Source organism: Bufo gargarizans, chromosome 2, assembly GCF_014858855.1.
Source record: "Bufo gargarizans isolate SCDJY-AF-19 chromosome 2, ASM1485885v1, whole genome shotgun sequence".
In the NCBI taxonomy this organism is placed as follows: domain Eukaryota; kingdom Metazoa; phylum Chordata; class Amphibia; order Anura; family Bufonidae; genus Bufo; species Bufo gargarizans.
Genome location: NC_058081.1, coordinates 674,392,694 through 674,536,872, shown reverse-complemented (window position 1 = coordinate 674,536,872; position 144,179 = coordinate 674,392,694). Strand labels below are relative to the sequence as shown.

The 144,179-nt window shown below is 44.0% G+C and overlaps 1 protein-coding gene across 1 annotated transcript; it reads left to right on the top strand.

The window, feature by feature from the left end:
• The first annotated feature begins 26,888 nt into the window (after positions 1-26,888).
• Positions 26,889-142,961, top strand: ZBTB16 (zinc finger and BTB domain containing 16). The gene is made up of 7 exons (XM_044282283.1): positions 26,889-27,133; positions 33,163-34,463; positions 86,151-86,248; positions 109,586-109,672; positions 131,213-131,383; positions 137,182-137,349; positions 138,091-142,961. The coding sequence occupies exons 2-7, from the start codon at positions 33,235-33,237 to the stop codon at positions 138,318-138,320; spliced, it is 1,983 nt and encodes a 660-aa protein (XP_044138218.1). The 5' UTR covers positions 26,889-27,133; positions 33,163-33,234; the 3' UTR covers positions 138,321-142,961.
• The last annotated feature ends 1,218 nt before the right edge of the window (positions 142,962-144,179 follow it).

Here is a 144,179-nt window from a genome sequence, read left to right as displayed (position 1 = left end):
CTGATTGCTGCTTTGCGTTAGCAAAAGAGGTCTGAGGAGATGTTAATGTGGCCTAAATGTGAAACTCCCTTTAATGCTTCCAGTCCCAATGCTAACTAAACCTTACATCGAGTGCATACGCAATGAATTTCTATTATGTTCCTGTTGTGAAGTAGGTTTGGGATACTCCATTCTTTGGCCACGAAAGTTAGCGGATGGCCTTGAAGCAGGATTGTGTGCATCGATCAGTCAGATGATTCCTGTGGGATGGATGGCATTTTGTGGCCTTTGTATCATGTGGGAACAACCTTTAGGTGCTATAAAATACGACTTAATGTAACCGTAAATATGTAGAGAAGTTTATCATCTACAAGTAAGGATCACAGGAAATTGTGAATTTTTATTTTTGGCTAGAGCTTTCTTTTAGGTAGGTTTTCTCCTTCTGAGTGGGTAGAATTGGTCATTACTTGGATTTCTCGAAGAAGTCATTGCGTGAGGAAAAAGTCAAATTTGCAATTTTGTTCCACTGTGGTCCATGAGAACAGCCCTGTCCTCAAACACTTACATGTAGGTTATGCTCACACTTCGCATTAAAATGATTCAATCATGGTGATGGTCTTGGTCACCCTCCAATCTTATGTATGGGTGTTGCATCATATTTAGCTTCACAAGCCATCTGACGCTGGCCATTCAAGGTCCTGCTTGACAAACTTCATGCCGGGCCGTCACATTTTCCTGCACTACCACCATGGACCTCCCACCACATGCCTGTGCGGTGTAGGGTTTCAATTATAACTGACTTATTTTAGGTTAGGGGTCCTTTCACACCGGCTGCATTATGGGTAATATACTGTACAGGGGTGGACTGGCCATAGACCCTACAGGGAAATTTCCCCTTGGGACGATGGCCAGCAGGCCACCAGAGCCCTCCTCACGGCTGCCAGCTGGGTACATAACAATCAGATGGTCTAAGCATTAATTAAAGTTGGAGCATTAGGTACTCATACACCTGGCCAATGGCCTCAGAAGTCCTTCTGAACCCAACAGTATCACCGTCCTCAGGCGGCAGTATTTGGTGCTGCACTGTGCTCTTTGGCTCTGCTGGGGCGGTATTTTGTGGTGCACTACAACATTGCAGACCTCACTTCTTTCTGTTGACCATGTTTACCTGTGTTGCCGTGCATATCAATTAGGACACGCCTACAATATGGGGCCACTTTAAGATTCCAGTCTGGCCATGCCATCATTCCTGGTTTTTATTTTCTGGTCAAAGGACATCAGGACAACCCCCACATATATGACTTAACTCTGCACATAAATGTCATAGATGGTAAAGTTCATGTCTCCGGACGCCACTCTGAGCCCGGGTGGACGGCCCCTGGTTGGGTGCAGACTCCAAGTCAGAAGCTGTTTGCCAGGGGTCTCAGAAGTCACTTGTAAGAGGACCTTCAGGAAGAAACAGCTCCATGGTAACATTGCTTTTTAGTCAAAGAATTTCCTAATAATTAGTTCTCTCTGCTCAGTCTTCTGATTCTGGTCTTCCACATAATGTTACAGTTCGGTAGTGCAAACAAGTGCCAGACAATCAGACATTGTGGATTATAGGATGTCCTTAAAGGGGTTTTCCGGGATCTTAATATTGATGACCTGTCCTCAGGATAGGTCATCAATATCAGATCGGCGGGGGTCAATAGGACGGCTCCTTCCTATACACTTGAATAGGAGGAAGCTGTCCGATAGAAGTAAGGCTACTTTCACACTAGGTTTCCGTTTGTGGGATCCGTTCAGGGCTCTCGCAAGCGGTCCAAAACGGATTAGTTTTGCCCTAATGCATTCAGAATGGATAAGGATCCGCTCAAAATGCATCAGTTTGGCTCCGATCAGTCTCCATTCCGCTCTGGAGGTGGACACCAAAATGCTGTTTGCAGCGTTTTGGTGTCCGCCTGATGATGCGGAGGCAAACGGATCCGTCCTGACACACAATGTAAGTTAATGGGGACGGATCCGCTTTCACTGACACAATAGAAAATGGATCTGTCCCCCATTGACTTTCAATGGTGTTCAAGACGGATCCATTTTGGCTATGCTACAGCTAATACAAACGGATCGGTTCTGAACGGATGCCTGCGGTTGTATTATCTGAACGGAAGCGTTTGTGCAGATCCATGACGGATCCGCACCAAACGCGGGTGTGAAAGTAGCCTTACTGGGAGGGCTTGTAATTACACTGCTGACCTCTGCGATGTCGACGGTAAGCAGGTAAACAATGAAGGGAAGGCTCGCACAGAGCGTGGCCTTCCCTTCAACCAACTGATTGGAGGGGGTGCCTAGTGTTGGACCCCCACTGATCTGATATTGATGATCAATAATAAAATCCTGGAAAACCGCTTTAAAGGGGGTTATCCGATTTCAGAAACATCCCCCCATGTCCGGGCCCCTCACAGGTAGCATACTTACCCTGGTCCCCACTCCCTGCGGCGCTTCTGTTCCGCACACCGCTGCTGCGGTTTCTCCCTGCACACCGATGAAAACATCCGGTGTCGCGGGGGGGGGGCAACAACCTATGGCAGGCACGGACAGTGACACTAGGGAGGATCGTCCCTGTCCCTGCAGCCGCCCTCCATTCATTTTCTATAGGGCAGGCGAAAATAGCTGGCTCGGCTATTTCCGTTGGCCCCATAGAAATGAATGGGAGTGGAGGGCCACACATGCGCGGTACGCTCCCATTCACTTCTATGGGGAGCCGGCTTGCAGGACTCCGTTCTCGATATAGATGTGGTTCCCAGTGGTGGGACCCGCACCTATAAGACAATGGCATTGTCCATGACGAGACAACCCCTTTAAGTTTTTGTTTAATTTTAGGTGTCTTTAATCACGGATGACAGAAGAGTGTGATAATAATAATCTTTATTAATATGGCGCCAACTAGAGATGAGCAAAGCGAGTTTCGGATGCTACATCTGAAGCCGATTCGCAAATAAATTTGTTATTATACTGTACGGAAATTCGTCTCCGTACAGTACTAGAATGTATGGTCTCCGATGCCAACCTACCGTTCCATTAGATCAGGAGACTGGGACCCCAGATTCTCAAGACTGGCGAGGGTCCTGGCCAAGGGACCGCCGGTGATCAGTTAGTTGTCCCCTATGGATAGGCGATAACTTCTAAACTTGGCACAACCACGTGCAATGGAACGTATGAAATCCACAACAACTCGGCACAATATCTGCGGCAGACTCTGCATGCCAGACGTGCGGACTTTGTGGTGCATTCGCTTGTGGTGTACAATTACGCCACATGAATCCACCCTTAGTCATAATGAAATGCAATGGATCATTCCTAATCTGAAACACTAAAGGAAAGAAACTGAAGAAAATATAAATGTTCCTCTTCAGCGACTGATCACACTAGTATGGCTCTGGGCCCCAGCAAGAACTAGGGCCCCTTGCACACGGCCGATTTCTTCCGAATGGCATCCCTTTTTATAACTGATCACCTGGATAGCAATAGAGCCAATGCATTTCCATGGCATAATGTTAGCCAGTTATTTAACGGATCCGTGTGTCCGTCCGTTAACCGAATACTCTCGGATTCAACTTTGACACAAAAAACGGATACAGATAAGACCCAAAACTGAAACTGAAACCATACTGGTTGCTCTCCAGACTTGTGTTCTAGTCGCCGTACTTCTGGAGCATCTAGAAGATCAGTACAACATAAGAGTCCAAAGAAAAGAATACAATTACGTATTTACTAAAACAGACAATCAGAAGCTGGTGATGGGACCTCTTTGCTGGTTTTTCTGGTGAATAAAAAAAAATCAATAAAAATCTGTAAAAAGGATCCCTTTAAGTATATGCTAAATACTAACTATACTGTAAATCCTATGCAGTCTGCACGGATCATGTTACTGGCGGATCTTTCACAGAACTGCCAATATTTTTTTGTAGGCCGTCCACATAAAGGGGGGTTATTTATTGAAGCGCTATGACAAGAAAATCAATGTTGTAGTCATTAAAGTGAATGTGTCACATTTAAGAAGCGAGAAGTAATTAAAGGCCAGTTATCAGACAGTCTCCCGGTCTGATTCTTACCGTTCTGCTTTAGACTCACTTGAAGGTTTTTTTGGGGGATTATTAAATTAACGACCGATTGTCAGAATAGTCATCAATATGAGATTGGCGGGGGTCTGACTCCCGGGACTCCCGCCGATCAGCTGTTTGATGAGACCACAGCGCTCTGGTGAGTACCATGGTGTCCTCGCTGCTTACCAAGCACAGCGCCGTCCATTTGATAGTGGTTGTGCTTGGTATCGCAGCTCGGCTCATTGACTTGAATGGGAAGGAGCTGGGCTGAGGCCAGTTGACAGATGAATGTGATATCACATATCCTAGGAGGAGGCCTAAGGCCCCTTTCACACGAGTGATTATTCCGTGCAGGTGCAATGCGTGATGCACGGCATCTGTGTGCACTGAAAATCGAAAGCGCGTGCTTCCGGTGGTGCCCCGGCTCCTCCGATTGCTGCATGGAGGAGCATGTGTGCATCAGACCCTGTCTTTGTGAGTGACAGGAGGCTGCTGCATAGTATTTCCTATGGAGCCCTTGCCTGTAATAGGGCTCCATAAGAAACAAGCAATTTTCTCATAGACTACATAGAACTACATTTTTTTTTTTTAAATACACATTATGGGTGTCGCGGTGTGCGAAAACGCCCATAGTATAGAAATATATTCCCTATACGGCAAACAGCAAAACGGAAAAAAGCATCCAAATGGGCGATTTGGCGTTTTTGGTCGCTTCATTTTCTACAAGTGATCAAAAAGTCATACACACCCCAGAATGGTATCAATGAAAAATTCAGATCACCCCGCAAAAAATGAGCCCCCATACAGCTCCATACACATAAATTACAAAAAGTTATAGGGGTCAAAATATGGCGACAAAAAAATAAAACAGATTTTTTCCCACTTTTTAATTTTGTTATCACAAAAAAATATATACATATAAAGGTATCGCCGGATTCGTACTGACCTGTAGAATAAAAGTAACCAGTCAGTTTTATCATATATCGAACGTTGTAAGTAAAAAACCCGTAAAACTGTGGTGGAATTGCTTTTAGATTTTTTTTCCCGCTTCCTACTACATCATATGCAATATTAAATGGTGGTGTTGCAAAGTACAACTTGTCCCGCAGAAATCGGGACAAAAATGGGAAAAAAATAAAAACAGACAATTTGCCATTATTTGTCACTTCAACTACCAATAATTTTTTTAAATAAAAAGTGATCAAAAGGTCGCATACACTTCAAATTCCTCAAAGGCTTTCATTTTTTTTTTCAGTATTAAAACGCAAGTAAGATTATATAAGATTATATCGTTGTAACCATACTGACCTGGAGAATCAAGATAACAGGTCAATTTTACCATATAGTGTAAAAAAAAAAACCTTTATCAGAATTGCGTTTTTTTTTTGGCTTCATACTACATGCTATGGAACCATAAATAGTGCCATTAGAAAGTACAACTTGTCCTACAAAAAAATAAGCCCTCGTAAGACTATGTGACTGGAAAAATAAAAAAGTTGGGAAGTAGGAGAAGACAGGGAGTGAAAACCGAAAATGCAAAAGTGGAAAATCTCAGGGTCCTGAAGTGTAACGGCCGTTTAATTTTTTATACCCTGGTATAGTACAATACCTGAGTGTCGGAGAGAGCACTGGGAGAAGGAGCACAGCCCTGAGTGCAGGGGAGAGCACTGGGAGGAGGAGCACTGGGAGGAGGAGCACAGCCCTGAGTGTCGGGGAGAGCAGTGGGAGGAGGAGCACAGCCCTGAGTGTCGGGGAGAGCACTAGGAGGAGGAGAACAGCCCTCAGTGCAGGGGAGAGCACTGGGAGGAGGAGCATAGCCCTCAGTGCAGGGGAGAGCACTGGGAGGAGGAGCACAGCCCTGAGTGCCGGGGAGAGCACTGGGAGGAGGAGCACAGCCCTGAGTGCCGGGGAGAGCACTGGGAGGAGGAGCACAGCCCTGAGTGCAGGGGAGAGCACTGGGAGGAGGAGAACAGCCCTGAGTGTCGGGGAGAGCACTGGGAGGAGGAGCACAGCCCTGAGTGTCGAGGAGAGCACTGGGAGGAGGAGCACAGCCCTGAGTGCCGAGGAGAGAACTGCGAGGAGGAGCACAGCCCTGAGTGTTGGGGAGAGCACTGGGAGGAGGAGCACAGCCCTGAGTGCCGGGGAGAGCACTGGGAGGAGGAGCACAGCCCTGAGTGCCGGGGAGGGCACTGGGAGGAGGAGCACATCCCTGAGTGCAGGGGAGAGCACTGTGAGGAGGAGCACAGCCCTGAGTGCCGAGGAGAGAACTGCGAGGAGGAGCACAGCCCTGAGTGTTGGGGAGAGCAGTGGGAGGAGGAGCACAGCCCTGAGTGCCGAGGAGAGAACTGTGAGGGGGAGCACAGCCCCGAGTATTGGGGAGAGCAGTGGGAGGAGGAGCACAGCCCTGAGTGCCGAGGAGAGAACTGCGAAGAGGAGCACAGCCCTGAGTGTTGGGGAGAGCACTGGGAGGAGGAGCACAGCCCTGAGTGCCAGGCAGAGCACTGGGAGGAGGAGCACAGCCCTGAGTGATGGGGAGATCACTGGGAGGAGAAGCACAGCCCTGAGTGTCGGGGAGAGCACTGGGAGGAGGAGCACAGCCCTGAGTGCCGGGGAGAGCACTGGGAGGAGAAGCACAGCCTTGAGTGCCGGGGAGAGCACTGGGAGGAGGAGCACAGCCCTGAGTGCAGGGGAGAGCACTGGGAGGAGGAGCACAGCAGTGAGTGCAGGGGAGAGCACTGGGAGGAGGAGCACAGTCCTGAGTGATGGGGAGATCACTAGGAGGAGAAGCACAGCCCCGAGTGTCGGGGAGAGCACTGGGAGGAGGAGCACAGCCCTGAGTGCCGGGGAGAGCACTGGGAGGAGGAGAACAGCCCTGAGTGCAGGGGAGAGCACTGGGAGGAGGAGAACAGCCCTGAGTGCAGGGGAGAGCACTGGGAGGAGGAGAACAGCCCTGAGTGCAGGGGAGAGCACTGCGAGGAGGAGCACAGCCCTGAGTGTTGGGGAGAGCAGTGGGAGGAGGAGCACAGCCCTGAGTGCCGAGGAGAGAACTGTGAGGGGGAGCACAGCCCCGAGTATTGGGGAGAGCAGTGGGAGGAGGAGCACAGCCCTGAGTGCTGAGGAGAGAACTGCGAAGAGGAGCACAGCCCTGAGTGTTGGGGAGAGCACTGGGAGGAGGAGCACAGCCCTGGAGTGCCAGGCAGAGCACTGGGAGGAGGAGCACAGCCCTGAGTGATGGGGAGAGCACTGGGAGGAGAAGCACAGCCCTGAGTGTCGGGGAGAGCACTGGGAGGAGGAGCACAGTCCTGAGTGATGGGGAGATCCACTGGAGGAGAAGCACAGCCCGAGTGTCGGGGAGAGCACTGGGAGGAGGAGCACAGCCTGAGTGCCGGGGAGAGCACTGGGAGGAGGAGAACAGCCCTGAGTGCAGGGGAGAGCACTGGGAGGAGGAGAACAGCCCTGAGTGCAGGGGAGAGCACTGGGAGGAGGAGAACAGCCCTGAGTGCAGGGGAAGCACTGGAGAGGAAACAGCCCTGAGTGCAGGGGAGCGCACTGGAGGAGGAGCACAGCCCTGACGGGGAGAGCACTGGGAGGAGGAGCACAGCCCTGAGTGCAGGGGAGAGCACTGGGAGGAGGAGCACAGCCCTGAGTGCAGGGGAGAGCACTGGGAGGAGGAGCACAGCAGTGAGTGCAGGGGAGAGCACTGGGAGGAGGAGCATAGCCCTGAGTGCCGGGGAGAGCACTGGGAGGAGAAGCACAGCCTTGAGTGCCGGGGAGAGCACTGGGAGGAGGAGCACAGCCCTGAGTGCAGGGGAGAGCACTGGGAGGAGGAGCACAGCAGTGAGTGCAGGGGAGAGCACTGGGAGGAGGAGCACAGTCCTGAGTGATGGGGAGATCACTGGGAGGAGAAGCACAGCCCCGAGTGTCGGGGAGAGCACTGGGAGGAGGAGCACAGCCCTGAGTGCCGGGGAGAGCACTGGGAGGAGGAGAACAGCCCTGAGTGCAGGGGAGAGCACTGGGAGGAGGAGAACAGCCCTGAGTGCAGGGGAGAGCACTGCGAGGAGGAGAACAGCCCTGAGTGCAGGGGAGAGCACTGCGAGGAGGAGCACAGCCCTGAGTGTTGGGGAGAGCAGTGGGAGGAGGAGCACAGCCCTGAGTGCCGAGGAGAGAACTGTGAGGGGGAGCACAGCCCCGAGTATTGGGGAGAGCAGTGGGAGGAGGAGCACAGCCCTGAGTGCCGAGGAGAGAACTGCGAAGAGGAGCACAGCCCTGAGTGTTGGGGAGAGCACTGGGAGGAGGAGCACAGCCCTGAGTGCCAGGCAGAGCACTGGGAGGAGGAGCACAGCCCTGAGTGATGGGGAGATCACTGGGAGGAGAAGCACAGCCCTGAGTGTCGGGGAGAGCACTGGGAGGAGGAGCACAGTCCTGAGTGATGGGGAGATCACTGGGAGGAGAAGCACAGCCCCGAGTGTCGGGGAGAGCACTGGGAGGAGGAGCACAGCCCTGAGTGCCGGGGAGAGCACTGGGAGGAGGAGAACAGCCCTGAGTGCAGGGGAAAGCACTGGGAGAAGGAGAACAGCCCTGAGTGCAGGGGAGAGCACTGGGAGGAGGAGAACAGCCCTGAGTGCAGGGGAGAGCACTGGGAGGAGGAGAACAGCCCTGAGTGCAGGGGAGAGCACTGGGAGGAGGAGCACAGCCCTAAGTGTCGGGGAGAGCACTGGGAGGAGGAGCACAGCCCTGAGTGCCGAGGAGAGAACTGCGAGGAGGAGCACAGCCCTGAGTGTTGGGGAGAGCACTGGGAGGAGGAGCACAGCCCTGAGTGCCGGGGAGAGCACTGGGAGGAGGAGCACAGCCCTGAGTGCAGGGGAGAGCACTGGGAGGAGGAGCACAGCCCTGAGTGCAGGGGAGAGCACTGGGAGGAGGAGCACAGCAGTGAGTGCAGGGGAGAGCACTGGGAGGAGGAGCATAGCCCTGAGTGATGGGGAGATCACTGGGAGGAGAAGCACAGCCCTGAGTGTCGGGGAGAGCACTGGGAGGAGGAGAACAGCCCTGAGAGCAGGGGAGAGCACTAGGAGGAGGAGCTAAGCCCCGAGTATTGGGGAGAGCAGTGGGAGGAGGAGCACAGCCCTGAGTGCCGAGTCGAGAACTGCGAGGAGGAGCACAGCCCTGAGTGTTGGGGAGAGCAGTGGGAGGAGGAGCACAGCCCTGAGTGCTGAGGAGAGAACTGCGAGGAGAAGCACAGCCCTGAGTGTCGGGGAGAGCACTGGGAGGAGGAGCACAGCCCTGAGTGCCGGGGAGAGCACTGGGAGGAGGAGCACAGCCCTGAGTGCAGGGGAGAGCACTGGGAGGAGGAGCACAGCCGTGAGTGCAGGGGAGAGAGAGCATTGGGAGGAGGAGCACGGCCCTGAGTGTCGGGGAGAGCACTGGCAGAAGGAGGTTAGCCCTGAGTGCCGGGGAGAGCACAGCCCTGAGTGCTGAGTGCCGGGGAGAGCACTGGGAGGAGGAGCACAGCCCTGAGTGCCGGGGAGAGCACTGGGAGGAGGAGCACAGCCCTGAGTGCCGGGGAGAGCACTTGGAGGAGGAACACAGCCCTGATTGCCGGGGAGAGCACTGGGAGGAGCAGCAGAGCCCTGAGTGCCTGGGCTCGGGTATAAAATGGAGGGCTGCTTTAGATGCTGCTTTCTCCTGAATGGTAGAAGCTAGATATATGCAACTGACATTCCAGACTTTCATACAAGACCAGCTAAAGTCCAAGCAACAGAGGAGAAATCACTGTTAGAAATCGAGTCGGAAATAATCGCGGGTAAAATCTGCTTTTATTTTCACTTTCCGCTGCATCACGATTTCTATCACTGATATCTTCCCCTGTTCTGAACATATTGCTGTCATTCTGGTATTGTCTGAAAGCTTGGAATGCCACCTTTCAAAGATTACAAGAAGCTGGTACCAAACTCTCTCTAGCTGGTACCATACCAGAGATATGAGCAGCTAAAGCAGCCCCCCCCCCCCCCCCCTCCAGCCGTCAGTGTGGAGGAGAATGAGGGAGCAGCTGCAGAGCTGACAGGAGGAGAGAAAGATATAATTTTTTAAATAAAAATGTAGAAATGCAACATTATCATCAGTGTAGTGACCCACATAATAAAATTATGCTATTTTTACCAAACAATAAACCCACAAAATAATGTAAAAATTGCTTTTTTTTTTATCTTTCCCTCTAAAAATAAAATAATAAAAGTTATTAAATACACAAAAAAAATACCCCAAAAGGGTTCCTAAAAAAACTTTTAATGTGACTATTAAGAGGCTAAAACAAATTCTTACTGATTTCATGTAATTGCAGGGCTTGTCTCTGGTTAGCTGTATGTGAGAGGATTCACACTGCTCTGGGGTAGTGGGAGAGGTTATCTGCATTCAGATTGGTCTTGTCTGTCTCTGGTTAGCTGTATGTGAGAGGATACACACTGCTCTGGGGTAGTGGGGGAAGTTATCTGCATTCTGATTGGTCCTGCTAGTTCATGTGAGGAGAGCAAGGGGTTATGGGAAGTGAGGGAAATACAGGATGGCCTCAAGGACAGGGCAAAGATCACCACAGGAAGTGCAGCAGCAGGGGCCATTTTAGGAAGATGCTGAAATAGTGGCACAGAGAAATAGGGTTGCTAAGGGCTGAATATAGACATCAGGAAGGTGAAATTAACTGAAAAATAAAGCTTTGTGAATATCTTCCCTTCAGCATCACATATGTTAGGAATTTTATTTTTGGTAGTTAAATGGCAGTTACACTTTAAATGAATAAATTACAAGTTATACTGAATCTTTTCCCACAAAACTACACATCAATCTGCTCAGCTCCTCCTGCTCTATTACCTGCCCCCTGCATCCTTCACAATGACAGGCTCCCTTTTAGTGAGTGCAAAGCAGAACAGTTAGGCCCCTTTCACACGGGCGAGTTTTCCGTGCGGGTGCGATGCGTGCGGTGAACGCATTGCACCCGCACTGAATCCTGACCCATTCATTTCTATGGGGCTGTGCACACGAGCGGTGATTTTCACGCATCACTTGTGCGTTGCGTGAAAATCGCAGCATGCTCCTCTTTGTGCGTTTTTCACGTAACGCAGGCCCTATAGAAATGAATGGGGTTGCGTGAAAATCGCATGCATCCGCAAGCAAGTGCGGATGCGGTGCGATTTTCACGCATGGGTTCTAGGTGACAGTCTATTCACTGTATTATTTTCCCTTATAACATGGTTATAAGGGAAAATAATAGCATTCTGACTACAGAATGCTTAGTATAATAGTGCTGGAAGGGTTAAAAATAATAAAAAAGTTAACTCACCTTCTCCTCTTGTTAGCGTAGATGCCGGTCTGTTCTTTAGCTGTGGCTAAAGGACCTTTGATGACGTCAGATCACATGCTCCATCACCATGGTGATGGACCATGTGATTGGAGCATGTGATCTGACATCACCTCAGGTCATTCAGTCCACAGCTAAAGAACAGACCGGCATCTACGCTAACAAGAGGAGAAGGTGAGTTAACTTTTTTATTATTTTTAACCCTTCCAGCACTATTATACTATGCATTCTGTAGTCAGAATGCTATTATTTTCCCTTATAACCATGTTATAAGGGAAAATAATACAATCTACAGAACATCAATCCCAAGCCCGAACTTCTGTGAAGAAGTTCGGGTCTGGGTACCAAACATGCGCGACTTTTCTCACGCGAGTGCAAAACGCATGACAATGTTTTGCACTCGCGCGGAAAAATCGTGCATTTTCCCGCAACGCACCCGCCTCTTATCCGGGCAAAAAACATGACGCCCGTGTGAAAGAGGCCTAAGAAGCAGACCCTGAGACTGTCTGATAAGTGACCTTTAAGATCTTCTCACTATTTCTATCAGTGAGTGGGATGACAATAGACAGAGTGGAGGGAAGGCCTAGATCAGTGATGGCGAACCTATGGCACGGGTGCCAGAGGCGGCACTCAGAGCCCTCTCTCTGGGCACCCGCACCCTGGAGAAAGTCTATGGTGTACCAATATGCCTTAGACTTTTCTTGCCATTCATCAGCGCAGGGCGCACTATGAACAGCACAGGCAGCACATTGAATGTAGGCAGGTTATTATAGCTAAATGATAAAGTACATGGAAGATATATGATATTGGTGTTCAGGTAAATTGCTGTGTTGGCACTTTGCGATAAATAAGTGGGTTTTGGGTTGCAGTTTGGGCACTCGGCCTCTAAAAGGTTCACCATCACTGGCCTAGATCATGTTTTATAAAATTTCCCAGGTATTCACCATTCAGTATGAGTAGTTCTAGATAATAAGATCAAATCTTTAGAAAGGACAAAATAAAAATAATAAAAAATAAAAACAAACATAAAACAAAAAACAAAAATAAAAACAACCGACGACTCCATTCACACGTTTGGTAAATTGACATTTCCATTGACAGTCCCTGTCAATGGAAATGTCAATTTACCAAACGTGTGAATGGAGTTGTCGGTTTTCCTTTTCATACAGAGGTGACACTGGCACTACAGGGCAATTTTAGAATAAAATAAAAAAACACTGGTGGAAAGGAAAACGGGCTTACTTGACCAAAGCAGCCAATCAAATTCCACCTTTCAGGCCCATCCCTGACCATACCTTGTAGATGAATGTCGATGAACGACCTAAGGAAAGAAGGGTGGGAAAGGTTGAATTTCAACATGCCTGGTCCTTTTATTCTCAGGCCTCTTTTCCACCTGTGTGCACCCCGTGGTCGTGCTGCAGGCCGCAATGCACGAGCAGTCCGTGGGGCAGCCGCAGCGGACCCATTTACTTTAAATGGGTCCGCGATCCAGCCGTTCCGCAAAAGAGATAGGACATGTTCTATCTTTTTGCGGAACTGAAGTACGGGACGAAACCCTACGGAAGCACTCCGTAGTGCTTCCGTAGGGTTCTGTTCCGTGCTTCCGTTCTGCACCATTCCGCATCTCCGGATTTGCGGACCCATTGAAATGAATGGGCCCGCATCCGTGATGCGGAATGCCCACTGAACGGCACCCGTGTATTGCAGATCCGCAAGTGCGGTCTGCAATACTGCAACGGGGGGCAGATGCCCGTGGGAAAGAGGCCTCAGGCAGATAAGCCACCAACAGAGTTGTCTGGGTGCGTTTTACTCAACTGTTTAAGGTTGTTGTCCACTTTTTCTATATTGATGACCTATCCCGGCCAGCGACCGCACATGCCCTCTTGAATTCAGCTGCTGTGGCCCACATATCACCTCCTAGGCCTCCTGCTCCATAGACAACTGGAGGAGGAGGACAGAAGATGGAAGCGATTGATGGCCACCACAGAGGGCCAGTATATTGTGCTTCACTGTGTCATTTGGTTTTGCTGGGATGGTATTTTGCACTATGGTATTGCTGACCCCGCCTACTTGTGTTGCCCCGCCTTCTGCTAATTTGGACCTGCCTATAAAATAGGGCCACTTTTAGGTTTTTTTTCCAGGGCCACTTTAAGTTCCCAGTCCCCCCCTGGAGCAGTGTACTTACAGCTCGGCCGTCCCATTCACTTCAATGAGCCGGCTCCATCCATTCAAGTGAATACTACAAGGCCGACCCATAGAAGGGAATGGGACTCAACAGACTGCCAGTCAGTTTTACACTGACAGAATACACTGCCATACAGGAATACTGCAGTGTATTAGGTAAGAAATCAAAGGACTTCATGTTCAAGTTCCTCTAATGGGAATAAAAAAAATGAATAAATAAAAAATGAAGCTACCAAAAAATCCCACGCTTTTTTTTTTTTAAGAGAAAAATAAATATTATGTTTTATTCTAGAAAAAACTGCACACAGTTGGTATTTTCACATCCATAATGACCTGTACTGAGAAATTAACACTTTGTTTATATGAATCCAGAACAGTTGTTTTAGATTTATTCCACCTCCCAAAAACTGGCACAAACTTTCCTGCATAAGGCCTAGTTCACACAAACGTTTTTATTTGCGAGTGTACAGGCCATTTTGGTGTTCCGTATAGGGTCCGTATACGGTACCATTCATTTTAATGGTTCCGCAAAAAAAACGGAATGTGTTCCGTATGCATTCCGTTTCCTTATTTCCGTTCCGTTGAAAGATAGAGCTTGTCCTATTATTGCCCGCAAATCACGTTCCGTGACTCCATTCAAGTCAATGGGTCCGGAAAAAAAAAAAAACTGAACACATATGGAAATGCATCTGTATGTCTTCCATATCCGTTCCGTTTTTGCGGAACCATCTATTGAAAATGTTATGCCCAGCCCAATTTTTTCTATGTAACTACTGTATACTGTATATGCCATACGGAAAAACGGAACAGAAACGGAAACACAACGGAAACAAAAAACAGAACAATGGATCTGTGAAAAACGGACCGCAAAACACTGAAAAGGCCATACGGTCGTGTGCAATAGGCCTAAGAGCTCTTCTAAAATATAAAAGCATCCTTTTATGCGGAAGTCCACAAGAACAGGGTGTATATCCATCTTACAGACGATCTCGGCGGGGGAGGTTAGGGGCACAGGTGTCTTGAGTTTACCCTGTCCACCCTCCTCCCCAGTGAAGTAAGTCCATGGACTCACCTGGTCTTTTTTTTTTTTTTTATCATGTGAGTTTTTTTATATGTGATCACTGTTTCGTCTCAGCCATGCCATCGTTTTTTTTTTGCGGATCCATTGTAACAATGCCTAAAATGGACAAGAATAGGACATGTTCTATTTTTTTTTGCGGGGCTACGGAACGGACATACAGATGCGGATAGCACACGGTGTGCTGTCCGCATTTTTTGCGGACCCATTGAAATGAATGGATCCGCATCCTATCCGCAAAAAAACAAACAAAAAAAAACACGGAACGGACACTGAAACAAAATACGTTTGTGTGCATGAGGCCTAAGTCAATGGGTCCGCAAAAAAAAAGGAACGTCTTTCGTATCCGTTCTGTTTTTGCGGAACCATCTATTGAAAATGTTTTGCACAGCCCAATTTTTTCTATGTAATTACTGTATATGCCATACAGAAAAACGGAACGGAACCACTACTGAAACAAAAAAATGAAAAAACGGAATCTGTTAAAAACGGCCCGCAAAACACAGAAAAAGGGCTTGTTCACACAACCGTATGGCTTTTTCAGCGTTTTGTGGGCCGTTTTTAACGGATCCGTTTTCAGTTTTTTGTTTCAGTAGTGTTTCCGGTTCCGTCTTTCCATGTGGCATATACAGTAATTACATAGAAAAAATTGGGCTGGGCATAACATTTTCAATAGATGGTTCCGCAAACACAGAACGGATACGGAAGACATACGGAGTGCATTCCGTTTTTTTTTTTTTTATGAACAATTGAAAGGAATGGTTCCTTATAAGGAACTTAAAAAAACGCCCGTATACAGAACGCAAAAAACGTTTGTGTGAACGAGCCCAAAGCCATACAGTCTGCGGTTTGCGGGCTATTTTTGCGTTTCGTATACGGAAACCATTTATTTCAATGGTTCCACAAAAAAAACGGAATGTACCCCGTATGCATTCCGCTTCCGTATTTCCATTCTGTTGAAAGATAGAACATGTCCTATTATTGCCCGCAAATCACGTTCCACGGCTCCATTCAAGTCAATAGGTCCGGAAAAAAACTGAACACATACGGAAATGCAACCGTACGTCTTCTGTATCCGTTCCGTTTTTGCGGAACCATCTATTGAAAATGTTATGCCCAGCTCAATTTTTTCTATGTAACTACTGTATACTGTATATGCCATACGGAAAAACGGAACAGAAACGGAAACACAACGGAAACAAAAAACGGAACAATGGATCCGTGAAAAACGGACCGCAAAACACTGAAAAAGGCCGAATGCACTCGGTCGTACCAGTGTATTACTGTACTGCAGCGGCGGCACGAAACGCACGGCATCATAGCAAACAATGACGCCGTGCGCTCCTGCTCTCAGCAGGATGCCAGGCCGGGATACCACGGACTACTCACGTCCGTGTTTCACGGCCGGGTGCATTTGGCCAAAGTCATACGGTCGTGTGAACGAGCCCTAAGGCCTAGTTCACACGACCGTATGGCTTTTATTGTTTTTTGCGGTCCGTTTTTCACGGATCCGTTGTTCCGTTTTTAAGTACCGTTGTGTTTCCGTTTCCTTTCCGTTCCGTTTTTCCGTATGGCATATACAGTATACAGTAATTACATAGAAAAAATTGGGCTGGGCATAACATTTTCAATAGATGATTCAGAAAAAATGGAACCGAAACGGAAGACATACGGATGCATTTCCGTATGTGTTCCGTTTTTTTTGCGGACCTATTGACTTGAATGGAGCCACGACCCGTGATTTACGGCCAAATATAGGACAAGCTCTATCTTTCAACGGAACGGAAAAACGGAAATAAGGAAACGGAATGCATACGGAACACATTCAGTTTTTTTTTGCGGAACCATTAAAATGAATGGTACCGTATACGGAACACAAAAAAACGGCCCGTACACCCGCAAAAAAAACGTTCGTGTAAACTAGGCCTAAGGGTGAGATCTGCTACAAAACCGCATCTAATCCGCAATTAGAAATAGCAGAAACGCACTTTAATCAGCACATACATTTGTGCGGATCTTACGTGCGTTTACTCGCACTTGTTTGCAGAAGGCCGTAGAGTACACGCATCCGGGTAGTGTAGTTTATGCACATTTTGCACATGGATTTTTGTCGCAGATTGGCTACACTCACACGACCGCATGTGTTTTGCGGATGACGTCCATATGGCATCCGTTTTTTTTTTTTTTTGCGGATCATTATCACAATGCCTATTCTTGTCCATAAAACAGACAAGAATAGGACATGTTCTATTTTTTTGTGGGGCTAGGGAACGGACATACGGATGCGGACAGCACACAGTTTGCTGTCCGCATTTTTTGCGGACCCATCGAAATGAATGGGTCTGCATCCTATCCGCAAAAAAAAAAAACGGAACTGTCACGGAAACAAAATACGTTTGTGTGAATGTGGCCTTTGTCACACGTTTGCCCCAGATCTCACCCTGTGCATTGCAATGAGTGAAATCGACTTTGCTGCAGATCTCACAATCCACATCGCGGGTTCAGTTCTGCGCAGAAGATGTCCACATGGCGCAGGTCAGATTTTCACAATCACACTAACTGACCTGGTACTGGAATACGCTGTGGGAGATCACATGCACATAACCTTAGGCCGGGTTCACATGGGACTGATTAGCTGCGGATTTAGGCTAGGTCTACACGACGACATTTGTCGCGCGACATTTTGTTGCACTAATGTCGCGCGACAATTTTTATAATGGCAGTCTATGGTGTCGCACTGCAACATGCAACATGCTGCGACTGCGACGCGACAGTCGCAGAAAATCCATTCAAGATGGATTTTTCTGCATCTGTCGCGTCGCAGTCGCAACATGTCTCATGTTGCAGTGCGACACCATAGACTGCCATAATAAAAATTGTTGCGCGACGTTAGTGTAACAAAATGTCGTGCGACAACTGTTGCGCCCTATCTGTCGCGCGACTTTTTGACGCGCGACAAATGTTGTCGTGTAGACGTAGCCTTACTGTTGTGGATTTTTGTGCAGTAAACCCGCAGCATTGTACGGAACCAGCAAAGTGAAGGAGAATGTCAGACTTCTCATCTACATGCTGTGCAAAAAAAAAATCTGCAACATATCAATTTATACCGCGGATTTTATAGCGAATTTCACCCTTTTCAATTTAAAGACAGCGGGGGCCATTTATTAAGAAATATCCGCCAATTTTTGGCATATTTAAGATGCAACTTTTCCCGCTTAAGACACTATTCCAAGGTGCCGGAAAAAGGGTGTGTGGCGGGGAAGAAGCCGGCCTGTCTCATTTACCATATCTTACTCCAGCTTATGGTGTAGAAAAACGACGCCAGCAAGGGAGCTGGTCACACGGCCGGCAGAACTAAGCGCCAAAGTTAAGTAGAGGCCGGTACCTCTACATAACTTTGGTACATCCGCCTCCAGCGTGTGGGGATTAAGACCTTGATAAATGACCCCCTGCGTCTAATCTTTGCATTGTTTTCTGCTGCAGCTAATCAGTCACATGTGAACCCAGCCTTAGCATCTCTCTGCATTCCGGCACTGCCGGAACCTAAAGCGCCGTCGTCCGGACGGATATTAAGCGCTAGTGTGAAACTAGCCGGAGAATACATTTACGTGCGGTGTATGTGCTGCACAAATAGGGCTTGCAGAAATCCATCATTACATCTTCCTCTTCATTACACTGCCCGTTGGCTCCCTTGCGGTGGTTGCGCAGTGTAAGGGCTCCTGCACACGGATGTATTTTTTTTGTCTGCGTCTGTCATGTGTTTTTTTCATTCACTTCAATGGGGCTGCAAAAAAACAAAAAGGAAATTACCCTGTGTGCGTTCCGTGTTCGTATGTCCGTTCTGAAAAAAAATAAAACATGACCACATTACAAACAAGGATAGGACAGTTCTATTATGGGTCGGCCATTCCGTTCTTCAAAAGGCCAGTATCTGTGTTTGTGCACCACCGAGACTTCCGAGACAAAGGGCTTGTTCACACGACCATTTGAAGCCGTGCCCGTGCTGTGGACCGCAAATTGCGGTCCGCAATGCATGGGCACCGTCCGTGGGGCAGCCGCATGGGGATCGCAGACCCATTCACTCAGTTATGCAAAACGATAGAGCAAGTTCTATCTTTTTGCGGTGCGGAGGCACGGAACTGAACCCCAGAAAGCACCCCATAGTGCTCCGTAGTGTTCCGTTCCGTGCTGTTCCACATCTCCGGATTTGCGGACCCATTGAAGTGAATAGATCCGCATCCGTGATGCGGAATGGCCACAGAACAGTGCCCGTGTATTGTGGATCCGCAAATGCAGTCCGCAATACGGCAACAGGCAGCACGCGTTTGTGTGAATGAGCCCTAAAGAAGAGGAAGTAACGCTTTTATGCAGCGTCGTCTCCTGATCATGGGGATGCCGGGGGGGTCGGATATGGGTGACCTATCCTGAGGATGTAATGTAAACAGGCTGCACAACCCTTAGGCCCCTTTTACACGGGCGAGTTTTCCACGCGGGTGCAATGCGTGAGGTGAACGCATTGCACCCGCACTGAATCCGGACCCATTCATTTCTATGGGGCTGTTCAGATGAGCGGTGATTTTCACGCATCACTTGTGCTTTGCGTGAAAATCGCAGCATGTTCTATATTCTGCATTTTCATGCAACGCAGGCCCCATAGAAGTGAATGGGGCTGCGTGAAAATCGCAAGCATCCGCAAGCAAGTGCGGATGCGGTGCGATTTACACGCATGGTTGCTAGGAGACGATTGGGATGGGGACTTATTATTTTCCCTTATAACATGATTATAAGGGAAAATAATAGCAGAATTCTAAGTAAATTAGGGAGGGATGGGTTAAAAAATAAAATAAAACAATGTTACTCACCTCATCCACTTGTTTGCCAATCCCGGCTCGTCTTCTTTCTTCTTCTTTGATGACCTGGGAGGAAAAGGACCTTTGGTGACCATGTGATCAACCATGTGACGGACCATGTGATGAGCGCAGTGACGTCACCAAAGGTCCTTTTCCTCCCAGGTCATCAAAGAAGAGAAGCCGGGCTGCGCAAACAAGTGGTGAATTAAATGTTTTTATTTTTTTTTAACCCCTCCATCCCTAATTTAGGCCTCATGCACACGACCGTTGTTGTGGTCCGCACATCCGAGCCGCATTTTTTGTGGCTCGGGTGCGGACCCATTCCCTTCAATAGGGCCGCAAAAGATGCGGACAGCACTCCGTGTTGCTGTCCGCATCCGTTGCTCCATTTCGTGGCCCCGCAAAAGAAAATATAGCATGTCCTATTCTTGTCCGTTTTGGGGACAAGAATAGGCATTTCTACAATGGGCCGCCCATTCCGTAAATTGCAGAAGGCACGCGGGCGGCTTCCGTTTTTTGCGGACCGCAAGAAAACGGAACGGTCGTGTACATGAGGCCTTACTTAGGAACCATGATGTAAGGGAAAATAATAAAATCTACAGAACACCTAACCCAAACCCGAACTTCAGTGAAGAAGTCCGGGTTCTGGTCTGGGTATCAAACATGTCGATTTTTCTCACGATGTGCAAAATGCATTAAAACGCTTTGCACTCGCGGGGAAAAAAAATCGTGCATTTTTCCGCAACGCACTCGTATCTTTTCCTGCACGTCACCCACAACGCCCGTGTGAAAGAGGCCTTTTCATTGTGATGACTAGAACTAAACTGCGAGAGCAAAAATCTCCACAACAATCTGCTCCTTGTAAGTTCTCAGAGCGAATTCACACGTCAGACTTGTTGAGGATTTTTTTCTCCTTTGCAATGGAAAGTAAACAAATCTGTGGCATGTAAATCCACCATTAGGCCCCACACGACCGTATTTTTGTTTCGCATCCGATCCGCATTTTTTGCAGATTGGATGCGGCCCATAAATTTCAATGGGTCCGTAAAAATAGCAATCTGCGTGCTGTCTGCATCCTTATTTCTGTTCCGTTGTCCCACAAAAAAGATAGCGCATGTCCTATTCTTCTCCGTTTTGCGGATATGCATTTTTACAATGGATCTACAAATAAAATGGATTCAACACAGACGTCAACAGTATTTTTTGCAGATCCACCTTAGGGTAAGGCCTCATGCACACGACCGTTGAGTGCTTTGCGGTCCGCAAAACACGGATGGCGCCCGTGTGCATTCCGCAATTTGGGGAACGGCACGGACAGCTATTTATATAACTGCCTATTCTTGTCCGCAAAACGGACAAGAATAGGACAGGTTATATTTTTTTTGCAGACCATGGAACGGAGCAACGGATGCGGACAGCACGCGGAGTGCCGTCTGCATCTTTTGCGGCTCCGTTAAAGTGAATGGGTCCGCATCCGAGCCGCAAAAACTGCGGCTCGGATGCGGACCAAAACAACGGTCGTGTGCATGAGGCCTTAGGATTTACTAAGGTCTCATCCACTCTGCAGGTTGTGTACAACGCTGCAGATTCTGCGCTGTATCTGCCATGTGTGAACAAACCCGTAGGCCGCCTGCACACAGGTGCTGGTGAACGCACATAAGATCCGCATGGATTTCCGTGCAGATTTATGTGCGTTTCTGCAAGACATCCGCACCAAAATCCGTAATGCCTAACAGCGGTTTTTGGTGCGGATTAGATGTGGTTTTGCCGCAGATCTCGCCCTTCCACTGAAAAGAGTGAAAGCCGCAGACATAACTGACATGCTGAGGATTTGGAAATCCGCACGGCGGGTCAATTTCTGCAGAAACCCCCCCCCTGCAAAGTGTACATGAGGTTTGTGTAATCTCATACACTTTGCTGATACTGTAATACGCTGCGGTTTTTCTGCACAGGAATCCACACGGAAAAACTGCAGGTATTCCGCAACATGCGCTGGCGGCCTTATACTTCTCTCTCCCCTTTGTGAAATGGGCTGTGTTTTTGTAGCAGGATTCCTGCAGGAAATGCGTCGGGTCTTTTGCTGCTTTCATCCGTGCAAAGGCTGAAAGCTGTGGGTAAAAGCTGCAGCGAATCCGAGCGCGCTGCGGACTGAAAATCGGCAGTACAAGTCAGCTGACGCTGTAGGTTTTTCTTCAAAAATCTCAACCACTTTGCTGGTACGGATTCAATGCCGCAACCGGTCCAGGAGAGGACATGACGTTTCCTGGCGCAGTTGTAAACCACAGCGTCCTGTTGAAAACAAAGGTGAGGCGATTTCCGTTCCATCATCTGGCGGCTTTCTGCATGCAACCTGCAGCATTTACGCCACATGTGGAAGCGCTCAATCTTGGTCACATGACAAGCGTCACGCTCAAGGATCGCAGTGTAGCGATGAATGGAGCCGCAGCGCCACTCGCACGGGTGCTGTGACCCTGAAATCGCAAAGAATCCAACACTGATGGATTTTTTGCAATTCTGGGGTCATGGTCGCGTCAAACGTGCGAGTTGCATTGCGACCCTATTCACCTCTATGCCAACATCGCTACGCAGCGATCCTTGAGCACGAGAGTTGTCGAGCGACCAAGGTCGCCATGTAGCTGAACCCTAAATGTCCCAGGATTTTTTTCTATAGAAAATGATGGCACCTGCGGTGGCGTGGATGGTTGAGTAGGACGCGCGCAGTACGGCACACCGCCAGCATATGAATACACCAAATAACAAAACTGCTACTTACAGGAAGGTGTTGGATGAAAATCGATTTCCACCCATGTAGCGTCCGGCCGCTGTGGCGTCTCATGGCCCGATTCTCCCTGAAGATGGAGGACCTGATCCGCTCTGTGATGGCTGTCCTCGCCAAGAATGCTTGTTAGGTCCGCGCACTGGGGGCAGAAGAAGTGAGGACAAGTCTCATTTACATCACAGCGAGAAGTCGGGGTAACCGGCACAGACTCTTTACTGCTACGCGGGATCCAGATTCAATGTCAGATCTATTGGTTATTTCTTCTCACATTGCAGTGAGACCAGTTCTTCCATAGAAAACCCGTCATGGGATGGACATGGAGTGCACAGCTCGTTACATGTGTCCGTCACAGTGCGGTTCCATTCACTGACAGCAAGGTTCCTAACATCCCCGATTGTCACAGTGAAATGGACCCCGAATGGTGTAGTGCTGTGGTTGTCATATGTGGGTAGAGGTGCCCTGAAGGATCCGCCATCTTCCCCGACTCCCCACACACACAGCGGCTGAGACAAGCTTGTGAGAGGAGGAGGCCGCTGCCCCTGGCGGGACAAAAGAATCGGCCATTAATATTCCACACCCCCACCCCCCAATTCTTCACTTCGCTGACATGTGTAAGGGCGTTAATACTAAGGGGCAAATTTATCAGTTCCGTGGGCCAGAAGGATGCAAATTCTCGTGCAAAAGTTTGCACTTTTTTTTTTTTATGTTGCGCCCTCCATTTGAAAAGTGAGCCCCTCCAGTCACTGGGGTGTATGGCAGACTCAATGGCAGCTTTTTAAAAAGGTCACAAAAAAGTTGTAATCCGACTCCAGTACGACGGTGCGGCGAAGAACTGCGGTAACATCCCTGGACAAATTTATTTTTTTAATGGGAATGTCTGAATTTTTTTCTTATTTTGCCAAAGTGGTGGGGAGCCTGGTAAAAAAAACAACCCAAAATAACTTCCCTCCCTTTGCCCGCTCTGACCCAGTGCCGCCACGCTTTCCTCTTCCTAGTCTGCAGCCAGTGCCATTCTGTTTGGATTCAGCCTCTGCAGTCAATCAACGGCCTCAGCGGTGTGTGGCGCCAGTGATGGGGGAGAGCGAGGCCTCACTGCAGGGGGCTAAGGCGAAGTTTTAAAATAAGACGGCATCTTTTTTGCAACTTTTAAAAAAAAGGTGCAGTTGATAAATTAACACTGCGTTGCTCTTTGAATTTGGGGATAAAAGTGAAGAAAAAAATAAAAGAATTTTACAAAAGTCGTAAATTTTAGGGTTAGGCTACACGGTGACAATTCTCAACATGTTAAGGCTATAGTAAGTAGTGAATATGATATGTACATACTAGGACACAGCTCTGCCCTCAGCATGTTGATGTGTATTTCTACAGAGTGGTGCTCCAAGGATCAGCCCCGCCTCCTGGTGCTCCAAGGACTCAGCCCCGCCCTCTGGTGCTCCAAGGATCAGCCCCGCCTCCTGGTGCTCCAAGGACTCAGCCCCGCCCCCTGGTGCTCCAACACACTCATTTGCATCAGAATAAGGCCTCATGCACACGACCGTTGTGTGCACCCGTGGCCGTTGTGCCGTTTTCCGTTTTTTTCTGCGGCTCCATTGACTTTCAATGGGGCCGTTGAAAACTCGGCTTGTGCACCGTTTTTACACCGCGCCCGTGACCCGTGTTTCTAGGCCGTGAAAAAAATATGACCTGTCCTATTTTTTTCACGGCCAACGGTTCACGGGCCCATTCAAGTCAATGGGTCCGTGAAAATCACGGATGCACCCAAGATTGTCATCCGTGTCCGTGATCCGTGTCCGTGATCCGTGTCCGTTTTTTCCTATCATTTCAATGGCAAACTTGACTTAGAATTTTATTTCATTTTTCATGTCCGTGGATCCTCCAAAAATCACGGCAGACCCACGGAAGAAAAAACGGGCACGGATCACGGTACAACGGAACCATGTTTTGCGGGACGTTAAAAAATACGGTCGTGTGCATGAGGCCTAAGGCTACATGCACACGACCGTTGTTTTGGTCCGCATCCGAGCCGCAGTTTTTGCGGCTTGGATGCGGACCCATCCACTTCAATGGGGCCGCATAAAAAATATAACCTGTCCTATTCTTGTCCGCAAAACGGACAAGAATAGGCAGTTATATCAATGGCTGTCCGTGCCGTTCCGCAAATTGTGGAACACACACGGACGCCATCCGTGTTTTGCGGACCGCAAAACACACAACGGTCGTGTGCATGTAGCCTAAGAACACAGATCTGTCTGGGGCTGTTTGACACACAGACAAAAGAAAGGAAAAGATTAAATCAGCATGATCAACCCTACCTGGCAGCATATCTGATTTAGGCTACATGCACACGACCGTGCTGTCTTTTGCGTTCCGCAAACCACAGATCCGCAAAAAACGGAAGCCGCCCATTGTAGATATGACTATTCTTGTCCGCAAAACAGACAAGAATAGGACATGCTATATTTTTTTTGCGGGGCCACGGAACGGTGCAACGGATGCGGACAGCATCTTTTGCGGCCCCATTGAAGTGAATGGGTCCGCATCCGAGCCGCAAAAACGGCGGCTCGGATGCGGACCAAAGCAACAGTCGAGTACATGAGGCCTTAATAGGGTTGATCATGCCGACTAAGGCGCTATATAAAAAGTTCTGGCTCACATGGAATAATAATTTTCTGACATCTCTACAATCATTACATAATCATTCAATATTTTAGAAGAAATTAAAGGGGCTGTCTATGTTTTTTTGGGGGGTAAAGGCCACTGAAGATATTAAACTAACATAAATGTACACTCATCGTTTCATCACCACCACTGGCTGCAGCGGTGTTGTGTCCATATACTGTACATGACTGCTGCAGCCAATCACTGGCCTCAGTGGTCTTGTGCTGTACACTGCTGAGGCAAGTGACTGGTCGCAGTGGTCACATCATGGCTGTAGCAGCGGTGCTGGGATGCAGGGCCCTCAGAATGCTGTGTATAATTGTGTAATTATTATCTTAATAGCTTCAGTGGCTTAAAAAAAAAAAAAAAAAAAAAAACTTCTTCAAGAGCACACAAAGCCACAAAAAAATATGCTACATTTTTTAAACCACCATCTGGGTCTGTATACTTTTGTAACTGCATGCCATTAAATTTGTATATCCACTGAGTTACTCAATAAAATGTATGTGTATAGCGCCACCTGCTGGTTGTTCTTTTCCCCGTCTCTGTCCACCTCTGTGATGTGGTCGCACATGCACAGTTCCATCCTTCAACTGCCAGTAGCCATATCTACTGTTAGAAGGACACCCCCCGCGAAGAGTACACGGCCCCTGAGCTGCCAACTAGTAGCAGAACAACGGACGGGGAGATCTCTGGACCCATGGGAGGTGCGGTTCTAGCTTTGTTATGGTACTTTCACACTTGCGGCAGAGGATTCCGGCAGGCAGTTCCGATCCGGGAATCCGGACGCAAACTGATGGCATTTGTCAGACGGATCCGCATGTGGATCCGTCTGACAAATGCATTAAAATACCAGATCTGTCTCTCCGGTGTCATCTGGAAAAACGGATCTGGTATTATTTTTTTTTCGGATTTTTAAAGGTCTGTGCATGTGCAGACTGGAAAGCCAGATCCGTTTTGCCAGAACACTTAATGCCGGATCCGGAACTAATACATTTCAATGGAAATTAATGCCGGATCCGGCAAGTGTTCAGTATTTTTGTCCGGAGATAAAACTGCAGCATGCTGCGGTATTTTATCCGTCAGAAAAACGTAAGAAGGACTGAACTGATGCACCCTGATCGGATTGTTCTCCATTCAGAATGCACGGGGATAAAACTGATCAGTTCTTTTCCAGTATAAAGGACATAGGACAGAACTGAATACCGGAAAAGAATAACGCTGGTGTGAAAGTACCAAGATGGGTATTGTCCTCCACTACATGATGTCTGATCATCTGTAACCTTCTATACGGCCCCCTACCCTAACCTAATAGAAGTCACAGGACATCTGCCCCGGATAAGGGTGGTCAGTATGATACACAGTATAGCACATATATATTCAGCACATATACTAGCTATATATATATATATTTATATTACAGCGCCCGTATTTCTTCTCTTGAGCTAGTGCCGGCATTTTTCTTTATATATATATATATATATATATATATATATATATTTATACTACTTGATATATATTTCCCACAATCTTTCATTCATTCTTCTACAAATTGTGACAAATTCACAGAATATTGCAGTAAATATTCCGACCATTTATATATCAATTGTGATTTATTTTCTAGACAACTTTTTGCTCAAAAATGTATCTTCAAATTATGATTAATTATAATTATTATTATTATTATTATAGTCATGCCTTCATCACCGTTCAGCATCATACACAGAGACCCCCTACTGACTAACTACAACTCTCAGCAAGCCTAGACACTGCCCCCTAGGTACCAGGCGATACCCCTTCGCTCATTAAATCCCACACATTTTTTTCATTTTTCCCCCTTCGGACCCCCTGGGACTTGTAGTCCCTCCGCCTGCAGTACTGACCAGCGCGGAGCCTCCTCTCCATCCGAGGTGACAGGCGCTCAGCATCTCTCTCTGCCAGCAGTAAACATGGCGGTGGGGCCGATCCATTATGTGTGAGGAGGGGGGGGAGGCATGTGTTCGGGCGCCGCGCGTGACGTCACCGCTGTGTTGATTTGCTAACCTTAAAGAAGAGAGGAGCTAGTGAGCATGAGAGCGGGCAGTGTGAACTGCTGGAGCCGGCTGCCGCTGCGGCTCTGACGGCGCACCTCCTCATACATGCCTGCGGAGAGAGCCGGGGGACAGCACACAGGTGAGTGCGCGGAGGGGACCTGCTCCAACTTCTGCCTCCATCACTCCCATCATGCGCACGAGGAGGAGTAGTAGTCCCTGACAGAAAGGAATGCTTACCTTGTTACAAAGTTGCCTGTATGTCCCTGTGCAGACCGGGGAAGGGATGCTGCGCCGGGACTGGGAGAAAAAGTTCCTGTCAGAACCGCATGCGTTACCGGCTCTGGCAGATTTAAAGGGCTGTGCTGCTGTGAGGTGACATGCATGATCCTGCCTTGTGTATGTCCCCTCCATCCAAGGCGGGGGTCTGCGCCCCCGATAGTGCCCGGTCCGTCACAGTCTGGTCTTGTGTATGGATCCAGTCAGTTCATGTGCTGCACCCCCATCATCCTCTCCTCAGATCCCCATCATCCTCTCCTCCTTATATATGATATATCTATCGGGGTAACATTGGGCATGCTGCCCGCATAGCCAGACAGACCGGTGTGAACACGGAGCAGACTGTCTGGGCTCTCGGGGCTACCTGTTCTCCTCATAGACTTTCCTAGCATCGTGGTCCTGCAGGGGTTAATCCTCCCCATCATCGAATATTCACTGACATTATTATTATTATTATTATTATTATTATTTATTTGGGTATAATTCACCCAAAACTAGTTTTGTACAATGTTTTAAAAGGTTGGGGGGGGGGGGGGGGCTGATAAAGGGCTTTAATAGTTGACTCATTAACCCTTCTAAGTCATCAAAAGGAGCTCTGTCAATAGAGGCAACCCCCCCCCAAGCTCCAGAGAAAAGGGTCTGAATCCATGAAATATAACAGGGGGGAGGTAGCCTCGCTGTGGGGATCTTTCATCATTGGATGGGGGGGGGGTCATTACTGGAGTTGATCGGATGGTGGTCTCTGGTAGGGATCTTTCATGGGGGGGGGGGTCATTATTGGAGTTAATCAGGTGGTGGTCTACGGTGGGGATCTTTCATGGGGGGGGGGGGCATTATTGGCGTTGATCTGATGGTGGTCTCTGGTAGGGATCTTTCATGAGGGGGGGTAATTACTGGAGTTTATTGGATGGTGGTCTACAGTAAGGATCTTTCATGGTGGGGTCATTACTGGAGTTGATTGGATGGTGGTCTCCGGTAGGGATCTTTCATGGGGGGGTCATTGCTGGAGTTGATCTGATGGTGGTCTCCGGTAGGGATCTTTCATGGGGGGGGGGGTCATTATTGGAGTTGATCAGATGGTGGTCTCCGGTAGGGATCTTTCATGGGGGGGGGGGGGGTCATTATTGGAGTTGATCAGATGGTGGTCTCCGGTAGGGATCTTTCATGGGGGGGGGGGGTCATTATTGGAGTTGATCAGATGGTGGTCTCCGGTAGGGATCTTTCATGGTGGGGGGGTCATTACTGGAGTTGATTGGATGGTGGTCTCCGGTAGAACTTGCCATTGTCTCGCGCTTTCTTGCTCTACCTCGTATCTGCTTAGCAGCTCCTTCTAGAAACCGCTTACACCTCCGTGAAGAGGAGCAGAAATCCGGATTCTTCTCTGGATGCCGCTGAGCTGTAGCCCATATTTTAGCACCTCTTACATTAGGCGTGACCCCCCCCCCCCCCCCTATTGTAGCCGGCTGTCAGTAATCGGTGACTCTGTATTCTCCTATACCCTGATTGATAAGCCGCGCAGGTGGGTAAAGTGCCAGAGGTGACATCACCCAGGGTTCTGTCCGTTGGGGGTTGTAGTTTCCATCCTTCTGACCCTCGCCCTGTGGAACTGCCTTGTACTTTGCCACAGACAAAAACATTCTTGCCTCTGGCTGCACAATAGGACCAGCCGCTCTTATGGGGGGGGTCTGTTTTCTTAGCCCTCGTTTTATCTCGACTTATTTGTCTTCTTCCATCCTTGATCCTTCTCTGTACCAGGGGCTCCTAAACCCTCCTTCATTCTGGCTCTTACATTTCGGTGTTTGACTTGGACCTGTAGGAATGTTGGCTAACTCCAGGCACGGTGCCTTCTGACTGTAAACCCACCGGCGAGGGTCCGTCGGTGCAGTCCACACAGTCAGGTGGTTTATAGGATGGGTATTCTGTAGTCTCTTATATGTTCCCTTGTTTTGGGTCGGTTGCAATGGCAGATGTGTTAAAGCAGTGATGCCCAACCTGCGGCCCCTCCAGCTGTTGCAAAACTACAACTCCCAGCATGCCCTAATAGTTAGTTATAGGTTGTCCAGGCATGCTGGTAGTTGTAGTTTTGCAACAGCTGGAGGACCGCAGGAAAGCTTTGGATGGAGATGTAGCAGAGCTGTAGAGCTACATTGCCTGTTTACGGCACCTGCCCACTGAAACGATGCAGTCCCATGTAAATCTGCCTATCGCTGGGAGTAGTACGGAGCTGGCCGGCGAGGCGGTGGGAATCTCACGTGAACGAAGCCTTCTGCATCTCTGTGAAGGCTCCATAGGATGTGTCTGCGGGCTCGCCTCTTGTGTGACCATCAGGGGGCGCTCTGTTACATTTGGGAGTAAATGTTGGCACTTAAAGGCACAGGACTCGTTAATCTCTTGCAGACAGTAATAACCGCACTCGATTGTGAAACGTCACCGAATCTGAGCCCAGCCGAACCTAGATTTGACGCAGGCGTTGGCAGATTGCTTGGAAATGAGCTGATGACCTATACTGATTACCGCGGCACAGCAATATTAATTTCCTTTTATAAAGGTCGCTGTCCTTTTAACGTCTAGCGCGATATCGCTCTTATTTCGCATCGGTTCCGTGACTCGGGCAGATATTTGCCTCTTTGTATCAATGGGCTCAATATTCTCCAAATAGGAAGAGAAACGATCAAAATATTATAGATTTTGTTTGTATTAAGTTTAACTCTTGAGCTACCAGAGCATAGGAGTTCACCCTTTTTGTCTCCAAAAAGTGTTAGCGCTCCTCCATCATTACAGAACACACAGGAGATTATTAACCCTTCCCTCCCCCCCTTCTTGAGGTGCAGTTGAACAATAGGTTTAATGTGAAGGCATTACGCTTTGTACTTTTTGTTACACAAACTTCCATTGTCCCCATTCTTCTCCGTCTGACAAGTCCAATAAAGCGTCCCTCCGGACTGCGCCTTTCTATTGTTTAGCGGGTAAAGCAAACCTGTGTTTATGGCTGTTGCCGGTCTGTGCGCCAGAGAGTTGGCCTCGCCGTTATGTGGAGCGATCGGGGACGTTTGTACATTTAAAAAAACTGAAAATGTTATCGTTTCTTCCTCTGATCTGTGGGGGCGACGCGAAAATGAAAGTCACTTGCTCTCCATTGTAGGACTAGAAACGGTGATGTTCTAAGCTCCTCACAATTGGTTTTAATAGTTTTTGCAGCGACTGTCGCCTCCCTGTCTGTGACCCGTCTCTCAGATCGACATCGCACGGGAGTTTTAGAAGCTGAAATGATGGTTATGTTTTGTCACCGCCACCAGCAGCGCTTTAAGGCGCTAGTTAAATCCACCTTCTACAAAGCCTCTCGCCAGTCAGGGACCTGTGGTCAGATATCTGTTTGGGTAGTAAGTTCTAGATGGTTTTTTGAGCGTAGATTTGCTGGTCCAGATGGGTATCTGGTGTCTTCAGTGAGGCGCCTGTTGACTTTTCGGTTCTGATTGAGGTCAAATGTATAAGCAAGAACATGGGTACAACTGATCAGACAGTAACCACTTGTGGTGGCTTCCTTTACAGATGTAGCAGAGCTGAATTCCCCACATTAGATGTAGTCTACTGTGCCTGGTTAGGATAACGTTTGCTGTTGACCTGCAGTCCTACCTAAAATCTCTGCTGAACCTCATCGCTTCTGTAGTAACCCTGATTGTAGAAGCTTCCTTGTGGCACAATGGTGTTCGTTATCCCCCTGTGAACCTCGGCTTCTCTGTGTAGGTCCTACATCCCTTGATCTGTCTACAGCCTTGGTCCTTGGTATGTCATCAGTCCCTTGCTGGCCTATATCCATTACAGTATTCTGTAGTACTGTAGCCGTTCATCTTGTCCAAGTTTACGTTTTTGTCACTCTTTATGTAGTTTGTATATCTACAACTGTTTCTTTGGTTTCCTTCTGTGGAATGTCAAGATCTTTGCCATTGTTGAGGAGGAATGCTTCCCCAATCATTTGCTAGGTCACTAATGAAGACATTTCAGATCATTGCTCCTAGCAGAAGTCCCCATGGAGCTCCACGTGCTAACCTATTCTTCCTCTGGATCTTGTGCATCTACTAGAACTCTTGACCCCTGTCCTTCAACAGATTTTATGTCTCTTGTACTATCTTCCAGTTCCATCATATGACATGGACTATCAGGTCATTCTTGGCTAAGCAACCTTTTGCCCCTTTTTAAACAAATGTCTGTCCAGAGGGGGGGGGGGGGATCTTTAAGATCTAGTTTGACATTGGGAATCTCAACCATTCTTCACTTTATTATGGTATTTAAAGGCCATGAGTGACGTAAATGAAAATCAAACATCATAAAGTAGCTAAAACCTGCCCTGTACCTCACATGGAACCAGAGAACCACCCCATACACCACTCCAATTGCTCTGCTCGATTCTTCTCAGACTAGGAGCTCGGGCTTGTGTCCTTCCAGCTGTAGCTCTTTCCCTGTAAGGTACTTTCACACTTGCGGCAGTGTGATCCGGCAAGCGGTTCCGTCGTCGGAACTACCTGCTGGATCCGCTGATCTGTATGTGACTGAAAGCGTTTGAGACAGATACGGATCTGTCTCACAAATGCATTGCAAGAACGGATCAGTTTCTCCGCTTGTCATGCTGACAGACAGGTCCGTCTTGTATCTTTTTTTTTATAATTTTTACCGGTCTGCGCATGTGCAGACCAAAAGGACGGGTCCAGCATTCAGGCAAGTCTTCCGTTTTTTTGCCGGAGATAAAACCGTAGCATGCTACGGTTTTCTCTTTTGCCTGATCAGTCAAAATGAGTGAACTGAAGGCATCCTGAACGGATTACTCTCCATTCAGAATGCATGGGGATAAAACTGATCAGTTATTTTCCGGCATAGAGCCATTTTGACGGAACTCTATACCGGCAAAGAATAACGCTAGTGTGAAAAGTGCCCTAACAGAAGCTATGGCTTGTGGCAGTTGAAGATTTAAACTGAGCGTGTGTGACCACCTCCGTGAGGTGGTCAAGAAGTAAGGAAAATGACAAACAGCAGATGGCGCTATACAGATATATTTTATTGGTTAGCTCACTGGCTGTACAAAATTTTTAACTACATGCAATTACAAAAGTATTTTAGATCCAGGTGCTGGTTTGAATATGTTTAGTGGCCCAACCCCTTTAAGTAGAATAACCGATCCAGTTCTAGTACTTTTGGGTAACATTTAGTGACCTAGACTGGTATTTTAGTTGTTCATTGTGGTGTAGCATCCAGGGTTGACCTTAGGTTGTTTGTGCACCACCTTCTGTTGACTTCCACTTGGGGCGCATGCACACGGCTATATGTGTTTTGCAGCCCGCAAAAAACAGATCCGCCAAAAATACGGATAGCGTTCCGTGTGCATTCCGTATTTTTCAGAAACCAAAAGCTGGCCCCTAATAGAACAGTCCTATCCTTGTCCGTAATGCGGACAATACTAGAATATGTTCGTTTTATTCTTTTGTGGAACGGACATACGGAAACGAAATGCACACAGAGTAATTTAAGTAGTGGTTTTTTTTTTGTTTTTTTTTGTTTTTGTTTGTTTTTGTTTGTTTTGCGGACCCATTGAAATAAATGGTTTTGCATACGGTCTGCAAAAAAAAACGGAACGAATACTGTGTGTATGAGCTCTAATGGTGTGCCACGCTGCCGCCACGCCTTTGACCTGAGCACCTGAGAGGTACCAGAAAGTAAAAACCACCACAAACCTAGAAGCATCACAATTGGGGGAAGGGGGGGGGGGGGTTGGGGGTGATGTTTTTGTAAGTTCATCATTTTTCTCTAAACAAAATGAGATCTGTTAATGCTTTCAGTGCTTTGCTTTCATAAGTGGCTGAACTTCTTTTTTTTTTTTTTTCTTTTTCCTTCTACGTATAGGTCCATTGGTTTCCGAGTTTGGCCCACCATATCAAGCAACAGATAGACTAATGACTAGACCCCAGGAGAATTATGGATTTGACTAATATGGGTATGATACAGTTGCAAAACCCCAATCACCCCACGGGGATTCTCCTGAAAGCCAACCAAATGCGGTTGGCGGGGACGCTCTGTGATGTGGTGATCATGGTGGATACTCAAGAGTTTCATGCCCATAGGACAGTATTGGCTTGTACTAGTAAGATGTTTGAAATACTTTTCCACCGTAGCAGCCAGCATTACACATTGGACTTTTTGTCGCCAAAGACTTTTCAACAGATTTTGGAGTATGCTTACACTGCCACTCTGCAGGCCAAGGTGGAAGATTTGGATGACCTCCTGTATGCAGCTGAAATTCTAGAAATTGAGTATTTAGAAGAGCAATGTCTGAAGATTCTAGAAACTATTCAAGCTTCAGAAGAGAATGATGGTGACCTTTGTACAAGTGAGAGGGCCATGGATGACGAAGAAGACAGAAAATCGAGATTTATTAAAAACATGTTGAACGCAAAGCATTCCAGTGAAGAAAGTGGTTATGCCAGCATGGGCAGTCAGAGCTTGGTGGATCAAAGTCCATCAGTGTCAACGTCCTACGGACTTTCTGGTATGAGCCCAACCAAGACTGCTGTAGATAGTTTAATGACCATTGGTCAGTCATTGCTCCAAGGAGCACTGCAACAAAATGCACTAGACTTGCACTCCACCGGCAGACTTCAAAGTCTTGCAGAGGTGAAAACAGAAGTCATGCAGGTTGATGAAGGCACCAACCATGCTAGCCCAACTGCAGAATCCAGTGCATCTGGTGGAGACAAATCCGATGAAAAGGCCAAGGAGAGTCCAGGAACCCCAACCCGCAGTAGTGTCATCACAAGTGCTCGAGATCTGAGCTTTAACCGTGATGAGAATGCTCCTGAACAGTCTTTGGAATTGAGTCAAGGTTTTACCCTTGGACAAGATCATGCAATTTCCCACGCAGAGAAGCATCTTAGCGTCTACTCCGTCCTACCAAACCATAAGGGTGAAACGATGCTTACTGTGCCAACATCTATGGCTTCTGCTCTTCACATGCAACCAGCACTGGCTGTATCAATGGACTTTAGTGCTTACGGTGGACTTCTTCCCCAAGGCTTCATTCAGCGAGAGCTGTTTAACAAGCTAGGTGAAATTGCCGCTGGGATGAAGAACGATGGTAGAAATATGAGTGAGCGATGCAGTGTGTGTGGAGCAAACCTTCCAGACAATGACTCCATTGAACATCACAGGTAAGGTTACATAACTGCTCTGTACGGTGTTCGCTCTTTGTAGAGTTTAGAATCTTTATATATTCATTGAGATTGACAAACAATGTTATGAGATGCTGGATGATCTTAATAATTGTGAGGAGAGGGAAATAAGTCCAGCTTCATTCTGCACAGGTAAGACGCTATGGACACTGGAACTTTCAAACATCTGCAGTAAACCACCTATCCTTGGGTGCTGGTAGCACAATCTCTCTGGTGCTCATAGATTCAGGGTGAGCCCCCGTTTAGTTTAATGTCAGTGTCATGTGGAACGCACGGCAGCAGGTTGTAGAGCAGGAGGAACTGAGCAGAATTCAATGAATAAAGTGCAAGTTAGGCCTCATGCACACGGCCGTTGTTTTGGCAGCTCGGATGCAGACCCATTCACTTCAATGGGGCTGCAAAAGATGCGGACAGCACTCCGTGTGCTGACCACATCCGTTGCTCCGTTGTCCGCCCAAAAAAAAATATAACCTGTCCTATTCTTGTACACGCTTTGCGGACAAGAATAGGCAGTTATATTAAAGGCTGTCCGTGCCGTTCCGCAAACTGTGGAACGCACACGGGCGCCATCCGTGTTTTGTGGATCTGCGATTTGTTGATCACAAAACACACAACAGTCGTGTGCATGTAGCCTTATGTGGAGTCTTTTTTCCTACAAAACTATTAATGAATCTGCTCAGCTCCTCCTGCTCCATAACATGCTGCCTGTGGATGGTACAGTTTGTTCAACGTGAAATACCGCCACTCATGGCCCGAAAGCTGATAATCATCGCTTTTTGCAACTCTGATATATCGTCCCTTTTACACGGAGAGATATGTGTGCAGACAGCCTATCACACACCTTATATACCCGGGACTTCCTTCATGAGCTACGAGAAGCCGACATCAGAAGTAGGAAGTGGTATAATAAGGAGACTTGCCTGTGTATGGGGGACTCGCAGCATTCTGCCATATAGAAATTCACTAGGCTAGAACTTTTAATATAAATATATATATATATATATATATATATATATATATATATATATATATATATATATATAATTTCTTTTCCCAGACACATGCGTTGTTGTTTTCCGGTATTGAGATCCAGCACGGGATCTCTATACTGGAAAAAAAATATAAAGTTTCCCTTTTAGTTCTCACGCATTCTGAATGGGGGGGAGGGAGGATCTTTAAAAAATAAATAAAATGTAATTGGGCTAATGAGATAATCTGCCGGCTCTCAATTCCGTATTTAACAACGCAAGTGTGACAGTAGCCTTAGGGTGCCGCAAAACATGGATACCGGCCGTGTCCGTTCCACATTTTGCGCACATGGCTGGCACTATATAGAAAATGCCTATTCTTGTCCACAATTGCGGACAAGAATAGGACATGCTCTATATTTTTTGCGGGGCCACCGAACAGACCATCTTTTGCATCACCATTGAAATGAATGGGTCCGCAAAATTGCAGTCCAGATGTGGACCCATTCATGCGGTCGTGTGAACGCAGCCTTGGTCATTTGATTCAGCGGGGGCATAGTGTTTTTTTTACCTGTTTAGCTAAGAGCAGAAAACTACAAACTACATTGCCACTTGACAGGATCAGGACTTTTTGCAGTTATCTTGCAATTTTTGATAATGAGTATCATTTTCCTACCGCTTAGGGGACCTTTAATTGCGTTCTATTTCCCACCCCTGTAAATGTTCCAGCGTACACACGAATTATCCGTCCCCAATTATGTAACCTTGCACAATGGAGGTGCCATCTCTATTATTCCCACACACTGTCTGTACCAGTTTCCAAATCTAGTCTGCCACCTCATCAGTACAGTACACACTGTCACATCAGACACAATGTGCACTAACTTCCAGATCTTAATCACCGGGAACGGGAAGAGGACACGATGTACCAGTAACACACAGGTTAATCATCTGCGAGCCGGGCATAATGAGCTGATGCGAGGTGTGGGATGGAAGGGCAGGCTTGCCACACGTGCCGGGCGTGGTGTACTTGTAACATTTTGTTCTTTTCAGTACCCAGCGACTCGAGGTACAGTACAGCGCTTGAACATTTGTGGGTGTGTCTGTACATTAAATTAATTTGGACTGGTGACATGACGAGTCAGAATTGACTGTAATCAAATTTTATTTTAGTTTTTTGATACCTTGACTTTTAATATTTTATAAAGCAGGTCTGCTTTTAAAGGGCAGTTGCATCAGTAAAGAGGTTTTGGAACTCCATAGTCATAGAATTACATTTGTTCTGTGTTTTTCTTAGTATTAGGATAACAGTATGACGGCTGTTATTCTCTTGGTAGGGATAGATGGAGGTCCACAGAAGAGCGTTGCGTTGATTAATGTAATGTGTGGCGCGCTAACTGACTCGCTAGTTGGAGTGAATGGTCTGATGGAAATGGTCACGTGAGGCTGTCCAAACAGAGGACGTTGGGGCCAGGACATGGAGATACATGGAGTGGCTGTAAAAAATGTATAGCCCAAAAACTATCCACCCATTCTAAAAAAAAATCTAAATTAAAAAAATGGATGGAATGTTTACATATGGGCTGTTAAAGGGGGGCTATCCAACTGCGGGTGGCGCTAGGGAGGCTCGTTCCTGTTGTGGCCTGAAGGATGGGTCGCGATGGGGTAACCCTAACTGACTAATATTGAGGGCACAGTTCACACATCTACTAGGGTCCTGTGATCTCTGTAGTCTCTCGCTGTAGCTTAGCACTGGTGGACAACCTTAAAAAAGGAAATTGGTCTTCTCGCACTTGGCCCTTGGTCACTTTGTATAGAAGAACAAGGCTGAAATGCAGACCTATAGCTAGATAGGAATATATATAACCCACCTGTCTAATACCGCCTAGCGATTTTTAAGCACGTACGAGGACTTCACCTCCTTTTTCCTGCCCCCGCATCTGAACTGCTGGTTTGCAAACCAAGCGATGAAAGTAGAAAAAAGTGGTTTTTGAAAGTGCCTGTATAAGGGAGTGAGGGGGAGACGTGTCTGTTAGTAGAAAATGTTAAACTTTGCATATAAGAGTTTTCCCCCTTTTTGATGGTAGCGGAGGTTCTCATGATTTTGTGTAATCTCATATTGGCGCACATTACTCACACCCGACAGCTCTGCGTTCTCGCCTTGTCATCCTACTGTAGACTACAGTACATTCCTGTACTCTGAGTCAGGCTTTCATTACAGCCGTGGTTACATTGTGTACTGCACTTTTTGTACTGACTCTGACTGTTACTCTGCATTCGCCACTTTTCTAAAAAGCGGATGGGAGCAGTTCAACCAATTTAACACCGGTTAGGCATGGGGTTGTAACTGACAGTAGGTGCGGACTCGATGAGCAGATCTTTCCATTACACCTGATCTCTGGAGGCTTCACTACTGGTTTTGGCTCCCAATAACTGAAGTGTGAACCCGGCTTTAGTGGGCACAGGGAGTCTGCACCCACTGTCCATTACACCACCCATGTGTTGCCACCATTCGACATGAGTGAAATCATCAGTTTGGGTTATGTTCAAGACTTCTCCCCCTCTGTCTATGTAATTGTGTAACCTAAATGCTCCATTGAGATAGAGTAATTTTTTTTTTTAATCCAGAAATACTTCTATATTAGACAGACCTTGCAACGCAATCTACAACTTTTCCCCACTTACGCCAGGTCTAAAAAGTTGTGCTTGGCAGGGAATGAGGCAGGCCCATCTAATTTACCATTTTCAACGCCTGTTTAAATATAAGACGGCTATAACTTTGGGGGAGCCAGGACAGGGCCTTATTAGGACCGGTGTCTAAAACGCTGGTCTTAATAAATGTGCCCTATAGTGTATTTGTAGCAAAATTTGCACACACAAAAAACAAAACCCTCTATGTATATGTCAGAAGTCGTATCTGTCCCACTCTGTTTATGTAGTTCCACAGTCTTCTATACCCGTGTCCTACTAGAAAGAAGAGCAGCCCTGTAGCCTGTCAAAGGGATGGATCTGTTGTCCTTTCATTGATTTGAGACCCTACGTTTTTTGGATCAGAAAATAAGCAGAAAAAGTCAAACTCTTCATTTGGATCCTAAAGAATTGATTAAAATCGGGTGAACTGAACTTGGTGCTCCAGGCTCAGAACTAGTATGAATATTACCCAGCGTTGCGGTTTCCGTGCTGTAGTCCTCGATAGACCCGTCAGCCTCTCGTGTATCGCTCACATCTTCCTTCCATGCACTTCCCTCCACCCACAGTTTGGTTCTGTTTTAAGCAACAATTGTGGCTACAGATTTGAAGATGTGAAGATTAAAAATTCAGAATCATCAGTACAGAGGAAAAAATAAAAAGGTGTAATCTTGACTTTTTTTTTTTTTTTTTTTTTGGCTCACTTTTTGACAGCTTGAGACATGTAATGGCAAACTTATTTTGTGAAACTACAAAAGCCGATCTATTAAAAAGGACCCATGGGCTCCACTTAAATGTCCATTTCTCACAACTCTGCCTTGTTATGTTCCTCCTGAATATTTAACACCTGGGTGTTACCTTTTCCTTTGTCAGAGGGGTCTGTCCTCGTTGACACTGATTGGCAAGTGTCAGACGGTGTAGGGGCCTACCTCCAAATGGCGACTCCCAGTTGTCTATTTATTCATACGTTTCTAGCAGTAACAGAAGAACAGGACAATGTAGAACAGTAAAAAAAATATGCTCCGGAATTATTTCGCAAAGAATACAAGTATTAACAGACACGTCTACCCTAAAGTTGGTCGCTTGTTGACCTTTTGATTTAGTTAGTGGCTCTTAACAAAAAAAAAATAATCCTTTTAATGATTGCATTTTTTTATGTTGGTCCTCTTAGTTTCCTAAAGAAATTTTACCAGTTGACCTATAAGAAGTTCTGTGCCAGGTAATAAACCTCACGTTGCACCCCTCTGTTAGATCACCTCTGTCTTTTTTTAACCCTTCCTTTTTATAACCAAGGTTTTCCAAAACTCTTGTCAAGTAATTTTTCCAAAGCGGAAATAGTGAACACCATAGCCAATGTCGACCACTCTATGTCCACCCTAAAATCGGATTGTGTAGACCAGCCATCTGCCACCTTCCCAGATTATGTGGGAGTTTCCTCAGGTTTTAGTTTATTCTCGTGTTTGTGTGCTTTTTTGATTTCATTGAATGTTATTCACACCGAGGTCTACATGACATTTAAATGAGTTGTCCAAGGTTAGAAAAGCATGGCTGCTAATTTCCAAAAAACACACCCCAATAGTTATTTGTGGTGTTGCGCCACAGCCCTATTCAGCAGAGCTACTTTTTAAAGAAAGTAGCCATGTTTTTCTTAACTTGAAGAACTCTACTAGACCTTTTGTCTAGAGTGTATTAATATCTTCAAGGGCTACATTTTTTTATTTTTTTTTTAGATATTTTCTTGGTGATGCATTTTTTGACAGATCATATGAGCCTAAGCCACTGGTGCCTTCAGAAGTGTCTTCAGCACAATGGTCATTAGCTGTTGACCGTCTTCATCTTATTGCAGTTGCCACCTTTTGCAGTGATTAACTCTTTGACCTGGATTTACCCAGCTTGCAGTGTTTTTGAATAATACATGGTCATTTTGGATAGATTAAATACCAGGTGTTAAAATTCTGAACAGTCCGTTTCTGTTCAATTTTGTACAAATAAAAAAAATAAAAAAATAAAACATTCTTGCGCCTGTTCTGCTGTAGAAGCTGCACAGTACCCCATCTTACCAGCAGTACTGAATGGCGCGTTAAAACCTGGAGAGGAGGCAATCTTCTGCCAATAGTGTTGAGGTAAATTAAGAACTAAGTGGTTTTAATATAGCTTTCTATTTTAGCGGCAGCTCCTGATTAATGCCAGCCATGGAATGGTCCTGTTTATTGGTGGCACCTGGTATGAGAGTCTCTGTAATGGAAGCCAGTCCCTTGGCCTGGACTCCCTTTGTGAGGAAGGCTGTGATTAGTCTTTCATTCTTTCTCGGCCCTTGGCCTGGCTCAGGAAATGAAGGTTCCCCTCCCAGCTGACCTGAGCTGGGTAACCTTTGCCAGTGCCCTGTCAGAGGCTCCTGGGATTTGGAGCAGGGCCTCCTATACTGAAGTGAAGCAGGGAGCACTAATAGGCTGAGGTGACTTATTTATGGGCTGTTAGAAGAAGGATATGGGGGGTTGTTTAACTGGTTGCATCCCATCTGGATTTTCTATGAATATGTGCACACATTCGTATATATATATATTTATTTCCTTGATCTGTCACAGGACAAGCAGACAAAGCCAATTTACAAACATGATCTCCCTTCTCAGATTTTATAAAGTGAGACTTCATGGGGGGTGAAAAAGAACGACTGTCACAAACTGGATTTGTAATTTTTAGATCAGATTTAGTTTTTTTTATTTGTTACCTTTGTTTTAGTTTTGTGATTTACTGATGAATCATTACATCAAGCCTACCTCTGCTTGTTGTAAAATGTAGTATTTTAAGAAATGACTTAAAATCTTGATTATTTCCTGACTTATTCCATGCATAAATAATTAAGGAGATCTAAATGTTTCAGGAATGGTTTGTCTGAATTAAACTTTTTTTTTTTTTTTTTTTTTTTTTGCTGATTTTTAGCTATGAATGTGTTCTTCCATAATTTTTTTTATTATGGAATGTATGGGCGCAGCAAACAAAAAGGAATGCTCAGCCCAGGAGCGGGACCTGTGTTTCTTTGGTAGAGGATTGCTATCATTTTGGTATAGTTAATCCCCTTTTCATTTGGGTAAAGTGGCAAGTGTCGGTGTTCGGGGTTAAATTTAGTGGCAGGCAGTTCACTTTAATGGTCTGTAATTGCTTCCAGATCGGGCAGAAGGAGGCGGGGGTCTTCTGGTTATATGGATTAAGGTGCTGGTAAACGTCTTCCTGCTAATGTGCTGTTATTCTTTCATTCATTCCAGAAGTCTTACACCTAAACTTCACTACAGGTTATTTGTCATTGATGAAGTTAAGATTACTGAATAATTTGTTTTTGTTTTTTAATATATAATTTTCATATGATATGTATTTATTTATTTTTTGATTGAGATAGATATAGATAGAGATAGATAGAGATATATTGAAAAATACATATGATATGAAAATTGTGAATTTCGGAAATTGTGTTCTGTTCTCTAATTTTGTGTATGTGTAATAAATATTCAAAATTAGAGAACAGAACACAATTTCCGAAATGTCAAGGTCATAGTGTAGTCCTATGTGAATATATCCTAACATGAGTAAATAGCAGTATTTTAAGATTTCATAAATTTGTATTTATTCTAAAGCACAGAATAAAAATGTAAATGAGATAATTGAAAAAGAACACTGATCAAAATTAGAGAACACTTTGAGATACCTGCAAGTTATTGGTGTTAATTTGGCAACTGGTGCTAATTTCCTTAATTATCTGACAAACCCTATTTAGGGTACTTTCACACTAGAGTTATTCTTTTCCGGCATAGAGTTCCGTCCTAGGGGCTCAATGCCGGAAAACTGATCAGTTTTATCCCCATGCATTCTGAATGGAGAGCAATCCATTCAGGACGTCTTCAGTTCAGTCTTTTTGCCTTTTCAGGACGGAGATAATACCGCAGCATGCTACGGTTTTATCTCCATCCAAAATTCCGAAACACTTGCCATTGAAAAGCATTAATGCCCAGGTGTTCTGGCAAATTGCATCCGGCATTCCGGTCTGCGCATGCTCGGACCGCAAAAAAAGTGAAAAAATAAATGCCAGATCCGTTTTTTTTTATCCGGATAACACCAGAGAGACTCATCCGGCATTTTTAATGCATTTGTCATACGGATCAGGATCCTGATCCGTCTCACAAATGCCATCAGTTTGCATACATTTTGAAGGATCCGTCAGGCAGTTCCAGCGACAGAATTGCCTGCCGGAATCCTCTGCCGCAAGTGTGAAAGTACCCTTAACTGGCAGCCTGACTTTCCAGTTTTCACTGATGTTGCCAAAATGGTGTGCCGTTCCAAAGTGACTGAAACCCTCCGGCAGCAGGTTGTCCAGATGAAGGCCAAAGGGGTGACCCCATCAGCCATAGCAAGAGAAGTTGGTGGTTCCAAGTGTGATTTCTAGAATATTGCATCGTTACAACATCACAAACTCATTCAAGTCCCCCAAAAAGGCTGGTCGTCCTTGAAAGACAAATGCAAGAGAGGACAGGATATTGTGGAGAATCTCCATGGGTAATCGTTTCAATACTGCCGCTGGAATTGCTCGCCAGTTCAGCACTGAACAGGGTAAGGATCTGTCTCGTCATACAGGGTCTCGACGTTTAAGAGCATTTGGACTGAAAGCCCACCATGCAGTGACCAAACCTCTCATAGCAGAAAGAATCAAAAGGCTAGACTCACTTTTGCTGAGGAGCATGTTGTGTGGACAGAGGAGAAGTGGTCCAGAGTTTGTTGGTGATGAAAGCAAGTTTAATTTATTTGGGTCTGATAGGAAACATTATGTTCGTCGACAAACTGGGGAAAGACTGAACTCAAAGTGTGTAAAGAAGTCAGTGAGAGGTGGAGGAGGAGGAGGAGGAGGTGTCATGGTTTGGGGAATGTTTTCTGCAGAAGGTAGGACCTCTCATAAAGCTACATGGCAGAGTGAATGCCAGTGTGTATCAGAACCTTCTTCAACCACACATGGTTCCTTCCTTGCGTTCATCACTCAGCCAGCAATTTTCATGCAGGACAATGTCCCCGGCACACAGCAAAACGGGTAAAGCAGTTCCTTGAAACTGAAAACATTGGGCGGCCATTTCATTGTTTCAGAGTCCTGATCTAAACCCAATAGAAAACCTCTGGAAAATCCTTGGTGCCAAAGTTATGGTCAAGAAACCCACAACAGTCACAGAACTGATGAAGAGACTGGAGGAAGAGTGAACCAAAATCCCACCAGAGCAGTGTGAGGGACAAGTGATGTCCAGATGTGCTGAAGTCCTTCAAAGCAAGGACGGAACTCTGTGCCAGAAAAGAAAAACGCTAGTGTGAAAGTACCCTAATTATGATCATCATTCATTTATTTTTAAATGTTTTATGTTGATATACTTTGGTTATTTTGGAAAACGCTGTTCCAAGGGCATGGTGTACCCCTTACAAAAAATCCTTCAAATGATGATCAATGTAGATTACATTATTTCTGAAAAAAAAAATCAAGAGTTCAAAAATTGCTCTCTAATTTTGATCGCCTTTTTTATATTTATGGTTCCGATCATTCAAATGCCATAAATAAATGAAAGTGTTGCAGCAGTCTTGTGTAGCCCTATTGTGCGTGTGTATATAAAATATTTGTCCTAGTTTTACCAGTTCGTCTGATAACAGACCACAGGGTTATCAGTAAATCTGCTGCATGTAAGCGTTTCCCTGATTTCTTCATAGCGTAACACAAAAAAAAATCTGAGATACCGGTATTCTAAAGTGTGTGTGTGTGTGTGTGTGTGTGTGTGTGGCTTCCTTGTTCCTATTTATCTAGCACTTGAAGGGTTAATCTCACCTGGGACTGCCATAAATGTCAGGTAGTTGCGGGTCCCGTCCCTTATACCCGCTCCTATCCGCAGAACAGGCCACCAAAGTGAGTCCAGCCTCCATACACTGCTATGGGACTTCCAAAAATAGAGTGCTCGTTTAAGAATTTCTTGAAATTCCCTAGCATCCAATGGAGAGGAGGCCGCACATGCGCCGTGTGCTTTCTGCTACTTGGCGACCTCCATTCTGGAGATGGGTGCGGGTCCCACCTCCGGCAGCTGTACCTATAATACTATTTTGCCACATCCTAGTAATTTGCCATAAGTGTCCCAGTTGGGACAACTCCCCTTCCAGATGTGAAATGCATAAAACCTGTACGTCCACTTTCACACGGTCAGTATTTGTCATCCAAACCCAGAAGTAGAACTTGGAAAGTATAGTGGAGATGTGCCTCTTCTGTATTTTGGACCCACTCCCGGTTTTGGGTTACAAATGCTCATGTGAAACTGGCCTAAGTCCTATATTATCGCTTTTTGGATGGCCCTGAAGCTTGGCACTGTGTGGCACTGTTTTTGGATGGCACTGAAGCTTGGCACTGCATGGCACTGAAGCTTAGGCTACTTTCACACTCGTGTTTGGTGCGGATCCGTCATGGATCTGCACAATTGCATCCGTTCAGATAATTCAACCGCATGGATCAGTCTTGAACATCATTGAAAGTCAATGGAGAACGGATCAGTTTTTTATTGTCAGATTGCGTCATAGAAAACGGATTCGTCCCCGTTGACTTACATTGTGTGAGAACGGATCCGTTTTGGCTCGTTTTACTCAGTCTGACCCCAAAACGCTGCAGGCAGCCTCCACAGCGGAACGGATCCAAACTGATGCATTCTGAGCAGATCCTTATCCATTCAGAATACATTAAGGGCAAAACTGATCAGTTTTGGACCACCTGTGAGTGCCCATGACGGCTCTTGCAAACGGAAACCAAAACGCTAGTGTGACAGTAGCCTTACCTAGTGTTACCTAGTCTTTGACTTAAAGGGGTTGTCCCATTAGGACAACCTATTGCCATTCACGAGATAGGGGATGCATCTGATAGGCGGGGGTCTGACTGTTGGGGCCGATCATGAGACTGCCTATCCTCCCACATTTGGATGGCGCAGCAGTGCGGCATTCATGCGGCCGCTCTGTGGTGCTGCCGGAGATGGCAGAGCGCTTTGTATTTGGCTGCCTCCAGCAATCCCATACAGTTGAATGGAGTGGTGGATGCGAATGCAAGTCTGACTCTCCATTTAAACAGGCGCCCCAGTGGTTAGACCCCTGCTGATCAGACATTTATCCTCTAACCTATGGGAGCGTTATCTTAATGGGACAACCCATTTAGATAGAAGATGCAGTCACTCTTAACTCAAAATGCAAGATTACACCATGAAGCATCAACTGTATAGTGCCAATTTGGGTAACTTCACCAAAGGCAGATGTCTTGCAGAAACTTTAGCCACCCTATACAACCCTATGTGTGAAATCACCCTAAAGGTTGCCGCTTCCCGTCTCCAGACAGCCCACATCCATGCCTGAGTTTATACCATGAAGAAAGTGTTTCGGGACTTCTCTCCATGAGGAGTAGTTGCGTAGACTCGACAAGGTTGTCTGCTGGGTAATGGCTAGTAGTCCTCTGCTGACACGTTGTCTCCATGGGATGGGGGTTGGGGGTGGCTGAGATTCGTGTCATCTTCTGTGCAGCTCTGGCTCTCGGGCACTGTGGATATTTTGAGGTAACCATCTCGGGGTGGAGGGGTTAATCTACAAATCACATCCCTGGGTATGCAGCTAATTAGCAGGCCACTTTGTCATCACCCTGTGTATATCTTAACCATTGCAAAAACTTCCTGCGAGTGATATACAAGCCTTAATTAAGTGACATGTTTACTGACACTTTAGGACAGATAACAGGCGGACTGTTCTATAACCCTGAGATAGCGCCAGATATCTACTCTATATGGGAGGCTGGAGGCGCACCTTAATGTGCACTTATTTTATCCAATGCACTCAGAAAGGTTCCACATCTTGTTATATTTCAGTCATGTTCTTATATAAAAAAATAAATTGAGTTTTCCCCCATCGTTCTGCACTCAGGGCCCCAAAGAGACAAAGTGAAAACAGAATTTTAGAAATCTTTGCTAATTTTATTGAAAAGTAAATAAATAAAGCTTGCACCGACAAAAAAGTGTCATTTCGACAGGACTCATTGCTACCAAAGTATATCCGTTGAACTATTGAAATGCTGATCTCTACTTTCTCAACCCGTTTTAGTTCGATTGCAGTGCAAAGGAAACCAATTCAAAGTAAATACCGTAAATGTGAGACTAACCTCTCCTGAAATACTTTGTGTGGCTATTTACTAAAGGGTGTGTTGCATGGCCAGATTTTCTGCCCGATGATTGCTAACGAGCATTCGTATGACCGCTTGTTAGCGATCATCTTGCAGTGTAATACTGCCGCTGATTGCCCGAAGAACAAGCTCATTCATTGGACAATCTAGATCTTCTTTTAGCATGCTGAAGGATCAGGATTTGCTGGCGGCAGGTCGTGCTGTCTAGTTATGATCTGCTGCTGACAAACCACTGTACAGCATGAGGATGAGCATGGCGATCGCTCCCCCCCCCATGCTGTGGAGGAGAATCCTGCATGTAGTAGCAACGGTCATCTCCACTAGCGATCGGGGTGTCTAAAACAACCTAAAGCTTGCTGTATTTTTTAGCCTTCCCTTGTGTTTAACTCTGTTCCCTTCCCTGTACACAGGTGCTCCATATCATTGACCACCGAGGCCACCCATTGTCTTGTGTGCAGGGGGAATGTTTCCTACCCATAGAGTCACTCGAAGCCCAGACTTCTCTGCTCAGTGAAAGAAGAAAACCTCCATATCACTGGGTAGAATTGATTCAGACACCTGCACTTTACAATTTCTGCTCTCCACACTGTCTAACGCTTCTCGATTTAGCACACGCTATCTTTACATGTGTAACACCTCGGCATCGCTCGGCTGTATTAACGTCTCAGGCTTTCGATTCTTAATGAGAGGCGGAGGATGATTCATTAGCACGTTCCTTCTAATTTGGCTCATTATAAATAATGTATGATGAGTAAGGAAATGAAAATGTTGCAATTTTGTAGAAGGTAACGGTAAGGAGTGAGGCACGCTCCTGTCTGCACTGAGCAGCTGTTCGGTTCTCACAACTTTGGGGCTTAGAAAAGTTTGAGGTGAAATGTCCTAACAGATGGGTGTGTGTTCGGACATAAAGAAGATGGAAGAAAGTGAGGCCTACCCTGTGGTCCGTTAGACATTTAGTAGGATGTGTCAGACCAGACTTGTATGGTCCAACGTACACCAAGGCCACAAAGTAGTCACCCACAGACCTCGCTGGTGGCTCAAGGCTTTTATTCCACTAGGCTGCCACAGGTTGCAAACAAAAGTCAAAGTGCAGCGTATTTGCGTGATTGTCCTCTATTTTTCACGCGCTATAGCACAGTTTCAACCTGGGCACGAGGCCTACAGCATGGTTCCTCCTGAGCTCTACGAACAAATGATTCAATTTGGTAAATTTTTTGGGGGATAGGTGTGTTTTTTTTTTTTTTGTTTTTGTTTTTTTTTTCTTCCAAAAAATGCAGCATGCTACAGGTGTGTATGTATGCTGTGGTTTTTTTTTTTTTTTTTTTTTTATATTTTTCTTTCCTTCTGCATTTATAAAATGCATTGGTGCCTATTCATTAAGACCATTATGGTAAAACAGACATCAGTATTTGATGCTCTGGGTGTAGGCATCTCTTAATGAATTTGGGGTATCTTTTGGAAATCGGTGTACCAGAAGTCTGATTAGATGGTGTAGAGCAGTGATAGGCAAACTGTGGCTCTCCAGCTGTTGCAGAACTACAACTCCCAGCATGTAAAGAGTGCCTACAGCAGGGCATGGTGGGAGTTGTAGTTTTGCAACAGCTGGAGGGCCGCAGTTTGCCTATCACTGGTGTAGAGTAACTCTCCAATTTTATGCTAGTTTCTTCCATAAGTTGGGGGGCTGGACCTTGCCAAATGTTTTTTCCAAGTGGCGAGAAGGATGCAAAAAAAGTTGTGAAATGTAACTCGCCAACTTTTGGACATCAGAAAGCTGACGTCCATTTTGTTATATGTTCTCCCCAGTTGTGTTGAGCTGAAATGTGTGCATGGTTTTTTTTGTGTTTGTTTTTTTTCACACAATGTACTTTCAAAGAGGAATCACTAGATTTTGTAAAACGCATGCCAAAATGACATGTAAAAAACAAGAGAATTTTACCAGATAATAAAATGCAGCTTTTTTTATACCTTTTTTTTTAAATGCCACAGAATAAGGCAGTCCTACCTTTTGCTTTACTGTATCAACTCATAGACTAGTTTAGATGCAAGTAATGGTTACCCAACTTCTGTTACCTTTTTGTAGAGGTAGCATGCAGTATTAGGATTTCATTCGCTAAGTCTTACTGTATTTGTATAGTTTCATTTATATGGAAAAGTACAAGGAACTAATGATATTGTGTCACTTGTTGATTACCAGTTAAAGGGGTTGTGTACTGCTTTTTACATGGATGGCCTATGAATCTACTCATGCCGACTAAAGCACTCTCTCTCCCCAAAGAGAGAGAGCGCCTCCAAAAAACTTAAATTAGCGTAACACTGCAGTAACCAGATGCATCCACTAAATGGACTAGGCATCATAATTCCGGCACTGGAGATATTCCCAAGTAGCTGATCAGTGAGGGTGCGTGTTGGACCCCCTCTGATCTGATATTGATGGTGTTTCTTAGGAGTAGATCATGAAAGTGGTTGACCCATCTGAGAGCTAGGTGGCATATCTGTAGGATATGCCAACAATGTTACATAGGTGTTAGTCCCACCTTTCCAGAAAGGAGAAGGAGAGGCATTTGCCGCCTGTGCCCCATTCAGCCATATGAGAATTCTGAAAACAGCTGCTAAGTGAGCGCTCTCCGCTATTTTCAGAAGTCTCATAGCTGTGGATGGAGAGTGGGCTCGCATGCACAGATGCTCTCTGTGCACTTTGGGGTTCCTGTTCTGGAGAAGGGTGCAGGTACCAGATGGTGGGTATCTTACTCGTATGCCATCAGTGTCCCGGATGGGAGTACCCCTTTAAACCCTGTCAAATCCCCATTAAGCTATCTATGAACATAGAGGTATTTTTGGTTCCTCCCTATGATTCCATGATATTGGCCATATTCTGCAGATTTGTTGAAGACTAGCAGGCCCTGGACAGCTGTAAGGTAGGTTGGGAAAAATGGTTTGTCATTTTTTTAAACCCAACAACCATCCTGCATACACGGTTATTCATGATTTTTTTTGAATGTTTGCCCACTATCCTGAGAAGTGTGTCCTATCCATCATAAAGACCATGCTGTACGAAGTCTAAGTACTTGATACCATTTCTCCCTACAAGCCTTGTGGCTTTTTGTATTTATTTAATTTTTTTGTCTTCTCATTCACAAGCTTTTTTTTATTTGGGGATTAATCGTGAAATGGCCCAGTGCTTTTCATATTAGCTCCTCACCCCTGGTGGCAAGCCTGGCTGTTCATCAAAAAGGAACACATTTGATTAAAGTAATATGTCTCTTATCACAGCGTTCATTTTATTGTGCTGCTGCGACTGTTTTTATAACGGCATGGTGTCTGTAGATATCATCTCCTAACCCAAGGAGCCCTGTCAAGAACATACATTGTAATCTCAAGGCTTGATCTGGCCCAGGCCTGAAGAACAACATTGTGTTGGCTGTTTTTGAGAGGTTTGTCGGTTAGGAACTTGTATTGCTCTACTTTTGGGTACTTGGGTGAATGTGTTTTTGTTACCACGACCGGGGTGGCTAGCTGCAATTTATCTGATCTCCTATCCTTTTCATTTGGGCGCCTGCTAATAGAGGTTAACTGCCATGGTGGTTACCTGAAGATATCTTTTGTGGTTGACGCATGTTGTGTAATTATGTTCAGCCTGTGCGTAGGTTCGAGCAGTGCTTCTCTGAGCAATAAGCTTTAGATATATGAATGTTTGATACTCTTCTTCCTCCTGTCATGCCCGCTTCTGAAAACTGCTTCACCTCAGCACAAGTCTCGGGCCTTTTGGCCTCCCCCACTCGACTATGTATAGTTGTGGTTTGGAGAGGAAATCTGTAAGCATTGCTACAAAGGGACTAGTAGGAAATACTACAGTCTAGGAGCCATGGGTTGGTTTTTCTATACCTATTTGTTTTCTTTTTTTTCTTTCTAACGGCTGTTCTTTTCTTGTGGCATCTTTTGTAATGGGTATTTTTTTTATACTTTAGTATACTCTTTCTCAGAAATTTCCGTCTTTCAGAATATTCCTAGAAATGTCACCAGCAGATTAAATTTGTCATCAACCATTAAAAAAAGCAAGCCATATAAAATCTTACAATGTCAATGCGTCACTTGTGACATTCTACGCCTTTGGGTCATCTGTGAATTACCATTGAGTTGACTTCTTCCTTTTAACTTGTCCTCCATCTGTATTGTGTCAATTGTGGTTTCTTTTAACTTTTGAGACCTGCAGGTTCATGAACGTTCACTCTTGTCGAGCTACGGTTACTGGACAATTTATCTGACGTTAGTAGATCAGAAATGGAGTAGGTTGGTTTTAAGGTGGCCATGCAGTACAACTCCGTTAGCTATTGGCCAATTGTGGACATATTTTCATGGGGAAAGGTGAGAGCTGCCATCTTTAGTATGCTATATCTTCATTAACAAGTGTAAATGACATTCGTTGCGTGCAATTTCCATGCATCATTGAGTATGGAACAAGTGATCATTAATACTTGCGTGCACCCAGATTTTGGCATAAATTACAGTTTTGCGCAATATAGGTTTAGAGAAATGATCTGTACCTAAGCCAGCAATTGATGCAACCTAATATGCAATGTTTATGCCACAATTGCACTACAAAGTGTATGGTCACCTTAAACCTGTTACTGATAATGATGATCTGCGAATGTCCCGCTAGAAAAATCCTTCCACGGATACCCCCTGCAGAATTTAATACTTATACGGCCCTTATTAATTCTAGCTCTTCCCTCAATAATTATGTTGGTCTTATGTCAGTAAAGCATGTCAATTTTTTTATTTATTTTTTCCCCTCGAATGAGTTATTTTGTTCGTGTTGCGCTCCCAGATTGTTTAGACTTAAAGGGGTTGGTTCATCTCGCACATTGATAACATATCACTAGGATATGAGGTGGGACTTGCTCCTATCTCAAGAACTAGACTCTGAGTGAAGGAGAGCACACTGCCCATGCGTGATGTACTCTGCATTCATCATCATGTGAGTTCCAAAACGGGCTGAGTGAGTGCACTTGCTTATTTTCAGACGTCCATAGTGGTGTTTTGGAGAGCACACCGCTTGTGAATGGCCATCTCTCCATTTACTGCTATGGGACTGGCCCATCGCTATCTCAGTGATATGCAATCAATGTAGAATACCCCTTTAAATGACTCTTAATGTTGGCCTCCCTACCAGGGCAAACCTTATCTCTACCTACAACACATGATGAGGGCAGATATAACTTTGGTTCTCCATATAAGTATTGAGTTTTTCTGACCTGGATAGTTCAAGGATTCCTTTCATGCATGTATAGTAGACCTGGTTACGTTCCCCAGTGTGAATCTCCCTGTTGACCATCAGAAAATCTGGCTGTAGGATTCTGTCAATTGTTATTTTACATGCCTCCCAGTGTGTCAAAGTTTTTTCCAAAAACTTCCTATTGTCCCGTCTGTGCTGAAATGATTCCTAAAACCCTTGACTGTCCATCTGGACATTCCCCTTCAGCATCCATGCCTCCTCGAGGACGTTAAAGACCTCTCTAATGTCTGTCCATACTGCACACAAATGAAGTTCTAGTTCTATCCGCCATTCCTCATTATACTTTGGTACTTTGTGTTTTTAGTGAGTATTACACCATAGTCTAACTTTCCACATACTGTAAATTTATTTTTTTCCGAATTGCCGTTGAGGTAAGAACTTAGTAGAAATACTTGGCGTTGTGCCATGGCATATTAGCGAAATTGATTTTTTTATGTGTGCATTTTTCATTGTTCAGAGATGTAGTTCATTAGGTCACTGTGGTCATTGACTTGGTGTTGTAATTAGTGGAAATCCGTTTTATGATCCCAAATAGGTCCTGGATGCAGTTTTAAAAAGCCACCAGCCATAGGTGATGAAAAGCTTTCCCCTCCCGACATCTCTTATTTACAGTAGGTCTTTCACTGCCCCCACTGAAAGGGGAGTCTGAGTAGGGCCTTGTGCAAAGGGCACTGTGTTTGCTCATTCAGGCCATCACAGGCCGGACTGTGTACAATGATGGGGAGGGGGCTTTGCAGTGGACCAAAGGAGCCTATTGTAACTTTGTCAAGCTTGACTGAGATGGGGAAGAGCTTGATGAAGGATATTGGAGGGAACACGGGGGGGGGGGGGGGTTTTGAGTAATGTTAGCCTGTAGTTAATGAAGATCGCCATTCTTTATCTCTTCATTCCAAATGTCTATTTATTAACTTTTAGATTTTATTATTTATTTTACGTATTTCTTTTAATGACTGGATAGCAACTATTTTTGTGTAACTGTTTTTATTTTAATTTTTTTAACTGATGTGATCTGTACAACTAGGTGTACAGACATATATGTCAGACTCTCTATATCTAAACTAGTACCTTGTGTAGTAATAAAACCTCCCTCCGCTGAGGTGCAAATTCAATTTTCGAAGGCCTCGTCCACAAGGTAGGTCAGATCGTGAGACATAACTTGTACAGGGGATAAAGTAGGGAAGAATGCCTTGAGTTTCGAAAGTGACACTCTTGGCTGGGCTAGAATAGTAATCATGGTAGTTTCATGTCCCCCTTGCTGAGTGGAAAAGTTCTGTAGTTTCTCCTTTTTTCTTTCTTTTCTAAATGCATAATTTTCGAGGCATGTTATTTTTGTTATGGATTACACGTGGTGGTGTGATTTTATTTTTTAACGCGCATAAGACAGTACCAGCAAAGTGAATAAGATTGGCCAAATCTCGTGTACATCTTGCGTGGTTTGTGTTTTTTTTTTTTTTTTTTTTTTTTTTCCCCCAATGTGGAAATTGACCTGCCGTGCAGATTTTTAAATCCACAGCATGTCAATTCTTTGTGTGATTTCACCCTTTTCAAAAGCTGAGATCTGCAGAAAATTCTTATCAAATCCCTACCAAAAAAACCACAAGCAACAGATGTTGTTTTTGGCTCGGAAATGCATGAAAAACTGTGCAGATTTTTCTGTTTTGAAACCCACACCCATGTGCAGGTAGACTTTCTCAGTAGAACATGTATAGAATACACCGGTGTGAAAAAAATAAAATAAAATTAAAATACAAATATGCACCAGAAGGCAAAACAGCTTGAATTTCATTACCTGTTTTTGCAAGGCCACAAAAAGTGTGTGAAATAATGAGCCTAAATTAGGTTTTTGATCTCATTCCACACCTTCCTTCTCTGTGTCCATGAGCCAATTACAACTGGTTATTTGTTATCTTACCATTGCTGGTCCTGGTATTTGGCGGGGCACCCCTATTGCTATATTCCAGTACCGCTATATTCGCTATTGCTGTAACGCACCGTGAATCCTTTTTGCCTCCTTCCTTAATCATTTTGTCTTCTGAGCAGTGGAGCTTACAAAAAAAGTGCACAATACAATCTGTACAGCCTGCCGAATAGTGTCCAGATAGTGGATCGTGACCCAAATGTCGACACAAATGAAGTGTAAATTTTTTATTTTTTTATTTTTTTTTTAACTTTTTATTTGTTATTTTTTGAAAATTTGATTTGTGACAAAAAAAAAGTGACCACATACAACCACAACAACAATGTTTTTTGTATATATGAAAGCTGGAGGGTATAACAATACATGAGTAAACGTTCCTATAGAATTTTTTTATATATATATATATATATATATATATATTATAGATATTGAGCCTGAATTCTGATTCACTTGCAGCTGACCCTGTATAGAGTGTGTTGTATTACTTTGCAGCAGTGCCCCCCCCCCCTCCCCTCCCCCATTGGTGGTTTGAAACGAAGGAAGCCCGAGGTGGCATTTGTGAGTTTAGAGATGATCAGTAGCTGGTGAGAAGTGATCCTCACTGAAAGGCATTAGTCATGGTTGACATTGAGGGTCTAAACCAGAGTTTGACATAATGTGGCTCTTGTGAGAGACCACAACGCTTTGCTGGCAATGTGGGCCTAACACATAACAGAGTCCTTGCAGCTCCATACTAAAGAGCCATAGGCACGCTTTGTGTGCCGCTATATCGCATGGTGTTTTGATGGTACGGTGACAGATTTATAGAACTGTCCAGTTGATGCTATTCTGCAGGCAGTATATTTCATGGTAGACTTTGTCAACCCTACTGGTCAGAATGCCAATGTTCTAAAAATGAAAACAAAAATATATCCTCCCCCTAGATTTATGAGTGCGCCTTTTGTAATACGGCATTTGATGGAGTAGGCCGCTGTATGAACGAGGTATATGAGGGTATACTCCAAATGTATAGGTGCTGTATTACAGCTCGGGGGCTGTGTGCAGCCCTAATACAGTGCTCTGCCCAAGCCCTTGGGTTGTGTGCAAGTCCTGCATACAACCCATTTTAAAGCCAAGGTTAGAATTGGAATTGGGTACCAGGAATATACTTATTTTTACTCCTTGGATGTGCTGTGGAATTCATTCATAATGTCTGTCTATCTGTTCTGAGCGACTTTCATGCGAATTCCATGAAATTAGAATCTTTTGGAAAATGTGTAATGAATTTCATTCATGTAGAACCGACTCATTACAGACACAGCACTGTGCAAAGGTTTTAGGCAGGTGTTAGGAACATTGATGGCCAGTTCGCATTGTTCGCCTGTGAACATATGCGGGCTGCCATATATTTTTTTTTCACAAGTCTGGCGAGGCACAGGTAAGCCCTTACCTGTGCCTGTGCGCGAGCTGGTCTGAAAACAAGTGCGGTCAGCGGGAGCAGGCAGTTCCGCAAACAGCCCGATGAAGGCCCCTGGTGGCTGTTCTCGGAACTGCCTGCTCCCGCTGACCGCACTTGTTTTCAGACCGGCTTGCGCACAGGCACAGGTAAGGGCTTACCTGTGCCTCGCCGGACTTGTGGAAAAAAAGATGGCAGCCCACATATGTTCGCATGCGAACTGGCCATCACTGTTTAGGAACCCCTTTAATAACATTGGCTATATGTTTGGGTTGCTGTCCCGCTGCAGAATAAGGCCCCTTTCACACAAGCGAGTTTTGTGCGCCGGTGCAATGCGTGACATGAACGTGTAGCGCCTGCACTGAATCCTGAGCCATTCATTTTAATGGATCTGGGTACATGAGCGTTGTTTTTCTCCGTTGTGTGAGAATCGCAGAATGTTCTATATTCAGTGTTTTTCACACAGCCCTGGCCGCATAGAAGTGAATGGGGCTGCATGAAAATTGCAAGTGCGGATGCGATACGTTTTTCACTGATGGTTGCTAAGAGATGTTGTTTGTAAACCTTCATTATTTTCCACGCGTGTGAAAAACTCATCAAAACAGATTGCATCCGTATGGAATAAACTGAACCAATGAACGCAATCGCTATATATATATATTTTTTTTTTTTCCGTTCATATGTGGAACTATTTATTTTAATCGTCCGCAAAAAATAACCAGAATTGACTCTCTGTACATTCTGTTTCTGTATGTTCTTTCCACAAAAAATAGAACATGTCCTATACTTGTCCGTTTTGCGGACAAGGACAGGCATTATTACATTGGTTCCGCAAAAAATAAAAACGATGCGGTATGGATGGTATCTCTGGATGGAGAAATATCTGCCTGTATTTTTCAGTATTAAAAACCCCATTAATCCTGACCAAACCCGTTTGCCGAAATGCAGCCCCAAACTTAAAATTGAACCTCCGCCATGCTTGACTGTGGCCTGCAGACACGCATTGTACCGTCCTCCCGCCCCTTTCGTGAAGAAACCGCCTTCTGTGATTTTAATTTAGACTTCTCTTTTGTTCATTCACTTTGCATTTTGTTAATTGATAAAAATCCGCTATTAACCCTTCAATGTCTGTCAGCAGACTTTTTTGCTCAGAACTGAATTGGGTTTGACAATAGAATCACTATATTGTATTATTATTATTATATTCCACTACTTGATATTGCGTCTTACGCTTAGAAACGCTTATCCCGTGAGGCGACAGAGCGGAGAGCCCCATAGCGTGGACCATAAGGCAAATGGCAGGTTGTTCAAAGCAATAAGTGGCCCAGGCCAGCAAATTCCCTCCTAAAATCCATGCAGCGAGGAGGTGTGTAAAGTTACAGCCCTTCAGGAGATGCTTTTATACATGGCTGGTCTTCCTGCCAGCCTGCATTTATTGGGGCAATAACATTTGAAGAGAGGCGCAGAACTGTCCCATTTTATTATGTTTCTGGTACAGTATGTGGGGACTGTTGTGTATGGCTGGTCCCTTTGGGACATGGATGAACTCTGTCTCCTTTTGGTTGTGGCTTGGAAAGAGTAGTCGTCCCCCCCCCCCCTTTTTTTTTTTTTGTTTTCTGGTTATTAGCTTGAACTGTATTCTTTTTTTTCTTTTTGGGCAAAATTGTGGGATCTTTTATGTCTGTGGTGCTGAATATAAAGAGATGTGTGTGTGTGTGTGTGTGTGTGTGTGTATATGTATATATATATATATATATATATATATATATATATATATATATATATATATATATATATATATATATATATACACACACACACACACACACACACACACACACACACACACACACACACACACACACACACACACACACACACACACACACACACACACACACACACATTATATTATATACCTTTTTTACTTTTGGTTCTTCTGACTAATTGCCTCCTACACAAACCCAGTGACGAGCTTCTGAATGAGGAAAGTACTTCTTCACTGCTCGGCAATTAATGGTTTATATTCAGACAAACATTGCAAAACTCATCTGTGTTCCTTCTGCCAAAAAATGACAGCTTTGCATCCGCATTGTCTCCAACTGCGTTCCGTTTATTTATATCCCCCCCCCATCTGTATGGCGCAAGTATGTTGCCCGCCTTTTACGTCTAGCATCTCCTCCTAGCAACCACCCATGAAAAATAGACCATGTCTGTACGCTGTCCGTTTTTGTTTTTCACGTGCGAGAATCCTAACCAAAGTAAGGCTACATGCACACGACCGCGCCGTGTTTTGGGGTCTGCAAATTAAGGATCCACAAAACGTGGTTGCTGCCCGTGTGCATTCTGCCGTTTGTGAAACGGGCTGCCCATTATAGAAATGCCTATTCTTGTCTGCAAAATGGACACTAATAGGACAGGATTTTTTATTTTTGCGCAACGGAGGCGCGCAGCACTCGGAGTCCTGTGCGCATCTTTTGCGGCCCCGTTGAAGTGAATGGGTCCGTATCTGAGATGGAAAGGGGGGGGGGGGGGCGATCCAAGTGGAAGATCGGACTCCAAGGTCGGAGTTCAGTTCGTTTGCACTCGGGCAGCACACGGCTCGCGTGAACAGACCCTTAGGCACGGTTCATGATGTGAATGTATTTGATATCTATACTGGGTCGTTTTATCCTAGCTGTGGCGGATTGATTTCGTGGAGGGGGGGGGGGGGGTTTGGTTGTGTGTTTTTTAACCCTTTTCAGTCGCTCTGGCAGGTTGTCTGCAGACTGTAAAGTTTCCAGTTCTGTCAGATGTGTGCAGAATCCACATGGTACTCATTAAGTTCTCGTCTGCTTTAGGGTAAACTTTGGCGATTACTTAGCAGGCTCTTTATCACGGCTCTGAGCGTACTACAGGACTTTTCTTTTACACTAATGAACTGCCGGTTCTTTACACCTTGTCGTTACGGAAGATAATCGGCCGTCTTTCAGAGTACGGCATCCTTCTGAATGAAAGTTGTGTGGCCGTAAACGTTCCCCCCGCTATACTTGCATGGTGGTTACAGCTGTAATGGGGTTAACATGCTTTTCTGGGCACGGGGCCAGGGTTGTCTCTGTGGGACCCCTGGCAGCTGGGCTACCGCTTGCTGCTTACTACAAGGATGCTGGCACGTGCCGAGAACAGCCTCCCTAGGAAGCCCTGTTTCCTCTCAACCCGCTGATTGACCGATTCCTGAAAAATATATGTCCGGGTGCGATTAACCCTTTGCTTTTATACAGAAGGGTTGGAAAGAGTGTGCTGAGGGGGGGAGCATGAATAGCGTGGATAGGAATGCCTTGTGACTGGAGTTTTATAGGGTGATCTAGTTCCATTAACCATTGCTGATCTCATTAGCACCTCCATAACTGATCTGGCTCATGGGATACGGCGGCCATTGGGAACAGGAGCAAGCAGCAACTGCAGAGCTGTCCTTCCTTACCTTTCCACTTGGCCTAAGATCCAGGTTTGGGGGGAAAAGGCGCCCAGCAGTATAGTATTTTTATTTTTTTAGGTAAGGATCTGTGAGATTCAAGGCCCTGCCATCTAGATGAGCTCATCTGTAGAGGCTCAGAAAATATATATTATTTTTTTTCAGTCCCCCCCCCCCCCCCCTTTTTATTTTTTTTGTTCTTTTTCTTAATATTCGCTCAGTGTGATGCTTTCTTACTGCTCTGTATGTTACCGCCACGTGTCCCCTGCGACACACCGGATGGGATTCTAGGACTTGGTGTCTGGTTTGAGAAGTCCTTATGGCCAGGTTCACACAAGGACACTGAATGCAGAGAACCGCCAGACATGGTCTTTCTGTCCCTCTTAGTTTTACTATCGGCCGCCTGTGTATAGTGGTGGTGTGCTATCGGCCTCAAGATCCCTGTTTTCGGCCTCTTTCATGTCCCCCTGGTCTGGACCATGTGTAATAAGGAGTGAAGTGGCGTTGGGATCTCCCATTAAACCCTTATCTCGTTCTCGCCACTCTCCCCAAATTTAAGTCCCCTTAACAATCCACACTTGTCAGCTTGTATGGGGGTCTCTCCTCGGCTTGTTTGTGCATTCTTCAGCCCAGGGATAAGAGTTACAATGGAAAAAGGTGGGCGAGGGGAGAAGTGCTGTTGACAGGAGCCTAGAGCCATATAAACTGCACACAGGATGTTTTCACTGCTTATCAGCTCATTTTAAGGAACATGATGAGAGGTAACGCTGACCTCTCACCTCTGGCCAAATTCCTTTCTGTTCAGTCTACAAAAAGTTTTAGCCTTCAGTCCTCCAGTTCTGTAACCCTTTGTGAGCAGGCAGTCATGCCGTCCCATTGCTGCTAAAGATTAAATAGGGGGATTTACCCCCCCCCCCCCCAAAAAAAAGGCACATGCGGCGAGCTATGGACTGGTCGCAGAAATGGTTGAAACTACATAAACTTTTAACTTGGGTTTTGTCTCTAAGGTCTGTGGCTTATTTCTCCATTTTATATAGGATTCCGGCGTGGTGGTACTGCCACCCTTCCGGTATTTGGGACAATATGGCGCGTGCAATAATTCTGTGGCATCTCACGTGAGCCGATGTAGAAAATATGGCGCAAGAAATATCTGCATGTGTACCAGGGTTATACCAGTCTATTGGCTGCTGGACACAGTTAAACCAAGTTTCCATCCCCCGTTATCTTTATACTGTAAAAATCTCAAATATTTTATTATGCGGCATCTTTATTTTATATTTTTCACCATCTTATTTTTTGTGTGTTTTTAGTATTTTTTTTATTTCACGTTTAATAAATATATGCATTGTGTGTGTGATATATATATAGATATATATATATATATATATATAATTTTTATTTTTTTATTGTATTTTTGTATTAAAACATTTAGTTATGGGTTTGAATGACAGAAGTGAAGGCTAGAATCCCTCCGGCAGCCATGTGTATGTATAGATGTAATCTACATGGTACATTATTTACCTGCTCCCTACAAAGCTCTCCGCCGATGATGACTATGCTTTAAACCTATCCGTATAAATATAGCCTGAATGGATTGTGTATGTGTGTGAGCGGCCGCATGGAGCGTTCTTCTCCCTCCCCATTCTATATAATGATGTGATGTTTGGAGGGTTGCCAAGTTCTGAGACCTTTGGAGCATTAGTGTTTTGTACAAGCAAACTGGGGAAACCTGCATTTTAATAGCAATGGAAAGGTCAAACAAGGCTGCGGGGATTCCCTGCTCTTCCGTCTACTATGGTGTGTAATAGAGCTGTGTGGATGTACAGAATCGCTTCGCTGTTCTCCGGCTGCCACTTTAGCCAATCCCTTTCAAATCTGCTTGGTTTATATGACTGTGTGCACATATGATGATAAAAAATATATATATATATATATATATATAATATATATTATTATATTATATATCGGTAGATCTTACCAGTCAACAATCCTCTAAAGCAGGGATCAGCAACCTGCGGGCTCCATTCACTTCTGTGTGAGTTCCAGGAATGTCCGAGCGAGTGTGCACGCTAGGAGTTGTAGTTGTCACAACGGCTGGAGTGCTGAGGTTGCCGGCCCCTGCTGTAAGGAATGGAGCAATCCTCAAGAACAGTGTGCACACTTATTAAGGCATCACCTAAGGGCTCATTCACACCACCGTGGTTTGGTTCCGCATCCGAGCTGCATTTTTGCGGCTCGGGTGCGGACCCGTTCATTTCAATGGGGCCACAAAAGATGCGGACAGCACGCAGCCCCGCAAAAATTTAGTCTTGTACTATTCTTGTCCGTTTTGAGGACAAGAATAGGCATTTCTATAAAGGGCCATCCATTCCGCTCCGCAAATTGCAGAAGGCACAATCCGCAATTTGCAGACCGCAAAATACAGCACTCTGTAGCGTGGAGATGTCGTCAGTCTGGATGTGGCGGTATGATGCTCTGGATGTGCCGTGTCAGGGTGACTGCACACCTTGCAGATTACACACGGAGATTTGTGCGTATAGTACTAGTAAAGAGATCTGACAAATCTTGTGTACTTTGTGTCTGTATTTACTGCCGGCATGTCATGTGTTTGTGTGACTCCACATCTATATCGGGTTGCTAACATAAACTGCAAAAAAAACGGTAAATAGTGGAGATTTATGCGTGTTTTTATTTTAGTTATTTATTTTCAATGCAGATTTTCTGGATACAAATCTAATACCTTCTGCAAAATTCCCATGTACAATAGGCTGCCAAATTCTAGACTCTGTATGATGATGCAGCTGAGTACATACTACAGTACCGTAGTGTGTGATATACTGTCATACTGACACAGTACACTAGCGTATAGTTAGTCTAACCTAGGCCGCCTTACCCAGGGTAGTTAGCTCTGATTAAGGCCGCATTCACACATCCTGCAATTTTATTCCGCATTTTACGGAACGCAATTGCGGACCCATTCATTTCTATGGGGCCGCATGACCTGAAGCCCGGCTCTGGAAATGCGGACCCGCACTTCCGGGTCCACGTTTCCGTCCGCTCCCCCCCCCCCCCCCCCCCAAAAAAAAACAAAAAAAATAGAACAAGTCCTATTCTTGGCTGCAATTGCGGCCAAGAATAGGCATATTCTATTAGTGCCGGCCATGTGCGGTCCGTAAAATGCACATTGCCGGTGTCCGTGTTTTGTGGATCCGCAAAACGCGCTATGGACGTGTGAATGGACCCTAAAGGGGTTTATCCAACAAACTGTTTTTACTCACACATATATAGGATTGCTGCCCTCTCTGTTGGTGGGCAACAGGTCATCAAGTGTCTCCCCCCCTGCATAGAAAATGGCCCCTCACAGTTGGCCCTTAGCCCCAGACAGAATTGCATGTTTGTATGCAATGCCCCCCAACCCCATATATATTATATATAAATATATATATATACGGCACTAGAGCTGTTGTAAAACTACAACTCCCAAGATGTACACTTGGTTGGCTGTTCTCAGAACTCCACAAAAATGAATGGGGCATGCTGGGAGTTGTAGTTTCACCACAGCTGGAGTGCTGCAGGTTGCATAGTAGTAGGACGACAGCGGTGCTACTAGGTCGTTCCTGGCGTAGTTCAACACAGCTTTATTTTGCTTTTAGACTTTTATGAATGAGTCATGGACATGGCGTTTGATAAATCCGGTATTGAGCATGAATCCCATTCTTTTTGATGCCATAAAGCGGATTTGTTACATTAATACATTTGCTTTTGTATTCTGATCCCAGTCTCCAATAGCCGTGTTCCCTTCCCGACAAACCCCTTAGTAATGAAACCACCAATTGTACCAGGGACACACATGGCGCTACCTGCCCTCCATTTTGGAAACGGATGCCTCTTCCGAGTACGTGGCCTTGTGTGTCTGATCTGTTCCTGCAGTCAGTAAATGACAGGACGCTTGTCTGCCTCTCGCCTCCTTGGCAGGACGGACTGTCTGCCCCTGGATTTTCGTCGCCTGCCATTGTGCGGCTGCGTCAGATTTCACCCCTCGGCATCCACCTTGCAGAATCTCGCACCTTGTGTTATTATTTCTTGTCTTTTCCTTGTTTGCTCACAAAGTGGGCCCTGGTGAGGCTTTTGTTCCAGTGATCGGCGTTTGTCTGCCTCCGAAGGATGGCACATTCTCCTGCTACAGTTACCCAGGGTATCGTAAAAGAGATTTGGCCACAAACTCCATTGATATTCCTGCCTGTCCTCTCCGCTAATACAAATCTTCACGGGCCCAGCTAGGCAGCGCACTATGGCAGTTTTTCTTCATTTAGCTTTTAATTGCTTTCTTTCTCTTTTATGGATAAAAGACTGTCCATTTAATTAACTCTAGAATGCAATTTCAAAACACTAATGCGTTTACACATGATAGCTTTTAAAATAAGAGTGGTTCTTAAAATTGCATGGAAAGCTTTGGCGCGGCTGTGTTAACCTTCCCGCCAGGCCCGGCCGACCGTCTGCACCTGGATGGTCAGGGTCGCGCACCTTCCCTTAGAGAACGCAGGTGGCGCTCTACTGTGTAGCTGTCCAGCACTATGGATGGACACTCTCGTACCCACCTTGGACAATCAATTGCATGGTTTTCGTGGCTTCACGCAGTATTAACCGTATTGCCACATTTAAAGGGGTTGTCTGAGTGTTTAATACTGATCTTCCCTCCGGATAAATGATCAGTGGGGTGGTGGGTCTGACTCCAGTCAACCCCGCCGATCGGCTGCTGTGAGCACCACAGCCTCCTTGCAGCTTACCATGCCCAGCGCCGCCTGTTGCATAGTGGCTGTGCTTGGTATTGCAGCTCGGCTCCATTCACTTGAGCTGCGCCCCCCCAGGCCATATGACCGATAAACATTATGTCACAGGTCTTCAGACAGCTGATTTAGGGGTGCTGGACCCCTGCTGATACTAAGGACGTATCCCGAGGATAGGGCATCGGTATTAAACTATTGGACAACTCTCTTAGGCTCCATTCACACATCCGCAATTCCATTCTATATTTTGCGGAACTGAATTGCGGACCCATACATTTCTATGGGGCCGCAAAACGTGCGGCCCCAATCCGGAATTGCGTCCTGCACTTCCGGGTCCGCAATTCCGATCCTGAAAAAAATAGAACATGTCCTATTCTTGTCCGCAATAACGGACGAGAATGGGCATATTCTCTTAGTGCCGGCCGCAAAATGCGGAACGCACATTGCCGCTGTCCGTGTTTTGTGGATCTGCAAAACGCACACTGTTGTGTGAATGGACCCTTAAAGGGGACCTATCGCCATTATAGTGCAGCATGCAGTAGGAGATTCAGTATAACTTTTATTCATGTAGACTTCTTTCTATGCTTAGGAGTCATGTGGGCGGTCCTATCAGTGCTGCTCATGCAGAGTGACCTTTCAGTCACTGATAGGACCGCCCACATGACTCCTAAGCATAGAAAGAGGTCCTGCTCTATAACATGCTGCCTGCAGATTGCTCTGCGTTACCATGGGGGCAGGTTCCCTTTTAATATCCAACTTTTCCAGTATCCAATGTAGATAGACTAGAATTTAGTCTTTTGAACAGTTTTAGGCCTCATTCACACGACCGTTGTTGTGTTCCGTTCTGCAAAATGGGGTTCCGTTGTTCCGTGATACGTTTTCGTGTGTCTTCCTTTATTTTTGGAGGATCACCAGACATGAAGGAAAGTGGGAAAAAAAGTCTGTCAAGTTTGCCATGGAAATGATAGGAAAAAAACGGACACGGATGACAATCTTGTGTGCCTCTGCGTTTTTTCACGGTCCCATTGACTTGAATGGGTCTGCGAACCGTTTTCCGTGAAAAAAATAGGACTGGGTATTTTTTTTGACGGACTGGAACCAGAGATCACGGACGTGGATGACGGTGCATTAGCAGAGTTTTCAACTGACCCATTGAAAGTCAATGGGTCCGCAGAACAACTGACACGGAATGAAACAACGGTCGTGTGAAATGCAGGAAATATGGGAACTTTTTGAGTACGTTTGGTAACCTAAGGGCATATTTTCCTGGGGGGGGGGGGGGGGGGGGAGATGAGCTGACGCCCGAACCGAATTTTTGCTACAGATATACCAGTAAAAATGCCATGGATAGACATGTGGATTAAACATCAATGTGGCTAATTCATCAGAATCAATAGTGTGGCAACTTGCCTTAGAACCTGTTGCAAAAAAAATAATATATATTTGCAATAATTATTATTTTATTTTTTTCTTGAGCAGCTAAAATTTTGTTTGGTTTTCCAATATTGGGGAAATATACACGGATTCCTGATGACTTTTTTTTTTTTTTTTTCTTTGTAATTTTGTTTATAAATGTATAATATATTTTAATTAGTTTTTTTTTTTCTTCTCTCCATGTATATTTTTAAAATGTTTCTGCTAAAATGTTATGTTGTGGGATCCTTTTAAAAATTAGCCTTTTTTTTTTTGACCTGCTGTGCTCAAATATTTATCTCCTATAGAGCAAATTGTCTTTTAACTGTGGTTTATTTGCGTTCATTAAGAGTATAATTTAAAAGCTCTGTAATTTGCAAGGCACCTCTTGACTTTCCTGGGGCGAGAAGCAGACTCATTTGCTGATCTCTAGCACCCTTCACAGCGCTCCAATTTACCTCCGCAAACTATATGAAATGATATACGTTGTGCGTATGGAGATGAAGTTTCAGGGGTGACATTAGAAGGGTTTTATACATTTGTGTGTGTTGTAGGTGACATAGAACAGATCTATGTAAAATCCATGATCATCCGGTGTAACCGCTGCCGTTTATACAACTGCAAAAAACAAAAATGTAATTTTTGTTTTTTTTTTTTTTCCTGTTGTGTTTGAGAAGGTGACCTAAATCTATGAAACCATCTGGCTGTCACTCTTTTCTAAAAGACTTCATACCAGACACCACCTTGGTGCTTGGTATTTGGACAGTAGGTGACCGAGCAGTAGAATAGTGACTGTCCTAGGTTTCAGATAGAACTCGCTTATTTTAGGTTAAGGGTCCTTGCACACCAGCCGCATTATGGGCAATGTACTCTAAGTAGGGTCTTCCTGCCAACATACAGGATCTCATTCGTAAGGTGGCCTCATAAATTAGAGGATTGTTGGGGGCAGGTTCGGACTTGCCAGCTATTGTACCAGAGGGGGGCCCAAGCGCTGACCATAAGGAACCCCTAATAACACAGGGCCCTCACAATCATCTCCTCTGCTTGACCTAAGGGACTTCAGCCCAACAGTGGGATTGAGCATGGTTTATTTCATGTTCTGAAGGTAGATAAGCAGTCACCAGAGGTTTCTGAAAACAGCTTTAACTGGTTCTTGGATTATTATTAATAATATTTTATTCTTTTACACCATGGAGAGAATAATAATAATAAGTCTTGTGCACCATATCGATCCCTCGTCAGTCCTGTTAACGGTCCTTTGCTGATCGCTGCTTCATGGTCACCTACCTCAGCCAATGATTGGCCAAGAGGTCATTTCCTGCTTGTTGAAAAAGATGTGGAGGAGGACTGCAAAGCTTCGGAGCTGCTATTAAAAATAAAAATGGCCAACATCTTTTAATCACCTCTCCCCATCAACGCTCAGCCAGACTGACAAATGCGTGTGTTTGGAGGGGGTTGGAAGGCATAGGTGTTGGCCGAACGAGCCTTTGGCTGACAACTATTGCAGGTGAGACCCATCGGACTCCTATAAGCAGGTATCTCAAAAAAATACAGTGTCGACAAGAACGTGACAGTTGTGTTGTTTTTTTTTTTCTTTGTTTTTTTTCTTTCATTTTCCCTTTTGGATTCATATCCTTTATCTGCTGTCCAATGGAAAATGACAGATACACCAGAGCAGAGAGACTCTATTTTATCAGCAAACTTAGTCCCTGTATATATCGTATGAGTTGTGTACTATTGGTACATTGTTGGCAAAAACGCCCCCTAGTGCAGTACGCGCGTACCACATGCAGGGTGCAGCGTGTTTGTATAGATACTATGCACATATATCTTACCATGAGCATGCTGTCTGTAAACAATTGCCGCTATCCTGAGGCTATATTGCCTCTCGACCTATAGGTCACAATGTGGCCTCAGTAAATGTAGTAGACCCCCTTAAGGCGCAGGTTCTCTTGGTTGAGTCAGTCGTTGCTCCCCCACATCCTGACTTTGCAGCCTGGGGAGCACCATCCACTATTTACCCTAATGCTATATACTGACGTACAGTGAAGACAGTGTGATGCAGTAATGAATAGCTTGCGCCGTCAAATGAAGATGTAGGACTATAACAATTACATGAGCATCACAACTCTTGGGTTAAAGATAGCTGCATAATTAGATTACCCAAAATAACCAAGATGAGGCTCCATGGATTTTGCATCACTTCCCACTAAAGTTCTCTCGACACGTTCTTTGTTATCTAATGTTAACTAATTTTCTATAAACTTTATGTAAAGCATAAGTGCAATGTTCTACTATGGTGAAAACTTTCTGTGGCGCCATAAACTTTCCAGAACCAGGTTCCCCTCACGCAATATAGTTGGCAAAAGTGATGGCGTCCACCTCCTTACACTGGAAGACTGTGTATTGGGTGTCCTCCAGAAGAGATTTTGAGGGCCACCCTCTGTCTATACCGGACACATGCACATCAGCCTGGCTGTTGTACATGGAGGACATTACAATCTATTACCAACCATAGGACATAAAGGTCCTTTTACGTAGACAAATCTTTCACCTGAAAGATGCAATCACTTGACAAACCTTCATCTGTCAGGGGTTCGGAGACAGGTTTAAAGTTTCGGCCACCAAGGGCTTTGTACATGAGGTCACCTGAATGATCATACACAATGGTGTAAACCTCTTCAACCACCAAAATAATCCAGTTGTTGTCTTTGGTTGATCACCTCATCAGTGGTAGGCAGTAAATCCACATGTGGAAACTGGGATCTGGGTGTAAATGAGCATCAATCAGCTCATTCAATCCAACCAAGGACGACATCTGCATGGAGTTTGTATGTTCTCGACGTCTTTCCTCTCACACTCCAAATACATTGGAATATAAAATAAATGGCATACTGGCAAACAATTGGCTCCTAAGGAGCTAATGATGTGTCGACTCTCGACCCTCTGGACCATTCCCAGGTCTTAACCAGCCAGAGTAAGGCCTCATGCACACGGCCATTGGGCAGCCGTGGCCGTATTGCGGCCCGCAAATGGCGGGTCGGCAATCCACTGCCTCCGGCCGTGTCCACACCACATCACGGATGCGGACCCATTCACTTGAATGGGTCCGCAATTCCAGAGATGCGGAACGGAGTCACGGAATGGAACACCAGAAGCCCTACAAAGTGGTGTTTCTTTCCGTTGTTCCGCACCATAAAAAAAAATGACATGTCATATTTTTGGTGGTGCGGACAGACCATGGACCCATTCAATGCAATAGGTTGGTGTATTATTTTTTATTTTTGCAAAACTTGGTGGAGACTCCACAAGGGAGACCCAGCTTTCCTAGAAGAAAGGGCTGAATATACATATTTTATTCCGCTCAGTGAGACTTCTCATTTCACTATTCCTGTGAATTGAAAACTGCTCCGGAAGCACACATGAAACCCATGCTAGACGGTTGAAAGGCTCTTGCGCTGCTCAGGTGCTTTCTCTTTCTTATTTTCGGAGCCGATTTTCTACTAATGAGGCGAGTACGTGTGACTGAACTGCAGGTGAGTCATTTCCTTTCTCTTGACCGAAATGTTCCAAGCGTTTCTGAACACTGAAGCCCCCGGAACTGGGGTCGTGTGCCTGTATCTGCAGTTTACAGGCTGTGGTTGATGGAACAGGGTCCCTGTAACGTTAGCATGTGAAGCGTCCTACCTGGCCAAGGCCATAACATCACTAGATTTGCTGAAATTATAGCCACAACTATGATGTCATTAGGTTTGTCAGGTGATGTTGTTTTGTCTATTTTTTTGTTCTGGCGCAAAAGCCAAAACCTCGTAACGGTGAATATAAGAGTCCATCAAGATTTTGTTCTCTGTTTGGGGGGTCATGTCGGCACAGAAATTATTATTCACATATAGGCTCATTTTACAAATAACTTTGTAATACATTTTTTTTTTTTTTTTTTTGTAAACCAGGTGAGACCCATATGTAATACATTTTCATTTAGCTTTTGAGGTGTTATATATTTTTTTTTTTTTTTTTTTTTTTGTCACCTGGAGTATTTTCTGGTTTGAGTGGAAATAAATAGTCCTGTATGCTCTGTGTACTCTGGAGCGCCCCCCCCCCCCCATGACAGCGGCCTGGCTGTGTACTCTGGAGCGCCCCCCCCCCCATATGACAGCGGCCTGGCTGTGAACTCTGGAGCGCCCCCCCCTATGACAGCGGCCTGGCTGTGTACTCTGGAGCGCCCCCCCCCCCCTATGACAGCGGCCTGGCTGTGTACTCTGGAGCGCCCCCCTATGACAGCGGCCTGGCTGTGTACTCTGGAGCACGCCCCCCCTATGACAGCGGCCTGGCTGTGTACTCTGGAGCACGCCCCCCCTATGACGGCGGCCTGGCTGTGTACTCTGGAGCGCCCCCCCCTATGACAGCGGCCTGGCTGTGTACTCTGGAGCGCCCCCCCCTATGACAGCGGCCTGGCTGTGTACTCTGGAGCGCCCCCCTATGACAGCGGCCTGGCTGTGTACTCTGGAGCACGCCCCCCCTATGACAGCGGCCTGGCTGTGTACTCTGGAGCACGCCCCCCTATGACGGCGGCCTGGCTGTGTACTCTGGAGCACGCCCCCCTATGACAGCGGTCTGGCTGTGTACTCTGGAGCACGCCCCCCTATGACAGCGGTCTGGCTGTGTACTCTGGAGCACGCCCCCCTATGACAGCGGTCTGGCTGTGTACTCTGGAGCGCCCCCCTATGACAGCGGCCTGGCTGTGTACTCTGGAGCGCCCCCTATGACAGCGGTCTGGCAGAATGCAGATATAGGGGAACCCTAACATATATTCAGTGAGATTGCCTGACTGTTCAGAAGCTGAAGGAGGAACCGTATATAATAATTTTTAGATTTATTAGCAAAGTCCATTGAAAAAAAAAAAAATGTGATTTTAAAGGTTATTCATGTGAGACTATTCTTAGTTAAACCATGAATTCCTTGTAGAATCTCTGTTCCAGACCTCTCCCCACATGGCTCAGTCAGCCCGTTCAAAGATGGAGCCAGTGGTGGTGTAAAGCAGGGGGGCCGAAATGGACAATCTTACGCTGACAACCATTTTGGTTATCAATGGGCTGAGCACAACGTGTCCCCCTGCTGGGACCCACAGTGATCTGCAATCTGAGATCTAGGCTTCCCTGCAGCGCCACCACAGGATGTATTAAGTATTACACAGGGCCCATACAAATACATGGCTTTTCTATGTAATGAAGCATTGGTCCTCCAGAGCAAGGAGGAGGTGATTCCCCTGTAGGTCCAGATGTATGAGCCCAGAATTTCCTAACAAGTTGCGTGGAAATTAGTTTTCTAATTGGGACAGTCCCTTTAAATTCTTAGTGAACGACTCCTGTTCCCAATTGTTGGGCCTGTCGTCGTGGTTTGGCCCCATTGTTGTAACGGTTCAGTATATTGCACACAAACCGCATAGCGGCTCTTCTCTTTAATGCGCCCAGCGAGGTCCCCTTGTTTATATTGATCCCACTTCATGCAGATGCTAAGAATTAGCCAACGTGATGCTAAGCGCTGGTGTAAAACCCCAGTATTTCAGCTGAAAGCCAGCTCCTGTAATTAGGGGGATGTTGCCGATAAAATTGTTTTTCTCTGCTGGTGCGTAAGTGAAAGGAACTGGTTTAAACCAATAACTGCAGTGTTCTCTCAATCAGCGATGTTAACTGTTAAAGCTGTTCCGAGAAATGAGACTAATTGGGGACTTGTTTTAACCTCTGAAGATCTGGAGAAGATTGGAAACCTTCTTTGGTTTTTCAGGGGTCCGAAATAGTTTTTACTCTTTCAGCACATGGAAGTGAAGATGTAGCAGAGCTGAGATGTCTGTGCACCTGTTAATAGAACAGGTCTAGTACTAGTGTACCTACATCCACGTCAAGTCTATTTTTCATTAACTATTGATAGATGGGTTTTGAAATTAATTTTCAGCTGAGCAGAGTCCGTTGAATACAGAGAACACTCGGAGGGCAAAAAATGAAGACATGAACCAAACACAAATCCTTCATGGACATCTTCATAGAGTGACTTTTTTTTTTTAAGGACCTCAAAAGGACATGGAAATGTGAACGAGGCCTTGCGTTCAGTGTAATGGAGCCCATTACACCATCAGAAGCGGACAGCCAACTACCACATACACATTTGGCCGATTCAACGCACCCGAGTCTCCTCTCTTGACATCATCTGCCTTGAGCTCCCCGTAACATTCGATTGTTGGCTGGTCCTTCTGGGCTGGCCAATGATGGTCTAATGTACTGGGACCATTACACTTTTGGCTTCGCTCTGTTTTAATTGATCGTTCCAGACAAGGACCCAAAGTTGTTTTAGAAAGTAATCTTTTGGGAAGGTGGTCTTCTAAGAGAAGATGGCCTGTCACAGGAAATCTAGGTTGGATAAGGGGCGGTCTTCTAAGAGAAGATGGCCTGTCACAGGAAATCTAGGTTGGATAAGGGGTGGTCTTTTGGAGCCGTTTCATTGTAAGTCAAACTAAGAACTTATCTGAAATGGTAAAAAAAAAACGGTAAAAGGGAAAAAAAAAAGGTATTGTGTTTTTTGTTCCTACTGGTTTAGTCCCAATTTGGATGCATCACGTTACATGCCATTGTCTAGGTCCGTAACTCTTCAAGCTTATAATATGAATGTCACCCAGGCTGGAGGAGGAGGAGGGGAACAGGATTTTTGTTTCTGTTGTATCTAACGATTACCGGTTGACAGAATCACAATTCTAACCGCCCCACACACTAAAGGATTAATTATAGACACAAGAATGGCCGCCGGGCATAAGAGATGAGTTTTCCAGAAGGGGGAAATGTATCAGAGCTTTGCAGATCTCCCCGTCAGGCCAGAAAGAATACAAATGATTACAGTATGCTAATAATTGAATCGCCTGCTGTGTGCGACGACTGAGCTTCCTCTTAATGCTCGCCGCGTAAGTAACGCAGGACGACTTCCAGTCCACAGACGCCATTGTTCGGAGCCTGAGCGCTGCTTTGCCGTCTCGACCTCTGGTATCTTATTAATCTGAGATTTATTTTTCTTCTAGAAATTTTTTGCATTGTAATTAAAAGCGTGGTTTTCATTATATAGATAGATGAGAGATATGTATGAGATATGTGTGTGTATATATATATATTCTATTATTTTTGGGGTCTCCGATAATGAATCAGTATTGGGATCAGGAGACCCTAGTTGTATGTACTATTAGGCCTTACTTACTCTGCTACCCATAGACTTTAAATTGGGGGTGTCACAAACTTGTTGTAGCAGTGTTGTTGCCCTATAACCATTGACATGCCCATCTTCTGAACATCACATGACCACGATGTGCGCTTGGACCCTGCAAGTCCGCATTATGTACTGTGCCACGCAGACTTCCTGCCACTATATTGCAAATGGAAAAGGGGACATGATTTTTTACTAAATTTCATCCATACGTTGTGGAAATTTCAAATCCTTGTCAATTTATGCTGCCTTTACCCTCGGTGCATAAGGGCTCATGCCTGTATTGCGGACCACAAGTGGAGAGTCCACAATACACAAGCACTGGCCACGTCCACTCCATGATGCGGACCCATTGACTTGAATGAGTCCATCATCTGCAAGATACGGCAAAAGATAGGACATGTAAGCCTATCTGAAGCCCACAAACTCTACAAAGCTCTTCCGTGGGCTTCCGATACGTGCCTTCGCACCGCAAAAGTTAAGACATGTCCTGTCTTTTGCCATATCTTGTGGATCGCGGACCCATACAAGTCAGTGGAGCCTGTGCATTGCGGACCGCGATTGGCAGCACGAGCACGGAGCCCTTACATTGGTAGGCATGAGCCCTAAAGGAAAATCTTCTGCAAAATGACAAATTTGTATGTAACGTGTGGATTTGTTGCAGATTTTTGTGTTGCAATCTCCGCCCCATGGGGACCTGCCCCGATATACCCTTTACCCTTTCTAAGGCTGGGTTCACATGCGGATTTGAGGCCAATTTCACGATGTAATCCGCACGGTTTTTACTTGCTGATCTTTACGTGGAATTTTGCTGCGGATTGCAATGCAGATAATGACATTGCGACAAATACAGAAGGCTGCAGACTGGAAAATCCAGAGCGTCCCTGGCATCATTGGGGGTCACTTACCATCAGCGCTATGCCAGTTTCTGGCTACATGTGTTGTTTTTTTGGCGCACAGGCGTTTTTTTGCGCCGTGGTCACCTCTCTGGAATGCTAGAGGCCGGGACATCGGGGGCTGACTAATAAGCGCTACACCAAGCATAAAGCAGTGAAAACTGCTGGAGTCGCTTTTACTCCAGGCGGCCAGAGGTGCGCCTAATTTATGACTAAGCCCTGCGCCTCGTCATGAATTAGGCAATTTCTCTACCAGTGCGGGAGGAAACAAAGACCGCCGTGAAAGTCTTTGATAAATAAATGTCCCCCAATGTAGTTTATCAAATTGGGGGAACGGAACAGGCTGATACCAGTGTGTCAATGGACATTGTCACGCTAGCTTGGTGAATGCAGATGTAGCAGAGCTGAATTAGTTGTTCAGACCCTGGTGTTACAGTAATGTAGTAGGATGGCAGGCAGTCTTGAGTTCCATTGTTTGGCACTGTGATGCCGTAAGCTCAGCTCTGCTACATCAGCATGTTGATAGATGTATAGTATATTAGAAATGTATACATAATTTGCACACTGGGTACAGTAGGCACACGAGCGGCATGGTCGCATCTGTGTAATCCGTTTTACGCGCTCCTTTTATCAGGCCGGCCCTGGCTGGCATCTGACAGGTACATTATATCACATTTAAACCAACTTGGCAAGAATTGGGCATCCAGCTGCCAGCTACTTCCCTGTGATTGCTTTCTCCTCGCCTGTCTCGTTCAGGGCGTGCCCTTTTTTTTTAGTTCTGTATGTTCTAGGCCGGGTTTACTTACCTCTGATGTCAGTATTGGGGGTGCCCTTTGCCCGGATGACCCTGCTGTGCTGTGGATCCTGCTGAAATCTGTCTGAGGTGAAGGATGTTGTGCATGTCGCCCCCGTTATGTGCCGCAGATGGCGGCCGAGGGTCCTGGGTAATTTTCAGAATACTGCCTAGGCGCTTTGTTTTCCGGCCCATGTGGCACAAGCCAATTATTTAGTCATAATCCGGGTAGAATTAGCCGGACACTGTAGGACGATGGATATCTGTATCTCGGAAAGCTGGGTGACCACCAAGAGGGTCTCCATTTGGCATCCAGTGTTCGCTCACTCCTGAATGATCGATCGGATCTCCCCCATCCGGACAGCTGCCTGGTCCTCTCTGCTCTCTTGACCTATGAATTCAAAATACCCCCCCCCCCCCTTTTTATTGTATTTTTCTTGAAACTCAGCTTTGTGCCTTTCCTCCATTACTCCTCCTTCAAATCTATGAATACATTAACAGCAGTGTATTGTCATTTACCTTGTCTACAGGGGATGTCACTATATAGTCTGCCCCCCCCCCCCCCCCCCCCCCGAATGGGCAGTAACACTGTGTAAGCACATAGTTTATTCATGCTTTTCCAGGAGGAATAACCAAGGAATTGCTCGATGCAGGGTTGGAGGAAGTGTTTCAGAATTGATTGTTTTTTAGGAATTAGTATTTTCTACTATGTCGTCGCTCCTGATGTGCGTTTATAGTAGATACTTGTATTTTCCATAAAGCAGCAATTCTGAAGCCTCTTTCCGCTTCACTCTGTATTGTCTTTCCTCTGTTATTCCCACTACAAATTTCAGAACACGTTGACAACTGGTTGTTACCATTTACCCGTGTCAAAGACCTGCGCACATGGCCATCAGTGAGTGGTCAGTGTCAATGTGTAGGAACCCCCCCCCCCCCTCCAGAAATTTCTAGGAGGAATAACAGAGGAAAGACGCAGCATAGATTTCTAAGAAAATATGGTATATTATGGGGAATACAATTATTTGCTCTATCAGACATGACGAGAGATGACAGGTCCGTAAAGGATAGGAAATAAGTGGAACAAAACCATGCTAATCGGCTTCTATAGGCAGCGGCTTTGTACGATCCAGCCCGCCTCGTTCAGCTGGAATTCCTGTTCCGCAGATCACCTGTTCTGCAGATTGCAGAGGGTTATGTTTGACTTCACTCACACCCCAAGGCTAAAGTCACAGGGCCAAGTGCACAATCTTTTTGGCAGTTCTCGGGAAATAAATCCGGATATTTTTACTCATCTGCTTTTAAAGCGGCGCAGCGAGGTTTTATACATTATACATGTGTGTAGGCGCTCACCGCTGTCCGTATAACCTTATATTTATAGCTGGGGATAAATAAAAGGAGAAGGATTCAATAAAAGCCTGTTATTTCTGCAGTACAAAGTTAGAAATGTTTGAGGTCTCAGTTACTTGGCTCACACACGGGGTAATGAATATTTTATAGGAAAGGAAATACTTACACTCCGAGCCTTTTTATAGTCTGGCCTCTCATAATACCGCTAACCTTCCAGAATTGAACGAGGGAGACGGAGCACGGTGAAGGCTCTGCAGCTGATGCCGGAGAGATGTATGATTGTTTTAATGTAACATATGTAGCCATAGGGGGCGTCTAACACGTGTAGGTGCTCAAGCGAAGAACCGGAGTCTGAAGGACCTTTTCTGTGTGGTCTCCACTAGTGTGTACATTTATATGTAATGTATGTGGCCATAGGGAGATGCATGTGTAGGTGCTCAAGAGGAGAACCAGAGTTTGAAGGACCTTTTCTGTGTGGTCTCCAACAGTGGACATTGACCCTAGTTGTGTCCTACTCCTTCTACTCTACTGTTACCTCTGTGCTATTCTACTATACTGCTCGTTCCCATTTCTTTACATCGAATACAATTCTATTCTTTGTACATGGATTTTTATTTTATTTTTTGTTCCTCAAACATCAACAAAGGGCTTTTTTATGTTTTGGATTGTTGACGGGAACAAGACTACGTGGAGAAGACTATATAAACGCTATGCTGATATTGTCCTGGTTGGATTTGACGTTTGGTCTAGCCTATGAGTTCTTAAAAAAATAAATAAAAAAATAATGACATTTTTGGATCCTAAAAGTTTCAAACTAGAAATAAATTCCTGTTTCTATTACTTCTTCTGATTTGGGGTAAAGCGAATAAAAGAAAACCCATACAACTGCACCTCCCCTGTAGGCACGCAACTTTTTGTGCCATGTTTCAATGGTTTGGTAAAGCAAGCGTTCCAATCACAAATGGTTCCCCTCTGCCATTAGGGGAACAAGAGACCGCATGTCCTACCAGGAAAATACAAAACGCCATAGACCAGTACACCAGGCCACCCATCCAGCAATAAGGTTCACAATCCGTTGAGGATAACCCTTCAGTTATCAAGGCTACTTTCCTCTTTAAGTTTGACCTTTTGATAGATAACCACAGTAGCACCTGACCAACAAAGATGTTGAGCTTAGGGGGGGTGAGTTTCATTTCCTTCTCGCCAGAATTTTGGCAAAAATTAAGTCACATTTTGGCGCATTCTGTTTTTGGGTGGGCTTGAAAAATGGGTATAATTTAGTTATCTTGGGTATACAGTGTGCCTTTAAAAAAAAAATGCAAAGAACTATGAAATCCAATAAAGGAGTTATTGTACAAAAACGGGAGTACTGTATCAAATGTAGACAAAAGTATCCTGTTTCAAAAAGCTTACCAGAAATGGAGTTTGGCAACTTTTGTAAAAAAAAATGATCAAATGGGGACATTTTGAAGAATTTTATATTTTTATAGGGAAAAATGCAGGCAGTATGTTATACAGCAGGAGGAGCGGCGTGGATTGATCTATACTTTTATGGGAATAGATTCAGCAAAACCTGGATCTACATCTCTGCTCGTTCTGAGCTTAGGAGTCCAGTGGGCGGTCCTACTCACTGGCTGCTATCTGTAAACTTATTCGGAGACTGCTTTTAGTCACTGAAATAGACCGCCCACTGGACTCCTAAGCCCAGAAAAGGAAGAGATCTAGATCCATAAATTCAGCATGTACTCAATCTTTCTTTTCCCTCCAAACTATCCATCCTCCTGCTCTGGAACGTGTTGCCTGCAATTTGGACTGAATTTACAACATAAAGAGAACCAGTCATCGGGATTTTGTGTATAGAGCTGAGGACATGGACTGCTAGATGGCCGCTAGTACATCCGCAATACCCAGTCCCCATAGCTCTGTGTGCTTTTATTGTGTCCAAAAAAACTATTTGATACATATGCAAATTAATCTGAGATGAGCATTGTCAGAACGCTGGACTCCTCTCAAGCATGGAGGAAACAGGACTCCTCTAAGGTTCATTTACACTCCTATAAAATCGTTTTTTGACACAATAAAAGCACACAGAGCTATGGGGACTGGGTATTGCAGATGTGCTAGCGGTGATCTAGAAGTTCCCTCCGCTCTATACACACAATCCAGGTGACAGGTTCCCTTTAACAGGTTGATAAATAAAAATTCCCTCTAAAATATTTTTTTATTTTTTTTTATAAATGCAGATACATTATTTAGCTATACTTGTGGTATCCTTACCAGTATGGAGGTTTACAATTAGCCTTTCGGCTGCCAACGAGCTTTCCCCGCCAATCCAGTTAATTTGTGCCGTGTTAAGAGTTAAACCGCCCTGATTTATATTTCTCTCAATAGCCCCAGCCCTATAATCTGCTTTCATTTCAATCCGAGCTGTGATTTATAGGGGAGCCTGCTGCTTCTGCTTAGAAATGAGCTGCTAAACATATGCTAGGTTTGACATAAATTTGGAATTTATCACTGTTGTCAAAAACTGCCTGTTGGACAAAGGTGCTTATTAAGGCAATAAATGACCTTAAATAGGTTTCTGTCAGACGTCCTCGGCATTGTTCTGGCTGTGTGTCGTGGAGGGGGGAAAAGTGGCGCTTACACTACCGCATGTAGGGGAATAAAATCCATACCTTGCGCTTTGAAGAAAGTCGTCCCTTGGAGCCGGGAATGGAGATTCGTTTCTGATCTGCACGCGTTTAAGTCTAATTTACGTAAAAAAAATAAATAATAATTAGCAATAATGAAAAAGTAAAACTAAATTGCCATAGCCTTTCCTAGTATTATTTTTTTTTTTTCCATTTTTTTTTTTTAATGCTTATTTTCTTTTTTTCTAAGGTATTAATATTATACTAAATATGATGTAACTGTATCTACCGTAATCTAGATATAAACCTACTTGGACGATTACTGGCAGTCCTGTGGACGCCTCATGATATATTGCGCGAAATGTCACACTCGACTCTGCTACATCTGTATATTGATGGCGTAATAAAGCCACATCTGGAGCCATAATATCGTGCCGCTCTTTGATACTGTTCACTCCCTAATCGCGTGACTTCTAGGGTTACAAAGAAACTTGTTCTGTCTTCTGCAAAAATTTTCGGTTCCAAATATCCGTCCGTGCCGCAAGAGTCGCATAGAGCATCGCTGCCTGCCATGTTTCATCTGCTCCTGCTTACAGACTGAAGCCTGTAACTAGGTATTGATTGGTACGTTACCTCCCGACCTCATGTCTGCTGCTGCCGTATCTGCCTCTGCATCTGTCATGTTCAAGTGCGCAATCCGACTAATCTTGGCAGCAAGGGAATGTGTCCTGAACCCCTCGATAACGCATTGAGATATCCATCGGAGCACGGCCGAGCAGGTTCAGTGGGACTTAGTCAAATGGTAGAATACATGCAGCTTATTTAATGTCGGATTCGTCAAAAAACGCAATTTCTTTTCAAACGAGGCGGCTTATTTAGAAAATTTTAAGAGGAGCTATAACCCCCTCCATTTGAAGACAGACCATCACAATGTAGGGTTACTAGAGCAGGCCCACCTTATCCTTCAGAAGTTGTGGGGTCACCTTTGGTAAAAGAGGAGTCCAGGTTCCAAAACCAGTTTTTAAATAGCCCATTAGTTTAAATGATGGGTTTTTGTGGGGGTCCCCTATTTAGGAACAGAGATGAATGTGACGGCGTCTCATGCATAGACTTGCTGGATCCTCCAGGATTTAAGGTGCAAGTGCCTATTGATTTCAGTAGCTACAGTGTAATACTCTGTTTTTCCTGTGGAGGCACTGCAGGGAAACTGTACTCTTGCAGCCAGATTGCTCCGTAGGTCAAAGCGTGGCCCAGCAGCAGGACATCCCGTGATGGCCTTATTGGAGGAGCCCTTCTAGCAAAAAAAGGGTTGTACAAAGGCCGCAAACCCCTTTACACTTTCCTTGGAGAAATGTGTGTCTGTCCATCTACTTCCTATGTAGATCTATCGCTCCTCTTCCGAGATGTAGTCACTTTATAAGCACAATGCTGTAAGCCAGTAACAAAAGCCAATTTTGGTAAACGGACATTTCCTAGTTTACAGATGGGTGTTTTTATCCACAGAATTTTAGTTTTTTGTATTTTATTTTATTTCGGCTGTACTATGCCATTGCAAATTAAATACAAAAAATGTTCCATTCTGTAGGGGTCAACACAGAGAACCGTGTGGATTGGTAATTTACTGTCAGTTTACTGCTGCTGTAAGGGGTGGTTGGGTGGATCCATGGATCAAGGAGCTGCAAAAATGGACCCATTACAGTAATACAACCGCATACATCTGTCATGAACGGATCCGTTTGTATTATCTGTAACATGGCCAAGACGGATCCGTCATGAACTTCATTGAAAGTCAATGGGAGCCGGATCAGTTGTCAGGACGGATCCGTTAGGCTCAATTCCGTCAAGCGGACAGCAAAACGCTGCAGGTGTTTCGGCGTCTGCCTCCAGAGCGGAATGGAGACGGATTCGGAGGCAAACTGATGCATTCTGAGCAGATCCTTTTCCATTCAGAATGCATTAGGGCAAAACTGATCTTTTTGGGACCGCTTGTGAGAGCCCATGATGGATCTCGCAAACGGAAAGCCAAAACGTGAATGTGAAAGTAGCCTTATATGAAGGGTAACCCTTATAATTAGTATTGAGTGAATTGGGTTTGATTGTATCCGAACCCTATTTGTTCGAAAACTTCCTGGGAATCCCTTGCTAGCTAGTGGAGGAGATTGCTGCCATTACATGAAGTGATCTCCTCCACAGGTATGGAGAGGAGCGATCTCTATGCCATCACTCGTCGCCATACTGTCGGGCGGTTTGCCGGCAGCAGTTCACTATTACACAGCATGATCTGCTGCCGGCAAGCGCTTATTTTTAAGCATGCTTAAGAATCAGATTTGCCCGATGAATGAACGTTTGCCCGTTCATCGCGCAATCTGTGGCAGCATTACCCTGCAAGATGATCGCTAGCGAGTGTGCATGCGAACGCTCTAGCGATTATCAGCCAGTGTAATATAGCCATAAAGTGTATAATTTGGAAAACGTGACCGCGCTATTGTTCTCTGGGTAGGCTGACCTAATGAGGCCCCCAGAAGAACATAGCGTTGATTAGAGTAACATGTGAGGCTCTAATTGACAAGGGGGGGGCTCTCTGGTCTCGGTGATGGTCTGATTGAGAGAGTCAGGTCCAGTTCACACTTCAGTTATCTCCATTGGTCATAGTGGGCTTCATGTTTTTTTGCTTTTTGTCCCGCACCTGGTTTTGGCTCACAATAACTGACTAAAAACTGAAGTGTGAACTTGGCTTTAAGCCAGAGGTATGCCATGCTAGAACATGAGCTCCAGGGAGTTGGGCTTCTTTCACATATGGGTTTTGGCGTTCTGGTTTTGAGATCTGGCAGAAATGGAGATATAGTTCTGTTTTGTCCCTATGCATTCTGAATGGTAAGCGAGCTGTTCAGGAGGACTTCCGTTCCGTCAGCATTCCATTTTTTTGACCGGTCACAAAACCGCTGCAAGCTGCGTTTGTGTCCAGTCATTGTAACGGAACAAATCGGATCCGTCACTAAAAAGAATGTGGTGATGGATACTTTTTTTTTTTTTTTTTTTTAGGATCCTAAATTTTAGATTTTATTTTATTTTTCCCAATTTCACATAATCGCTTCTTAACTGAACAGAAGCATCAAAACGAACCGTTTTGGTCAGGTTTTGCGATCCTCAAACCAAATGCATACGTGAAAGTGTAGCCTAATTAGAATACAAAGAGTGAGTTGGCAAAATTTATATCTAAAAAATCATCTACACGTTTATTTCAATTTGACTAAAATGACATAAATATTCGCATATAGGAAGTGTCCCTTTAATGGCTGTAAGTTTTAGATCCGGATGCGACTCGCTTCTAACGCCACTAACGATGGGCAATTGCCATAAATAAAAAAAAATTTAAGAAGACAAGAAACTAGATTACACTTAAGACTGGTCACAATAGTTAATGAAGGTCGGTGAGAGATACGGTGGTTTCTGTAAAATTATTCATTTACTGACCTTGTCTGGAAGATGTTTGCACACCTTGAAGTAAAGGAGTTTGGACTTTACCTCTCTTATCTCTTCTGTCTTAATTGAGCAACTTTGCACAAAATCAGGTTAAACAAATATAGTAATTGCAGATTTTAAATTGTGTATTTTGAGGGCTCATGGTGCACCAGAAAAGTGTTTGTGAGCACATTGATCCCATGGATATCAGGACTGACCAACTACTCCCAACAGAGATCATCTCCTTCATTGCTGGTTGGAATTGAACCCAAATTATTCTATTGTCTCCCGCTCCCCTCTTTCCCTAAGTGACGCCAAATGTCTTTCTTACCCTTTTTTATATAAAATCCACTGTCAGTTGAACCTTTTCAGCCAAAATGACGACTCTTGGACAGCATTAGGTTCCAGTTAGCATGCACAGATCACTCTTGTGACCTATTAAACTGGAAGATACGGTTTCTTCCATTGCTGCTGCCCCTCTATTTATTAGCATGTATGGAAGAACAATTCCATATGTTCCATTCCTCTAGATGTCATTTTGTATTATTTTTAATCTAAATATATTCACATTTTATGTTTCTAGAATCCTCAGATTTTTCTGATTTTGAAAGCTCCAAATCCACTGTATAGGTGAGGATTATATGATGCAGCTGTCTGCCTGCAGTCACCTCTAGAGGGAGCTGAAGAGCTAACTGCATACTGCTTTATTATGGAGGTCTGTGTACAAATATCTGCAGTAAGCTAGTGGTGGCTGCAGTTGGCTCCCACTGCTAAAGAGATTCAGACATTAATCTACATGGTGTTAAATGGGTGACAAGATCCATCCGTAGTAATAGACACGGAAGCCAGCTCACAGGTAATGGGGGCGTGTTAGAGCTAGCTGAGCTCCTGAGCCTAATAGAAGTGCTCCTACACAGCTTCTGAAGAGCAAAGAAGCGCCTGTATGTCTGCATGGGCTCATGCACACGACCGTAGCGTGTTTTGAGGTCCGCAAATTGCAAATCTGCAAAATACAGATACTGGCCGTGTGCATTCCACATTATGCGGAATGGAACGCCCAGGCCCATACTAGAACAGTCCTATCCTTGTCAATAATGTGGACATGAATTGGACATTTTTGTGAAGGGCACAGAACAGACAAACTGATGCGGACAGCACACGGTGTACTGTGTGCATCTTTTGCGGCCCCATTGAAGTGAATGGGTCTGCACCTGACCCGCAAAAAAATGCTGATTGGATGCGGATGAAGAATATGTTCCCTAGAAGAAAACAAACCTAGTGGGGAAATAAGGGAAGTGAAGTCACTGCACACAGAAGGGAGACACTCCCAGCTTGTGAGAGAAATACATCTAGCTGTGCAAGTTAAACAGGGAATAATATGGCTAAAGAAGATCTTAGGGAAACCCCAGAAAAGACCGGCTTCTTCTCAGTTATGATTCTACAATGAAGCACATCCATTATGCAAACTTTTTTTGAAAACTCAGGTAGACTTTAAGGTCTCGCGCACACGACCCTTTTATTTCCTTGGAGCCACGAACACATCCGTATTTATTCTGGATCCCTGTAGCTGGTCCACTCATTATAGAACATGTACTATTCTTGTCCTAGAATTGGCCTTTCTATTGACGGGATTGAGAAAAATGCAAATGCACAGGGTAGAAGAATTTAGTGGATCCATCATTTGTGGATTGAAATATGGACTCTGCCGTGTGCATGGAGCCTCAAGGAGGCTTATATGGTGACCACTAAATCTGTTTTGCAAACGGTATAACGGTCATGTAAATGTAATTGGTTGATCATGACTGCGAACCCGTTTTCCCTTGATGTCCAGATGTTCTTTGTCAAGATTTGTGGCTTTCCAGAGGAATGCAAGTAACCCTACTCTGTTATCTTGAAGAGGGTGAATTTTCATGTTGCTTAAAAGCTTTAAACGACAAGTTCAGCTCTGCTACATATATATCCACTATAGCAGTTTTGATTCTTATTGCAGGAACGCTTTCCAAATTGTAGCTATTTCCCTAAATCATTAGTGCTTTCTGATTCTTCCCCAGTGGGGCGTTCTAGATCCTAATCTATGATTATTATTCATGGCTCTGCTGCCACTCCAGATAGATCAGTCAGATCTGTCAGCGTAATCTGCGAGGTTTATCAGTTAATTGAGACAAGTAGATCCCGTTATCCTGTTATTTGTTTCCATTTATTGTGCTGATAAACTTCTTTGTCCTTTTGTGAAACCTGTTGTGTCTGCTCTGTTTACCCGCCAGAAGAATAGACGTGAAGAATCTGCTTGGCCAATGCCGGCTGTGCGGTAGGAGCAGATCCAGAGCAGATCTGTCAGCCGAGACTGCAAACCCTTTGTCAGACAGTTGGGCTGCATTCACACACCATTTTCAGAACCAGTAAAGTCTATGGAGATAGACACATGGCTGTGTTTTAAAAAAAAAAAAAAAAATTCTTTTGTATTTTTGTATTTTTTTTTTTTTCTTTAAGAGCAGTGAAAGCATGTCATATACCGTATATTGTGGGTTTTAGTAATTTAGTTGTATTCCCCATAACAATCCAAGAACATCTTTTCATATCACTGTTCCTCTGTTATTCTTAGGGTACTTTCACACTAGCGGTTTTCTTTTCCGGTATACAGTTCCGTCACAGGGGCTCAATACCGGAAAAAAATCCGGATCATTTTTTTCCCCATGCTTTCTGAATGGAGAGCATTCCGTTCAGGATGCATCAGTTCAGTTCCTCTTATGTTTTTTGGCCGCAGTAAATACCGCAGCATGCTGCATTTTTCTCTCCGGGCAAAAATCCTGAACACTTGCTGGAATGCCGGATCCGGCATTAATTTCTATTGAAATGTATCAGTGCCGCATTGACGGATCCGTTCTTCTGGTCTGCGGATGCATAGACCTTTTTTAAATCTATGAAAAAAATAAATACCAGATCAGCTTTTCTGGATGACACTGGAGAGACAGATCCGATATTTCAATGCATTTGTCAGAAGGATCCGCATGCGGATCCGTCTGACAAATGCCATCTGTTTGCGTCCAGAATGCCGGATCCGGCGACTGAACTGCCTGCCGGTATCCTCTGCCACAAGTGTGAAAGTACCCTTACTAGAAATGCATGTATAAATAAATTGACAGTTGGATGATACCAGTTGGGTGGGGTGTCCCTGCACGCTCTCTTAAATTGTCCAGTCAGTGCTCACAATATAAGGGTACAACCATGTTCACTGCGGTGCGGTCCCTAATTAAACTAGGGAGAATAGCACACTTTTTAGTTGGTCTGTCTTGTTACTGGCTGTGCAGCACACCCAGTACAGCACTGTTATTAACAATGCAGACCAACCGAACAAGGCAGTCCCCATTAGCTTAACTAGACCCCGTAGCCGAATTGCAACCGTGACATGACCATGCTGTGTGGTTGTGCCCTAAGACGGTCTAGGGACATACCCCTTTGACAAGGGGGAATAATAACAACAAGTTGACACACTTGTTCAGTACATTTCCGGGGGTGGGAACAGCACAATGCAGAGTTCTAAGAAGAGATGATCCAGAATTATTTCACGTGGAATGCAAGCAGTTACTAAGAAATGTCCGGAGTGGTGGCAGGTCGTCTTTAAGGTGAAAAACGTCAGTTTTCAGTTGCATTTGCTGAACAGAATTTTTTAAAATAATTCCCATTTACAAGATTACCTGGCAGCTGTGATAAGTCTACAGTGCCCAAAGCATCTAAGTTTTGGGGACCTTTTCAGCTGGTTATATGCCAGGGTTTTCAGTTTCACAGAGCGTAGGGTAGGCTGGGTTGAGGGGCTTGTAGGGTGGGCCCTGGTTCATGTTTGGCTGGTGGGCCATGTTCACGGGACGTAGGGTGGGCTGAATTCACGGGGCTTAAGGTGGGCTGGATTCATGGGGTGTGGGGTGGGCCCTTGGAATGATCTCCAACCATTGTTACTTATTTTTCTCTAACCATAAGTAAGATTCTAGGGATCTATGGGCCGTTCTGTTTGCCACCAGTCTGGATGGACATGGATCTGCTGGAGATGTTTTTAGTTTTCCCTTCTTCCTTTTTTAAACTTCGGAAGTTTCAGCGATGTCTGGCAGAGACGCAGGAATTTGTGCCGATCGCTGCCAAGACTTTCTCCTGCAGCAGAGTACACAGTGTTTTGTCACACACACATTACTGCTGCTGCCAGCGATTTGACCTGTTGTTTTTAGAGCTTTTACACTTTTCCTCGTGCTGGTAATATTAACCTAGAATTATTACGTTATGTGCTGTTTGGAGTGTATCGCCTTCTCTCCAAGGTCGTGTGGATGCAGAACAAGTGCATGCTCTTTTAATTATGATTGCTGCCTGTGTAGAAACAAATGAAAGTTTTGCGCGGCCTCGGCAAGGGTGTGTTGTCTGTCTTCATTCTTTCTGCTTAGGGCATCATCTCGCATTCTTTGTAGTCATGTCTTCATGGTTTCGTTTTTGTTATCTGACATGTGATCTTAGCATGTACAAAGTGTAAGAATGTATTTAAAGGGGTTGTCCCATTACAACGACTTGTCCTCTGCCCACAGATTAGAGAGGGTCTGACCACTAGGGCCTGTGGAGAGGTGGTCACACATGCTTTGATGCTCCATTCGGCTCTGTGGGGCAGCCGGAGAAGGCTGAGCGCTTGTACTCTGCTGTCTCTGGAAGTCCCATAGGGTTGAATGGAGCACCGGGCACGCATGCACGTCTGCCGCTCCATTGTGGGACCCCATTAGTTATATCCCCTTTGGCACTTTATATCCTGGGGGTGTGTCCCTTTTTTAATCAGTGCTTCCAGTTGCATTTATTCATTAACGTCTAGCGGGACTGACAAAGGAACAGCACAGCAGAGTTCTAGAAAAAGATGCTCCAGAAGTGTTATTCCTGGGGGTGATGCATGTCAGGATGGATTACAGGTCCTCTTTAATGTTACTCCTCATCCCTCCAGAGACTGGATGTGAAACCTCGGAGCATGGGCGAATATCTGGAAGTCCTAAGAACGTGTTTTTAGTTCTGCCGTCTAGATACTGTATAGGAATTGCTTGTATTTGGTAGATTTTAATTGCAAAGAAATCGCATTTTGACATTTTTGGGTTCTCTTTATTCCTTCTAGGAAGCTGCACAGTGGTATGAAGACGTACGGCTGTGAGCTCTGTGGAAAGAGGTTTCTGGACAGTTTGCGACTTCGAATGCATTTGCTGGCTCATTCAGGTGAGACCTCCTATGTCCATCCTACTGTATTAGCTGTAGTCAGTATGTTACACTCTGCAGGGGGAGTAGATGGAGTTGCTAGAATATGTGCTACCCTGAAAAATCCTAAAGGGAAGAGTCCATACATGAACCTCTCATTTATTTAGACCAGCATTTTTCACACTGGTCCTCAGCCTCTCTGTGCTGCCAGAGAAAGCGCCAAAGTTATGTGGAAGCGCAGGCCTCTACATGAGTTTGACGCGTCGTCCAGCAGGCCATATAACAACCTTTTTAAGGGGTTGTCTCACTTCAGCAAATGGCTTTTATCATGTAGAGAAAGTTAATACAAGGCACTTATGTGTTGTGATTATCCATATTGCTTCCTTTACTGGCTGGATTCATTTTTCCATCACATTATACATTGCATGTTTCATCCGAAGTCTATTCGCTTATCCCTAGTGGTCATGCTTGCACACTATTGGAAAAAGCACCAGCCTATGTGCGGTCGCGCAGTGCCGACGACCAGAGAGATTGGCACTTTTTCCTATAGTGTGCAAGCACGGCCACCGCTGATGGATTGCAGGGTGGTCCTAACCATGGAAATGAGCAGTGTATGTGATGGAAACCTTAATCCAGCCAGCAAAGCAATATGGGCAATCACAATACATTAGTAAGTGCCTTGTATTACCGTACCTTTCTCTACATGGTAAATGCTATTTGCTGAAGTGAGACAACCCCTTTAACTGTAAGCCAGCTCCCTTGAGGCAAGGCAAGGAAAATGATAAATAAGCTGGACCCGATGGCCCTCCCCCTTTTCTCAATACTCTGGAAAAGTGGTGTGAGTTGGCAAAAGTCGCAAATTTTTCTTCACAAATTGCATGCGGAAAAAATTTCAACCTATTTTATTGCATCGGTCCATGCAAGAGTCCTCTTGCATGGCCCGATGCAAGGCAATAAACAAGCACCTATCAACTATCTTAAAGTCCAACAGCACTCATTTAAAGGGTCTTTCGTAATGGTCATTATTACGATTGTTTGCTCAGTTTGCATATTGTCATCAGGCTGCAGGCGTTGCTGACAAACTGTTTTAGGTGCAGCTTGTACAATGTGATTGTGTTCAAGCAGTGTTTTATAGGGTGATTGGTGGTGCCTTCACATGGTCCTGTTATCCGGAGCACTTGCTTCCTGGTTGCTGGCCTGATTCTTGGCCAGTAGTATGCTTTTACATGATTTGGCCTTTCATACCGCCATATACTATCGAGTTGGATGAAAAGCATTGTCCCTGTAAGCAGCTACTTCAGCTTGATAGAGCTAAAGGTGCCCATACACAAAAGAGAAATTGATGGGACTGAGGGACTATATTATGTGTATGAGAACCTCTCAACTGTCCCCAACAGATGTCGGGGAAGGCAGGACATGTTGACTTTCCCAATCCCTTTGTTCTCTGAGATATTTCATGTCTTTGGCTGGCTCAACTTTAGTGTTGATCAGTGAAGTTTTAAAAAAAATCCAGAAAAATGTCTGCCCCCATGATCAATACTTTACTTCCATCAACCACATGTCTAAGAACTTCCGGAAGCATTTACATACATATCTGTAGACCATATTAGCAGCAGTTTATAATCGCCTTCTTTCTATAAATTGCGTACAACAGATTTTGCGGTTCCTTTAAATCCGAGGTTCACATCTGTCAGCCGGGCAGCGCTGGCCTGTCCAACACAGGAAGCTATGCCTCAAATGATATGGTAAATTACACTGTGTCCGAGCTGAAAATGTGCATGCAAGCAGCCAATTTTCACAACAACTAATTGCGGAGATCTTCATGAGTCCAATAATACTGATCATGTGTGGCTTCCGATTCCTGTTGATCATATCGTATTTTGTCACCAAGTTAAATGCTGTATTTCTTCTCCAAATGCAATTTATATATCCGATGCCATTTCTATTATATGCTAACAGTTGATGCGTATCCTAAAGTTCCTCTCTGGTTCCCTTCAGCCTCACAAATATCACGCCCCTTGTAGATCTTGCCAAAAAACTGGAACCCGCCTATTTATTGCATAACTGTAAAACGAAAAAGACTTTCGTCTAAGGATTAGAAATCGCCAAGATGAGTAAGAGAAGTAGGGCACAGCTAACCTATGAGTGGTCATGGAGCTCAGGTCTTGTGCTGGCTTCAAAACCCTACAGGAATACAGTGAATAGTAACCTAACAGGTACGGTGTAATGTCATTTGAATAAAAAGATTCTCGTGAAGCACCACAGTTATCTGCTCATGCGGGTTTCTACTTCCCAAACATCACAGTTGGTGGCCACCAGATAAATGGTAGTCCATGTAATAAATGAATGGGTCGGAGCCGAGATAGACCTACTGTGATGTCCATTTACCTTTTTAAAGGGGGTTGACCCATCTCAGGCATTGATGACATACAGTATGGCTACAATATGCCATCAATGTCCGCTATTTGCTGGTCCCACCTCCGGGAGCTTCTGCTATCTCCGAAGTGCACATTTGCAGTGTCCATTCACTGCTATAAGAAATTCTGAAAATGGCCAAGCAGGAGCGTTTTCAGAAGTCCCAAGCGGTGACTGGAGAGCACACCACGTATGTGCTGCCCCCTCTCCATTCACTGCTGTGGGACTGCTGGAAACACTGCTTCTCTATTTTCGGAACTCCTATAGTGAACGGAGGGTGGCCATGTGCGTAGCTGCCCTCCCTTTTACTTTGGAGGGGTCCCTTCTGGACATACATGTGGGTCTCACTTCTGGGACCTGCTCCTTTCTGACACTGATGGCAGTATGCCATCGTTGTCTGAAATGGAAGTACCCCTTTAAGTTAAGGTGTTCACACGCATAAGAACAAAATCTGCCAAAGCCTCCAATTCCAGCTGGACCTCCTGACCATATGCCTGTGGGTGATGTGCTGACTCTCCCAGAGAAATTATGTTGGGGAAGAAGGATCTGGCATGTTGAATTCTTTGATCTCAGGAGATAATCCCACCAGGGGTGTTGGGAACATGTGTATGGGGGCACAGGAGAAATACCCATCGGCCAAACAAGTGTTTGGCCAACAGCTGTTGAAGGTGTGAGGGCAGCTTTTAGAGCCACCAAAGCCGTTGCATGGTCCAGTGGTGAAATCCGCTCTCGTATATCGCTGGCTGTGGCATGTACAACATTACAAGGTGAATTGTTTACTCACTTATATTCTACAGCAGGTGCATAACTTCCAAAAAGAACATACCAGGATTGGTTTCTATTGATTCTTGTCTAGACTAGAGGTCATTAAGTGAGCCTGATGATAGATATCCAATCCTCCGTTAGAATAGTAAATCCAGCACTTGATTCCCTTGGTAAATGTAGAGGAACTTCTCAGCTCTAGGAGTGTCCGAACCAGGTCAAGTCCTCCTGCATTCTGTGTGGTTAGCATATTGAAGGTTTCAGACACATCCATGTTCTGTATTAAACTGGCTGCGGAGACTTATTTTATAGATTTTTATTAATATGAATTTCTATAGCACCAACATACTCCACAGCGGAGACTGTGATCACTCCCACCACGCCCTGTCCCCATTGGGGCACACTGTATTAATTCCAGCTTGGTTTTTGGTGTCTGGGAAGAAACCCAAGTACCTGGAGGAAACTCTTGCAAACCCCATGTAGATATAGTCCTTGGTGGAGTTTGAGCCAGGGACAATAACCACTCTGCAGAATAAAATACAATTAAAAACATTTCTCCACCTGACAACTGATCGCAAAAAGATTTATTAAAGAAAATGGATGCTAAATGTATTTACCTTTCTGTCTTTCTCTTTTGGGTGTGTGTGGGGGGGGGGGGGGGGGTGTCTTTATTATTATTTTTTTGTATTGTTTCTCTCACTTTTTACCCTCTTTCTGTGTGTGTCTCTTTTTATGTGCGTCTCTCACACACTCTTGAGCTCTGTCTCTCTCTTCCTCATATTTTTTTTCTTTTTAATTTTTCTGTGTGTGTTGTTTTTACGTTGGTGGTTTGGGTTTGTTATTGTGCAGCTGGCTTGGTGCCTGCCCTGGGAGTCTGCCAGAGCTTTGGTACAGTATGTACAGTGCTGGGAGCCAAGTGTATCATCATGCGAGATTACAGATACATGCTCTTTCTATTTTCCTCCCTGCTCTAATGTAACCAGGGGTGGAGTGGAGAGTGCACAATCAGGGCAGTGATTTAAAGCGTCCATATGACTCGCTGTCAGAAGACACTAACTGTATGCATGCCGGACATTACACCCGGAGCTCCTGCCTAGAAAGTTTTATTATGTTCATAATCCGTTAAATCGGCTTTAGTGACTCTGAGAATCGGGCAAAGAGATGGGGGTCTGCAGAGGTCTACTCTGTGCCATGGGAACTTTAGGAATTCACTTTTTTTTACTTTTTTTTTTTTTTTTTTTTTTTTTTTTTTTTTTTTTTTTTTCCTCTTCTACAGTTTTGTGTGTGTTTTTGTTTTTTATTATGCGCATTTATACTTTTCGCCTTGGGGTCTAAGGCCCCTTTCACACGAGCGTGACTGATTAGGTCCGGATCCGTTCAGGGTACGTTCAGTGAATCTCGCACCATTTTGCAAGCAAGTTTAATCAGTTTTGTCTGCGCTTGCGTTCCGTTGTTCAGTTTTTGTTTTTTTTTTCAGCGCAAGTGCAATGCGTTTTGAGCGGGTGTTATGTGTTCACGTCACGCATTGCACACGCGTGGAAGACTCGCTCGTGTGAAAGAGGCCTAATCAGTGATGGGTTGCATGCACATAATTACCAACCGTCCTGAATTTGCAGGGACTATCTCAACAAACTCTGGCTAAGCTGGCCTGAATATGGGTGGTCCTGGAGGGTTTAGGGCACTTCTGGGGGTGGAGATTTCATGCCCCGTATTTACTAACTGCAGTGTTGGTAAGTATGCATGCATGGCAAATGCACCCAGGTCTTAACTCTTTAGGGGGTCCATAGTCCACTTTGCCTCCTAGGAAAGGTGGATTATGAATGTAAAGTAATGAAGGCACTCTCGTCTAGACGGAGATTTCCCATCCCTTTTTAGAAGCTCTCAGAAGCTGCCTCATTTTTTAGAATCCATTAACGCCACATTTTGGTGCATAGCATGTGAATAAATGAGGCTCATTAGGCAGCTGGACAGGTAAATGGATGCCTAATCCCCCTATACATTACTGTATACATTTGTATAATGGCTAATGAGCCAATCGGAGCTGGAACCAGATGTGCCCGAACCCTCGGCATCAGATACAGAGAAGTGAGATCTTCAGCCTACAAGTAAACAAATTAAAAGGAGCTCTGTGTAGTCCTCCCACCCCCTTCCCTCCACCTCCCTCGCCATTGCTTTTGACCACACTCGGTACGCTGTGTTACTCTTCCTTGGCACTCATATACTCCAGGCATAATGTCCTAATTGTCCCTGTGTCATTCCATCGCCGAGCTGAGTACATTATATTCCTCTCTGAGTGGAATGACACAACGTGTATTTTTGTGCATTGCGCACTAACCTCTCATAAGACCAACTTTGGATGAGCGTTCAACTATTTCCTATCCAGGCTCGGCAGAACACAGAAAAGCTTCTTGGGTTTCTTGTCCTTCAAAAAAGACGAGTGGGTTAATGTTACTAAACCATTGCAAAAGCAGCCTTTCTCTACAGGCTATTTGTAGACATTCGGGTGAACAATAAAACCGCTGCACCATGGGGGTCCTGGTGCTGAGGCTGAGCCAAATGAACACTGTGTACACTACCCCCTGATTAGTGGGAGTCTTGGACCCTGGGCCCGACTGATCACAACCATTCATGGGTCTTCCAGCCATATTGATCTAATTTATTAAGACTGAAGTATCCTCCAACTCTCTGAAAACATATTAATAGGTTAATTTCGAATCTAGATTGTGAAGCCCAATGTTCCTGACAGTCGATGTTCTCAGCCATGTTAAGCAGTGCCACAATATTTGAATGGAACCGCAGGATGCAGGTTTGATCTCCATTTCATTCAATCTTCTCCTAGCCATGATCTTGCAGTATCAAGGTGCCCCATTCTGGAGACTGGTGGTGGTGGTCCCAACATCTGGAACCCCCATCGATCTAGCAGTTATCTGCTATTCACAGGTGATAACTGCTCCAGGCTGGTGTTCTCCTTTTAAAGATTCAGGAGTGTAATTGTTTTGCTTTGGTGGTAGTCCTGATATTACTCTTGTCTGGATTACAATTTGTTTAAATAATCCTGTACAGTCGGTTGAGAGGTGATTGCTTTATCAGATGTATGGGATTGTAGTTCCCCAGAGGAAATGAGCAAGCTGGTCATACACATGGGCCAAGGAGGTAATCTGCTCTGCTGCCTGAAGATGCCAGTGAAGAGTATTACTCTCTACTGACAGATTTAAATAGTAAAAGTGCTCAAATCTCTATAGGTCCTTCATAAGGGGCCATAAACATGCAGGGTTGGCAGCTCCAGGGCCTGATGGTCAGGGGTGGAATGGGAACTTAACGTGGCCCTGGGGGAAACGAAAAACTGAAAGTCACCTCAATGTTGTAGATGGGTCCAAATTGACAGAAGGTGGGGCAACGCTAGCAGATGGAGCTGGCATTACCATACTGCGGCACATAATACCACCCCAGTGGAGCTCAATTTACTGCCCAGCAGACTCAAACACCGCTGTGCATCACAAAATACCTCCCAGTAACTGTCCCTCTGTATTGGCCAGTGCCAGCTGTCGTCCTACTCCAGTGGCCTCAGGATGGCAATACAGTGGAGTCAGGGAGGGAGCATCAGATCATTACTTCCCTGGCTCACGTGGCCACCCTGGGCATCAGCCCAACAAGAAGTTTCCCTGTAGTCCATAACCAATCCGCCCCTGCCAATAATTGGCTGGGACACATTAACATGTATGGGAAGAATATTCTTGCACATAATTACTAGAACATTTTTCACATGTTTCCTATGATCACTAAGGGATTAATTAGAAAGAGAAGTACATTTCATCCTCACCTGCTTCCTGGTCAGATGCTAACTTGACCCATATATGTCAGTCTTCTGCATGAAAAAGGACAAGTTGTCCTAAGGGTCCATTCACACATCCGCAACTGTTGGACACCGGCCATGTGCGTTCCACATTTTGTAGACCACACATGGCCGGCGCTATAATAGAAATGCCTTTTCTTGTCCGTGGCTGAGGACAAGAATAGGACATGTTCTATTTTTTGGCGGGGCCATGGAACGGAAGTGCGGATACGGACAGCACACTGTATGCGGTCCTCATCTTTTGCGGCCCCATTGAAAATGAATAGGTCTGCACCCGTTCCTCAAAATTGTCGCATGGATGCAGACCAATTTTGTGGACGTGTGACTGGACCCTAAAGTTTCATGGACATTACAATCACTCTGTGATGGGTAGACCACAGTGTGGTCTGGTTTTTGACTCGTTAAGCCGGGCTTGGGACTGAGACCATTGACTTATAATGGGGTCTGTCATCTTCTGTCACCGCTCATGCGTCATTTTATTTTTTCCATCAAATGAGACCATCAGTGACAAAGGGTCCAGTGCACAGCGCTTATTCCAGCTCGGGTATCTCAAGTCTCTTGACTCCTGTCCTACATTACATGGTTCCAGTCTAGTATCCATGTCTACTAATGGTGAACGGGACAAAAGAAGCGGCTCTGTGGGGCAGGAAACTTTTGCCGTTTTAGCATGCTGACGTTCTTTGCTATGAGCCGTATGACTTTTTTTTTTTTTTTTCTTCTTTCTTTTTTTACAGCCTTATTTATAAGCTCGTGTATAAATCTGTAATATGGTTTATATGTAGATTTTTATAATAAACCTAAATGTTGATGGGACTCCATGCAGTTTTGTACACAGCCCCGGGCCGCAGTCTGGCCCTCGGCCGGCACCCCCAGCCCTTTCCCAGAGTGATGTCATGGGCGCACTGGCAGGTCTCGATGTTCTGCCAGCATTCCACAGCGTTTATGATCACTCGCAGATGTGAATCCAAGAACACACTGTACCCAGAGACGAAATTAATGCAGGCTTAAGTGCTGTCCAACCCCGATACAGAGGAGGGACTCGCTCTGCGAGGGGGGGGGGGGGTGACAGCGCAAACTATTTAATGCTGTTTATAAATTATACACCGCCTGATGAAAAATACATCCCCCTCCCTTCCTCCTCCCTGCCTTTATTTTATCCATGCCCTGACAGCCGGAGAGAGGCTCAGTGTGGTTTGAGCTCCTGTTTTGGCAGATCTCATAGAAGACCTATTTCATAAACTAATACAGGGGGTGATGGATTAACCTGGTATAAGGTGGAGGAGATGGGCTGGGGTCTCCGTTCTTCCCGAGAATGATTCCCTTCTTTATTACCATTATGTCTCCTAGGCTATTACATTGACTTTTTTGTTCTCTTTTTAGCCCTAAATGCCTGCTCTCCATTATGTTCTGTTCTGCGGGAACAAGCCGATGGCTTCTAGAAGATCCACAGGCAGGGTTTTATAGGTTTGGTGGTGAGATGATGGTGCTAGAATAGATTTTCATTTCATATTTTTGTTTCATGTGTGACCTTCCTTGCCCATTTCTCTATGAATCCAATATAGCTAGGTGCTGAACTACAACACCCAGATCTTAACCCTTCTCTCACCCTACGGGGTCCATTTGGAAACCTAGGATAAAGTGTGACCTGCAGCTCTTCCTTAACCCTTGGCGCACAACCTGGAGAAGGTTTAACTCTCTAAGAAGAACTATAGGTTGAGGGCATGTATTTATATATGGAAAGATGTAAAAATTGACGAAGATGAATGTGGTTTTGATCATGGCAACCCTTCACCTTGCGGTAATACCTTGTTGCATATACTGCCTATGGGTGGCTTGTGCAGGTCACAATCTGTAAAAAGTCCTTAGGTGTGGTTTAGAGGTGAATACATGCACGACTACAAAGTGTTAAAGAAACAATAGGTTGTTGAGGGGTAAGGAGCTTCATGTTCTTGGCATGGAAAATCCAACTTTTTAACAATATTGCAATATTTAAAAATGTTTCTATTGTGCAGAGGTTTCAATTCTGTTTTTGTTAGGTGTGTAGGGATCGCTAAAATTTTTGGCACAGGAAGGGTTAACCCACCCATAGTCCTAGGTATGGCAAAAGCATCTCCGCTACTAATGTTTATCGCATGCCCAACAGGCAGCTTGGTTTAAAGCTCTGCGTTGTTGCTAAGTAGCAGCTCTTCTCCCCCCGTCTCCTCCCGCCCGTACTGTAATGGGCTTATTTTGTATTCCATACAGCTCTGGGTCTTATTTTTGTATGCAAGACAAAGTGTTTTGATGGCGGATGGAAGCAGCCTGTGTCTAGAGGCTGTTTGGAGTTTTTATGCTATGTACAGTACACACTGTGCTTTTTGAGTAGAACACAGGCTGTTCAATCCTGCATTGTTTCTTCTCCTTGCTTTGAGAACATCTAGCGGGTAGGACGGGTCTGTCCAGAAACAGAAGAGTTACTACTGGTCTTAATTCTTTTTACCGTCGATTCACATACGTTCCCTGCCTATGTGACGTGACCACAAATAATGGGTTTAGTGGTAAGGCAATGAAAAGTACTAAACAAAATGGAAAACAAAAATCCTTTTTGTGTGAACACCCCAAAAATTAGCAACAGTATTTTCAAAAGGCTTTCCCTCCATACATAGTAGGAATGTTGAAGAGGTGATGGACCATTATCTTTACTGCTGTATAGTGAGGGGCACCACTGGATCTCCACATGTACAGTACATGAAGATTTGGCGGCTTCATCTGGAGGCAGCTGTTAGTAGAAAGCTCCTATTCAAATTGTGTCACATGTACCGCTTTTCCAACCAGCGTTCATTGGAGGTATGAAGAGCTACCTAGTTAATAATTGATTTTACTTGAATTAAACTTGACTTACTGTAGAATACCTGAGTAAATAAAATAAAAAATCCAAACTTGGTAAAGTCTGTTCTCCCAAATTTTCACTCTTACATTGATCCAGAAAATAAAGAAATGAGAAGTTTGACAGGGTTCCCATTCTGCAAACCAAACAAACAATATAATAGCTCTACAGTGTCCCTTAATGGGAAGGAGGTGGTTGGAAAACCAAATCCAGGAGAGACTTCTGGTGTCACATGGTTGACTAAGCAACCAGACCAAGTTCACGCCATCCATCAGTTTTAGGCATTTGGTGGCAACTTGGCTTTCACAATCGCTGGAGGTGCAATTTTACTTGAGGGTCTTTGCCTTAGCAGAAGAATGCCAGTTTTACAATGTTGATGATACAGCAATCAGCTGACCTCTCAAAGTTTGGCTTCTTAAACTTTCTTCAGGGTGAGCTCTGGCATGTTGAGTTGATTTCCACCCAGCCAATTGATATTGGCAGCTTTTGCTTTGGGTGCTGTCCCAAGCGCTGGAGCCCCTCTACACCATCCATTTGACATAATGGGGCTTTTGAAAGGTGACCTCTTCCTGAAACCCCTTTTTTTAAGGAACATTTTATGCTTTAAGTTTTTTTTAGGAGAGTCTAAGATTATTCCTGCTCTGGTTGGAAGAGCTCTAATTATGCATGCTGATGCCGAGACTGTAGAAATTACTCTAACGTTTACTTCAAATGTCTCACTTGTTCTAGAGAGAAGATCTCATTGCTGCTATGATTCTACAGTGGTTTTGTCCTCCTGAGCATTGTTAGTACATATTACTTACATTATATGCTTATATTAGATGATGTTTATAGCCAGTTATTGGCAAATATAAGGACCTATGAATATCATGATAAAGATTACTTTTATTACAAACCTATCAGTGAATTGAGGTCAGACAATACAGTTTTGTGATCTTTCAGTCTAAGGCCTCCTGCACACGACCATGTCCATTTTGTTGTTTGCATTTGCTTTCTGCATCCGTGAGTCCATTCCATATAGGATAGAACATGTCCTGTGCTTGTCCCTAAAGTGCAGGCTGCAGATCCATTGGAATTCAATGGGCCCACAACAAAATTTGGCAAGCACTTGAACCGCATCAGACACTGTTGTGTGCATAAAGGAATAACGTAGCAAAACACTAGCTAGATGTCTGACCAAGGTGGCTTGAAAGTTTCCATTAGGGTGGCGCCACACACAGGTTTTTGTGTCCGTTTTTGAGCCAAAGCCAGAAGTGTCTTAGAAGGGATTGAGAAATGTAAAGGAACGACTGGTACTTCTTCCTACTAGCTCTACTTTTGGCTTTGGCTCAAAAAAACTGCATCCAAAGCTGTCACAAGAAGCTGAGTGTGATACCAGCCTTGGAGGTCTTTTTATAACTCTTGGGAGGTATCATCAGATAGAAATCTAATCAGAAAAATTATTAAAGTGAAACTCCAATTTTGAACATATACACTTACCGGTATCTATTAAATGAAAGGGGATCTGAAGGCAGGAACACCCCACCAGAGCCAGTGCACCGCTGCATTGGAGGATTCAAGGTGAATATGGGTGTACAAAAAAAAGAAAAGGTGAGACCACATTAAAACAAGAATGCGGTGCGTGTTTCGATGGTGGTCCTTATGAAGATGGTGGACCGCCATCGAAATGCGTAGCTTATTCTTGTTTTAATGTGGTTTTAACTTTAGAAAAATAAAATAAACCCATATTCATTTTAAAGTCTTTTTTTTTTTTTCTTTTTTCTGCCTCTGGCCTTCAGTACCTTCTGGCCTCCTGCAATGTTTGGCCTTTTGGCGCGGCAGTCTGGTGTGTGTGTCCCCCCCCCAGTTGTGGGAGAAACTTTGCCCTGTCCTAGTGTTTTGCCTAGCCTTGCACAACACAGCTCTGTAAGGTGTAATTATCTGCGGCCATCCCGCATCATTCCCCAGCGATATCGCACCAGGGAGCGCCCCCTCTTTCTATTTTCATTAAAGAGACTATTGTCTGCAGTAATCCATGAGTAGTACTGCAGATTAACTGTCCAGATTGCTATTTTTTATTTTCCTACTGCCCCCCTTTCCCCTTATGTCAGCAATCAAAGCTGTGCTGAAATACAGTGAGGACTGCTGTGCTGACATAAGAGGACTCGTGCACGGCGTATGTCAGTGCAGTCCTGAGAGCTGACAGCGAGGGAACGAGAGGCAGCAGGACAAATAAAAAATATCAATCTGAACTCCTAATCTACAGTACTATTCCTGTATTACAGCAGTTAATAGTCCAGAATTGTGGTGACAGACTCCCTTTAAAACCACAAACCTATTATCTGTACTGCATGGCCACTTGACCCCATATGCAGCAAGCTGTGATGCATTGTAGGATCTGCCACCTTTCGGTCATGGCCAGCAGTAATATTTAAAGCAATTTGGTCCAGTCCTGAAGAAGAACTGTTGTAGCACAGACGGACTAGATTTCGCTCCCCGCACACATCAGTGAGCCTTAGGTGTCTTTGGCTCATCTAGAGTTTACTTCCTGGTACCACTTTTGGTAAGTGCACTCCACAAGACCTGCCATTATTGGGGATTCGCTGACCTAGTTGTCTAAGTCTAGCCTTCATTCAACCCTTGTCAAACTTCTTTACGCTTAGTCATTTTACTGCATCCACCAGATCAGTGTTTGACCGGCCCACCAGAGTACCAGTTGGTCCTCTGGTGGGCCCAGGCTCTGATGCCATAGTGGAAAAGGTCCAGGAGAAAAATTCATTTGGAGCCAGTATCTTTCAACTAGGGTCTGTTTCTTAAAGTCCAAACCTTAGACTTTGTTCTCAGGGTCCAACCCACAAATCAATAATTTCCCCTGGTGAGCTTGAGGAACCCCATTCCAACCCCACCTAAGATGATCAATGTTATTCATACCCTCTGCACTCAATGACTGCATGAATTTGTGGGTCAATGGAGGTATTGCCTTCAAAACTATATAGCCGTTGGCCACTGTGGGAGGTTAAGGTTCTGGCCGGTCATGGCAGCTACATCACGACTGTCTTGTGGAAACCCAGCCTTAATGTTATGGCCGATTTATTGTACTTTTTTGATGCAGTAAAATGCCAATGTACTTGCTTACAGATCCTCATGCCAGTAGGAAATGCTGGCTGCTTCGGGGAAGAACAAGGTCTTACTTTTCACTCCACACTTTGAAAACTCACTCTGTATCGATTAACATTTAGAGATGGCAAAATCTCTTTGCAAATGTTGTAAAGCTAAATATAGGCTCACCTTTAGACCGGTCAAGCATCTAATGTCTATGGCGTTGTCTTGATTGATGGTGGATGTCAGGGGGAAGGAGGATTGAGCTGTTTGATTTCAACATGCTTCATTTCTTTGTTTACAGGGGAGATAAGCCACTGACAGACACCTAGGGTGACCGTTTAAGGCCCCTTCATACAGTCCAAATATTGAAAGCAAATGTTCTTCCCGACAATCGTCCTGTGTAAAAAGGCCAATGATCACCCGATGGACAAGCTCATTCATTGGGTGAAAGCATTGTTAACGCAGAACCCAAAAACATCATTTCATGGAAGCAGATCTTCCTGTGTAAACGGGAATCTGCTGCCCAAAAACAATGATTCTCTATGAGAACGCCTCCTGCGCATCCATATTGTGGTGTGAAAAGCACGGAATTGCAAATATATATATATATATATATATATATATATATATATATATATATATATATATACCTTCTTGGTGCAATCCACATTTTCTCACTCCCATTACTAGAAATGCCTATTCTTGTCTGCAAAACGGACAAGAATACAACAAGTTCTATAATTTGCGGATGCGGACCGCGCACGTGTGTAGTAGTGTTTGCTGACCAGCAGAAATGAATGAGTCTATGTGCAGACATGGATACAAAAGTATACAGAATACATCATGTGCGTGAGGCCTTATGGTGACTTTAATATAATAGGTACTATGAACACACTAAGCGGAGCGTTATACTGGAGGTTACGGTAAATAAAGCTCATCCGTTACTGTAATATCTAGCGGTTGTATTCCTCTACCATCAATGATGACCTGAAGTGCGGATTTAATGTTGTTGATTATTTAAATGAAACCTATTGTAACGGATGAAGAATTGAGATCTCCCGTAAGTCGCTGGCACCGGGACGTATTGGAGGACCGCGCCGTTCATATAGCCTTAAGCTTTATTGCTGCTATTAATGAATTTCTCTTCACACCCTGCAAGCGGCCAAATGAGATCATTGCTCCCGAGCCTCCAAAGGGTTAAACCCCAAAGTGGATGCTACACGCGCGGACACTTTCTGAGTCGGGGTGGGCAGCGACTGTTCCGGGAGGGGCAGGCGAGCTCCGTCTGAAACCCCAAAGAACAAGATAAATTTAAAATTGTAATTGGCTGACTTCCACAGGCTTGCGGCTCTTTTAATGAGTCATAATAACTTCATTTAAAGCCAGCTGAGCAGAAAATAGATTGGAAAGAAGCCGGGGGCCATTATGGATTTCTCTATGTGTGTGTGTTTGACAGCTTCTGTTGTAGACAGTCGTGCAAGGGAGACCTATTTATTAAAGCTTGTGGACTTGGAGATAGGTGTGATTTAGTAATCATGGATTCCAAAACTAGGTCTAGACGGTCAATGCCCGGCCGCCGCCGCCGCCGCTGCTGCTTTTCTTTAAAAGGTACTTAAAGGGACTCTGTCACCACTTTCTAACCCCCACTTTTTTAACTATCGTTTTATTCATGGTGCCCTTCTGATTACAGTTGTCATCTTATATGTTAGATCTGCGGTGCCGTTTAGGTAAAAAATCGATTTATATCACCTGTCAATCAGCTAGATAAGGTGCCCAGGGCGTTCCTCTCCTCTTGAATCTGCCGCCTGCCGCCGCCGCCGTTGGTGCCCAGCTCCTCCCCCGGTCTCGTCAGCGCTGCCTCAAACAACACAGATCCGCCTCCGGCTCTCCCTCAATGCCCCCTCCTTTTTTTCGGAAATCTCGCGTGTGCGCACAGGCCTGCGCCCGTGCGTACGCATCCTTTTCTCGCGCATGCGCATAACGCGAACTTAGAGCGATGATGCCGAAAGGATGCGTACGCACGGGCGAGATTTCCGAAAAAAAGGAGGGGGCATTGAGGGAGAGCCGGAGGCGGATCTGTGTTGTTTGAGGCAGCGCTGACGAGACCGGGGGAGGAGCTGGGCACCAACGGCGGCGGCGGCAGGCGGCAGATTCAAGAGGAGAGGAACGCCCTGGGCACCTTATCTAGCTGATTGACAGGTGATATAAATCGATTTTTTACCTAAACGGCACCGCAGATCTAACATATAAGATGACAACTGTAATCAGAAGGGCACCATGAATAAAACGATAGTTAAAAAAGTGGGGGTTAGAAAGTGGTGACAGAGTCCCTTTAAGGCATGGAAAGAAACAAAACCAAAAACATTGGGGTTAATCTGCAAAATCTGTCATGTGCAGTGGTTACAGATTGTAATATGGCAGCTTTGGGCTCGTGTACACGTCATAGTTTTGCGGTCCGCAAATCGCGGATACCCGCCGAGTGCTTGCCGCATCTTTTGCAGCCCCATTGAGATGAATAGGTCTGAATTTGATCTGCAAAAAACGCAGAGCGGATGCAAACCAAAACTACTGCCGTCTGTGTGGGCCCTAATTTTGCAGTCCACAAAATGCAGATCCAGAAAAAAATATGGATGATGTCTGTGACATCCGTGTTTTCCTTTGTGGACCCCCTTATAACAATACCTATTCTTATCCACAAAAATAGGACATGGTCTTTTTTTACAGGCATACAGATGCGGACAGCACAGTTTTCACAAAAGTTTTCTTTTTGCGTACCCATAGAAATGAATGTTTCATCAGGAAAGAGACTGCCGGAATTCACGGTATCGGCGTACATGCCGTCTCTCTGCCAGACAAAAAAAATGCTACATGCAGAATTGTATGTAATTTTTGTCCGGCCGAAAACTGGAACATGCTCCGGTAAGGCTACTTTCACACTGGCGTTTCTGGGTCCGCTTGTGAGATCCGTTTTAGGGCTCTCACCAGCGGCCCAAAACGGCTCAGTTTAGCCCCAATGCATTCTGAATGGATAAGGATCCGCTCAGAATGCATCAGTTTGGCTGCGTTTGGTCTCCGTTCCGCTTTTGAGGCGGACTCCAGAACGCTGCTTGTAGTGTTTTGGATTCCGCCTGACTGTGCAGAGCCAAATGGATCCGTCCTGACTTATGCATGGACTTGCCACAGGTATTCATTTGTTGGGATATCCTCAAGTTATGACCGGTAGGTGGGCCCTGAGGCCTGGCGTTATTGTCTAGTGTTACAAGGGTTCATTCCTGGGCGGTATACATGCCCATCCAAATCCAACTTTAAAAATCAACCTTCCAAAAAAGCAGTCCATGTCCTTTCCGATGTACACAGTAAATGTGGTGAATCTTACAGCGATTGTCTGAAAGGTATTTTTTCCAGTCCTGCCACACGACTCCCTATCCAGAACACACGCAGAATCGGCACGGGGTGGTTGGTAGCAATAGCTGTCGGCAATTAAGGCCTCACGCATACGACCGCATGTATTTTGTGTCCTAAAAAATACGAATAACTCCTGTGTTGCATCCGTTTTTTTATGGACCCATGGGTACGTGGATGCGGATTGGACACAGATACAAGTCGATCGTGTGCACGGACAGCCTTTAGGATTGAAAAAGGCAAACATTTGTTATCAGAAGGGGGCAAAAAAATCCTACCCTGCATATGACAATCCTAGATCTATTGGATTGGGGGGGGGGGGGGTTGTTTTGGGTTTTTTAGGCCATTCCTGCCTTTCTTATAATAAAGAACAGCATAGGAGTAGTTGATGACCTGTTGCTGTGCACCTGATCTATTTGCACACTTTAATGGGACAGAGGGGAAATTTCAGGATGTTTGCTGATGTCACCCGACAATGGGTTTGCCAGTGACTGATGTCACTCTAGATGATGCCAGGCTTAGAACCAGTCTTCTGCCCCAGTGTATCCTGTGTGACCTCTGTGTGTGAGCGGCTGGGGACAGTTTGTACCAGGTCACTGGCTCTTGTCCCAGCAGTAAATCTACCTGTTAATATATTTAGAGCTTCAAGTGACACCGGGCATCCTAAGACTCACTCATAAATAGCCAACACTTGGCAGCACTCTACAGCGTACACTTAACCACTTCACTGCCGATCTGGAATCGGAATGTGGAAAGTACAGTTGTGTTCAAAATAATAGCAGTCAGACATCGCTAACCTGATCAATCACTGTTTTTGGTAGAAATTATATTTCTACATGGCAAATAATTTACTAGCAGGTGTAGTAGAGTCCTAGAAACCCAACAGTCATGACATGCATGCTGCTGATTCTGATTGCCCTTATTTAAGGAAGGAAGGCAACAAATGTTGTACACGCTGGTTACAATTTGCCAAAGAGCACATTGACTGGCCTAAAGATAAATGGCGCAACATTTTGTGGACTGATGAAAGTAAGATTGTTCTTTTTGGGTCTTGTGGCCGGAGACAGTTTGTCAGACGACCCCCAAACACTGAATTCAAGCCACAATACACTATGAAGACAGTGAAGCATGGTGGCGCAAGCATCATGATATGGCGATGTTTCTCATACTACGGTGTTGGGCCTATTTATCGCATACCAGGGATCATGGATCAGTTTGAATACATCAGAATACTTGAAGAGGTCATGCTGCCTTATGCTGAAGAGGAAATGCCCTTGAAATGGCTGTTCCAACAAGACAACGACCCCAAACACCCCAGTAAACGTGCAACATCTTGGTTCCAGACCAACAAGATTGACGTTATGGAGTGGCCAGCCCTATCACCGGATCTTAATCCAATAGAAAACTTGTGGGGTGACATAAAAAATGCAGTTTCTGGGGCAAAACCAAGAAATAGAGAAGATCTGTGGAATGTAGTCCAATCATCCTGGGCTGGAATACCTGTTCACAGGTGCCAGAAGTTGGTTGACTCCATGCAACACAGATGTACAGCAGTTCTCAGAAACAGCGGTTATACAACTAAATATTAGTGATTCAAAGGAAAGCAAAATCTTCAAACATTTTTCAGTTTATATAGCGATTACAAACATTGCTGGTCTAATATTCACTTTTTTTTTTTTTTTTTTAGAAGAACACTAATTTGATATATTTTTCTTCATGTTTTGATTTGCAATAGAATGTGTAGTGTTCCCAATGCATTTGTGTGTATGAAAATAAAAGCTATTAGAAGGATTTTGGGCTTTATTCACTTTTTTTGAACACAACTGTATATATGGGGGGAAAAATTTAAAAATACAAGTCCTGGTTTTGGAAAAGATGCAGCTTTTTTACTATTGCAACTTATTTTTTTTATTTCTAGGGCCACAAGGACAGTCATAGGGCAGTTGCAAAGTGTAACATGATTTCAGGTTAGAAGACCCATTTTCTTGTACACTTTTAGGGAACCCTGATGTAAAGGGTGTTCAGGATTATAAATGCATGCCTGCTTTTGTTCCAGAAACAGCAACGCAGTTCTATTACGCTGGGTTCACACCTGAGCGTTTTACAGCGCGTTCAAACGCGCTGTAAAACGCTCAACACGTGAAAACCAATGCTTCCCTATGGCCCTGGTTCACACTTGAGCGTTTTACAGCTCGTTTGAACGCGCTGTAAAATGCCCGACGCATAAACAAGTTCTTGAGCTTTTTTTTGGGGCGTTTGTCGCGCGTTTTGGCCATAGACTAATTGGACAACACTGCAGTCAATCACACAAACGCGCGTTTACTATTGCAAAAAACGCGCGTCTCAGAAACGCTCAGGTGTGAACCCAGGGTTAGAGTGAGTGAGTGAGTGAGTGAGCTGCAATACCACACACAACCCTGTTGACAGGGGTGGCACTGTTTTTGAAAGAAAGTTTTTCTAATCCTGGGCAACCCCTTTTAAAGGGCATCTGTCATCAGATACCTTGATATAAATCCATCTGCCTTGGACTCTCGATGCTGATGTCCAATAGTTTTAACATGAGTAATTCAGGTTTACACGCAGGTCTTCTGACCTGCATCCCAGTGCTGCGCTGGGAATATGGCGTGTTGTCCATCATCAGCTTCCATTCACTTACAAAGCATGGTAGGGCAGACAAATCTCCCCCCCAAAATATAGTATAAAGATAAAGAACTAAGTTGAGGAAAAAAGTGAAGAACATAGCTTTCAATAGTAACATAATTGTGACATAATGAAGCAACACACCAGACCACCACCTCACCGGATGGCGCGGTGCTCGGTGACCTGACCGGAGGCCGCAGTGCTCACTAGAGGTCTAAGGTAGAAAGAAAGTGTGCCTTCATCACTGGGCCCAGTACTGGTAGATTATCTCCTGCGGATATCCAGAAGTATAAGCTCAGTCTTGTCAATAGTAGAGGTCTGTATTGTCTACCTTGTAAGGCATTTTCATTTTCAAATACTTTTAGTCTCCGCTCTCTCACGTTGGGTTGTCTAAGATATAAAGGGAGTTTGTCTCCTCCCGGGCGCTCTATTAGGAGCAGTACTACATGAATAAAGTCCAGATTGCTAATGTCTATGTGTATACTGAGGCCCCACCTTGGACAGGTCTGCAAACCCTAACCCCACCACCCCTCTGTGTGCCTGAAGACCTGCTGGAATACCTTGAGAGGACTTTTGAGCCGCATGCCTGGAAGTCCTCTCCATGATGTGTGCACGTCATTGTATTACAAGGCTGTTTTGCAGGCACACAGATGAGGGAGTATACACGTAAAAATTGGCAATCTGGAGAGCTGTACTATATAGGTAGTACTGCTCTTAAAGGGGTTATCCTGGAAAAAGAGAATGATGGCCTAACCATCATAATTACATTGGCGGGGTCTGAGTCCTGGCAGCTTACCAAGCACCGCGCAGTACATCATATAGCAGCTGTGCTTACTATTGCAACTTTGCCCCATTGACTTGAATAGGGCTAAGATACAACTGGACCACTTGACCGTATGTATGGTAATGTTACTGGCCTTGAAAGAGGCCGCGGCGCTCTTCAAACAGCTGATTGGCGGGGGTTCTGGCTATTAGATAGGTCATCAATATCTTTTCCCGGCTAACCCCTTTAGTAGCACTCCAGGAAAGTGAAGGACTCCCTTTTAAATACTATATCTGATGTGGGGATTCAACTCCTGACACCCCACCTATTAGCTGTTGGAGGCAACAAGCACACACAGATGAGCGCTCCTGCATCTTCCTTGGTCTGTAACATTACATCCATTGGTCACATTGCCTTCGTGCATCTCAGTCCCATTCAATTGAATAGGACTGAGCTGCAATACCACACACAGCCACTAGCCTTTGTGTGGCATTGTATACAATGAAGAGGCTGCAGCGCTCATCCAGTCACTGCAGGCCAGTCAACCAACTGTTCAGCCTGGGTGCCAAGAATCAGACCCCCACCGATCAGGTATTAATAACCTATCCTGAGGACAACCCCTTTAACAGATAATCTTTGAGGTCCTGGGAAGCTTGTAGTTTGTTCACACTTCCAACAAGTGGACAGTCCCTTTTAACGGTGTCACAAAATTGCCTTTTAGAAGACACCTGCAGGTGTGGAATTTTTCCATTGTCTTTGGTTACTGGTGATACCAGTTCTTAGTTGTCACAGGCCGGTTTTAAGGAGTTTTTGTCCCCTAAAATGACATCTTTATCTGTGAAAAGCGGAGTATTGCATTTTAAGCAAACAAGCTTGCCTAATGCTGGCAGGTTTACGGTGTTAATCTATTGGTGGTGACAGAAGTTTCCTTTCTTTATAATGTTTACTTTGCTGAAGGCAAGTCAAGGCTGGATTCAGTGATCTGACCTAAAGCCGAAGGGATTCCAAAAAGTTGAAACCCCTCCATTCATTGTCAAAACAGAACAATTAGGATGGTGCTCCTGTATCAATGGCCTAGTGTAGGACACTATACTGTCGTGCCAGCGGTGACATACGTGGTCATTGACGCGTTGTACAGGTATTTAGCTAATTGGAGCTTCCAAAACCCACTTTTGTTTAAATGCAAACCATAAAAAAAACTCTTTCCAAAACCTCTAATGGGGGTCTTGCTCTTTTGGGACCCGTGCCTAACAATTTAAGTTTTAATATACAGTGCACAATACTTTACAACCTCCTTAACCATTGTATTTTTGTTTTTGTTTTTTGTCTGTGATGCTATTCTATGGGTTTGTCAAGTAAATAATCGCGAGATAAAATCTTCGAAGCTGGCGTTTATGAAACGTGAGGTCCAAATGAAATCGCGAACATGTAGTCCTGGCCTGCCACTTTTAATTGGGCAATAAAATACAAAAAAAAAATAACCTTGAAACTATTCTGGTATTCACTCGTTCTGTGCTCTAGTAGCTTTTTCCCCCTCCTTGTTTTGTTGACAATGATATAAAAAAAAAAGCGTCTGAGGGAACACTCCGTACTAGCTGTTTGAATTTGGCAGGCAGGGGCTGTTCCTGTACTGATAAGGAGTACTGTAAATAAGACTGTACAAAGAGCCTGCCATAAAGCGAGCTCTGTCTGTACTCATTGTTCTCTCTTCACTGGCTGGTGTGTATGTAATTTTTTTTTTTTTTTTTTGGGAGTTTGTTTTGGAACATAGTGTTCTTCCTCGTCAGACCGAACATGCACATCTTGTTAGCAACTTGCCAGCGTGTTTATTTTTTTAAATGCTTTGGAATTTTTATGACACAAATGTGAAAACTATTATTAGGATTACTGTTATTGATTTTATAACAGTTTTATTTATTTTTTTGGAGGGGGGAAATCTAGTTAAAGCGGAGCACTGCATTTTTTTCAAAGGTATAAAATAGTGTTATGATTAAACAAATACATTTATATTTATGTGTATAGAATTTTGTTAAAACCTATGTCAGTTTTCAGAAAGGAGGGACATTATGGAAAGGGAACATGGGGGGGGGGGGGGGCGGCTGCGGCGGCGGCTAACTTCTTAGAGGGAGGGAAGAAGAGCCGATTGTATCAAGGAAGATCAGATTGATCATTTGCCTCTCGTCTGGTTGTCAGCAAAGTGTAATGGATACTTGTCCGTACAACGACAATACTGCACATATCCAATGTTCATTGGACCAACCAGAGAAGAGGAGTCTGTTTTTACCTCAATCCATACGGACAAGCGACATGTCCACTCTCATTGTAAACATAATTATTGGGCCTCAATAAGGTCTAAAAAATTTTTTGTTTTTTATTAACCCATAAATAGATCCTAGTGAAAAATGATTCTCAATGGGGTTTATTTCTGTTGCTGCTTTTGGGACCCATTGTAACAATCCTTGGGCTTAGACTGCATCAGAGGATGTCCCACTGACACCCAACAGGACAGCCTTTATAGACCATACATCTATTGGAAGGGTCTGATAAAGCCTGCTTTATATGGTGCTCACTGGTGAGCTAGTTGAACTTAAAAGGGGTTTACCCAGGGTTTAATACTGATGACCGATCCTCAGGACAAGTCATCAGTATGTGATCAGTGGGAGTCTGACACCCAAACTAGTTTAGGAGCAGCAGCGATCAAGTGAGCACCACGGCTTTCTTGCTGCAGTGCTGTACACCCTAGTACACTGACGTCCTGTTCTTCGGCCACATGGCCTAGGTGCAACCTCTTTAAATGACCACCTCTCTGTTCACCCCCTTCTCCAGACCATATTTTTTTGTGATAGATCTTCAGTTCCTCCATATAGTGTCCACCTTCTTGAAAGGGATCACTCTGCTATGAAAACATCTAATGGTATGTTGGAGCAGGAGGAGCTGAGCAGATTGTGTAGTTTTTGTGAGAGAAGATTCAGTATAACTTATCTATGGTTGTAATCCCTGATGTCTGTCTAGGTGTCTACAGTCATTAAGGTGAAAGGTTCCTTCCAGAACTTTGAGCTATTACTAATTAACTTTTTGCAACCATTTGGCCAGAATGGATTTATGATTCATTTTTTCTACTATTTTGAGAAGTTTTGGAGCCCCTGGAATGGATGAATGTGGCTCTGAGCCTTAGTGATGAGGAAGAGGGGCATCGTAATCATAGTTTATCTGTAAACCCTTGTGTCTTCGGATCAGACTGTCAGGTTTAAGACAATTGACATCTGTGCCCTTTAGAGGTGAAGTAGGAAATGTTTTATAAATGACACATGGCAGTGAGTGACGGGGACTCCTGTCGGTACACTCAGCAGTCTAGTAGGAATACATCTACTGCATAAAGCGTAATATGGCGATACATTTTGTGAGGTCTGCTGTTCCTCTGCCCGACAATCTGCATTACTTATATGTTGGTTTTGGGTTGTCATTACCTTCAAACCTTCAACTTCAGTTTTGCCCAAGTACTGCATGGTAATTTGATGAAAGTTTCGACTTAAAAAAAAGTAGTTTTATAATATTTTTTATTTTTTTCCTCAACAGCTGGAGCCAAAGCCTTTGTATGTGAGCAGTGTGGAGCACAATTCTCTAAGGAAGATGCATATGACGCCCACCGGAGGACGCACAATGGTTAGTATCTGCTATTTGTGTGGAATCCTATCTGGATAGAATAGACTTGTACTCTATAATAGTCTATCCATCAAAAGATAAAATGTATACCGGACAGACCATTTTGGTCTCCTTCAGGTGAATGGGTTTAACATATAACATAGTGTGAATGCTCCCTAAACTGTAGATCTCCTTTGCAGGGCAGTTTCTAAAGCCAAAGCTGTAGGGGTTGTCTTACCCACATGTAAAGCTGTGTAAGATACACCCACCTAGGGGTGAGCGGTATAGGCGATATGCAATATAAATGTAAAAACACAAAATGCAATCGCACACTGCAACCAGCACTCTGCCTTGCCTTTATGCTGGATGTTGAATAAGGCATTGGTGTACATTTTGGCCAAAGCGTAATAAGCCACTCACCGCGTCAAGGTTGCCTTCATGAGTGGTCCCTAACACTAGTTCCTACCTTTTATGGGCCATGACAGCCACATAAAGTCCAGGGAGCGCAGGTACAGCATGCATGCCAAGCACACTCTGCTTTTAACCCCGTCCGGTGCCATTACAGCTTTCATCGGATCCAGGGATGCAAGTACTCACATGCATGCTGAGCCCCCTATATACTTCTCCTGGAACCTAATGGTTACTGGTAGGTGCTGTATAAGCAGACTCAGTTTTATACTGACTTTAAAACCAGCCTCCAGGGGGCAGATTAACTGGACAGGTGTGCTTGACTGCTTGGAGATCGCCACGCCTCCAATACGTACTACAAAGAAAAAATATGGAAAATTTCAGCCCGCACAACCCCTAGCAGGTGCAGATTGCTATGGCGAAATAGAGATATAAATGTAAAAACACAAAATGCAATCGCACACTGCAACCAGCACTCTGCCCTGCCTTTATGCTGGATGTTGAATAAGGCATTGGTGTACATTTTGGCCAAAGCGTAATAAGCCACTCAATATAAATTTGTGCCACGTTATGGATTTTGTGTATATTGCCGGACCGCGATATGACCATGGAGCGGCAGTTCCGATCGGAGTCCCAGCAGTGTAATGCTGGGGCTCCGATCGGTTACCATGGCAGCCAGGACGCTACTGAAGACTTGGCCGCCATGTATGTTAGTGAGCAGCATTATACTCGCGTGCGCCATGGCCTTCAGTAGCGTGACTCCTGGCTGCCATGGTAACCGATCGGAGCCCCAGCATTACACTGCTGGGACTCCGATCGGAACTGCTGCTGCCACCAATGATGTGAGGGGGAAGGGGGCCCCTGCCACCAATGATCAATACTGGGGGGGGGGGGGCACTGCCACCAATGATTAATACTGGGGAGGGAGGGTTGAGTTACCATAGGGGGCTGATAAGAGGGAGAGGCTGGCTGCCCATGAGAGGCTGGCTGCCAGACTGTGGGGCTGATCAGAGGCTGGGGGGCACATGAGAGGCTGGCTGCCAGACTGTGGGGCTGATCAGAGGCTGGGGGGCACATGAGAGGCTGGCTGCCAGACTGTGGGGCTGATCAGAGGCTGGGGGGCACATGAGAGGCTGGCTGCCAGACTGTGGGGCTGATCAGAGGCTGGGGGGCACATGAGAGGCTGGCTGCCATGGTCAGCCTACTGCTGTTGTGTGCACAAAGCACAGGGCAGCAGGGAGAGTGTAAAGTCCTAGTCACCCTAATACAGCTTTATTAGGGTGAATATGACAAGGGTTCTAGCCCTTAAGGGGGGCTAATAGTTATTAAATAAAAAGTAAAAAAAATAAAAAAGTTTAACCCCCCCCCTCCCCAAATATAGAAAACAATATATCGCATATTGCACATGCTTAAAATTATATCGCAATATATATTTTAGGCCATATCGCCCACCCCTACACCCACCTCCTCATTGTGGGTTAAAGGGAACCCGTCGGCAGATTCATGCTGGGCAGACTCACGTGATGACTGGCTGTGGGGGTCATTTATCAAAACTCAAGTTTGTATGCCAGTTTTGATATCCCCCGGCACCGCTGGTTGATGCGCTTAATTTATGATAAGGTGCACACCACATGTTAAATTTAGCTGATCCTCCAGCTGTCTATTATTATTGTTTATTATTATTAAAGCGCCATTTATTCCATAGCGCTGTACATATGAAAAGGGGTGCACGTATATAATACAGACAATTGCACTAACCGTGAACAAGACGAGTTACAAACTGGTACAGAAGGACGGAGGGCCCTGCCCGTGAGGGCTTACAGTCTACATGATGCACCCAGAGTAAAACCTCGGCCACTTCCTAGCTGATGTAAATTTCAGTCATGGCGTAAATTATTGTAATCTTTGTGCTGGGGCCTATAGGGGCCCTGTCCCCACACCCCCTTTTCAGAAAGTGGCGGCGTAGAAACAGCACTTGCACCTAGGTTTAGGGGTTTGCAACTTCCTTACACCAGAAACGTGGCGTAAGGGATGATGAATCTCATGAAATGTTTTATTCTGAAAAGTTCAGAAAAATGCATCTATCTAGAAATGGGGTGGAGTACGGCATTGGGTTGCTATGTTATACCTTACTGTATTCCTAGTAGTTGGAGTACAGTCCTGCAGTCTTGAGTGATCCAGCTCATGTCTGTCTCAGATTGTACAAGTTAAAGCTTGGATACTTGAGATTATCTGAATTCTGTAGTGAAAACAATAAACCCCAGCTGTAAGGCGCCTGAGTGAGAGCGTGCCTGGCTCCTGTTCTTACATAAATAACAGGATAGCAATTGGCTGACCACGCTCCATTCATCTACACCGGAGTAGTGCTTGTCAGACGCTAGGTGGCGGTATTGAGACCAGCCTGAAACATGCAGAACACTGTCAAATCTGAAGTTAAAGAATGTATTCAAGAACACTGTGTCTCTGCGCCAAATGATGTGTAGGAGAATAGTTAGTGGTGTTCTTTACAAGCATCCATAGGGACTGCATTTGCATGAAACGTCACTTGAATAATTAATAACTTGGAAAATCAGTGCCAAAGTCACCATTTTGCCTAAAATCGGATATTATCATCTTAATACAGTTCTCTCATTGGTAAACCTTGTAAAATACTGTTCATTATTATGTATATAAAAAAAATAAACCTCACCCCGGGACAGTCTGGGTGGCCATTTTCCTCCCATAGGTAAAGCCTTTTTTTGCAGAAGGTGCCTGTACACGTTGGACCAAAGTTATGAACATTCATCTGAAATTTAACAATTAACTATTATTTTATTTTAGCCAGCACAGTCATCGTACATAAATAAGTCAGCCTTGTCTGAAATTTCCATCCGATGGGTGGACAAAAGATCAGATCTTCATCCACGAATGATCCTTCTTTGAAAGGACACTCCCAGTAAGCTCTTTCATGTTCTGCCCATTGTCACTGAAAATGTACGGCCAGTTTAATTAACTCTAAAGGTCCTCCTACACATTTATGTATTGTCTGCTGAGTCGCCGAGAAGGGTGGGGTTTGCTGACCATCTAAGGTATGGTGAGCTCCCAACAGATGATGTCATCGGAGAGAAGGATTGGATGAACTGCATTTTTTATTTTTATTTTCACCTGCCCCTTTTCTCCCAGCAGAAGTATCTGACAGTGGTTCTCTGTTCTCTCCCAGTTGATCACACATACATGCTTGACCAAACTGAATATGTATAGGGCAGTTGGGCACGATAGTCTTCATTTGAGCAATAGCAGATAATGTTGTAGGACAACCTTCAGGCTAGCCATAGAAGTTGGGTAGCTGTCGAGCAAACGGTCATTCATCTGACCTCTATCCCTCTCATTCCATTAATACATATTCACTTAAACCTTGACTTGGCCAAGCATACATATGTCCTGGATGGGTAAAGGGAAGAAAGCTGCTGCGAACACTTATCTCTACAAGAACAAAAGGATCAAGCAGTTAAAATCCTGAAAATAGTGCAATAGAATGGAATAGGTGCTCTAATCAATTCGACTCACCTAGTCTTTATAGAATTTATAGTAAGAGTGTTCAGATATTAAACAGATTTTATTTGTATATAACACACCAATAAAAGTAATCAAAAGTTTAAAATATGTTAAATAAAAATGGAATGTAAATGGCATAAAAATGAGATATGAGAGTCTGTTCCGTCTATATAAATTAAGGAAATATTGTACCTAGAGAAAAAATTATTATATACATATAGATCCAGTTGTTTTCACATAGCTCATTATTTTTATTGCATTTATATTCAATTTTTATTTTATATATTTTAAACTTTTGATAACTTTTTTATTGGTGTGTTTATATACAAATAAAATCTGTTTGATATCTGAACACCTTGCGTCCTATGTGATTCCATATGGTGTGTGCCTATCACTCTTTTACTACAGTTGAAATCCTACCGCCTAATCCCCAATTTCAAATATTGGGGAAGAGCCCCATACATGCCCCATAGTGCTGGGTCTGCGCTCCTGAACATAGAAGCCCAGTGGCTTAGGTAGGTTTAGCATAGGACCCGCCTGCCCTGAGACCATCTTGGCGCTTGGTAGGTGGGCACAGATGTGTTTTGATCAAAATATATTGGATAGGTGTCTCAGATTTTATCAAATCAGAGTGAGGACTTTGTCCATATATATATATATCTACTTTACTAAGTGCATTATTATCTTATTTCTGTGATTTTCTTAAATAATATGGCCAGGGACATCCGCAGATTTCTTTTTTATATAATTTGGGGTAAGCCTGTCTAGATTTCCCCACAAAATCGCTTCTTAAGTTTTTCTTATTTATAATGGTTAAACAGGCTCTTCCAGACCCCAGTGTTCAACTATGCAGTTCCCTTCCCATGACCTTGATGTACCAGTGTCTGACCTTTAACAGCTTGTGGTTTCATCAGGAGCCACCAGGTTTCTATACAGTATCACATCAGCATCTTAAAATAGCGTATAATCAGTGACCAGGACAAGTCCACTCAAATAATCCCTGGAAAAGCAGCAAATGTGTCAGTCATTTACCTACATTCCTGTGGTATTTAGGGCATATTAATGTACATAACACAATCACTGTGAGTGGCCAAACATAGTATGACTGTGGTCCCAGAATAGTCCTTATGTTTTAACCCCCCCCCCACCCCATTTTAATTAGGCCCCAAATGTACCTAAACTAAAATATATAAAAAAAAAAAAAAAAAAGCTATCTGCTGCTTCGTTGTGCACGATTTCCAATCCCCAGTGTGTAAACCTCTGGATGGGGTCTAGAGAGCTGCTAGGGCAAGTCACTGGTCTCAGAAGTGTCTCCAAGCGGGACGTGACCCAGCAGTGACATGTTCTCAAGCAGCTTTTGACCCAGCAATCATGTGTTCCTAAGCAGCTCATGGCCCAGTAGTGACGTGTTCTCAAGCTGCTCATGGCCAAGTAGTGACGTGTTCCTAAGAGGCTCATGGCCCAGTACTGATGTGCTGCTTGGGGACACGTCATTGTGGAGGCTAGTACCTAACACTCTAACACAGGAGTTATACAGTGTGGCAAAAAAGTATTTAGTCAGCCACCAATTGTGCAAGTTCTCCCACTTAAAAAGATGAGAGGCCCCACTGTATACAGATTTTCCTTCTGATATAAACCTATATGTTGCAAAAGGTGAAATCTGCTGTGAAAATCTGCAACTTAAATTGATGATCTGCAGATTTAAAAGCCACATCGCAAGTCTATGGCAGATCTTTTCTGTAGGGTATGGATGAGATTTCCTAAAATGTTATCAAATATGGTGTGGATTTTCACCATTCAAAATCCAGAATAAAAATCTGCTTTGTATCTTCCCAGTTTTGTTCCCAGTTTTGCTTGTCTTTAGCGCCACATTTGAAAAATGTCACCTTTTGTTTCATAAATGTGACTCTAAACTCTACAATTTTGTCTAGAAATGCCACTCCAGTTTCTCTAAGCCACCCCTTTACTGGAGTGATATTGTGTTTTTTGTTATAAAGAGTCTGGTTGATTAAATCTGGAGTGAAACTAAATAACATAGCTAACCACATGCACTTTCCCACCCACTTTTCAAAAGTAGCAGAGATTGCGTAAAATGAGTTTTCTAAACTAGATGGTCCCTCTAAAGGGGTATTCGGGTAATTTTGAGTCATCCACATCTCTGTTGGGATGCTGGTAAATAGCTGAGCACTGTGTTCAGCTATAACAGGCATTTCCATATAGAGATGACTGGGGTGGCAGTGCATGTGCTGGACTTGTGACTGGGTTTATTTTCGGAGGTCCTATGGATTACAGGACCTATGTTCTCATGATCGGTGCCAGTGGTAGCTGGCACCGATAGCTACTGTCTTTCTTTTGGATAGGGGATAACTTTAAATTAGTCTATCTGTTGATACCTTGGTGCATGCAATATTCGGCATTCTGTCTCGGACATGTTTCCCTCCTGCTTCGCTGATCATTATTACTATTGAACATAGGAATGAGAAGGGAAAAATCTCTTTAGGCATTATTTATATTCCATGCTGATTCTTTTTCTCCTGCACACCCCAGTTATCGCCCTGATGGTCAATTCAGGGAAGAAAATGGTACTATATACAACCACAATAAATGTTGTCACATTTATGGTAAACGGATGAAAGACATTCCTTTTAGACTCGCCGCCTCCGGTGTGAATAATGCCAGGTCTGCCCTAATTATCGCCACTCGCAGAAATTGAAGTGGGCTTTCAGCATTCATCTACTTCTATATGTAACTTTGGCTTTTACGGTAACCCCCCCCACCCCCTCCTCCATTTGTAATCCCCACCACATATTTTCCCATGACAATGCCATTGGTTAGGGATTAGCGATTGGGCAGATTTGACCTTTCACCTCTAGTCCACAAAAGCGACATGATTATGGAACGAGTTTTCTCCATACTTTGCCATAGTAATACTTTAGATTAACCCCGTCTGCGTCGATGTCGTGGCCAGCATCTAGACTGTCGTTTTATATATTGCTACAAAGTATTTGACTCCGGTTAACTTTTCCCTTTTTGAAGAAGGCTGTCATTGTTTGAGGATTCTTGTGTGACTGTCATTTATTGTACAGGGAATGTCTTGCTACCTATGGGCTGCCCTCCTTTTGTCTGATCACATGTCACTCAATCTGTTCACGTTTCTCCAGAATGGTTAGAGAATAGTGCGATACATAAAATAACAGAACTATTGATCTTCCCATAGCAACACTCTCTTTTTCACACTGAGTTCCCGAATAGTCCCTTTTAAAGCTTTAGGATTGATTCTAAGCTTTGTCCAGTCTCGGGGTCATCTTGTGCTCTGACCTAAAGCCCTGCTTCTTTGTATATAGAGGGTCTGATCAGCATGCAGACACAAAGGTCCCCCCTCCCTTCGTCTTTATCCCACACTTATTTTTCTTCAGGAAACAAGGGAGATGAGAGGGAACAGAAGGGGATATTCCCTTTTCCCTCCTTTTTTAAAGCTCTGGGGGGGGGGGGGGGGGGGGGGGGGAAGTCTTATTTACTATCCTCGTCTACAACTGTATTTGGCCGGAGCAGCTTGGAAATACATTGGCTTATTGAGAACGGATGGCATTGGGGATGTGTTTTCGGTTTGGTTTGGATAGCTTATTTGTGACTAGTTTTATAACGACCTTGATAAGAGAAAAACCATGGTGAAATAAAGTACCCAGAGAATAAAAGGATATGATTAATGAATTGTGAGGGGAACAAAACCTTCCTCATGTGTCCTTGAATTAGAACTAGGCAACCAGACACAGAGGTAGTCATATGGGGCAGAGCTCTTCTCTAAATAGCACTTTTAAATAGCGAATGTCCTCTAAATGTTTGCGTGATGTCGGCTGAACCCCCCCCCACGTTCGGCAGTATCGGCCATCATGCCCATGGAGGATGCGCTGACTCTCCCCCATCAGATGACGATGGGGGAAGGAAAGATGAAGCATGTTCTCAGAAGAGCTAAGCTGCCACCACCAGAGTTGGCAGCGGCTTACCTCTATTCTCCCCAGACCGATGTGTTTGGGTGTGGGGGTCTTCAGGAGTGATGGCTGTTGACAGATATCTAAGGCTACTTTCACACCAGTGTTTTTGCTGGATCCGTCATGGATCGGCAAAAATGCTTCCGTTCTGATACAACCGTCTGCATCAGTCATGAACACCATTGAAAGTCAATGAGGTGTAAATCGGTTTTCTATTGTTTCAGAGAAAACGGATCCGTCCCCATTGACTTACATTGTGTGTCAGGACAGTCTTGCTCCGCACCACACCACGGACAGAAAAACCCTGTTTGCAGCGTTATTCTGCTGGCGATGGGGACGCAACCAAACGGAACGGAATGCATTCTGGTGCACTCTGTTTCGTTCAGTTCAGTTTTGTCCCAATTGACAATGAATGGGGATAAAACTGAATCGTTTTTCCCCCGCAATTGAGATCCTATGATGGATCTCAATAGCAGAAAGGGAAAGTGCAAGTGTGAAAGTAGCCTAAGGTGTGTGAACAGCTTAGTCTGCTTTCGAGTCAAAAGTAGTAAAACTTTCTCTAATATTGGCCATGAATATTTGCCCACAGTATGTCTTCAGAGCACTCATCGGGGAATACACGGAAGTGTAGCGGCTCAGTCGCTGCTCCAATAACTGGAGCAGAGCCTCAGAGCTTGCGCTACTCGGAGCAGAGGCACAAGTTTGGCAGGGAAAGCTGATATGTCCGACCCTGTCCATCAAAAGACCGGGAGAACATCCTCAGCTTTGGGGATGCAGAATCCTGTTTTGAGACGAGTCGATTTGCTCATCTCTAGTCAGAACCAATAATTTTTAGTACTTTTAGAAGTAACCATTGTTAAATAATTTTGAATGTTAACTAGAACAGTCAAAGGGACTGTCCTGGATTTGATATTGGTGGCCTACCCTCAGTGTAGACTCTGACTAGCAGATTGGGTCATGTTGGGACTACAAAGCTCCATCCGTTGTGTAGTGGACAGAGCTGATAACTGCAGCACTGCTCCTATTGAAGTGAAAGGGAGAAACTGTGCATTAACCAGCTCTGTCCACTACACACAATGGAAGGAGCTATGGTTATGGCTCTGACACTAATGCAGAACAGCTGATTGACAGGAGTGTGGGGTGTTAGACCCCTCCAATCAGATATCCATGGCCTATTCTGAGGACAGGCCATCAGTATTGAAGGACTGTAAACCCCCTTTAAGTTTACAGAAAGGATGATGATCGTCATATGCTGCTATTCAGTCTCAGAGTTGCGATCTTAGGGTCTGCTCTGTATGGAGTTGTTTGTAGAACTTTGTAGTCCATGGGCATAATGTATACCAAGTGTGTCCACAGACTCCCTGCATGGACGCGACTAAGGCTCTCATCACACTTCATCTTTTGCGCCTGTTTAAAAGTAGAATGGCATCTGTTCCCCATGGGCACCAAAAAAACTGTACTGGGCACCTCCGTGTGAAATATCACTGTCTGCTGGGCCATTTAATGCAGTTAAAAAGAAGCCAGATACAGCTGAACAAAGGCCAAAAGAACATGGTCATTGTGAGGAGGGCCTATGCGTCCGATTAAGCCAGTACTCAAGAACTTTGCACAATGACCAAATTTCTATAAAGTGCGTTAAATAAATATTCTTGCCACTTGCATGGTCTTATGTACATACAATACGTTGTCAATTGTAATGGATGTGTACAAAAAGAGAGGAAACCTGCTCATCTCTGCACTGACCAGGAACAATTGTTTCCTTGTTTACTTGGTGCAGCATCTGAAAACCATTGGCAATTTCCTGGCTCGCTGAGTGACAAGAGACGTCATTCCCCCTGGACAGACTGGCACAACTGGAGTCAGAACCAATTAGGGGTGTGAGTCCAGGTGGCGTGTGTTATTTAGCTCCGTCTACATGGCAGCTGTTTCCTTGCATCTAAAGAAACCTTTCAGGCAAAATTGTATGTAATGCACCTTTTTAATGGTTCATTCTCATTAAAGGACAAATTTAAAATACATTTAATAGTATATTATGATAAGCAGGGTGAATGGTGTTCAGAAGTATCGGCTCGTCTGTCTGTTTTCTGCCTCGTATATGTCTTATACAACTGGACTTTAGAGATGTTGCATTGAGTAACATGGTGGTTTATTGGGGACTATACACTATACCCCTGGTCTAGGTGGACTCCATAATAAGCTTGGCCCCTTTTAACCCTCCAGAAGTCATGAAGGTTAAATATGTTTGTTACAGTAGGATAGCAGCCTCTCTGGTGTCAAAGGCTTTAACGTCTCTCTGTCACTGGCTTCATTCAGCCATCCATGGAGCCAGCCCTAGCATGATTGTTAGTGACGGCCCCTCTCTTTGGAACCCATTGGGGATGCAGACAATGGACAGAGGAAAAAGAATGAACCTTGGCTTGTCCCTGTTTGAAAGGACTAGGGACAGTGAGGTCAGGGTGAAGGGGGTGTGACAAATATGGCCTCTCATTCAGAAGGGACATGTCTTTGTGCTCACGCTGGCCAGATGGCCTCAGGAATAAATTAAATCCAGTCTAGCACAGGGATGCCGCCTGAGAATGTGTTATTGCCTTGATTTAGGGTCTGAAGAGGCTACTCCTTTCCAACCAGTTTTATTATCATCATCATATTCCCCAACTTAGTCACATATTTAGAACTAGTTCCATAGTATAGGCTTGGTTACCATTGATATTTGGTAAGAATGAGCTTTTTCTTTCTTCCAAGCAGAATTCATATGCCAATCAGTATACATTCTGTTTGTCTAAAAGATGGGAACTAGATATATGAAATATCATAGAACATATTAAATATGCATTTAGAAGTGTGCCTGTTCTCAAGACGTATGACAGTTCATGCGCTTCCATATTCAGTATGGCCTCGTGGCTAGGATCTACCATAACTTGTGCTGTAGGTGTTCATGAAATGGCATTCTCAGTTTCCTGAGTGCTCTGAGGTTGGGTTTCCACATTCAGATTTTTTTGATGCTGTATTCGGACACTTTTTTTATATAAAGGAAACATTGAGTCTTCTACTCTTTTTGAAGCCTTTCTTGGCTTCAGAAAACCTAAAAGTCACACTAGGTGGATTTATTAAATTGCTCACACTGAGGCTTCAGTCATGGAAACCTTCACCTTAGATGGGATGTGGAAATATGAAGCTCTCCACAGTACAACCAAACAACTGTATTCAGATGCACTAAATTGATGGCTTAAGCACATGTATTTATAGGTAAAGCTACCTGTCAAGCAGAGGTCGGGACCAAAATGACTATGGACTAATGTAAGAAGCTACAGAAATTGTGGGAAAGTCACAAGGATTCTTCAGGAGCTTTGGAACTTTCTTTTAGTAGCATCATCCTGGGTGGTAGGTGACCCAATGGCTCAAGAATTCTCATTAACCTTAAAAGTGTTGTCCAGCTTTGGAGACCCTAGTGTTCTGTACCTGTTGGAAAAACTCATGCTCCCCCTCTCCCCACCACTCAGTCCTGGCTCCTTTCTGCAGTCTTCTGGTCCCCATACTGTAAACCTCTGGATGAACGGGCTCACATACCCCACTGCAGCCAATGAGTGGCTTCAACAGTGACTAGTCTCCAAGCAGCATGCTTGGTCATGTACCACTTGGGGACACGTCACTGCTGAGGCCTCTCCATCTGAATGTTTATAGGACAAGGACTGAACTAAAACTGAGGGGAGTCGGGTAAGGCTACTTTCACACTGGCGTTTTGGTTTCAGTTTGTGAGATCTGTTTCAGGGCTCTCACAATCTGTCCAAAACGGATCAGTTTTGCCCTAATGTATTCCGAATGGAAAAGGATTAGTTCAGAATGCATCAGCTTGCCTCCGTTCCGGCTCTGGAGGCGGACACCAAAACACTAGTTGCAGCGTTTTGGTGTCCGCCTGACAATGAGGAGGCAAACGGGTCCATCCTGAAACACAATGTAAGTCAATGGGGACGAATCCGTTTTCACTGGCCCAATATGACACAATAGAAAACGGATCCTTCCCCCATTGACTTTCAATGGTGTTCAAGACGGATCCGTTTTGGCTATGTTACAGATAATACAAACGGATTCGTTCTGAACGGATGCATGCAGTTGTATTATCTGAACGGAAGCGTTTGTGCAGATCCATGACGGATCCGCACCAAACGCGAGTGTAGCCTTACTGGAACGAAGCAGCAGGGAACAGACGAGGATGGTTTTTTCACCAGGTACAACGCACTGCAGTTTTACTGTTAAGTCCACAAATCTGCACAACCCTTTAATGTGTTAGATTCTAATGAGAGTAATTAGCCTTTGCATGCAAATGTTTTTTGTTTTTTTTTTCCCCCATAACAATCATTCAGGCTCATATTTGACTAAACCTATCTGCATGTGCAGGACTGATCCTTAGTGCTTAACTTTTCAGTCCAGTCAAGTTGTGCAGAGGAGAGTACATCAAGGAACCTTTTCTCAACAAAGCTGGCCATGGTCTGGTGTCCTGTTGAAATCTACCTAATGATTTAATTCCTTAATATTTGGATGAAATAATTAGGATCCTATATGGATTCTCTAAGGCCAATTTCACATGAGCGTATTAAGTGCAGTGCGGGAAGCATGCTCCTTGTGACTGCAGAATTTCCTTCCTGTGACGTGAAATCATTGCATTATAATAATTTAGAATGCTTTGTGTTCCTGCTCTGCCTCAGCAAACCCAAATTGTACTTGCATAATACCATCAGTACAATTCAGTACAGCTGTGGTCAGGCACAAACACACAGCATTATAAATCATTATAATGCCATGAGTTTGTATCACAGGAGGGGCTTTTGGCCCGGGAAATAGTTTTTTGTACGCAAGAGGGCAGCCATCTTGCCTGAGCTGCTGTTAACAGCATTTAGAGATCCGCTTTACAGCAGCTACCTGGTCCATAGGAACCTGTATACTGTAGATGTTCATTGACTTCTATGAGTTTGAAAACAACAGATCTTACTTAGATTCTATAAGTGATGCATAGACTAACTCCCTAAAAGAACTATTAAAATTTGCACAACATGAAATGTTGACTGGTAGAAGTGTTCTATAAGAAGATTGTGACCAAACATCCAAACTGACGGACCAGAGCGAGTCCTCACATCACTAATAAAAGTAAGGGTAATGCCGCCTTCAGAAAAAAGACCCTGCCTCACTTAGCATCTTATATTCTAGATCTTGGTTTCTGATCTCTCTACTTCTCCCTATGAACCACAGCAGATGAGCTCTTCGTACATTTCGTGTACGTTACCCATAGATTAGCGCTATGCTCTCTGTAAAATGCTGGACCTAAGGATGACTAAATTCTGATGACATTCATTGCACTTGCCCCGCATAGTCATGTAGTCCTAACCTTAGTGCCGCCATTTAAATGTCTTCTGTCCCAGCTTTTAAAGCTATAGCATTCCAGGGTTTGACAAATATGCCATGTAACTTGACAGGACATCCAAAATCTCAACAGTTTTAGATGGAAACCTAGACATGAAACCCTGTCGTTCATTTAGATGGCCACTCCATTCTTTATGGAAGATCTACAGTTAAGGTTTTCTTTGTATAAGACGCTGGAAGGACTTGCAGTAATTGCTCTTCAACAAATGTCTACAGTGCCTTGAGCACATCAGCTGCATATATATATATATATATATATATATATATATATATATATATATATATATATATATATATAATATATATATATTTTTTTTCTTCTTGCCCCGTAAACACAGCCAGAAAGGGAGGGGAGGATATGGGGTGAAAGGAATAGTAAAAGAAAAGGTACTCTGCAGAAGTCACGCTGCCCCCCCTTAACACTTCCACCCGTCCCCTCTCCCTTCCTCAGTATGAATCTGCTGTATCTCATTCCAAACACTAATTCCAGTTTAATTGCCACTGGCCCCGAAGCCTCTTCAATAGGAGCTAACAAATGGTTTGCAGCCCGCAAAGCTCCGTCAGGCTGCATTTTAAACGAGGCTCCTTCCGTCCGACTCGCATGCCAATGAGCTAGCAGAGAAGCGCCATGTTTACTAATTACCCACTCTGACTTCACGCCACAGACTGCTAGCTGGCTGGACCGTCTCAACTATATCGCTTTGGTGCGACAAAAGAAATTGTAGCCATGAATAAACTGAAGGACTTTTCCTCCATAACCCTTGAGATACCTACTAAAGCTGAATTATGCCATAGAGCGGATTGCGTTTCTGCCTCAGTATGAAATATTCAGATTATCTGCCGAGATATCTCTTGTAGAGCTGTATACTTCATTACTTCATCCTCCTTACAGCCCGTATAGGTTTGTTATTCTGTCATGGATCCCATAGGTTGGTATTGATATGGAGCTGTACGATACAGGTTCGATGTGTCAATCAAGATGGATGGATACCATAATTGCCAACAGTCCTAAATTTTCAGGGACTGTCTGAAAATTATAATTCTGGCAGTTTTGGATCAAAAATGATTAGGGCTTAAGTAAACGCCACCTATAAATGGGTAGTCCCATGTGGTTTGGGGGCTTTCCTGGGACGGGACATCACGAATATAACCACTGCAAAGTTGGTAGCTATGGACACTGCGCAAGGGGTTGCTACCTTACTATAACATAATCCTTACACCTAGACTGTCACTGAGTGGCAGGTCCCGCAATTTGTAGGTCGTCTAAGAACTGATAACGCCACGCAACAAAAAAAAACTTTTCGTCTGCTACTGGGCAAAAAACATTTGTCCTATACTAAATCGAGTGTGCGGATTACAAATCCGAAGTCAAAATTGTTGTAACACGTCACAAAATTTTGCTATGCAGAAGTATGCCTAAATGAATTAAGCACTTGGAAAGCATTGAATAATTTTGAACCGAACGAGTTTTACTCCAACAATTCCCTGATCTACATCAAAATTTGCGTAGTAAACAGAGTATGAAAATGTAATGGAATAACAAAATTACAAAGTCTCGTTTTTCAGTTTAAAAGTCCTACTTGAGCAAGGCCCAGTACTGTTAAAAGTGCTTCAAGCATCTGCTTTTGTGTTTGTGAACGGTCATATTTTCCCATTGCAAAAAACAGCAGTAGTCCCCCCATCATGTTGGGATTCCAGCGGCCTTGATACCTGTTCTCCATGTTCGTCACTTATGTGTCCCAAACTTGGTGGGAAAAAGTCAAGATGGGAATGTAAGAAATGTACTTTCAATGACATTCAGCAGCCAAGTTGTTCATATGCTGTAAGCATGTTGTCAGCATAGTTTGCAGCTCGTCTGTTCCCAAGGAAGTTCTGCACTACTAGCACAAATGCATCCCAAGCTGCAAGTTCCAGAGGGTTGAGTTTTGTTCTGAATGTGACATCATACGTTAGTTTGTTGATTTCGGGGCCAATAAAAATTATGGCCTTTATTTTAGCATCGGTTTTCAGTGTGCTAAACTTCTCCTTCAAATACTGGAAACCATTTCCATCACGATCAAGTGCAATTACAACATTTTAATGTTTAATGTGCAGTGGTGGAAGATTAACTTGAAGTTGATCGACCAGTGATTTGTGTTGTACATTGACCAACTGTGTGCTCGACTCTGAGAGTCCACGGTCTCATTTTGTAACGATTGTTGTCATTACGACTGTTCCAAAGGCACAAGAAACACATGCTTTGTGTACCCTAACTGTAAGCCAAGCAGCAGTGCTACCACTTTCAGGTCAGCACAAATTTTCCATTTATGTTCTGAGTATTTGATCATTTTCAAAATTAACTCCATAGAAGAATGGGTCTCTTTCATTCCAACTGCATTAGCCAATGGAACAAATGGTTTTTTCGTTACCATTGTGCAACAAGACAGCTTTCAAACTTGTTTTGTTAGAGTCTATGGATAGCCCCCATTGATCGGGAACATGTGTACCATCTAACTCAGTCATAAGACCATTTACATCCGTACAGAAACAGATCTCTTTCCATTGCATAGTATGCAGCTAACTTGGTGTGTCGATGAAGAAAGTGTGACGTTGTGGTGCCTCGTTGTAGCAAATTCCATTCCTGAAGTCTGGAAGCTAGCAGTTCTGACTTTTCTTTACCAGATCATCTAAGGGTACTTTCACACTAGCGTTTTTCTTTTCTAGCACGGAGTTCCGTCAAAAGAGCTCAATGCCGGAAAAGAACTGGTCAGTTATATCCCCATGCGTTCTGAATGGAGAGATGCATCAGGATGTCTTCAGTTCAGTCTTTTTGACTGATCAGGCAAAAGATAAAACCACAGCATGCTACGGTTTTATCTCCGGCCCAAAAAAAGGAGACTTGCCTGAATGCCGGATTTTTTTTTTCCATAGTAATGTATTAGTGCCGGATCCGATATTCAAAATACCGGAAGGCTGGATCTGTCCTTCCGGTCTGCGCATGCGCAGACCAAAAAAAGGTGAAAAAAATAATGCCGGATCCGTTTTGCCGGATGACACCGGAAAGACCGATCCGGCATTTCAATGCATTTTTCTGACTGATTGGGCATTTTTAAGACTAATCAGGATCCTGATCAGTCTTACAAATGCCATCAGTTGGTATACGTTTTGCCAGTGACGGAACTTCTTGCCGGATCACTCTGCCGCAAGTGTGAAAGTAGCCTAAATCTGATTGATTGGCTCAGCAAGTGCGGCTGACCCTCCAGTTGTTCAGGATCAGGAAATACATTGTGACAATCAACATCTTCATAAGGATCAGAACCGTCTGTTTCAATTGCCGTTCCTGTTGTGGGAGGGTCAGGCACTGGATTCTCTACATTGTGTGGTATTAGTTTGAGAGCAAACTCAGTCAGGATACACAATTTGTGACTTGTTTCTCTTTGAATATCCGTCGATTTTAGTCATGCAAAAGTAACAGTCTGGCAATTTTTCTGCTCTAGCCAAACCATAGGCACTGCAAAAGCCATTCCTTTTACCATTCAACCACTGCGTTAGCCCAGAGTAACACACAGTGCAACAAACATGAGGTGCCCAGCTTTTATCTTGATCTCCAATTTTACAGTCAAAGTAATACTTGTAAGCAGGACGCACTCGCTTTGTCAGATCAGAAGTAATGTATTTGCATTATCATGATTAAGAACCACTGGGTTCGAAACGCATAGACCGTATTGGGGCTTGTACTCTGAGGATTTTACCGCTGTACACTTGGTTTATGGAATAAACATCAGTTTAAGCACGAAAAATCGAGGTGCTGGATATCTTCTTTCTTAAGTAATGTATTTGCCACATATGTAGCAGAAATTGTCTGGATCGTTAACACATTTGCGTTTATCCATCTTAAGTTTTAAAACTGATAGCACTATAACAGATCACTTTATCAAAATCTGTCCAGCTTGCCTTATGTAATTACTGCTGACATCAGCCTGAGTGTGTCCGGACAGGTCTGGACATGTCCATTGGAATATCTCCAATATAATGCATTAATATTATATCTGAATAGGCTTTGCATGTATAACTTAAAATCTAGACGTGTCCGGCAAATTCAGAGTTCATATTTGGAATCGGCGCGCTCATTTTAGTATAAATCACATGTTTTTCTCTCAGTAGCAAAATCATTGTGTGGTGTAATCGGAAAACCTAAAGGTCTAACCCAAGCTTGTTTTTGGAGCCAAAACAATGGACTGCATTATAAAAACAGAAAGGTAGCATCTGTCCTTAATACTTGCATTTCCTTTATGATCCAAACCTCGTTTTGACTTCAAAAAGACTGCATCAGGGAACCTGACCATGGCAACCCAAGTGTGTGGGCATCTTTTGAAGTTGGGTGGCCAGATATAGCCCTCAACCTTGGACATACTGGGGCAGGGTTAAAAAAATATATATATATAAATAAAAGAAACACTGTCATTATTGCCCATAGCAACCCATCATAGTGTTACTTTTTATCCTTCAAAAGCCGTAAATGAAAGCTGTACTGTGATTGGTTGCTATGGGCAACAAATACATAATTTATGAAAGTGAAACTAAAAAAAAACACTCTGCCAAGTGTAAAATCTTTACTGGAGTCAAAACAAAGCAAAGTATCAAAAACGCTAAATCTTGGGGGAAGCCACAGCTTCCAAGAGGCGGTCGGTCCATTTTGTTCCCAGCAGCTGCCATTTCTTTTTAACCAGATATAAATGTGTATACTTAGAGCCCCTAAGAACAAAATGCGTTCGTTTCTTCGTATTCTCCAATGACTTTGTCTTTGGAGCTTTTTAGATTCTAATTAAAAAGGTAAAAAAAGGCTGATTTCCTGCTAAATGAATGGTATACATTACTCTCCCCTCGGTATTCCGTTCTTGCTGCTGTGTGGCCCATTGTTCCCAGTACAGTATAGGCCTCTTGCTCAGACACTATTTTGGTTACCGTGGAAATGAATAGCACGCCGATTCGAGGCCTCTCTTTCCATCCTGTATAAAATGTCTTTAAAAGCTGCTTAATTTGTAATCTTCTTCTAAGAGAGAAAAAGCCATTAAGACGTCAGCTCCCTGAATAAGCCTTGTGCCTGTGTGTGTTTATTTTAATTTATTGAATACAAATTTTCGTAGCTTTTTTTAGGGAAGAAAAAAAAAATCTAGAGAGGGTGGAAAAACACCCGCTGAATAGCAAATTCTACAAAGAGGCAATTCTGGGTAATTTCACCATGAATAGTTCAGGATGAACATTAATTGTCAACATACACCCCTTGCGATAATGCAATTTTTATCTCTTAAATCGTTTGCGAGCAGCAATTAATTGCATCAAATAATAGTATACATTTAGCATAACAGGGCAATTATGTTTTTCTAGATGGAGAACAGTGTAAGCACAAAAAAGTGGTTTTTGAAGGCGGGTATTTTTTGTCTTAATGGATTTTATGTTTGTGCTTTTTCACTTTTTTTTTTTTCTTTGTGTTTTTGTATTTGTATACTAATGACTTTGTGCGTATTTGTATATAAAACAGGGTTTTCCCTCAATACCCTTTAGAGGTTTCCTTTTATATGAGCAATAATTACATGTCCATTATGCTCTACCTCAAAAATGTAGCCCTTCACTGTGACCTGATATATACAGATCGTTTCTCAGTCATTTAAAGGAAATGTGTCACCAAAAATTATCTGCCAGATAAAAGCAGATAGTGACGCGTCTCCTTTTTTCTAATCTTTTTATTTTCTGATTGTAAGTTTATTTATTTTCTTTCCTGAACGTGATTATGGGGGCGGCCATCTTGCCTGAGCTGTTCTTAGCAGCATTTACAAAGCATTAAGAAAATTTGCTTTTCGGCAGCCCCATGGGCCATAGACCCAATGGTCAGGAGGGGACCTCATTGACTTCTATGGGAGAGTTTTCTAGGCATGATCTGTGCCTTGTGCAGAGCTCATTGTGCAAGGAAAGAATAGATCAGCTTTCACAATCGCCTACTGTGAATGGTGGATCCTGTCTTATCTATACAGAGGTGTTATCTGCCATTCTAATCCTGACTGTAATATATCTGTGTATAGATACGCAGGTAACTGCACTAAAGTCATCTGTACAGACCAAGAAGTGGCGCCAATTATTTAAATTTAGTTTTGTTTAAATTTAGATACTGAAAAGGTCATTTTCTGATGACACATTCCCTTTAAGTTGCTCTTTGAGGTAAAATCCCCTTGGAAGGTTTTAGCTGTCCTTAGAGGAACCTGGTGTGGACCAAACACTTTTTAGTGGCCAGGAGTAAGGTCTACTGCAAGAAAATCTACCCTAACAATATTCTAAATTGACTGCCAATAAAGCAGGGGTTTCTGGTTTGAATTGGTCCTTTTTAATACGCTCCTGCTTATATTTTGGAGATCTGTGGGTACAATATACCAATACTTTCCCAGAAGATTCTGCCAAACCTTTAACTGATGCATTTACATCTCTGCTCTTTCTGAGTTCCATTGTACACAGGGGACATCTAATCAGTGACTGACAACTATCTATGTGTACACAGATATTGGAATTAGTCACTGATAAGGCGGTCCTTTGTACAATTGAAATCTGAAAGAGCACAGTTTTAAATGCCTAATTGACACGTTTTGCTGAATCTTTTCCAAGAAAACTATATATCAGTCTGCTCAGCTCATCCCGCTCTACGACCAGCTGCTGGCATTTTGCACTGACAAGTTATCTTTTTAGATTGGGTTCATACATGATTCCATTCTTGTAACATTTATTTATTGTTCTCTTTATTTTCATGTAATGGAATACTTACCAACGTTGAAGTTGGTAAATTCTGGGCATCTAAAACCCATCCCTGGGAACAGGCAAACTCCACCCAGAAACGCCCACTTTTGGGCGGGGTTAACATTGGCCCCTTCCCATTTTCGGCCAGGACAGTCCCGTCAAATTTGGGACAGTTGGCAACTATGTAATGTTTTTCTTTATAATCAGAATTTCAAATAAATAATGGTAAGCTCAGTGGCTAGCACTGGTGCCTTGCAGTGCTGAGCTCCTAGGTTCAAATCAGCCCAAGGCAAGGACAACATCTGCATGGAGCTTGTATGTTCCTTCTGTATTTGCGTAGGTTTCCTCCCACACTCCAAAGAGATACTCATGGGAAACTTAGATTGTGAGCCCCACTGGGGACAGCAAATTGTGAAAATGTCTGTAAAACCCTGCGGAATACGTCAGTGCTATATAAGGGAGTAAAATAAATAAATGAATTGAAGATCTAAAATATGGCACAAAAAAGGTCTATACTCACTTTTTAAATCTATATATGTGCTGGCTGTCACACATGCCAACCATATCCATAGAGCTTCATTAAACCAATGGAGGCCAAAATGGTGCATTTTTGTCCTCCACCGAGCCAGTATACCAGGATAGCACATTGCACTGTGCTATTCCATATGATTACAGTGAAAAAAAACATATACCACGTGGAATACGTTTTTACAATGGGACCATTTGGGTAATATATCCCACCGTATACCTTTTTACAGTTGGAAATGTCACAGGCCTCCACTGGACATATAGATCGGGTGGTTTATCCAGCATCTACAGTACATCAAAAATAGGTCATTATCATGATGTGAACAGGGCCTAAGTATGTCTAATATATATTAAAATATATATATATATATATATATATATATATATATATATATATATATATATATATATATATATATATATATATATATATATTGTGTGTGTGTGTGTGTAAAGTTTTGGGGCTGCTTATTTATTAAGAAAATTTAGCACTAGTCCTGGTGTCCGAGGGGGCCCCTGGTCCAAAATTATAAATGGCATATGGTAGGTGGATGCATTGTTGCATTATGGGATAGGAGCATCAAATTACTCTTTAATGTTGACCTTAATAAATTATTTTGTGGTGTCTGGTGTATCAATCCATGTCTATGGAGCAAGATAATATATCAGACTTATGTCAAATTCTTGGGGCATCACCTAGTACTGTATGAACACCATCATAGTACATACTGCAAGTGGCTACCACTGTTCTTAAATGAATATGTCGATGACCTTCTCGGCAGTGCATAGGTTGGACACGAGGCTTCTATAGGAAGACACAAAGCTGGCTGCAGCATGCTCACTGCTCCTGCTGTGTCTTCAGAATTGAACTTTGTAAGTGGTGTAGAACCTGTAAGTGACATCCTGTCATCTCTATTTCTTCCAGGCTCTGATATGGCTGTGTTCTGTCTCCTCTGTGGGAAACGTTTTCAGACTCAGACTGCTCTCCAGCAGCACATGGAGGTCCACGCAGGAGTGAGAAGTTACATCTGCAGTGAGTGCAACCGGACTTTTCCTAGCCATACCACACTAAAACGCCACCTTCGCTCTCACACAGGTAAGGAAACATATTACAGTACCATGGACAGCACTGTTCAGTATATTACTGCTTTAGATTGTGGAATATCCATTTACGCATATATCTATTGCACAGAAGTTAGGTCATTGAAGAAAAGGACCACCAGTTATTGCTTAAAATAATTCCATAATTAAATTTTATTATCTGAATTGCTGAATCGCTACCAGAGTAACCTTATGATAAAGTAGGCATCTAGGGTGGTGACATTCTCCACATCTTTCTTACTATATTGCGAGTAGTCTGTAAAATCGCCAGCTACCACATAACACAAACTCTGTTGACACATGGTAAAGCCATAAAGATGACTGTATTGGAGTATATATTCAAAAAAGAAATGGGGATTCGGCTTTTAGCTTGACACTCAATATGACAATAATAACCATTGGATGCAAACTAAAGCGGTTCAACCTAGACTTCATGTCGGCCGCTTAGTGAACCCATGCAAATAGTCTGAGGGGACAGAAGCCTAGGCGAAAGTGACCAGCTGTAAATTACCAGGGATACTATACAATGATCACCAGTAACATTAAAACCTCCTACCTGATATTGTGTAGATTTGTAGATTCCCCAATTACCAAAACAGGTCTGACCTTTTAATGCAAGACCTCTGGAGGTGCCCTTTTGGTATCGGGCACCAAGACGTTGGCAATAGATCTTTTAAATCTGTCAGGTTGTGAGATGGGGCCTAGATCAATCGAACTTCCCAAAGATGCTTGATCTGGGGAATTTGGAGGCCAAGTCAGCACCTTGTCATGTTATGATTCCACTCCTGAATAATATGTGCAGTGTGGTGGGGCAAATTATCCTGCTGAAAGAAGCCAGTGCCATTAGGGAATGCTATTGCTATGAAGAGGTGTACTTGTTCTCCAACAATATTTAGGTAGGTGATACACGTCAAAGTAACATCCTCACGAATATCGGGACTCATAGTTTCCAAGCAGGGCATAGTCCAGAACATCACATTGCCACTGCCAGCTTGAGTTCTTCCCTTGGTTCATCCTGGTGCCATCTCTTCCCCAGAAAAGTAACACGCGTATCTAGTCGTCAACATGATGAAAACGTGATTCTTGCTACTGTGACTGCTACCCTTTTTCCATTGATCCTTGGTCCAGTTTATATGCAGATGTGCCCATTGTGTAGACTCTTTTGGTGGTGGACAAGGGCCAGAATGGGCACTTTGACTGCTTTGCAGCTACATGGCCCCATAAAGCAAGCTGTGATGTATTGTGCATTCTGTTACCTTTCTATCTTAGGCAACAGTAATTTTTGAAACTGGCTGACCTGTTGCATGTGCTCTTGGCAGCTGAAGGCATCTGTGTTGGTCCCATGTTAATACAGCTTCTGTAGAATAAGAGCAGATGGGCTAAGCTTTGGCCCACATGCAAATTAGTGCCTTGGGTGTTCACGACTCTGGCTTATGTTCACCAGTTGTCCTTCATTGGACTACTTTTGGTGGGTACTAACCAATTCATACCAAGATCACCCACAAGATCTGCCATGTTTGAGATGCTCTTATCTAGTCACCCAGCCATGACAATTTGGCCTTTGTCATAGTTGCTCAGATCCTTGTTCTTGCCCATATTTCATGCTTCTATGTCGACCTTGAAATCCAGCTGTTCACTTTCTGCTTAAGGTATCCCACCCCTTGACAGTTGCCATTGTGATGAGTGAATGCTATTCACTTCACCTGCATTGGATTTAATAACTTGTTATGAACTTGCACATATGAACCAAGAGTTTCATCTCCACTGGTTTTTGTATTACTTGAGAACTTCTCACCAATGAAATCCTGTTCCAACCATTTGATTACATAAATAGTGTCTTTATTACAGAAACATCTCATTAAAATGATCTAAGTGACGTTTGCATAATTCACGGCAGCCCTTTTTATTCTCTACCACTGACCAGCGCCTGACATTTTTCTCTGGTGAGAAGGGTAGAAAGTGTAATAGGTAGACAATTGATCCCCCCTCCTTGTCTTGTGCTGCAGAGCGGCGAGTGCTTTCATTAATAATGCAAGAGGTGTCTTCAGCATGCGTGCCCAGTCTGTGTGCTTAACATCAGCAGCTGTGTTTGATAGCAAAGCCACTGTCAGCCTCCTGGCATTGATTTAGAAGGACTCTTGATGCACTATCATAATAGCTGTGCAATAGGGGTGAGAAGGAGTTGTGGTTACGGCCTCTCTTCTCGCCACGGGGGCAGTCCGATTTGTACAAAATAAATTAAAATGTAAATCTTTGGCAGTGATAAATTTGAACCACACAGAACACATTTGTATTTGCCCCATCATCTGCACCAGGGATGTCATTTGATGTTCTACAGAACTTCTTTAAACTTTCTTCTTTATATTATCCCATCACACGAATACTGTGCAGGCTGGCAGAAAGGATTCTCTGATGCTGCCACCTTTCATATAATTGGGAACAACAGTGCACTTTGGGGCGTTTATTGGTTTTAGGTTTCTTCCCATTTTTTTTATTTTTATTGACCTATTATATTCCATCAGAGCTGTGGTGCACAGGTAGTCGGTGAGTAATTTGAAAAGTTTCTGCGACGTGAATTTGGAGACCATAGAATTGCCTTTTTGAAATGTGGTAAGGGCATGAATATGGAGAGTCATCAGCACTTTCATTCAACTTGAAAAATCCAACTAGGAACCGCTGTACTTACTCGGAGGAGTTCTTAAGGGTGTTCATAAGGCAGTATTTTGGAGCCAAAACCAGCAGTGGGTGCAAAAAGGACATTTTTAAGGAAAGCCTGCTACTGCCATAAAAAAATGAATGTGTGATTTCCAGCCTAAAGAGGAAGTTTGCCTAAAAATATCCAAAATGGAGAAACATTCTGGTGACACACACTGTCCAAATGCCACTTTTGTTTGGCCAGATGCACCTTCCCTCGGCTTTGACAGCTGATTGCTGCGGGTTAGAGGAGCCTTATTAGTTGGCACCTTCTAGGTACTGTAATTGTTTTGTCGTCCTTATTGCTGAACACGTTGACAAAATGATGGATGGTCATCTGTTTCTGAGAAGCTAATAACTCAACAATTTCCACACCCCTCATTCCAAAGAGCTCTTCTGCCATTAAAACATCCTGTCTGCAATTTTAGTAGTACTCAAACTGCTACTGAAGAACCTGATCTCCCTCACCAGCCATTGACCCAAGATCTCTGTGTGGATGGTGTATGTATAAATTAAACAAATGTAGATCGAGAGATGATAAATTTTCCAGAGATTCATGATAAATGCTTCTATCAGACTTTCCAGGTCCCTATGCTCTTCAACTCTTCTCCTCTCTTCTCCAGTACAAACACTTGTTTAACACAGTCATGAGAGGCCGATTATGCATTACTTGATCTTAATTATATACGGAAGCCTATGAAGAATTACACATATTAGACAGATTAGGGGCTGCCGTCCATATTTGCAGCGGTGTAACACTTTCTGATCTACTCCTGGATACAGATGATTAGAAGTACCTGTAAAATTTTATTTGTGTTTTTTTTTTTTTTTTTTTTTTTTAATCAAATGTTTATAGTTGGGGAGCTGGAAATAAGGAGGGTAATAAAAGAATACAAGTAGATAGAGCACATGTAACCAGGAGGACAATTTATGCAGAGGCACAGCCGCGGTCTGACACCAGGATAATGAAAAAACGTAGGTCATTGCGGATGACTTAAAGTCTCCGGGAGTCGGAGAAAATGTATGAAGCAACGAGAACATTACACGCTTGGCAGGCCGGCCGAGGAAAAAATACAGGCGCCCTTGTTCCCCCGCCGTAAACGCAAGGGCCTCCGATCCGCAGCCCGCAGAAAATTGCAATTACAGTGACAAGTGGAATCAGTAATATTTTAAATATTCATGAGCTGGGGCTGCAGTGATCAATCTGGTTTTATTGTCCTTGCTCTGCCTTCTGACATAAATAAAGAGCCACGGGCCTGTCACCCTCTTTATTATATTTTCTGTCTCTAGTCTTGGCTGAATGCTGGAGAGGATGTGTGCCACATAAACAGGGTGTGTTCATGGATCATTGTCTGCACACGTATGCAGCAGATTATTATTTGTATTTTACTAATATGCAGGGGCATTGTGCCAACCAGTCTTTTCTACCCAGTTATGCCTTTGATACCAGTATGGAGTTGATATACTTGTATGTGCATCCTTTATTCCTTCTATTAAAAATCTGACAGCGTATGTGTTAATTCTATGGGTCTTTCCAACCTGACAGCAAGGCGTCCATTGTTTCACATCTGCGGCACAGCTCTCCAACAGGCTGTTCCAGAACAGAGTGCTGCGCATTCGGCATTGCCGGATAGTGCCACCTGCCCACTGAATCCCAGGCAAATATGCTGAGATTTGGCCGGATAAAAACCACTGCACCCAGTGGCTTTTGTCTGGCCTATTCCTGGCATTCTCTGCCAGAACTGCCTGCCGGAGAGCTGTGCCGCCAACATGAAGCTAGCCTAATCCTTCGGGTCCAACCAGTTTTGTGTTTTGTCGTCGTCCCCCAATTTCCCCCCCCAACAAAGGGGACTATTGAACTAGTTCAGACAAATCCAGAACAGTTTTTTTTAAGCCCTTTATGTATTTTGTGCACTTGTCTTTTCACACCAGGTCTAAAAAATGGGTTGGGAAGGGGACAGGCCAGCAAGCCCGTCTCATTTACCATTTCTGTTTAGGCATAGAAAATGGTCTAAATGTAAGACAGCATGAAGCCGGCTCCTCTACATAACTTAGGCAGATCCACCATCAGTGTAGGGCTGTATCAAGACCGGCGTCTAAAATCTAGTAATAGAGTTTTAACTTAGGCTACTTTCACATCTGGTTTTTTTTCTGGATCCGTCATGGATCAGCAAAAACACTTCCGTCATGATAATACAACCGTCTGCATCCATTATGAACAGATCTGGTTGTATATCTCTAAAATGGCCATGACTGATCCGTCTCTAAAACCATTGTAAGTCAATGGGCGCCGGATCCATTTTCTTTTGTATCAGAGAAAACTGATCCGTCACCATTGCCTTACATTGTGAGTCATGACGGATCTGTCTTGCTCCGCAGGACACACTAAAAACCGCTGCTTGTAGCACTTGTGTGCGTTATGGGAACGCATTGAAATGGAATGTATTCTGGTGCGCTCAGTTCCCTTCAGTTCAGTTTTGTCCCCATTGACAATGAATTGGGACAGAACTGAAGCATTTGAGAACCGGCTATTGAGAACCTATGATGGATCTCAATAGCGGAAAGGGAAAACACAGATGCGAAAATAGCCTTACAGGCGCACTTCTGGTTCCAGCTGTTTTGCCCACTTTTATATCCAAGTAGCTTGAGCCCTTAGAAAAGACACCAGAGGACTGTCTTGTGATAGCACCTGTAAGGGAAAACTTAAAGGGGTTTTCCAGAATTTAAATGGTGATGGCCTATCCTCAGAACATGTTATTAATATCTGATAGGTTAGGGGCTGACTACCAGCATACCTGCCGGGAGGGGTCATCAAATCCATGGGTCACGTGGTCTTTCTGCAGCCCTCTCCTATTCAAGGGAGTGGGATTCCGCCTCAATGCCAAGCACAACCATATACAATGTACAGCGCTGTGATTGGTATACTATAAAGAGGTCGCAAAGCACCGCAGCCCACGTCAAACAGCTGATATTCGGGTGCTATGAGTTGGAATGATCTGAAATTGATGACCTTTCCTAAGGATGGATCAGTATTTAAGCTCTTTATTATTTTTTTTTATTTTTTTAACTAATTCAAATATAACTTTTCTTGTATTTTAGGTGATCATCCATATGAGTGTGAATTTTGTGGAAGCTGTTTCCGGGATGAAAGCACACTGAAGGGCCACAAGCGGATCCACACGGGAGAGAAACCGTATGAGTGTAACGGCTGTGGGAAAAAATTCAGTCTAAAGCACCAACTGGAGACACATTACAGAGTTCATACAGGTAACTTTTGAAGGGCCTCATCAAAGATAGAAATTCTATTTTGGTAGGAAACTACTATAATCAGTATAATGCTCAATTAAGAGTTGTTCCACGAACATATTCAGCAGTTTTCATACCCAACACCTGGATCTAAATACTTTTGTGATTCCGTTTAATTACTAGGTTATTCAAAAAACTATCTGTATAGTGCCACCTGCTGTTTGTTCTTTTTCATATTTCTGTGTCCTCCTCGCACATGTTCAGTTCCATCCTTCAACTGCTTGCTGAGCTGTGATAGGCACAGAACTGGTGCAGAAAGACCACGACTTGTGATGGGGAGAGAGCTGCCACAGAAAAGACACACCCCTGAGCTGCCAGTTTAAAATAAATATAGCAGAGCAATGAATGGGGAGTTCTGTAGATCCCTGTGAGGAACAGGGCTGGTTCTAGCTTTGCTAGAAAGAGATTGTCATGTACTATATGATATCTGATTTTCATTATTTACATTATTCATGGGAACCCCTTTAAAATGGAACTCCCTGACAGATGGGTCACATTAATATTAATTTATATGACTCCAGCAGGCACATGAAATCTCCACTTGTTGTCTCAGGATGATCGCCCATCATTGGAGGAGGGGGGTTTCTCCACTTGGGGTCTAACTTATAATCACATACACGCTATAGTTGCCCCTGAGGAACATTTATTGTGTTAAAATGTATTGAACTTTCACCTAATCATGTGCTATATTTAATTTAATAGGTGAAAAACCATTTGAGTGCAAATTATGCCACCAGCGTTCACGAGATTATTCTGCCATGATCAAACATCTCCGAACCCACAACGGAGCCTCTCCTTACCAGTGTACCATCTGTCTGGAATACTGTCCCAGCCTATCTGCCATGCAGAAGCACATGAAGAGCCACAAACCCGAGGACATCCCTGCTGACTGGAGAATCGAAAAGACCTACTTGTACTTGTGCTATGTTTAATGGGAAAACTCAAATTGTACGGGAGGTGTTTTTGAAAGTGATATTGGGAAGGTCGAGCAATACAAACCTCTAGAAAAACAAAAGAGCAAAAAAATCAAACACATCCATCCTTTTGGCTTTTTTTGTGGAAAGCATAGTCCTTTTGAAAAGACTTGCCAACCGTTTGTTTCCTCTCCCCTATGTTCTGTGGGTTTTGCCGCATTGTAAACCCGCGTTCCCGATCATTCGTGAGAATAATCTATAAGTTTACTTTCCAGAATTGGGTAAAAGATTAAGCCTGAAATGGTTTTCACATGTCGGAACAGTTCTTTAACCCAGTATGGTTTCTGTACCGAACCATAGCAAATTTTTGGATTTCCAGAAATTTTCAAAACTGAAACAATTGAATTCATAATTATAACAAAAATAATTTTGAGTTTTTTCAATTAACATTTCATCATCTCAACACAAGTTTTAGATTTGGCCTTATGATCTAGATTCTTTTGGGATGATTATAGTGACCAAACCAGGTAAACTGGATTGTATAAAATGAGTATTTTACTCTAGTATGGAGCATAAATTGTAATACCACTTGGTATTCACCTGTCTTTGTAGCACTGAAGGGGGAGCTAAAGCCTCCTATTTAGGTTTGCCCTCAATCCACTTAGTTCAGTTTGGACGTAGAGTTGGTTCTTATTCTTCCTCAAATCCATCCACCATTTTCTTAAGTGATGGAAATGTGGTGGTGGTAATGGCTAGGAAGAGTTTTGAAGCTGAGCACTTTGGAAAGTACTTATTCTTCATAAAAACGTAGGCTAATTCATTGACTTGGAGGCAACTGACAAGGGATGAATAATAATAATAATAATAATAATAAAATTTAAAAAGTTGGGTGTTATTGTGATATTCATTAAAAAAACACATAGAATCTCTTTCTTCCAAGTCGATGGCATCCTGACCAAACCTTTCAACATTAGAGCCACTATTGTAAATGGATGTGTTTGGTTAATTTGTACATTTCCCATTTCTCCATATCAAAAACAAATTGAATTCCCAACATCCTCTTGTGACTCTGCCATCATGTTTTCAGAGGCCAATTACATAATAGGGGGCTGCTTCTATGTATATATTCTGATTGTTTCATTTTGTTGTTCTGTTTAGCACATTTGTACTTGAATTTTTATTTTTTATTTTTGATGACCTCATGGTTAGTGATGCCTAATTTGAGGCATTTTTGTTTCTTTTTGACGCATTGTATGAGAAATGTGCCAAATTGAGAGAGGGCAGGATGGCAGTGTGTCATTTTTCTTTGAACTGTTTTTGTTTTGTACCAAATATGGTATTAAATCTAGGGTTGACTTGGCCCTTTTGCATTACACTTGGGCTTTTTTTTATTTTTTTTTATTCATGAAAGCTACCTCTTAACCCGTCACCGAAAGAGATACCTACAACACATTTTAAAACAAATGCTTTATAGGGCCCTCTGACAGTGAATGGGTTAATTATGTTATGTTAATTTTTTTTTTCTATGCCGTTCCATGTTAATATTATTTTACGCTTAATGAAATTGTTATATTCATCTCATATTTTCGTGGCTATTTTGTTTTTGTTTTAAGATTTAAGCTGCATTTATATAAAAATAAGAGGTGTAGGGGATTATTTTGTAGGTAGCCTTACTTGGAAAATGGGGAATAACAGAGGAAAAATATAATGACCTTTACGACAAAGGGGCCAACTCTTTTTGACTCCTTGGTTGTATAAAGGGGCTAGGATACTGCTGTTGTCTTCTGCCATTTTATCTTTAAAAGTTGTTTTTGGAGGGTTAAAATGGCTCCCCGTGTTAGAGATGTTTTATTGTAGCTCTCAGAAGTAGGGAGAGGGGGACTGAAGGATCCGTGGTTTAAACTTGAATTTGTGAATAGAAGTTTAGATGTTTTTTTTTTTTTTGTTTGTTTTTTTATAATCATAATGTGAAGGTGATGAAAGTATTAACTCTGTTGGCAGATATAAATTTATATTTTTCACTGTATGTATCAGTGCTGATTCGTGTTTAAAAGATGTTAGCCGGCCAAAATCTTCAAGGCAGAAATGTAAAGTGTTTTATGGTTTTCCTCACCAGACACGGGGAAAAGGGATTATAAAAAGTTGTTCCACAAAGACGAGCTTTTTTTTTTTTTTTTTTCCTATCTCCTCCCTAAGCGGTATGCTCGGAATTTTCTCCTCCTCTTCCTCAGAACTTCACAAAAACATGGAATATTGTTAGGGGAAGGGCAAATATACACAGAGTTGTGATATTTTTGTAATATTTGTTAGTCTTTTTGTCAGTTTTGGGTCTACATATTCTGTATATCTATATATATTTTTTTGTAATGTGAATCAGACTCTGTGCGTATGTTTGTATACACGCATGGTCAAGCCGTACCCTGCGTGTTAAATTGTGTTAAGTCATACAGTATTGTGCATATTCAGAGACTCTGCTTCTAGCTGGCATTGAAATGTAACCATACAGTTTTCCATACTGAACCCTGACAAATACTTATCTTAGCTGACATTTGAAAACTTTTTTTTTTTTTTTTTTTTTTTTTTTTTCCTCCTTGTGACCATGTTCCCACAATCTGGATGTGGCACATTCCTGTTTTGCCCTTTTTCTAAAATCTGGAACCAGATGTAATAAGGTGTAATGGAATATATTTCTCTTCCCAAAGTTTTAAAGAAGACCATGATGCAATTTTTGGCAAACCCCCCCCCCCCCCCGAAAAGTGTTGATGTGTCTATATACAAGATGTTTCTTTCCTTACCTTTCCTCTTTGCTTGAGATATCTTGAGATTTGAGGCTTGAGATGAACAATTTTGAGCGAAAATTTTTTTTTTGCCTGATAGTCCTCTCTTCATGAGCCGGTAGTCGGGACAGTTATTGGGAAGTGGCGTTCGATCACCCAGTGAACAAGGAAAGGCCTGTTCTTCAGATGAAAGAATCATTGATGCGGACACCAAAATCATAATTTCTGGGCAGCAGGTCGCTGTGTAAGCAGCAGTATGCTGCCCAGAAACACTGAATCTGTATAGAGACGAATGATCGCAGCAGCCATCACTCATCTCCATACAGTACAGGTGATTGGTACATGTAAATGCAGCTCTCACCTCTGCTCATGATCAGACAGTTATTGGGGACTAGCAGTTTGTTCCCAATAATTTCCTGGACAGTTGGCCTGTGTAAAGGGGCCTCTACTGAAATGTGTTTTTTTGTTTTTGTTTTTCAAAGCTGGTCAATGCAGACCATTAGGGCTCCTGCACATACGGTTTCGGTCTGCATCCGAGCCTCATTTATTTTTTATTTTTTTGAGGATTGAATCAGCCCATCCTGTGTGTTGTCCGTTCTGCGGCCCCAGAAAAGAAAAGTAGAGCAGGTCAGTGTTGTCTGTCAAAAATAGGACTTTTCTCCAGATGTGGAAGAAAAAAAAAGGCGGCATGCTCACAGCCAGGATCTATATTTTGCAAAACTCTTATGGCCCTGCTCATGAGGCCTTAGTCTTAGAATATCATGAGTAAAGAAGAAAGCTAAGGAAGGACACATCTATATTTTTCTATAGTCTCCTTTTTTGGAGACTTCAATGTACATGGGTCTTTAAAAAGATTTGTTAAAAAATAATACAAAATAATTGCAACAATATTGACAAAACTGAGTGGATGAAAACAATGAAAAAATAAAACTTTTATATCGATATAATTTCGCATGTTTTATGTGTGGGCACTCTTCAAGAAAGGGAGTCTGTCAACATGAAACACTTAAAGCAAAGATAATGACTGGTATGGCTTGCAGAGTGTAATACAATGGTACCTTTCTTTTTTCCGTGTGTTGCTGCATTTCTGATTGAAATGCTTTTCATCTAATATGTAAATGAGCTGGTAAGTGCAAGGAGGATGGACCCGAGTCACTTGAAGCACCCTAGCTCTACTGCTGTTCCCTTCAAGCCACTCCCTGTTATAAATGATTGACAAGATCACAAGTCTGAAGCCTGCACGCTGCAGTATAATCTTGAGCGGTACCGTTCCTTTCTCCCAGCTAGGAACAAAGTGCTGTTCTACATGACTCAGGTGTGAGATTACAGGGCAGGGCAAGAGGAGACTTCAGACCAGAGAATGGAGTCGCTTGAAGAGAACAGCATCTGAGAGCTAGGGTGCACCAAGATGCTGGAGCCCACCCTCGGTGCACGTAACAGATCATTTACAGATTTGTTCAAAAGTGTTAAGTGTTCATTTTTTATAATACTCTGCAAGCCATACCAGCCATTATCTTTTGGTTTAATTGCATATCCATTTGGTTGTGTTTGTGCCATGTTTTTTGTTTTTAAATGCCAGCTATATTGTCAGAGAAGGCTTCTTTAATTCTTTGTGCCTAAACTTTTTTTTTTTTTATATGAAAAATAGAGAAAAATCGGTAAAAAAAATTTGCAGGAAAACTGAGTCCAGCTACCAAACGTGTATTAATTTAAAGAGAAAAGAATATCTGCTGCAGTTTATCACAATTGTTCTGACTGTACGAGAGCAGCGTGTTTTGGATAGAGGATCAGGAGTGGCTGTACTACAAATTCATTCCGAAGCTGTAATGTTTTGCAGTCTCCCTTTTTTTTTTTTTTTTTTTTATTTTTATTTATTTTTATTGGCCAATTAAAAAAATAATAATAATCGGAGATCTGCTGATCTCAAATTCTGAAAACTAGGTAATATCCAAGGACATACCTTCTTATTAAGAAAGCATTTCCATAGCTACTGAAGTGGACACAATTTAGTTTCATTTTTCAAAACGTATACCAGGTCTTTTGAGCTTTTTAAAATATTTATTTTTCAAAAAAATTAAATAAAACACATAGATAATTTAGTGTTACAAAAATATTCTGAAATACTTAAAGGCAGATGTGGTGTTTTGAGCCCTTCTGTTCCTTCGCCTGTCTTGTAGACCTCTTATAATTTCAGGTTAGTACACAGAAAGGAAATTGGTTTATCAACAGGAAGCGTATTAAAGAATACCTCCGTCTCTCGTGTAACCACAATGGTTACATTGTTTTTTTTCCTCATCACCTGGTATTGAATGCAGCCCCTCGAAACCTGGTCAGAAGAATATGGAGAATGTCCCTTGACCTGTGCTTTCATAGACTAAAGTCATTATTTATACAGTCACTCCTGACAGTCGCTTCCAAAGCAGTCAGTCTGCTCCGTCGTTCCTGTTGTACCGCTCATGTTGTGTTTTGCATGTGCTTTTGTAAGAGGCCTGGATAAACAGCAAAACTATCTGTTCATATATATGTGTACAAATATTGTAGCATTACGGACCAACAGCCCTGAGGGGACCTAGCAAATTGTGGCTTCCTTTTACCTTCCCCCAATTTTTGTAACGTTTTATTCTGTTGTTTTTGTTTGCTTTTTACAATTTTTGGTGTTTTTCGTTTTTCCTGCTTGCCTCCATATTGTAACAGCACAAGTGCCAGTTGCAAAAGCTGTCAAAAATGAATAGAAAGAATCAAGAAATTATAAATAATAATGCTAATAATATTAAATAGAATGGAATATAGTGTTTATGAATGGATATTAACCATTTTGTTGCCAGCAGGTTTGCCAGTATTTTGGCAGACCCTCAAACATCAAAGTGATTAAATGTTAAGTCTACCTCAGCACCCTTTGCCTAAGTTTATTGGGTGCCCACTGGTTACGTTGCCTAAAATACTTTATTTTCTTTTTCTTTTTGATTTAATTATTATTTTTGTCTGACACCCTTTTACGTTTTAGTTTATGTATTTTTTTTGTTTTTGTTTTACCAAAACAGAGGCTCATATAAGGTGATAAACCTAAATGATAGACTGATAGTTCCCGGGTAGTAATCTC

Bases quoted from the DNA above. Each gene is read 5' to 3' on its own strand.
- ZBTB16 (XM_044282283.1), top strand. From the start codon at position 33,235: ATGGATTTGACTAATATGGGTATGATACAGTTGCAAAACCCCAATCAC. The intron at 34,464-86,150 runs GTAAGGTTACAT...TATTCCTTCTAG, and splicing joins GACTCCATTGAACATCACAG to GAAGCTGCACAGTGGTATGA. The intron at 131,384-137,181 runs GTAAGGAAACAT...CTTGTATTTTAG, and splicing joins CCACCTTCGCTCTCACACAG to GTGATCATCCATATGAGTGT.